The sequence below is a fragment of the Nelusetta ayraudi genome, unplaced genomic scaffold, assembly GCF_046127955.1.
Source record: "Nelusetta ayraudi isolate G7.1 ecotype Tasmania unplaced genomic scaffold, CSIRO-AGI_Nayr_v1 ptg000090l, whole genome shotgun sequence".
Classification (NCBI taxonomy): domain Eukaryota; kingdom Metazoa; phylum Chordata; class Actinopteri; order Tetraodontiformes; family Monacanthidae; genus Nelusetta; species Nelusetta ayraudi.
Genome location: NW_027466140.1, coordinates 4,865,683 through 5,009,861, shown reverse-complemented (window position 1 = coordinate 5,009,861; position 144,179 = coordinate 4,865,683). Strand labels below are relative to the sequence as shown.

General features: G+C 47.3%; 1 protein-coding gene across 4 annotated transcripts; it reads right to left on the bottom strand.

The window, feature by feature from the left end:
* Positions 1-67,271: 67,271 nt before the first annotated feature.
* pcdh19 (protocadherin 19) lies at positions 67,272-127,514 on the bottom strand. 4 transcript variants are annotated; one of them, XM_076046572.1, is made up of 5 exons: positions 124,055-127,514; positions 121,157-121,289; positions 93,585-93,643; positions 90,994-91,166; positions 67,272-67,920 (listed from the first exon to the last, which is right to left on the bottom strand). In XM_076046572.1, exons 1-5 carry the CDS (start codon positions 126,199-126,201, stop codon positions 67,352-67,354), a joined length of 3,081 nt encoding a protein of 1,026 aa, XP_075902687.1. In that variant the 5' UTR covers positions 126,202-127,514; the 3' UTR covers positions 67,272-67,351. The 4 variants fall into 4 exon arrangements, with proteins under 4 accessions (XP_075902687.1, XP_075902688.1, XP_075902685.1 ...); XM_076046573.1 differs by having other exon boundaries at positions 121,157-121,271; positions 124,055-127,513; XM_076046570.1 differs by having other exon boundaries at positions 120,944-121,289; positions 124,055-127,512.
* Positions 127,515-144,179: the final 16,665 nt, after the last annotated feature.

Below are 144,179 nucleotides of genomic sequence, written 5' to 3'. Positions count from 1 at the left end.
CACCGATTCATTTAAATAAGAAGAATCTTCAAGATTCTTAAAAAAAAAAAAAAAAATCACTTTTGATTGATAGCGCGTAATTTGAGAGCAAAAACATTCCTGATGAGCGTCCGTGAGGAAGTACAAGAAACTGCGTAATTACTGAAATACTGCAAATGTTTAGCACACAGGCTGCGCAGAGTGACTGGCAGCTCTATTTTTAGGATTTTTGCACCACACTGTTTGAAAACAGTGTGATTGGTGTGACTTAAGAGATGAAAAGAAAAAAGAAATTGGACCGGTGGAAAATCGCATTTCTTCTTCCGCCGACTCGCTTTCCTCCCCTCAGTCGCCCAACATTAGTTCTGCACGCCAACCGAAACCTGTTGGCAGTCGCCTGCTACCTGCTGAAATGTAAATAAGAGCACAAGCGCCTTAATCTGCCCAGCTAGTCTGCTGTCCTCAGCACGCAATTTCCCATGCTGTCATTTAACACACGCTTTTATCCTTAGACCTGCATCCTGAACACGCGAGGCGACTCAGAAGGTCTCACATGTGGAAAACTCAGAAGTGAAGGGCGCAGTGGCGGTCAGGAGCAGCCAAGGTCACAGGAGACCCGCCTAGATGGCAGCCGACAGTACAGATTAACCGCTTCATGGTTCCCACTTTCAGATTTTTTTTCTTCTCTCCCCATCTTTTTTGCCCCGCCACCCGTTGGATTTCTTATTTCCTGTGTTTTCTCCTGCTTGCATGCCACATTACATTTTGAAGGTGAGTCCCATAAATACTGAAATTATGCTATGAGACAGATTACCTGGGAGGGCAGTTTTGCTTTCGCAGATATCCCACCCAGTTCCTGCCTCCGCTCTGCATCAATAATGGAAGGAGCTGGACAAGGCCAGCAGACAATCTTTCTGCAGGAATATTTGATTCAGACAAAGGACAAATGAAGGAGCTCAGAAATGTTCTCACTCATTTTATCATTTGGAAATGCTTATTTATTTCCTACGTCGTCTCGTGAATGCGATTCTGCCCATTTTATCCAAGAAAATTGGCCTTGAAATTAATATTGTAAAGACTCTTTTAAGGGCCACGTCAGTCCTGCACACATTGCCCATTGTTAGATTGCAAAAAGTATGTACTAAAGCAGACTGCATAAAAATTTTGTGTGCCGAAATGCTCATGTGAAGCTTTACAATTTTCAAATCTTTGAGGTTGGAAACCTGAGTGATGCACACATTTTGGCCGTTTAACTCTCGAGCACATTTCTTTTTACAGTTTGAGCAGTTCTCTGTCGGACTTCGACCAGTGAAAAAAAAGAAAAAAAGTCTAGATTTATAATTCTTAAAAACATCCACCAGCTCCAACAATTTTGTTTCAATGTCACACCACACTCTTGTGGAACAATGGAGCTGCGAGGGAGCAGCTGCGGGGAAAGCCGAGACAGTGGGAACACAACCTGAGCGGACAGCTAACACAGGCTGCGAAAGACTGACATCATCCAAGATTTATAAAAAACCCTGCGCTTTCCCCACTACTGCTGTGTGTATCCAAGACAGTGCCCAGTCAACAAGCGCCCACATCTGACAAGCAATAGCGTCTCGTGTGGGCGCACCATGTGTCAGTAGAGGAAGAACATCAAGCCGCAGCCCAGCACCCCTCTTCCCACTCCTCAGCAGTCCCGCTGAGTGACAGCGTCCGTTTTGTTCGAGCTGAAGATTCCGGGACAGATCTGAGTTAAAAGAAAAAGACAAATCTTCTTAATAATACCTTTATATTAGGAAGAACAGTGACTATAAATTCAATCCCTTTTACACTCAGCGCCAGACTTTACAAATGGATAGTAATACAGATACCCGTGGGTAAAAGACAACAACACTAGTCAGTATAGTCAATATCACCTTCTACTAAGCTAACTAGTCTGGGAAGCAGCTGACAGAAGAAGATACTTCACTGGTCACATATACATGGAAATCCATAATAACATTTTCTGCCTTCTACACTTGATGAGTCCTCTGAGGAGCAGCGAGCAGCAGCTGTGAGGGACCCGAGTCCAGATCCACATCCAGATCTAGGTCATTAACTAAATAATAAGCCCAGATACAGGATTTTTTTTTTTCTTTTTCTTTTTTTTTTTTTAACAAAACTGGGGCTTAAATATAAACCAATACTGATTGGTGGGCTGCTAAACTAAAAATAAATAAATAAATCCTTTCCCAAATGCTCTGAAACTAAGCAGTCCAAATATTGAACTGCCAGCGGACAAGATTTCCACTCATTTAAGTGAGAAGCAAATTGATCTGGTTGAAATTAATATCTTAAAAATCTCCCAAATAATTTACCTTAAAATTCTGAAAAAGTTTAACCGATTCCTCCATCATCCAAAAATCCAGACATTTACAGCGCTACGACGTGGCCGTTTGCCTGAGTTCACCTTTTACCTCCTTCCTTTTTCTTCTGGCTGTCAAATCAACACATAATTCACATAACTGGCGACAGCATGGCGCGCCGCTAACATACAGTTTCTCCACAGGCAGGCCCGTACTGAGCGCTGATTTCACCGAGCGGCATCTCGGCCATGCAGCAGGGGCACAACCTGTCAGGAAAGTCTGCTGCCAAAGCACATCAACAAACATTCGGAGGTAGAACTGGATCAAAGTGACTTTCAAATCCCCCAAGTGCTGCAAAGCCTTAAATCCAAATGAACTCAGTGGTATTTCCACTTGTGTTTTTTTTGTTTTGTTTTGTTTTGTTTTGTTTTGTTTTAATGTGCAGGGTTAAGTAGGTCAAAATGATAGTGAACAGGAACAAGAGTGGAAGTCAGTTGATGTCTTTATCACAAAGTGACTTAAAATAGATAATCAATACAGCTGGTGTGACTTCAACTGCTTGTGTTGGGATGACCAAATTGGCTTTATTGACCTAATTTAATGAGTCACTGCACGTTAACAGTTTTTCTGTAGTTTTATTTAGGATTTTTTGTTATCGCAATTTTATTTTTTTATTTTTTTTTGTCAATTGGGCTTCAGTTTCAAACTTCAAAAAACACCTTTGCATTCTGTCTTGGTTTGGACTGATCAAGATCAAAGTACAGGAATAGAAGAATACTTAAACTTGTCAATCGAATCATTTCAAAGGTCTATGCTGGACTTTTTAAATGTATTATTATTATGATAACCAGGCCACGGGGGTGGGATGGGTGGGGGGTGACTTTTATTTTGCCAACAAATTCATTGCACAAATCATGGGAATTAAAAATACTGTTTGCAGTTTGGTGAACCATCAGATGAGTAAATATAGAGAGGATATCACGATAAAGGTCCAGTTTCTGCACGTACAATGACATTCAAAAAACTCCACCAAGGTTCTTTCCACAAAGAGGACGTTGCACACTCGCAATGTCCTCCTTTCAGCGGTCCTGTTGCACTCTAAGATTGAGGTGCGGAGCGAGACAACTAAAAATATATTGACGGATGCGTAATCTTTCATTTTACTCCGTAACATCAGAAATATGTGGCACACATCACGCTCTTAATTAGCTGTCAGACTGCGGCCACAAAGCGCTCCGGAGAGGAAGCTTCCCTCGACGCAGGACAACAGAGAAGGTTGGAGGAAGTGGTTTCTAGGATATCTTTCCTCCGTCGTCCCTTTTCAGGCCACAGTCCTCTTGGGTGAAAACTGTCTCCCTCCTAACTAGAAATGGAAGAGGCGAAAAGGTCAGACCCCAAAAAAAATAGAATCATTCCATGAGGGAAACGTCTGGCCGCGCCTCTGCAGTGGTTCGGTTTTTCCTAAGACCTTGCTGAAGCACCCAATCAGAAGGTACTTTGGATCTTGGGAGTAATTATAGCAAACTGGAACTGCAATGTTTTGCTCAATCAAAACGAGTTAAACATGCTGTAATTCATTTCCCCGTACCATCACATAGATCAACATTTGATCTCGGTAGTTTTATTAAACCAGCGCCGTCTTGCCTCGCAGGAAGAAGCCTCGGGCTTCTGGGCCTGTCTGGGAGAAAAATTGCATCTTCATCATGCTGGGTTTCCTCCGCTTGCTCCAGTTTCCCCGACCATTAAAATCCTGTATTCTAGGTTAATTTAAATCAGCGGCCTTGACCAGGCACCGATAACGATCTGGAGGTGGTCCCCAGGCGCAGCACAGCAGCTGCCCACCACAGAAGAAGAAGACAAAGTCAAATGTCAAACGCAATTTCACAGTTTCCAGTGTCTCTAAATGCATAATATATTTATCACTGGGCTGTTAATGATATTGAAATAATAAAAAACTAAATAAAAATTAAAAACTTTTTAGTTATTCTGAGATATTTCTTTCCTGACAATTCAACCAGTCGTCCTCTGCCTACACGTGTTTTGCCTTATTATGATACAACATCACCTTATACTACATGTTTTTCTAAAGTAGATGACAAAGAACACACATGGTGAGTTTCTAATGAGGTGAAATGATGGCAATTACCTCATTCAGTCGCTTTTTTTTAATATCAGAAAGTACTCAGAAGTAATTATGGCAAATTATTCTTTTTTTGACATACACCTGTAATGCAGCGAGTACATTTTCACAGTAGAGAGAAACAATGGAAACCAAACATAGACCACACAAACATATTGATGTAGTTAATATAACAGTATTCGTATATCAATAGTCATATATAATTTTTCTTCTTCAACACTTCACAGTTTCTCTTGAGTGACGCTGGGACTTGCACCAGAGCTCAGCTGAACCACACTCAGGAGGATTTCAAGTAGCTCCGACTACAACTTCATCCCCGCCACTTCTGCGCTCGCAGCCAAGTTCTTCCCTCTGCCAGGCAAATTAATCAATAACACCATTTACGTTATTAAATCCTGTCTGTGTTTCTTCTGCTCTTGGGTTCCCCACCAGTTTTGACAGTACATTATGGCCGGAGATATATGGACCCGGCGGTCACACAAACCACCTCCATCCCAGAATATATGCATATTTCGACGAGAAGATATTCCTCAGTACCTCAAAAAATAATCAGATTGTGCTTGAAAATATTCCTTCCACCACCAACTATTGAACTCAGATAATTCAATCAGTTCGCTACTGCTGGTTACATCACCCAGATTCTACTTTTTAAAAGGGCCCCGAAATACTAAAAAATAATGAAGTCTTCTGCAATTCGACAGCCACAACTCTCTCACAGGCCAGCATCTGCTCTCTGCGCTGCTCGGTGAATGGCTCCAAACCTGACTCGGAGACATTTTGCATCAAACTGTTGGACTGGCCAAGGCCTGTGGGATGCACCTCACATCTCCGCTGCCATCTCACCAGAAAATGTAACGAGACACTGTGGCCGCTACACGGCGAAATCACAGGGACGACGACAAATGTTTGAAAAAGTTCTGAAAACATTAAATGAAGATGAGGAGTTCATGTTCGTAGCACGTTCATACGTTCATTGCGTTTATTCTAGGCCCAACTGACCGTCCCATCAGAAATCACTAATAAAAGATATATTTTGCAAATGGGGAGGTTCACACTTCCAGCAGTCTGGAGTAAATCAAACGACAGATCCCTCCCTTGTTCCCCTGTTGTCTGAAAACTATAACTGAAAGACCCTGCAGATTTCAAATCCCATACAAACCACCCTGCTGCACAACTCTTCCTGTTTCACTGCACTTCAGCCTGCTGTCACACATCATTTCCTCTCTGCTCGAGCACTGCACCCCACGTCACGTCACTAGGCCAGAATCAAAATGCAATCCTCCTCCTCCTCCTCCTCCTCATCTCATTGACTTGCAATTCAAATGGGATGACACTATTGGCGCCGACAGCTTACAGCTTACTTTGTGTTGTCACATATTGGCCTAATAATGGCATCCAGTGACAGAGAGCAAATGTAAGGTAATTGTAGACAATGCAATTACTCCTCACGAGCTGGTTGGTAGGCAGTCAATTCAATCACATTCATATGAATGTACTCATCCAAAGTTAATATACGTATATATATATGTATGTATATATATATATATATATATATATATATATATATATATATATATATAGTAAAGTAAATACCAGTCTAAATTGAAATGTTTTGATGAACCCACAGGACTATTGAACTGTATTTTTTTTCCCATTAGAATGGACATAGGGTTAGGATTATAATTGGGATAGGTTTAAGAGAAGGGGATCAGGGTCACTTTTTTATTACACAGGGAAGAGTTTTGTTTGGGTTTTTTTTGTTTGTTTTTTTAATTTTAACAGTAACAGACCGATACCATACTCTCGATTCAGAATGTGACCTCCTTCCCTCGGGCAGAGGGTAAGAGATGAGTCTCTCAATGCAAATATAACCGTTTTAAGAATTAATTGGTTTCAACTTCCATCAAATTTCTCTACAATGCTGTTCGAGGATGAAACTTGTGCAATGGTGCTTTTTATTATTATTATTAGTGTGTGTGTGTGTGTTTTAGCATGTATTATGTATGTATAGTGTATGTGTGTGTTTGTTTTGTGATAAATGCAGTACTGTTACACAACTGTCGGTGATGGCATGGCCAATGATGTATTTTTTTTTGTTTGCATTGTGGTTGTAAAGGCATTTTGGCTCAGCTGCCAACTCCAAGACAAATATATGTATCATATTGCATTGTATCATATCAAGATTCTTTCACTGAAGCAACAAGAGCTATTGCCTTCTCGTCAAACCATTTAGCTTTGTTTCCCTTCCGATGTTTCCTAAGCATGAACCTCCAATGACCATCAGTACGAGAAAATAACCTTCATTGTGAATCCAAGCTCAGGCATCGTTTTAAAACTGCGATGCGCCGTCTTTATTGGCCGGTCAGGTAATGCCCCTGAACTCCTCACCTCCAGTCAGCGGCCCTGGTTTTGAACCTAAACATAGAGACCGCGGGGGACACATGTAACTCCACTGGGTGCCTGGCCTCGGTCTACATTACGAGGTGAGGTCTCTAACGAGGCAGCGAGACCTCAGTATTGAACTGTAACTCCTCCGCAGAAACAGGAGCCAGAATGAGAAGTGATTCAGAAAGCTGGTAGGATTCCCGAGAACGCCTTTTTTTTTTTTTTCTTCTTCTTCTTGGAAATGCTCCAGGAACAGATCGCTTGAGGTTTCTGGCTAAAATGTCTGCCTGCACCACTCACAACGTGCAATGTGATGTGACACTGTATCCAAGAGCTCAACTAGGTTGAAAAGATTGTAAATGCTGCTGTAAGTGGCCATTTACGTTTTACTAATACTTTTATGTAAGTGTACCGAATCAGTATTTACTTCTGTCCCCCAAAATAAACCACAATTCCTTTAATTCTACTATACTACATACTAACTGTACAGTGTCAATTTTCAAACTGGTCAAACCTGCACTTGTTATTTTCATCAGAAAATTTTTAATGGTGTATTTCTGTCACAGTATTTAACTGCAGCTGTATGACAGACTTGTACACCAATTCCCATAGCTGATCATCACCTGCGTGTTTGTGTGGGTGTGTATGTGTGTTTGTGTGCATACACACACACACGTGTGCCATGTTTCCTCCTATCAAGGTAAATTGGTCTGTTACTGTCACAGAAACTGTCTCCAATTCTACATACAGTACATCCTGCACTGCACTGCAAAAGACATAAGAGCAGCCCATCTGCATTAATTCAACTTAAACGAGCACAACCTTAGTAGTCATGTTTAGATCATAAAAGGTGAAGAAAACAGGACTGGTTCTTTTTTTTCCGCTTACACATTTTCTATACTCGTTGAAAACAAAATCTGCTAGCGCATAAACAATTGCGAACATTTAAGCCTCAGACTCAGTTTGGATAATATTATTCAAAAAATCTTATAAAGAAAGCAGCTGCGCTAACAGATGCACATGTGTTATCCAGTGTCATATGAAAAAGTACAATGCAGTGTGGGAGGAACAGATGGAGTCAGAATTTAGGTTTTGGCTAATTAGTCTTTAAGGACAAGAAAATCTTAAACGCCCTCCCCAACCACCCAAATAACTTTATTGGCTTGCAAAAGCTTTGCATCAAATGTCTAAACCAATTTAAAAGACACCACACAAGTTCCACCTTTTGCAACAGAAATGCTGCTCGCCTTCAAAGTTAAGTGGAAAATGTGGCGCGAATCAAAAATAATAAACATCTGGCAGAGCGACCGACTGGCACGTTAGCAGAAAGGATTCCAGCGCCATGAGATGGCTGAGCGGGGGCTATTCCCAAGGTGGCTTGTTTACTTGAGGTTGAGCTGCAACAGCTGAGCTTTGATGAGAAAAAATAGAAAATAAAAAAAACAAACCCAAAACAACCAATTATCCGTCTTTAGCCGTGTACACACCCAGGGCAAGCCCAAGAGGATACGACACAAACAAGTTATGTCATCCATTGTACAAGATCAAAATCTTTTCTTCCCATTCTCGGGTCATCGGTAATCTGAGCCATGTCTTAATTTTTGCCACTCTGTTTTTAATTTCTTGCATTATCAGTCAAATCAAAAGCAACAAGAGCCAAGACTGGCCAAAAGATTTAGCTTAAGATAATGTATACACACTATGCATGGTACATACATACACTGTTTGTGTTAAGATGAAAACTAGGACAGAGTGCAAAGAGGAGTTGAGCTGATTGGACAAGGAGCTGATCAAACTCCACTGGGCAGTTTTCTAATTAGTTCTCCTTGCCTGAGGAATTGCATTGCTAGTGGCCTCGTAGCGTACAGAATTCCTATAAGGCCCGGCCCACAGTGATTGACCACTCAGGCAAAGAAAGTGATGATGGCTATCATAAGCATAGCACTTGCATTTAAATACACTTGGGGTGACAATACATGATAAATACCCAGAGCAGCAAAGAAAAATCAATAATTTGCATTTGCAGCGAAAAATTACTTGAGCTGCAAGAGTTTTGTTATTCCCATGAGCATCCCACCAAGACGCGACTCTACCCGTGCTCTGGAAAACAGAATCTTGTAAACAGAATATGTATATATGTATATATATATATATATATATATATATATATATATATATATATATACATATATGAAAATATTTAATTGTTTTTTCAGATTTCAGGGTGGATGCTAGATTAATGCAATGCAAGTCTATGGGGTCAAAAGTCAACTTTGTCCTAGAGACATGGGACCACTTGCAGGTTCATCGGGATCTCTCAAGACACAGCCACATCAATTTTTGGGGGGAAATTTTCTTCCCCCAAGGTGGAGCGTGACAGAGAAAGTTTGAGAACCACTGGATTACTGGCATTAAACAAAACCGAGTTTTAAGCATAATTTCGTGTGACGCGCTTGTGAGTGATCATTTCAATTCAGTACAGAAAAGTAAACAGGAATGCGACTACAAATAACTTCCCTTGCACTGCTGCTTAATTGGCCATCAAGGGAAATCAAGCATCGAAATGGTGTCACAGTCAACGTGCACCGTCCCAGTGAGCGAGTGGCAAGCTAAACTTATCAGTGGCCAGCATTAATAGACCCTTTTAAAAAGAATTGCTTCTTCTTTTTTTGCCACAGGAGAAATCCTTACAGCTAATAGACGACAATGAGGCAGAGGGGGGCAGGAGCGGCAAGCCTTAGCGACGCCGATCGGAACACTATCACAGGGTAAACATCAAGGAAAACAATATCATGGAAAACAGGATGAGAGTGCGCCGCTCCTTTCCTGTCGTTTTTTTTTTTTTTTTTTAACACCTCTACAGTCAGCGCTAGAATTACAATATCAGAGGCGAATAAACTGAGACAATCATTTGATCATCAGAACAACAGGACGTGCCAGCCTCCGTGTCGGCAACAATTAATGTGATTCTGGCGAGCGTGTGGTAAATGTCAAAGTAAGTGCCTTTAATCATCTAAATGGTGAGGAATCACTACAGGAAATACTATAGCCTCATTAATTCACATTATATTCACACCTCTCAGAGTTGTTTTTTATACTTTTTTTTTTTTTTTTTTTCTGACAGGTCACACGGATGGACCAGAATACACAGAGGGATTCAAGGTTGGGATGTGCAGGCGTTAAGTTAAGGTTCTTTTGTATTGCCAGGGGTGTTGATTGTTCTCGCAGACAGCGACGGCCGGCAAGTTAGAGTCACAGAGCGTCTGTTGCGTCTGTTGTTTGTGTACGATTACGTAATATTTCTTGGGCCAAAAGTCACCAGTTTCACTCAAGTGGCGTTTGCTGCGGGCATGCAGCTGACCGCACACCAAGCATCGTGCACTAAACATTGAGACCTACGGAGAGCGGTTGCAACAAGAAAGAACGGGAATCTGGAGGATTGGCTCACACACACAGACCCACACACACACACTCCTGTCACATAGGCCACAAGTAATGTATTAGCAATCCTTGAAATGAATCTGTTTTCTCACTCTACCTTACGTTCATTTTTATACTTTAGCATCTATTTTAAGGTGTTTTTTTTATTTGAGCATTAAAGTAATTTTTCTTGAAATGTATATATTTGCTTGTTTTGTTTTATTTTGTGATTCTGTGTTAACTAAGCATAAGATAAAACAGAGAACAAAATGCCGCCAACATTTGGAAATTAGGTTGGAGAGGATTATTTAATGTTGATTTTTGCGTTGACAAACACAGTGCATGTCAAAACATGCCACACAGTGAGAAAGTCTTACTCTCAATTGCCACGTGGAACATTTTGTACCAGACTACAGACACAGCAAAATAAGCTGTTTCGTTTGATGGGTGATCAGGATTTATTTTTAATTACAACGTTCACAATTCACAATTAAAACAACACCATGAATCTAAATACTCCAAATGGGAACGATAACAGTAAGACAAAGCCCAAGCCCCTTATACAACGATTTGCATTCCTGTACAGCTCGGGGGCCTCAGTATTAACTGGATCTGACTGCAATTATTGCAGATCGTGAGCAATATGACTAAAAAAAAAAAGTTTACACTCCCTTAAATGCAGGTCAGCAAAATGGTGATGTGTGCATTTTAATGAATGTTCTGAATGCTGGTGGATAACTTTTGCACACGCACGCATAAGCACACGCCCACAGATCCAATTGAAATACCACGTTACAAATGACTCATAACAAGTTTGAATATGAGTGACCTCCTGTTTGTTCTTGAGGGTAATTAAGATGTAGTAATTGCTACAGTAGCAATGCGAAGGTCTCGAATGTCCGGATTTTTCTGCCGCGCAACAACAACGCTGGAAGAGGAGCCGTTGTTAGGGAAACGCTAATCAGCTCCAGCCTCACTGGCTAACTTTACTCTCATTAAAGTTGGCAACTGACATTTAACTACCACACCGGGGACTTGGCAATGCAAATAAATGGCAACTTCAGTGTTAGAATTATAATGGCCTTTTTATTCCATCTTTTAATGACCCAATCTCGTTTTCAAAGTCACCTCCTGGAGAATAGGGTAGGTCTCCCTTTACCTACAAGGCTTCCTTTTTGGCTAATAGGGAGTAAATGATGTCAAGATAATACAAGTAGATGGATTCCCGGTAGTGTGGAGAGGAAGAGGCTAAAAGCTCAAATGCTTAGTTTAAGTCCTCACTTTCCTGCGTTCTAAACTGGCTTTATTAAGGGCCTGTGGATGTTTCATGCTAGGTTTCATACAGGGGTCTCTAATCCTCGGGTCCGCCTCATAAAGAGGTAATGAGAAGTTAATCCACGTTGCTCAACCCCACCTCGCCTTCAGCTAATGCTGCTTTTTATTTTAACACCCGCTTTCATTAACTTTTAAACACGAGCCATTAACAGGTTGGCAGGCTACCCATAGGCTGGCCTGTGCAGCAATCACCAACCAGCCACCAAGTGTGACTGATCTTTAAAGCGCAATTGGGGGAGGGGAGAAATTTCCCACTGACCCTCTAATTAGGAGACAGTCTGGATTTTGAGGAGTTCAGCTGTCGCTGCTGATTGGATCTTAGGGTCCTTTTGCTCATTGGTTAACGGTGGGGTACTAAACCCTGGCAGTGAGGTCTTTGACAGTAACTGTCTACCCATTTTCATCTCCCTCATTCTAATTACGCTGTCTTCACAAAGTACACTTACAAAAATAGTGTGCATTTACGTGGTCACTTTTTTCCAATCTGACACATGAGCTTATGCGCAGCTACTGTTTGAAACAGTGAAAGTTGTTAGCCCTTAGCTCGACTAATCCAGCTTGTTGTGTTTCCTTTTGGGTCTCTTTTGAAACTGCAACAACGTTCTCCTCTTTTGCAATGCAATCAGGAAGAGTTGAGCAGGGAGCGCTTACCTTTATCCACAATGTCCCAAGCTCGTTGCGTTGAGTGGCGGACGTACGCAGGAAGCTCCGACAGTGGGAAACAGAGTTAAACCATCTCCTCCAGATTTGAACTTGAAACTGGTCTGATTGGGCTCGAACAGATGCAATTTTAATTGCGTTAATCACATTTAATCCAATTGCTTGCAGTCTACATAACTGTTCTTGCTATAAGCCGGTTTATTTTGAATTCATTTTCAGCAGCTGGTAATTGATTTGTTGTCATACCCACTTTGTTTTCTTGAGGGAATAATAATAATTTACAAAGGTGGATGATACCCAACACATATCATACGCATTAAAGAGGGATCTTGTTAGCCAAAGAGACACTGGCCAGGCACCACCAAGGACTTGCGCTGTTGTCTCCCCGCCTATATATGACAACACTGGGTCGTAAAGCACGGCCGACTGAAGCAACAGTAAATAGTGATTTGATTACAAATGGTTAATGCAAGGGCAAACAAGCGCATAGATTGTGCATTCCAAGGGTTTTCTTGACAGCTCTCAACTGATTACCAATTCATCATTTTTGTGCTGTGATGACAGATAGTTCTAAAGCTCGGGTGCGCTGGAGAATGAGAATGAGGTTAATGAATTTGGATCAGGCTAATTCCTCTGTCCTTGCCAGACCACAGGCCTATAAAATACCATGATATGTATATATATATATGTGTGTGTGTGTGTGTGTGTGTGAGGGTGTGTGAGGGTGTGCGCGTGTAGACAGACACGCATGAGCAAAAGGCTTTGCAAGAAAATGGAAAAATGGAAATGTTCATAGCCCTCGTGGGACATCAAGCCAAATTAAAAGCACATGCTGCCGTCTTCCTTTGCAGTAATGGAGATAATGTCTTCTAGATGTCGAACCAGTTAAACGGCAATTCCACAATGGTCCCGTTCAGATGGTTTACCTTTCACATGCAATAGCATTTACAAAACATTTACAAAAAAATACTTAATTTTTTAATATACAATACTAGTCAAAAGTTTGGACGCACCTTCTCATGCAATTTTTTTTTTTTTTTTTTTATCTTTACAATTTCCTCACTGCAGATAGATACTGAAGACATCAAATATATGAGCAAGATATATATGTAATTATGCAGAAAAGAAAAAGACATCCATTAACTGTTAAATATTAAATAAGCTTTTTATGAAATGTGGCTATTTTGAAGAATTTAAATATAAAACGTGTTTGAGTTATTTTACACTTTTATTGTTTTCTACATAATTCCATGTGTGTTCACACATAGTTTTGATGCCTTCAGTGAGAAACTGCTATGTCAATAGCCATGAGAATGAAAGAAAAGACATTACATTCATTGGATGTGTCCAAACTTTTGACTGGTAGTGTATAGTTTTAACCTAACACTAAAATACTGTATTATCTTCCATATCTAGATGCATTTCACATTAAAATGCAAAAAACATTCTCTAATGATTAAAACGGCTTCAGGGACTAATTCCACTCTAATTGAGTGGGAGAGCTCGTGCATACAAAATATACCAATGAATAAGAGAGAGCGCACATCCTCCTCACTCAGCAAAGGCAGCTGGTTTCACTTAATTAAAAAGCAATGTTAGCCTTGTTACCTTTGCTGTGTTCAAGGTAGCGACTCTAATGTTCAGGAGATCTTGAAGGCGTCAAGCTTTTCTGATTTCACAACCATACAGAAAGACAACAGTGCGTGTTAACTGAAGTGGTTAATCACCTAACTGCATCTGTCAATCATGGGCGTGATGAGACTATTCTGCAAGAGGACATATTAAAACAAGACCAGTTCCATATTTAGTATGTCGTGGGAAGATGTGGTTTTGAATGCAAAAGCTAATTCCCATCTTTGAATTAGAGCGTGTCCAGTGGTAAGAACTGTTTTTTTTTTCTTTTCTTTTTTGTTTCTTTCAATATTTTCTTTACACAAACTCTAGATGGGGGACGCAACCAGTGGGCGGATGTATCAAAATATGCTGAATATTGTTTTCACACTAATGAAATTAGCAGTCTGGAGAAACAAAGTAGGCAGCAGAACCTTTAAAAAGCATCAGGAGATGAGAAAGACATTAGTGGTTTGAGGTTTGCAAAAAGAAAACAATATAGAGAGGAACAACGCCACTCAAAAACACAGACTAGTAATTGATGGTGTTTGCACAATGTCCAGCGTCGGCCTGTAGGGTCATGTACAGGAAACTCTTGACCTTTTCTTTTTTTTTCTTTACTAGCGGTTGCGCACGTCTAACACAAACAAAAACATAAAAGCATTTTTAACATACTGGAACTTGCTTCTATGATAACTTTGCCCAAGACTGGACACCGACACATAATGTTTAGGCAGAGGGGGAGGAATTACCAAAGGGCGAATAGAAAAGAGCCTGTCTCACACTCCATGATTAATTAATTATCATTTTCTGCTTGATGGCTCTCTGAGGGCCACGGTGCTTTGCTGATGATGCACTGTCAGCATTTGAGCCTTATTACTGTGCCAACCCTTGTAACCCATATAGTACACACACACTCTGCTGGTTGCCTCAAATTAGAGTCATGATTTCATTGTGAAAAAGGTAATTGGCACATTCATTAAACAGTCATAGAACATATGCAATTACAGAAACTGGAGACACGTGAGGGTGAGCTAGTTACGTGATGAATAGTTGTACCTTGGAGTGCTACCAAAGGTTTAGCAACATAGCATATTTGATGATTTCCCAGTCACTCTTTATATGATCTTTTTACATTTATTGTCGATGTTTTCTGCTTCACTTTGCCAAATGAAATACTAGAAGATGCTCCACTGTTCTGCGTAAAAGCCACACATCCATCAATCCATCAATCCATCAATCCATTAATCCATCCGAGCCACATTGTGGCAAATGTTGAAACCCAGTTGTCATTCTGGTGCGGATACCTTGTCGCATAAAAACAAGCCAAAAATGCTGATATTATTTTTAACATTTATATGTAAACAGTTGAAGTGTTCTCACATATCAGAGCATATTTTCGACTGCACTTGAAATAATAAAACCACGTAATAAACAACAATAAACAATGCTGAGCAAAGCTAAAGTTCGATGTTGGGATTATACACTACAGAAAGTTCTGGGAGCTGTTGAGGCTTTTACAATTCCTCTCCGGATGGGGGGGGGGGGGGGGGGGGGGACACTATAACGAGTGCCATATAATCACTCGCTGACGCAGGCACAAAGTGTTGAAAACAGTTTGGCATTTATTTAAGTGGACTCCTTGCTGATAAACCATTACTGAAAAGATCTGACATGATTAATCTATTCAGTCATACGTGTCAGACAGAGAACAGACGTGTGAACATTTCCCAGCACAGTTTTAGCCTTAACAAAGCTATGGGAGCAATTATGTAAAAGGTCTTGTTCAGAAAAAAAAACAAAAACATAACACTTTAGTCCTGCAAATAACAGAAGCTGAGTAATTATAGACTTGATGGATGTGTGGAAACCTCAATTTATTAACAATTATCCATTAATACGAAAGACACATTTTGTAAATGTCTTATTTAGATAGTGGTTAACAAAAATACACAAAGAGTTTGCAAACAAGAAAGAGTCCACAAGGTAGTGACTCATTCTCATTGTGTTCCTGGCAGCAGCAGAGTGTTAGATAGCAGGCTGTCATACACAAGTTGAGCCTATCTGAAATGTGGTTGGTAGTTCATATTTTCAATTCACTTTATTTCAATCACAATTTTTCTTTCTATGTATCAAGACACAGCGTTCCATATTAATGATTGAACAAAAAAGGATTTTGGCACGAGCCAGAGGTTTATATCCTATCTAATACAATTAATCCAAGTGTAAAGAATATCTATTGAAAAATAATACAGAAAAAAATTTAAATATCAAAGATAAACCAAAATCAATATCTACAACATCTAAGTTAGTTTCTATTTGAGAGCAATGGTGTTGTTTGTTTTTGTTTTCTCTGGTTTGAGTTTTAAGGAGTCACTCACCAAAAAACAGGGTGCCTTGAGTGACACATCAACGATTCTATTCATTTCTCTCTATTACTCAAGTAAGTGAGTCGTTTGTTTTTTTGAGTGGGGCTGGGCTACTGTGAGCCACAAATTGATTTGTTCGTTCACAGCTCAGCCTCATAGCAGGGAGAGAATAAAATAAGCCGAGTTGGAACAACAGGCAGGGGTAACGAGTTAGTAGACATGCAGACTCACGAGTTAGGAAAATGAAGACCGAGATTTGTTCAGGACATCGCACATCACTACTGGACAGCACTCTAACCAGGACAGGTGATAGCTGGACCAACTGCGCATTAGTACAGAGCAAGATGAGTCACTGACGTGTAAAATTGCACATATCAGCCAAATCGCTGCACAAACTGGTCCGTTCAGTGTTTTATTCCAGCACGATGAGCTTTGCTTGTGCGCAAACCAAAATATTGAATATTTTTTCTGGGAATAATTCAAGCTCCAAAGCTGTTGTTAACAGCTGCTACTGTTTCGGGCGGTTGCTGTCTGCACATGGCAACGCACAAATGGAAATAAAGGTTGCGATTGTCAGCGAGTGAATGAATGAGCCGCTCTGTTGTTTCCTACAAGCTCTGCAGCAGTGAACTCTGCATCCTCCAGCTTTTTTTTTTTTCAATCAGAGCACATTTTGTAAGATAACAGATTCCTTCATGAGCACTTCCTCCTGATGGATTAGCCTTAAATTAGTTGGATTAACCTGTATTGTACTCATAATTAATTCCCAACACACATTCCATTTGCGGCAACAAGCTGTCTGCAAGAGCTGACAACAACATGACAGCAATTACAAAACAATTGGGCTTGCCTGACAGCGCAGTGGATGTTCGACGGCTGCCAACTAAAAGATCAGAGCGGCTGTCCGGCAGAAACTGCCCTAAAGTGGTAGCGAATGATAGAAAACACAGGCGGTGTAAACTGAACTTACATCCCAAAGGGCTTGGCAAATGTCAACCAGTGAGCTGTTTACATCCTCTGAATCGAGAGGTTGTATCGTCTTTCCGGCCCAATCAGCGGCGGAGCACAACAAACCACAGTATGACATTAATCAGAAGTACGAACAGTGGGAGAGAAGCCGTGGGAACAAAAGTGTTCACTGCTCTCCGGCGTGCACCAACAATTCGAGCCTGTTGCAACTCAAATCCATACGTATATATAACAACATTCACAGTGCAGAAAGAGGCAAGAGCAGCAAGAACAATCTGAAATTACACTAGAATACTACCAATTTTTTTTGTAAATGCAAAACAAGCACACCATTCAAAAAGGCACGTATTAAAAAACGATGTGGAGCGTGTCAACAAATGTAAAAATGACACTAAGTATGAACAATGTGTACAGTGGGCTCCATATTTGTACAAACCGAAGGATCAGAACGTATTAGAGTTCAATCCATAATGGAAATATGCTAATTTTGTTGTTTTTTTTTGCAGCTTGGTTCAAAATGGCCAGGGGGGTTTTCTCAGACAGGATTAAGAAAAGCCCCATTGACCGGTGCAAACTTTGTCATGATTTAGGAACTGTTACAACACCGATGAACCCGGGAGGGCGGCGGGTGTGGAAAATGAGAACCATTGTCAAGTTCAAAGATAATTAGAATTGCAAAGGGCGCCTTCGCCGAGCGGCGCGCGGACCTGTGAACAACTGGAGCCGACACACTTCAGCTGACTTTGATGCTTTTCGCTGATGCGCCGCGCACACTCACCGGATGAAAGCTCTGCAACCTTTGGTAACTAAGGCAGCGGCACACTCCATTCAGCCAGAGGCCAAGCAGCGAGTCGCCGGACGTGCAGCTGTTTAGTCGCACCCACTGTTTTCTACGGAGGAGCTGTGAGGACAGCGACGCGCTCCGTACGTTGCCATTCTGTCAGTGACTCAAATGATTTCTTTCTTTTTTTTTTCTCCTCCCAAGCGGTTGGAACGCTTGTAAGCGTTGTCACGAATGATTTATAGCAGGGGAGGCGCCACTCAGAGTGTGTGCGAGCCCTCGCGCCCACAGTCTCGTGAAATGGATTGAGCGCGCATGAGTGAAACATTCCCACTCGTGTTTCTTTGCGGGCGCTTTTGAAGAGACGCTCGACTTTGACAACGCAGATGCATTCTATTAATATTTCAAGCTATTTTGCCCGAGGGTTGGAGTGAAAATAATTATATTGTACAAACATATAACAAAAGTTATATGACGTAATGGGTTTTTAGTCAGAAAGAAAAAGCTACATCTGCACAGACGAAAATGTCAAAAAAAAAAGGAAAAAAAAGGAGGAGTCGGGGCACAGCCTCCATATATTCTTATTACTCACTCTTTTTTTCTGCAGAAACTGAGGTATGAAGAAGGCCGTCCGCAGGGGAAACGCTGTTTTACATCAATGCATCAGTAACTCCAAATTGAAAGTGAATTGGTCATATCCCCCGCGGTTGTCACCTTAGAGGGCGAGGAACTCTGATTCACATGAGTCATTCTAGCTGAAGGACAAAGTCACGGTCAAGAGCCAAAGTATCACATGATTCTCAGATCTTACCCTCGGTGGTTTAAACATTTCAAGATCGGAGCCGAGTTGTTTTATTCTGTCACGCTACTCGAACAGCATCTCGGACCAAATCTCCCTCGTCTTTTCCTGCAGCAGCATGTTCCTTCCTCACAGTCAGTGACTGGAACGCAACGCACGGGGACGACCGACCGAAGTTTGCTTGGCACTTCCACAATACTTTTGGAGCAACAGAGATTTGAGATGAGAACTGAAGATTTAGAAGGGAAACATCATGTCGCTCCCCGTGAGTCTACAAAACCGCGGGCCGCGCTTGCGCTCGCGGCACGTGAACATCAGCACGTCGTCTTGAATATTAAATATTCACCAGCGTGGAAAGGCTGCAGGAAAAGTAGGTGCAGATTGACAAAGCAAAAAAAAAAAAAAATCTGAGTTTGTGCCGAGGTGAAATATTAAACCTTAATTAATGCAGCTGATACATTATGAACACACACTAATACAGCTAGAAATAAATAATAAAACAAAGAGGCTGAGTCAGCACCTCTATGACTCAGTAACCACATGGCATGCTGTGTATTGCAATGTATTAGATAAGACTCCAACACACTGGATTCTAATCTTCTACCCCCATATTTTTTGTTAAAATGAAAAAGCAAAGGCTAATGGAAGGTTAAATTTGCTTTGGCCCAGAAAAAATACTGTACTTGATTGGATGTTACATTACATAACATTATTTTCACACAGTATTTTAACCCGCTTTGTTTCTGTTTACACATTTGTTGATCATCACATGCGTGGACAATATGTGCTGTGTTTTTGAAGAGATTTCACTGCAACAATATATATGAATACAGTGATAATGCACATGTTCTTGCTGTATTTTAACTATATAGCTTCATATATTCTATTATTTTATCTATCATAACAAAACTTACAGAATAATGCAGATGCCGTAAGACGCAATCAATTTGAAACAAGCACATTTTTTAAAAAAGTTCCTGTGCGTGTGTGTGTGTGTGTGTGTGTGTGTGTGTGTGTGTTTGTCGTCGTTGAGGGGCCGTCATTTGTAAATGTAATTCAGATGGGGAGATTTCCTCCAGGTGTGTAACGGCTGCCCGCAAGGTCAGCGCAGCCGTGATTAGAATACCACTCAGTCGTGAAGAGGAGCAACCGCCCGCGCTCCACCTCGAACGTGAGCGTTGCGCGCGCCCCCGCAGGTCGCCCACGGCAGTTCCCAACGGCGCCTATTTTAACTGTTGTGAAAAAAAAATTTTGACAGCGGGTCATGGGGGACCGTAGTCAGTCCAAACGCATTAGCTTGACTCCGCCGTCTGGCTTCGTGAGAGAGGCCGCACTCCCACTCTGCGAGAGACGTGGTCGGTTTGATATACGCAGCGCGTTATTCCGTGTGATTACAGATGCACCCTGGCACGCGGCCAGGTTGCAGAATGATTAACCTTGAAGACCTAGGCTGCGTGCACCCAGGGAGCGTGGAGAACATGAATGAAGCCGACCCGTCGGACGGAGTAGCCGGCAAAGGAGCAGCGTGAGAGCAAGTTGGGAGGCGAAGGGGAGTCCGGATTTGGCTCGGGTTCGTGTCGCGCGCCCTGTCCTGCTCTCACCATGGCCGCCGTCTGCCAGCTTGGTCTGCCTGTCACATTGGAGCAGCTGCAATGGGACTAGTCCACTGAGGCCCTGTCGGTCATGGAACCACTGAAAGGAAGGCCCACTCCCCTCCCCCGCCACTGTCATCAATCAAACAGATGAGCAACATACGCCACACGGGCCCCATTCCGGTCAGCGACGGCCTCGTGCGTGCATTTTACGACACGGTTTGTCATGCGGGGAATAGGAAGAGGACTTTAATGCCAGCAAGGACAAATAAGCACTGGACGTGCTGTTTGGAATTCACCCATTTTCAGGTAAAATCTGTTGTCGCCTAGTTTAGAAATAAACTGTGGTTGAAAGTGAAGACGTTTGATATGTAATGTAATAATATGAAATGTAGCTGTACATTGTTAAGATGAGGGATTTTCACAATTCGCACTGCCTTAGAGGCCCAGTTCCAATAGCAAGACCAATGTTCCATGCGGTAGCAATGATTCCCAGTTCAATTCAAATAAGTTCTTCATCAGCTTCTGCAATAGTTTTCAAGTAGTAATAGTTTCCTAAGGGCTGTTTCCGAACACGGCTTCAATCTCATGGACTCATGTCCCAGTTTTATTTTATACAGTGCTGCAGGTAAGCCATTTTTTTTCAATAAATACATATAAGAAAGAAGTTGAGACTTTGCTCTGGTTGATATGAAATGTGCCTTGCCTGGTGGTAGAACAGTTCAGACACAATGATGCAATGATTAAGCATTGTAAAGGAAAAGGAAATGACCTCACGCTGAATCAACGGTGAACATGTTGAGATAATTGTAGTTTAAACACAACAACAAAAAAAAAGAGCATGAGGTGTTTTAAAGCTCTGGGACAAATGAGGTCCTCATTTGCTAGTTACTGGAAACTGAGTTGGCTGTTCACCACATTTGAAGGAGTTGTACACACTATGCAGTTTATTAGACTTTCATGGTACCAGCAGCATCTACAGTTCAGCCCAGTAACATGCACATTAGACTGACTGGCTACATTAAAGTGTGCCAGGATGTGACTGTGGAAGGTTGTTTGTCTCTCTGCGTTGCCCCTGTGATCAGCCGCCGACTCTTCCAGGGTGTAAACCCACCACTTATAGCTAGCTAGCTAGCCCAGTGGAGGTTCACCGCCCCACTGTGGGAGGCCACTGTGCAGCGAGGCACTCCGTTATGGTGTCCACGCAGCAAACGACATGTAGAGGTGAAAAGACAGTGCCCTTTCAAAGTTTATTTAAAGAGTCCACTGAGGATTGAAAAAATAAAACCTTGCTTAGATTATAAGGTCAATTATAATGAAGTTTGGCTGAGTTGTCGGAACAAAATGGATAACGGCAGTGTGCTGTGTGTGTGTGTGTGTGTGTGTGGGTGTGCAGGTGGAGTTTGAATGGAAGGAAATTGATTGTGCTCCAATGGTGTGTGTGTGTGTGTGTGTGTGTGTGTTATTCGAGAAAGAGAGAGACAGAGAGAGAGAGAGAGAGAGAGAGAGAGAAGATGTCAGTCAGGTAGTGCATAATCACCGCATTAGTCTCCACGACATGTAAATGTCATTTTAGGATTGTCCAGAAAGACGCCTTTCATCAGCAGGAAATCATCTCGGAGATAAGTCGGCTTTAATTAAAGTTATTTTGGTCAGCTTTGGGAATCGCATCACAAACACTCGCAAGAGGACATTGGCATTCACAACATAGATGCTGGGGAACCGCACGTCTCAAACAACCGCAGGTGACAACGTCAGCGTCGACGTGCTGCCGATGTACGACACTCAGAACGCTCAATTTCTCGTTAAATATATAAAGGTTAAGTAAATAAGTTAGAGCATATTGGTTCAAGATGATAAACAACATCAAAGTATGTCTACATGCATCAGGGTTTTCAAAGTGGGTGTCGCAGGGTCACGTCTGGGGGGGGGCGCGAAACACCGGGCGGGAGGGAGACGGGGCGCCCGGGGGATCTGATGTTGTTGATGTGGTCAATTTCATCAAAACAAGACCCCTGAAAGCGCGGGTATTCTCTGCACTTTGTGAGGAGATGGGAGCACAACATAAAGCTGTGTTGTTTCACAGGGAAGCCAGGATGGTGGATGTTACAAAAGTGGTTTGCCAAAAAAAGTTATTTGCACAGCAGAAAAGTGAAAGGAGTATCCTTGTTTAAAAAGTAATGTTCAGGATTTGATGTCACAAAGAGTGATTTGCTAAAGTGGTTTATTTGTACAAAATAAATCATTTCATAAATGAAGAGAAAAGTGAAATGAATGTGAAATGATAAAAAAAAAAAAGAATGTTGGTTGATATCACAAAAAGTGGTGTGCCAAAGGCATGACAAAATTTCTTCCTCCAAGGTGGGGCGTGACAGAGAAAGTTTGAGAACCACTTGACATACATACATACGTACACACATTACATATATGGTAATATACTGTATATATGTATATGAATATACACACATATACATACATACATATATGCTTATAAATAAATAGATTGATAGATAGATGTGTGAAGGCTGTATGCTTAACAAATATGAATGTATGAATTTATGTCAAATAACTGAAAGCATGCCATCAGCAAGACGACAAAAAACAAGCCAATGAGAATTCTTCACTGCCTGCTGATCAGCTGATACGTGCACAAGTCTTCCTACCACTGCAGGAGGTGACAGTTGATGAGCTGACTGATGCTGGCCACAGGGGTCAAACTGGGTTCTTAACAAAAGCCAAGTTGGTGAAAGTGATAACATTTAGTGCGACTATTTTGTTTTTGAATTTTACTTGGGAAAATTCTATCCAACCCTGATAAAACTGCTCGTGTTGACCACTGCGGCGTTGTTCTGAGGGAGCCCACGGTGTTACTGCACAGTCCGCGGACAGAAATCTCCGATCTGCTTCCAGTTCGGGTTGCTCCTCGCTGTGTTGCCATCGCGAGCCTACAGTCAAATCACAGCAGCACATCTGCCCACACAAATCCGCAGCAAGGTCCAGCAGCCCCCTGCAGGGCACTGCCAAATTGTCCACTGTGATACACAACTTTGTGGTTTTTACAGCCTGGGACATAAATTAAAAGAAAGCTGCAGCTGAAAACACGGGCGTTTTCGTCGGCTTCCTTTTTTTGGAGAACATTCAGACCATCATCCTTGGCTTAACGACCCACTGATGTGCACCTAACCTCCACTTAAATTCCCCTTATGAAAAAAAGGTAGGGGGGGGTGTTTAAATGGGTCAAACCCCTGCTGGAGATGAGATTTGAGCACGGTAAAGCACGGCGAGGGAAAGAGGAGTTATTCATGCAACCAACAACCCGGAGGTCTCAAGTAATACAAAAACAAATCAGCACAGAGAGGAAGCACAGTGGAGACTGCAGACGTGTCCAGGAACAATAGAGATTGAGCAACGGCTGGATGATGCACAGAGCCGTTGCGCAAGAACAGCTTCAGAACAGATGTCCGAGGTCATTTTCCCACCACTCTGTGTGCGCGTGCGTGTCTGTGTGTGTGCCTGTGTGTGTGTGGTAATTTTGTTACTGATGCCTAAGAAAATGTGAGCGCGGCGCAGGAAATGTTGCTCATAAAACATTACTAATAGCCAACAGTGCATTATTCAGACTTGCATCACTCAGTGTTTCATGTTTTCTGCCTCGTTTTTGTCCAAATTCACCATTTCCAGACAGTTCCATCAAGGCCGAGGAGCTCCAGAAGACAGCTGTGCGCTGGAGAGCTTTACTCCCAGCCCTGTTTTGACTTATTTTCTACCATGCCAGCGCGATCGATCTTCCTGCTCACCCAAATGAGGAGGATTTTACCCTGTAATAAAATGAAATTAGATTCTTGTCACACAGACGTGCACTTATTCTGACTCTCTGTAAATACCCAGGGCTATCTTTCTGGAATAAAAAAAGAAATACTACTCTGGCTTCTTGCCATCAAGAGAAGAAAAAAAAAATCTTTATTAGAGATTATAAAGCAGACAGATGAGATTATAATAATCAGGTCCAGCAATCAGATAGTAAGAGTATGAGAGAGAAGGTCGCTGCTTGTGTTGAGTCTCATTAAAATATATAGATTGTACCCTTCATAATTGTAAATCTCTATGTTTACCTAAATGTTATATCAGTCAGATGACAGTCGCATGTTTTCTTTCCACTTTTTGAGTTCAAGTTAAGAGACGAGAAGAAGGAAGAATGGCAGAACCCTGTACAACTTGGAAAGAAAATATCTAAGGTTATGTTCCCGGTGCTCGGCCTTGGCCTCGTCTCCCTGCTCGGAGTTTTCGACCACCTGCTCTGTGCTCTTAATATCCCTAACCCAAGGATCCAGGATCATCGGTGTGTACAGGCCTCGCCACAGAACCCTATCAGATAAGCTCAACTATCTCTTGACCAATATGGGGTCTCAGTAACTCCAATCCCTATAATGAGAAAACTGAGATTGAATTTTGAAACTCAGCATGGCCTGGAGGATTAGCGCGCAGCCCGAGACATCACTTCGCTCAAAGACGTTCTCGGCTGGATTGCAGCTGCAGGGAGGTTTGGAGGTGAGTGTGTGTGTGTGTGTGTGTGTGTGTGTGTGTGTGTGTGTGTGTGTGTGTGTGTGTGTGTGTGTGTGATGACCTACATTCCTTCTAAACGGTTGCATTGCAGCCACTTAGGACATCACTGATGTCTCATAATGTTGTCCCCTCCAGATATTGAGGTGGTGAGCAAGGAGAATTCAGACCAGTCTGGCGTACCGAGGCTACGGACCGAGACAAAGTCTGCGTCCGTATTTCAAAATCGTCTGGGTCAACTGCAAGAAAAGGCGACTATTGCCCCTGACTATTTTTGTGTTCATCTATGACAAGCCTTGTTGTTGACGCTATTACTGTTATTTTTTTGGGATTGCCACAGCTCCACGGCTACACACGGACATGTCCATAAATACATAGTCCAAAATTTATTCTTCCCATTGAGTTCTCAACCTGGCCTTGAGCCCCAGCAGCCTTGCAGTGAATCACATGATCGCATCAAATTCATGAATGTTTTCAGGGTGAGCCATGCCAGGACTCACAAAAAATGGGATTGCAATTTTACATTTTTACCATCATGGATAGGGCTACCTTATAGCCGTTTTAAATCTCAGTAACAAAAATTACTCCGCTTCAACCAAAACGAGCCACAGTCTTTTGGCCACAAGCCCAGGGTGAAACATGGGTTGTTAAAAAAAAAAGGTGATAAAAGCACTTTGCAAACTCATTGACCTTCTGCGAGAAGCATGTTTACAAGAATGCTGATAGAGAGAGAGGAGGATACCTCGTTTGCAGCACTCTTCACTAACTCTTCTTAACTCTTTACTCATTCATGACCATCACTCCAGCCAATGCAAGATAGTGAGCACAACACGTGTCTACACCTCTGAAATAAGATGGGCAACTTTACTGCAATGTAAATAAAAAAAACAGCAAAATGAAACAGATATTGAAAACTTTAGTGAAATATTTAATCTCAAAATCATTAGCATAACAAAGTCTTCCAAGAAGAAGAAGAAGAAGAAGAAGAAGAAGAATTGCACAATTATGCAATCTGTTATTCTAGCATAAATGAATTCCTGGAAATAATTGATTGACCTCCTTGACGCTTGACATCAGTACCTGCGTTTGGTTGTTTCTAAGTAGTTTGTGTCGACTGGCAACCACATCATCGGTGCCTGTGTGTTTCTTATTGCTTAAACACACTAAATGAAAAGTTTTCTTGGCTAAAATCCCTCAACGCACTGTAGAACATGGGTATTTGCTAAAAAGAATACATGGACACATTTAAATAACGAAGTTGAAATAATGTGATGAGATGTTTTTTTTTCATAGATTTAGAAGCTTTCATTTTGTTAACAAATGCCAGGGGAGGGAAGAGTGTCCTCATGTCCAGACCCTCTACCGGCGCTGTCAGTCATCTGTGTTCTTCCTCTTCACAGCTTTTCCGAATAAAAAGCTCAAGCACTGAGAACGACCCCAGAAAACCCTGCATAATTGCATATCATCATGAAAATCTAGTTCACACATTATTTCCCTAAACAATGAGTGGCCGAGGTCTCCAGTCTGCACCATACATTCCCGGTGAAATCATCCAAAGCCGTCATTACACTTTTATAAGTGTTACCCTTTACTGTCAGTGAGAACTAAAGGAGACGCAACAGTGAGTTGCGTTGATGCGCTGACCGATATTTTATTTTGACCGGCTCAATACCTCGTTAGTGCTTCAACTGCATAGACTTCATTTTTATTAGACAAGACAAGGAGATGGCAACTATATTATGGAAACATCGCTGAGTGGCATTTCCAACTGATCTTTTCTAATGTGATCAGCAGCAGCGGCAGAAAAAAAGCCAATCTTTGGCAGTTTCTCAGCTGCATCCCGTGCCCTTGAAAATCAACAATGGCCTGTTCTGTTTATCTCCCAAAGTGAAGCCGACGCCTAATAAACACCTGCGGCCCTCTCCCTCTGCCGCTCCCTCGCCACTGAAGATGTTGCCAAGCCACATGTTCCTGCTGTGTGTGAGACGGTGGACACAGAAAGCAGGTAAAGAGACTTCTAATCAAACCTCGCGGAAGCTCTTTTCCCCTTCGCCTGTATTTGCATTGGAAAGCAGTGTGTCCCTGCAACCTTGCGCCCCTCTAATTGCACAGCAGCCTAATTCCCCTTTGTGACTGTTAACCCACACTGTGCGACTGCATAGTGGGGCTACAGCCTCTACTTCCTGTTGCCCTCCTAAAGTTTAAGTGTGTAATATTTGGAGGTGTTGAGAAGAAGCATCGAGTGTTTACATTTTAAGTTACAGCGCTCACCCTCTGACCCTCCCTCTCTCAAGCTTGCCAGTGAACTACCGTGGCCTGCACACACAAACCTGGATAACTTGTTCACTTTCGTCTTCATTGGTTGAGGATGCGAGCATTCACTCTAAATACAAAATGCGCTCCATCACTTTTGTTGTACTGCGAGTATACAGTTTTATTGTATTTATGGCCTTTACCAATATAAAAATCATAAATCTGGCCAAATATTACACATTGAAACTTTAAGGAAGAGTAGCGTGTCCAGCATTTGGCGACTCACGATGTCACACTCACCCTATTACTGCTCATCTGCTCTGATTCACTTTAGCGAAATGCACATTAGCCGTTGCACAATGTGCTATTGACCGTCGTCGAGTGAGCCGCTAGTGTATAACATATTGTTGCGTTTACCATTGTGTGCATCGATGTTGGCCGTCACTCCGTCGGGGCCGTTGCAAGAGGCACGCCCCCTCCCTCCACTGAACGGCTCCCGCGGTGGATGTGAATGCATGCTTTTTCAAACGGGCTCAGCGCTAAGATGGTGAAAGGAGCTTATCAGCCTGGTGCCGCTTGCTTGTAATAATCAATTACAGGTGACTGCAAGTGACCTTGAAATGTATTGGATCTGTGCGCATACAATGGGAGGATTTGAATTGCACATTGCTCGGGTAATGCGTTGAAGGATTCTCCACACGCTGGGCTGGAAACAGACTAAATATGGCAGCGGGGATGCATTTTTCTTCTTAGGCGGCCTGATATCTCCACGAAATACACCGCCTCCCTCTGAACTCATCACCCGCACTGTAACCGCACTCCATTTGATGTAATTGTCAGTGAGAGGTTTTTGTTGTTGCCGTCTTCTTTTGGCTTCTCTTGCACTGAATTGATTTTTTCAGGGGATTTACCATCCAACCTGCGTGTTTTTAATGAAGACGTTTCAATGTATAAATGCATATATGCATTTTTGCCATATGAACTGCGTAAGAGCCAAACGAGATCAATAAAGGGTAAATAACTGCCACGTTAGTGCTGCTAATAAGATCCCAAAGTGAAACTTTGCTTCAATTTTCCCTTGATTTATTTACACTCACAAGTCTAATAATAATTTTCTCATTTATCCTATGCATACCACACATTTAAGCTGACGATTACACAGTATTCTGTGGTCGGGTCATATTCATACTGACACACTAACAAAAACCACGCCATGGAGCCGTTGAGTCATCGGTGTGTTGACATAATTGATGAGTCAGAGACCATCATTCAGGATTCCTCATCAATCTGTTGCCTGCTAGCGATGGAAATGCTGCTATGATTCACAATCAACCTGTGCATTTTTTTCTGTTATACGCCACATTTCCATTAAGCAATTTGTTGATTTTAATGGTAGCTGTGATGAATGATGCTGTTTCCATAAATTTCCAAGTGCCATGTTTTCCTTAATACACATTAAAAAGGCATTAGGGAAAAAGATGAACATGCACCAAAGAAAGACGGAGCCTTCTACGAATTTCTGATATGAACACACGCGAATGCTCAGCGTTTTGTAAAGCCAAATAATCTAGTTTCTGTAAAGTTGTGTTGCTTGGCATTCTGTACGGGACACAGCAATGATTAGTTGCTAGCAAGGTAAGAATGTTGGGGAAAGGAACTCATTAAAATAGCTCCACCGCAGAGGAAGAATAATTGTAAGTCTTGTTGCAGCGGAAGACTTTGATCCAATTAAGTGTTATATCAGCTGTGCGAGGCAGTTGTGTGCTGTATCAGAAAATCCAGTCTCCCTCTTAAATTGAGGGAAATGAAAAAATGGGCCCCGCCGTCCATATTTGTTCCTGACTGAAAGATCAAAAGGAACTTTATACACACCGCTCCAGTGTCTGAATAAAGCAAAGTCGTTTTTTTCATCTTGGAGATAACTGGTTTAGGAAAGGTAATCCGTGTTTCTTTAGGCTGGGAAATAAAAACTGATCTCGAAACACCCATAAATCAGCACAAAATATTTTCCTCAGCTTAAATGTTTTGTTTTTTTTTCCCTTCTTAAAATCAACTGTGGAAGGGGCTGGAAATTGGATATCCAAAGACATCACAATGCATCACAACTGAAGATTAAAAATATCAATTCTCCTGCCTAATGGAGGCAAGCGAGTGTTTTCCTAGACAAGATAAAACGTGCGGCATGCAAGATTATAAGAGGGGCATGACAGACAAAATTAAGAGCGCGGTGCGACACTGGGTTAAGACCGAGAAACTAATTTGCTTTGAATCACACCCTTACAAGCAGCACGATGGATTGTGTCCTTTCCAGATAATCTGTAGGCTCTTCTAAATTAAGAAGTAAACTTTACATTTCTCCAAAACACATCCTTCTTGCGTTCCAGATGCTAGTAAATGCCTTGGCACTGCATTATGGCTTAAAATATTCATTGGTCTATTTAGTGGCATTCATTTCTTTCCCCCCCTCTGCCTTTGGCATCTCCAATCACAGGGACTATATCGGCTAATTTCCACATATTCACTCTTTATACGGTTGGTCGACCTCGGAGGCTGAAACGGAAACCACCAAGCTCGTAAATGAAGAAAGACGAACTTTTAAGCAGCGACCATTGTGTGCCCCATTATGTATGTCTGCCATGAAGAGCACGTTTTGCACACATTTGTGCTGCTCTGTTCAACTGGACTCCATGTGCTGTACCTTCAAGCAATGCTAATAATGTAAACGCGCACGTTCTTCAAAGTCCCAGTGTGGCGGCGCCGCCCGCCTTCTCGCTGCCCGTCGACCAGTTTGTGTTGCCACTTGGCCAGCGGTGACGGGCCTCACAGCGCTCGCCGTCTCTCGCCGTCTCTCCATTAGGCGCCTAACAGAGCGTTGGGCCGCGGCTGCTCTCTCTCCCTGAATGCGTCCGTCTCCCCGTCGTCCTTCAGGTCTCATCGCCCTCGCAATGGAGGATCTACCCGCCACCATCCCAGGACACCCCGCATCCTCTATTACCCATCCTCACGGCCCACTGCATCCATGTCCCACTCCTCGGACCTATCCAGTGCACGTGATTAACGCCGTGCTTGCATGCGTGTGGATTGCATGTGTGTTCACGTGTGCACGCACGAGCACTTTTATTAAGGATAACGAAGGACAATAAGTCATATCTAAATTTACCGAAAGGCGGAGCTGAGCGAAAGATCAATAGGCCATTTCAAAGGACTTAGTTTGTAGCGTGGATGGAGTCTATCAGTAGATTCCTCGCGCATTAATTTGATGAGGCGTCGGCTGCAATGACAAATCACACCCCTTACCCATCAAATAAACATTAAACATCTGCTATAAGCTCCCAGATCGATCATTAACCTTGCAAAACAGGATGTAATGAACTATTTTCTTCTTCTTTTGTCTTTTAAACAGCAGCTGGAAAGTCAAATTCGAAATTTTTGCTGACGCTAAACCTGTCAAAAAAAAAAAACGTTCTGCAACACCAATGCCGTTTACCCGCAGGTTTTTAAAAGACAGACACATTGTCTATCAAGTTAACTAGGTCATAAAGTGCTTTAAGTAATTTTGCACTTACATTTAACTCGGACAAACTTTTATTTTGACTCTATTTAGTGCTTTCTAAAGAAGGAAAAATAATACAAAACAATAAAATACAACTTTTCTTGTAAAATCTTAACAGCACACTGGATTGAGATTGACTAAGAAGTATCGGTACAACTGAAACACAGATTGCTCAGATAACAAGTTAAAGGGTAAACAAATTAGTAAAATTCTTCATGGCAGGGGGACTCCAGGTCAGTAATTTGTAATGCAAAGTGGGAACCAATAACAGTGACTGTCTGTGATGAATGTAAAAACAACAACAACGTGCCTCAGGACACATGTACCTGTCTGTTTCCACCCCAGAAAATGTATGCAAAACAAAACAAAGCATGAGAAACTATTCCCACACCAAGGCATTAATTTTACCTGGAGAGCCAGGCAGAAAACCTCTCATGACCCCAAGTGCAATGTGTAATAAATTTTTGCATTTACATAAATCCTAATAAAATGTTGCTATCGAGCCCAACAAAGGTTGTGGTTTGTTTGTTTAACGGTGTTTCAGTGGAGGAGAATTACTGAGCTCCACGGCACCAGAGACCAATGTTAACAAGTGTCAGCTAAGACTAGAGCCGATCTGACCAAAAGTGAAATACAGCTAAGCTCTGATCACTCTCAACTTCAACTTAAGAGAGGAGGCGGCTAGTGGCGGGCTCGGCAGAATTTTAATTGGAAGATTCTGGTCGTCATGCAGTGACCGGTGACTGGTGCCAAAACACCCGATCAGATAAACCCTGATGAAAAATAGCCGCAGCCTCGGCCATTGAAAGAAGTTAAATAGCTGTAAAGAATTTCTGCACTTCAAATGTCACGATGACCTTTACCCTTTTGTGTAGTTTGTTTATATATTCTCAAGACTTTGAAGTAGGGTCAGAATGACCCCAAATTATCAGAGCTTTGTGATCTTTACAACAGCAAAAAAAGGCTGGCGTGTAAGAGGCTCAAAATGTTGACAATAAACAACACTTCTGAGTTCAAAGGTAGATTCAGCTGGAAGCGCAGTAATGGCACGGTAATGGCAAGAAAGCCAGATCGCTCAGTTAACGAATGGTGGAATATAGACACAGACTAAGTGAGACTCGCATCTTTTTTCACGTTAAATGACTGTCAAAAAGTAAGAACAAAGGGAGTGAGAGACTGGGAGGCAGGTGGGCGTGGAGTAGAGTCGAGGCCACGAGGAGCTGCTTCTGGGTCAGGAAGGGGAGGAGCAGGAGGAGGAGGCCTCAGCGGGTGGGGGAGCTTCGAGTGAATTACCAGCTCGGTTTCTTAAAGCCGTCAGCAGCATGCAAATGAAAAGGCCAGATAAGACAACAAGAGCAGGAGTCAAGAGCAAGTCCTCGGCTCCAGCGTAGTTTCTGCAAACCTACTCACTTCTCTGCATTTAATAGTGATGACGACGGGACTTTAGTCCTTGAGTCCGAACTCCTGTGAGGTACGACTCTGCACTGAGTGAGTTTAATAACCTGAGTTGATAGTATGATGCAGAGTGAGATCAGGGACTAGCTCAGAGGTCTAGTGGTAGAGTGTCTGCCCAGAGACTGGGAGTTTGTGGGTTCATACCAAAGACTATAAAAATGGCACCCATTGCCTCCCAGCTTGGCACTCAGTATTTGGGGTCAGACTAGGGGGGGGGGGTTTAGATCACCCAATGATTTCCAAGCGGGAGGAGCCGATTCTAAACTTTGCAATCCTCTTTTTTTCCCAACCTCTTGTCTACAAGCACGGCACCTTTAAGTGCCCGCTTGCCTTCGCGAGCGGCGACAACGTATTTGTGGACGATCGCAGACATAAAACATTGCACCAGGCTCAAGAAAAATCAATAGCAGTGATGGAGACCGTTTACCGTTTCATTATTCCAGATTCATGACCTACCACCGCACCATGCTGTTGTTGCCCCCGGGCTAAGGCTCATTGTCACTCACATTCGCTCATTAAGTAGCAATCACACAGTCCTGCAGGGTATAATTTCGCCAGCACTTGGTGGCACTGCAGATGTCACATAATGATCTCCTGCCTACTTTCTACATAATTCAGTGTAGGCTGCAGCTGACAGAATCTGACCTTGACGGCGTCTTTCAGGCGGGGGAGAGACGGCAGTAAGTGGCGTCGGCGGACACTGCTTGGTTTGGCTGAGCGAGTTGACGGGTCAACATTCTGCAAATCAATAAATTTGTTTCGGTCTGAGAAGGAAGGACTTTTGAAAATTTGTCCAAGCAGATGAACTGTGTCCTATTTTTTGGTCTGCTGAACGAGGGGGAGGAGTGAGTGCTTATGCTTTCAAGACAGAGACGTTCAGCCTGATGAAAGAGTTTTATGTATTCGGCTTTTGTTTTCACTTCAGAGAAAACAATTTACTTGCAGCCCTGAGGACGGAGTGAACCAAAACTTCAAAAAATTTGTTTATGCCAATGAGGGAAAATGAAGCACTCGGTAAGTAGCACACAATTAAAAAATATTTCAAGGTTCCCATGGACGGCTGTGATTAAATATGAAGAGCTGTCCCAGCAAGGCGGTGAGTTAAATGCAAAGTGTCATGTGTCAGCAGTCATTATCCTAACTTTAATTGACACGTTGTCGGAGTTCAGGCATTTGTAAGGCAAATAAATCATTCACAGCCCAGAGAGACAGAGACCTTAAGCCGGGCAAGCGCCGCGTGATTTCAGTCCCATTTTCGGCCCCGATGGCTGAGCAGCACAACTCCATTGTGAGCTTTGGATTCACAGTGTAGAGGACCGTCTTACACGACACGAGTTTGAGTCAAAACTCTATGCACGTGCAGCTGCAGACAATTTCAGGCATTATGTAGCGTTTGTACAATTATTATAATTGTTATACTTGCAATATAACTGCAATCATTATATAAATAGGTTATTGTAATACATGATTAGAATGAAATTAACATAAAAATACATTTTATTCAAAGATATTTTAATCAAAGATGCTGTTTTTGACTGGTTCTTGTGGTTTTGACAGAAACTTAATCTGAACAGTCCTGTGTCCTTGTTGACCCTCAAACTTTAAAAAGAAAACAAATCGACCCCAAACTACATTGTTTATCTCTGGGAAATCTTCTTTATCAAAGAATGAATTTACGATACTTCGGTAGATGCTCTGTATTTTATTCATTTGTATTTTTTAACATCCGGATATTTGCTGTCCCCATACAATTTATCTTTACTGCAGCATATTTATTTTTAACAATTGTTATCCATCCATTTTTACAATATGTAGTCCCAGGTTTGTTTTCATTAATCTCCAATTTCCATACAAAAGACTTGCATTTACCAGAAATGTTTTGCTTGCTTTTGTTCTGTTTATTTCTAAAGGCAAAGCAATACTATGTGACAAGTAAAACACAATTGTAATCTCCAACTAGCTTCAGAATGACTGTAAAAAAAAAACCTTTCCAAGCCGCTGCTTGAGAGGCAGTCAAATGTGAAAAGCTAAAGCTGCTCAAAGTGGCTAACAGCACTTAGGGCCAAAAAAAATCCCATTTCCATCTGGATTTGATTTAAAATGTAAACACGCTGTGTTGCGCCACTGAAATCACAGCGATGCCGCAGCTCTGGACACGTCCACAGGCATTAGCTAATCCCTGCTGCTTTCAGCCAGTCGCTTGACTTGGTTTTTGTTTTTCATACGCCGTGGTCTGTCCGTGGCCCCGTCAATCCACCTCAAATATTTTCCCACTCAGATGAATGCCACTTTAACCCGACTCTATTATCTTTTTGTTATAGGGTGTTAATGAGAGCAAATGAAGTGCTGGCCAAATACATACATAAATAAATGAATGAAGATTCATGTACACCCCCTTTTCTTTGCTGCTCTGGGATCTGGCTCAATCTCAAGGCTGTTTTTGGCAATGAAGTCCTCGGTTCTGTTCTCTGAAAGGCTCTTTTATCAGCCACCGTGGCTCTTTTCCCCCCCGCCCCTCCCTCTCCTTTGCCTTCCAGCTCAGTGTCTGAGGGTCTCAGACGGACCCCTCAAAACCCTCCCTTTTCCCATGGTCCATTTGTCCTTCTCTCCCCCCCTCTGCTTTTCTTTTCCTGGAGGGAGCGCCTTCATGCCTGTGTGTACAGATGACCTGCGTTATCACCAGCACCCCAGTAAATGAATTTACTCCCCTCCAACTCTCCCGGGATGTTCAGCAACACCGTCTTGTCTCAACAGTCACACGGGGCTATCTGAGTTCCTCTCTCCCACTGCCGATGCCACGGGGCCAGCTAGGAGTGGCGAGACGCGTGCGGACGGAGACCGCAGAAGTCAGAACTGTTAGAAAGGCCTTATAGGCCTCTCGAGGAAACCGAGGAACACTGTCGATAGACAAATGTCAGTGTTTACCAGCGTATGGTGAATCACAATAGAAACGCTGTACAGCCCTTAAGGCAATCATCTACTTCAACTATTACTTGTACAGCGCTAAATCACATCCAAAGGCGTCTCAGAGCGTTTTGTACAATCAGAAAAAAAAACTAATCCAGATCCAGACGCCAGAGGGCCATCATCTGCCTATGACCAGTCGGGGTGAGAAGGAAATGCAAAAAATGTAGAGAGCGAGAGAGAGAGAATCAACAGACAACAAACATAGGACACCTACATGTAGATATACATAGATAGATACTTATAGAGACATACAGATGGATAACGGACAGACGTTTCCACATCCAGGGAATGAAATGTATGATTTGGAAAAGTGATGTGCTTCAGAGCAGCAAGCTATCAATTTGTTTCCGTTCACACATTTTGGCGAAAGGTGTCAACTTTTTGAACGGCAACCAACGGGTCGCACAGCGTCTCTGTGGAACTGCATCACTTGTCACAGGTAAACTTTTGATGCTTGACGAAACTAATTCCATGAGACACCGAAGTGAGATGGACCAGCAAGTGGAGCTCTGCTGACTACAGCAATATAGCGCCCACGTAAAGCAGTTTTACTTTTTAAATGTTTGGATGCAAAGAGAGGACGGCTGATAAAAGGCATCCTTAAATGGCAACTATTTTTGTAAAGTAGATTAGTGCCGCGTTTGATCTGGAGTTGAAAACAACTTGAAAAGAAGCATCATTAAGAGCTATATTTTAATTCACTACACTGTATGTTGCTCTTTCCACTGAAAAAAAAAATGTGGCTAATTACGCAAGGGTGTGAGTATTAATAAACAGAGATGTGATTCATCTTCATAAGGGAGGTGAGAGACGTATAAAAAGGACTCGTAGCTCATCACGACTGTGACAACTCCTATCCCGCTGAAATCGATTCTACTGGTGTATTACCAGGCACAGGGGGGGAAACGCTTTTATAAAGAGCCATAATTTAGGCAGGAACAATAACACCCAATTTTAAAAGGAGCTGCACAGAAAACTCTGCTTATTAGACTTCAGGGGAAAACAATTTTGCGATGTGCAGGACTCGAGGCGTAATGTCTGCTGTCTAAAAGTAGAGAGTGACATCACACCGTGTTGGCTCGCCTCGTTCTTCTGCTCCTTGTTTGCTGGCCAGCTCAGCCATGCGTCACTGCTCATGTATGCAAATTTTCTCTTCCTCGGTCGCTTTTCAAACAGCAAACAGTGCAAACACTGGAACTTAAAAGAAGAATTTTCAAACTGGGACGAGAAAATGTTGCGGAGGTGTTCAAATCAGAGTGGAAGCGCGAAATCTTTTACAGAAACCGGTTTGCCGGATAAGCTTCAACGTAGCGAACAGTCGGGTCATGTGACCAGAACTCTGTTATCTGGCATCCCAAATGTTTCCATTACGAGCTGAGAAACATGGGATTAGCATTAGCAGATCTGTCTCCATGGATGAGGTCCACCACCACTTCCCAGGACTTTGTGTGCACTTTGTGTGTCTCTCCCATGTGTTTGCCGCACATTGTGTTACTTGTAAAGCCACAGCTGTGCGCGGTAGATTAATGTGACTTTTTAAGAGCAGTGTTCCTCCTGGCCAAGTGCTAGCTGACCTGCAGGAATAATTACAACTTGGTAAATTGACAGTAATTCCTGGAATCCTCTCTCCATTCTTCTGCTGCTGGTTTTGTTTACCTCTGTTTCTGCTGGTAGCCATGCAGCGCCTTCCTGTGACGTAACTACAGTTTGTGCAGCCTTGTTTATTCGCATCAAATCACTCAATGGAAACCCTGCACTCGCTTGGACTTTGGAAGCTGGAGTACCCATAGAGACGCCACAAAGGGTCAAGGTCAGAATCAGCCCCATCGACTGTGCTTGCCACTACACCACTGCACCGTGTTACATGGAAGCACGGTGGCGAAGAACCTCCAGTCGTGCAAATCCAGCTATTTGAAAATGCAGCCGGTGGGAGAAGAGCAGGTGGCTGTTCCATAACGCATTGACCCATTCAGTGGAAAACACATTGGAGATTCCACTGGATGCATTCCTGAAGTCTATGTGCAGCATTTGCCCACACACCATGACATGTGGCTTCCAGTTGTCTTTCATCAATAACCATGTCTTTTTTTTTTTTTTATTGTGGTGACGCCAGAGTCTGAACTGAAATTGAAATATGATTCATTGCCAAGTCCTGCATATCAAGCCAGAGCCCTCGACCAAATGAACTGACAGAGATATGGATCTGGTCCCCGAGCAGTAAAGAGGTGCTCTCCACTGCGCCACAGGGGGAGGCTCAAATGCAGAGAACACCGTGCATCATCCGCATGTAATCAGGAAATTATACTTGTCTTCTTATGATTTAAATCTCATGAAACAAAAGAGGTAAGCGGTACGGTTCCGTATCCTCACAGAGTATTCTCTATTTAAATCCTCAAATTAGCACTTAACTTAGTGGTTGGCTCTTTATGAGAAGTAATCGAGTCTCAAACTCTATGTTGTCTTTTAACTTCAGCCCAGAACTCCAAGTCAAGTCTTGCATGGCTCTGCTTCCTTAATCTTGTTCCTGCCTTTTATTGTTAATATTTACAGCCCTGCAGTCCAATGACATCTCTGTGCTCTGACTCTAAAAAAAAAAAGAAATATATATATATGTTGCAGCAATTTATCGTCCTAATATTATTTTTGTAATTAAAATGAAATGAGGGACAGAGCAGGCTGATGTGTTGTTGAAATATGGCATCTATTCAGGCGGAGAATATATCAGGCGCGAACGTCCTCCGTATATCCCACGCTCTTAAATCACTGCATGCCAATAGCACTGCGTTGGTGCGCATTTCCTCAGTCAAAAGGTTAACATGATGTTGGCGCTATCTGTCACTTAAGACCCCGGCTGGTGGAGGAGGGGATCAGTGTTTACCCACCTGGCCAATTAGCGAGCAGAACAGAAAAAAAACACATACAGAACAAAATGGAGTCTGCTTTCAGGAGCAGGTACTAGTAGCTCTTACAGCACTCGGCAGTTGCTAGGCAACACCATCTGTTATTGAGCAAACTTGTTGTGAGTATGGCTATTACATTTATAAATCACTGGTAATCTCTGCACTTCAGATAAGGCGGTGCAGTCGGTGGTATGAAAAAAAAAAAAAAGGCAATGTGCAATTTGATGTATTCTTGCCGGGGTCTCTGAAATTGATCACCTCCTCCTGATTAAGATCAAGCAATGCATGTACATTTGCAATCAGAAGAAGCACTGGAACGCCATGCTCTCTGCATAAGAGAGAAGGCGAAGGAAAAACGTCACCGTTTAAGGGAGCGGAGATTTATCAGCAGCCCCTAAACTGTCCCCGGCTTGCGATTCAACAGATTAATCTTAGGTGAAATTCCTTGTAGAAGCATGCGGTGTGTCGTAGTTTGCAAGAAAAAAAAAAAAAAAAAAAAAACAGTTTCAGTCAGAATTTGATTTATTCACAACTTGGCAGGGAATGTGGAGTCAGCAGAAATGATGAGCGCTTTGACATGTTGGCATGCATCACGTGGACTGCAGCAGCAGCTTCTCAAATCTCAAATGTCCACTCCATATCTATTAGCGACAACAACAAAAATTGAAAAAATGAATGCAATTTTATAACTGTGTCGATCAGCATTAAACAATAATAATAATTTAAAAAAAACAGAAAATAATATAAAGCATTTTCTGCCTCAGTGTCTCAGCTGTGGCCTGTGTTGGTGGGCTGAGCTCCGGTAATCGTATTATGATCACTTCAGCCGTGATCCAGTACCAACTTCTGAATTGAATAGCTGAGTCTGTAATAAATATATGAATATGAAGACTCTGAATTTAATGATGTTCCTGCAACGCTGCTGCTGACAATGAGATTTTGCTTAGAGAAATAAACACATTTATTTCCGTGCATATATTACTGGCACTTAAAAGTCCAGATAGAGGTACAGATTTTAAGAGCATTATAGAGGGAGAGGGAGAGGAGGGCATCGCACCAAATCGTGTCTATTCGTGGCGCTTCCCCCAGATCTACAGCATGAAAGCTACACTTCCAACCCTAAGACTTTTTTTTGGAAAAAAAAAATCTGTATATGTAATTATTTCATTAAATATTATATCAGTCGCGCAGCCCACAGCCGCACTAGTTCAAAGGAAGTTTGGCATCGTGGCCTCGAGCCCCTCTCACGTACGCGCACCAACATCCCTCTTCTCTCTCTCCTTTTTCACACCCTGTCTTACTCTCTCTTTCGCTCTCGCTCCGGCACCGTCCAGCTGTGCCAGATTTGCCCCGGGCTGACTGATCACAGGAAGGAGCAACATTTTTGAATTCATGGGAGGATTGAGTCACACAGTCCCGGCGTCAGGCTGTATGTGGAGGCCCCGGCTTAGCTGTTTTTCACCGGTTCCCAACCGCTATGATTCAAATGGAATTTTAATGGCTTAGCCCTGCTAAAACGCCGCGATTGTCTCCTTCTGTTTGTCTCCGGATTTGTCTCCCGCCTGATAACGCTCTTTTGTGCATTTCGGTATTTTGCTTTGTTGTTCCGTGCCAGGTATGTTGGCGTTCCGTTTCAAAGGTATCTGCGCTCGGCTGTCCTTGGTTGTCTCGCAAATGTAATTACGGCATCACTGCATCTGCCAAGTCTGTGTTCCGGGTCGCACGCACAAGGTTCTGAGTTGTACCGAAAAAGCAATAAAGTAGCCGATTGTGTCACTTTCATCGAAGGCAAAAGAATAAAGTATTTGTATTTTTTTCATCCCGCAGGTTTGGTACACTCGCAGGTTTTTTTTCCCCCCCTGAAACATCCACAATAAAATCACTCACAAATTGCTTCATTGACATGATTTGCATTTCAATAAAGCACTTAGAGCCTTGTTGCAATATCAGGTAGCTGACATTTGTACATTAAAGTGAAGGCGTTCCGAGCTCAGAAACTATGGCAAATTGCTAATTCTATATTATGCAGGTATTGACATTCTCAGCCGGTTGCCGAGCACGGATGAGCCATAATACCTTGAGGGGCTCACCTATTTATATTCACAGTCACTCCTGTACGGAAGGTGGCAGTGCAGTGAACCTCTCTGGGTCTCTGATATAAAGTGAGAGTCTAAACGTGGGCTTATGTACAGCCAGAGTTTAATCCTTGGAAAAGCTCCCTCGGCTGAGAGAGATGACCTCCAGTTATAGTTTCAGTCACCAGCGCGAAAGTCAAGGATGTGTTAAACAAGCGGCGATCAATAGGCGGAGGCAGAAGTCTCAACGCGTCTGGATGTGGAGCTCAGGAAAGTCCTGAAAAAAATTCCAGACAATCCGGGACCGACTAAAGTGCTCGTGTGACTTCTAGCTTCCTTTTGTGTGCTTGTTTTCCATTTTGTCACAATGCAAAGGCTGTGGGTACTGTTGCAAATGAGTTTCACGCGTTTTATGCAAATGGCTTGGATTTGCATGAAAGAAAGATCCCCTTCTTTTAACTTCGCTCCCACCAGCAGGGACACATGACACCCAGAGATGCAAAATGGGGTCGCATTCAACGCAGCGTCACACCTCTTAGCTGTGAGGGCAGGTCATGTGTCTCTCAATGAAGCGTGTGGGCTGAGTCCTGGCCCATACTCAGTCTGTCTTCCCTTCCCCCTTCCAGCGTGCCGACGCCAGACGCACAATAGGTCTGACCGGATCCGGTGGCACAGCCAAACACTGCAGGCTTGTGCTGCCTCGGGACTCTCGCATAGTAAACATTGCGGGGTCCATTGTGCGTCGTCAAGTGTCGATCGTCAAGGTGCAATTGGCTGCCGCGCCGTGACGTCGGCTCCCAGGTTTCCAGCTTGTGCAGCTGCAGCCACCTGCTTAATGTCTTCTAACCTCTGGCACCAGCTGCTATACATACACAGAGCCGCAGAGCGCCAAACAACAGCTTATAAAAAATGAATAAAGGCCTTATTAAAAATGAACGGGAGTACAAATGTTTTTTCCGCTTTCCTGAATTTGGTGCAGGTCCAGTGTTGCACTCAATTTTCTCCTGTGGAAACACAGGAGAAAATCTTGAAACTTTTGAAATTTCAAGTTGACACAGTGAGAGGTCTGATACTGCTTGTTTAAGTTCCCCCTTGCATTTATTTCTGGCTAATTTCCCCCCCAAAAAGACACCTGCATTCCACAGTCCTTTGCTATTGCAGTGAGGTAATAATAAGCAAGGCGAGTCTCAAGGTGGTACATCACAGCACTCACGACTGTGCACGATCAAATCAAGCTGTATACACAGATGCCTTGGTGCTTGGATGAGGCACTGCGTCGCCAGCACAGAAAGGCCTCAGAACATCATTCATGCACTTAATAGTTCTGCAGGAATCCTGCCACCCGATAAATCCTTCATTGAGATTGGGTCTCGAAGATTGAGCATCACATCACATGACTGCTGCCTTATCAGTTTAGCAAAGTGACAGGAATGTAACCATTCTAATTAGGATCTTCCTATCTTAGAATATTGTTTGAATTAGCATGGAATATGAATAAATGATTTTTTCCAAATCATTTTTCTGTGGATTTAGTTACGAAAGGGTGACAGAAAATCAAAGCAAAGTCTTGAGATTCTGTGCTGCGCAGATAGATGACCAAAAAAAAAAAAAAAAAATTCAGATTAGATTATTATTATTAGATTATGATTAGCAGTGAGAGAATCACTGGATCTCAGGGGTGCAGATGGTTTATAATTAAAACTAAACACTGACAGATTTCTTGATCATTGTGTGACTTTAAGTCGGACTCAAGACATTTGTTTGCAAAGGTTAGCATATTTAAATTTTAGTCAATTTTTAATCTGTTTACCAGTATTGTTTCATCTATTTGATTCAAAAATCCACATGCTAGGCCGGCTGTCAGGGTGGGAGTTGGGCTAAATGCCTTGAAAGTGGCTGAAAAGTAGTCCCGGTCAAAAAAAAAAGATGTGGACTTGCTGAGAAACATACAGCGTGTTTGCAGAAAATCTGTCACTGTCAGCCGTTAAGGAATGCACTCGACACCGGGCTTAAAAGTTATTAAAGGCGGCGATGCAGGCACCCGGCCGGGGAACACCGTCGTAAGCAGCCACGTTTTTCAGCGCTGCATCATTTCTGCGCGCAGCCTCTGAGCAATCGCACCGCTTTGTGCTCCAGTCAGCCGCCGGGTGATTTCCAGTTCACTGACTGATGGGTGCCGTGTCAACAGGGCTGCCGCAGTAGGTGGGACACAGTGTGCAGCACTTGACTAGTGGATAGTGCATAAAATCACATCTTGACTCTGAGCGGGTTAATCCACGCTGTCATACGACGCAATTACTTTAAAGTGGCCAATGTTTTAGATCCATAACGCTAAATCAAGCACTGGAAGCTCTATACGGCCCGCTTCACACAGCGATTTTGCCTTTCCATTTAATTACTTGAATTGAGCGTCCTGAGCGGCAACAAAGGAAAGTGCATTCCAGGCTTTGTTGGCGAATTAAAATAAATGTAATTCTGTCTTCATGATGCATGTTTCGGGGAATAAAATGAAATGACTAAATTGGAAGAGGAGCAAAACGTTGAATTTTTTTGTTGGCATTCAACACAATTTAAATGAAGGCACCTATTTAGATGAGTACTGGTAATTGCCATGTGGTGTTTACTACTATTGTCAGCAAATAATTCCAAGAGCAGAGAAGGCATTGGGATTTAACAGGTCATGCTTTAGTGGGGACTACATTGCATGGTTTTTCAGAAAAAAGTAAATTGAAAAACATGATTATTTTGTTTCATAGAGTCGTAGATTTTGTCCCACCGGATGGGGGCCTGCAACAAATTGAGACCTTGTAAAATGTTTTGGCTGAAATAATGTTGAAATAATGCAGAATATGTTTTCACTAGTCATTTTTCAAGGCTTTTCAAGGGTTTACCGCCCTCAATTAATAGCAATCCTGTGTATGTGTGTGCATGTGTGTGTGTGCAACCGTGTAGAGGCCTAGTGAGAAACATATTCGATAATAGCCAAGAAGACGTAGTCCTGCCCGATACCATTAAAAACTATTGATTTTTTACAGCTGCTTTGTAGAGCTGCAAATGAAAATAAATGAAAACTGCCAGACCAACGGATCCATCGAGCATGCAGTGTGCAGTACAGTGGGCAACAAGACAATTTAACATAATTGCAAGATGTGCAGGAGAATGACTTCGTCCAATACAGCCTAACATTCCATTACTGCTAGTCATGACTGTGTATAAACACGCATTACGTAGTTCAGATGGCATTAGGAGTAAATGATGCACTGGGAACATTCGTGCATAGCACTTCAATTTGTGCTGAATGAAATATTGGATGTACTTGACAGGTCTAAATATTGACTGGTGACGTTGCAGATGACTGTGACTCAGACACGGCGTGGCCAGGCCGCAGTCTCCACAATAGTCTTCCACGTGGCCTCTCATGAACTCGCACTTCTCTGCTGCACTGGCAAAATAAGCCACCTGTAAAAACATTTCAAAAGATTCATTTTGATTTGATTGCACGGTGCAACAAACACCCTCGACAAACAATTATCAGCAGCAAACACAAGCTTCGGCTGAGCCTTGGTCCTGCTGCAAAAATCAAATGATAGCCACTTCCGAGAATGTCCAGGTCCGCAAAATAATATCATGTCACTTGCATTAGCGGTCCTCCAAGAAAATGCACAGCACCAGCAGCCACTCGCACGCACATTTGGCTAACTTAATTTGGTATGTGCACACAAACGGACGGGGAGCGCGCACTGGGAGACGGGGCCGTGGCTTGAGACACCAAAATAGCCCTGGGATGTTGTCGGCATGGATAAATAAAAAAAAAAAATCATATAAATAAATAAAGCGGTTGGGTAGACAGCGCACTGTTGCTGTCACGCTCTTCACTCGGGCTCCGCAAGACAATCTCCCAATGATGAATTTGAGCGTGGGGAAGTCTGCACATTTGTACGCAAACGTTAAATATGGCAGAAGTTATCAGAGTTACGAGAGGGGGCAGACGCAGGTAGGGCGAGCGCGTGATTAGTGCATTAGTGCATGCGGCCACAGCCCCCCGGAACTCCAAGGGCCGGCGCGGCGTCTAGATGAATAGCTTTAATATCCCTGTATCACCGTAGAGGTGCAACAGTTGTTTCCCATTGATGGCTTAGAGGTATGACCGATGTAGACGCAGACCTCTGGAGCGCACTCTGCCAACCTCCTGTCCTTTTTACCCCGAAGCATGTGACCCGCCGAGACCCCCGGGGACAATGAGCCAGCAGCACCAGTGGGGGGGGGGAAGCCCATGTACGCCGCAGGAACAAAGGCCGGCTAATGCACCATTCTCTCTTTTTAGACCCTGGTGGGAGTAATCTGACCTTCTGCCTCTTGTTTAGACACGGTGAAAATGGCAGCGGTGACATGTTGACCGTCTCCTGCCCCCCCCGACATCATCCCCATACCCCTCAACACCACGGCTCGATGCATTTGGTCCAGAGACGTTATGCGTCTCTCGCTGGATCCATATATATATAAAAATATATACATAAATATTTACATTTTCTCCCTTTTCCATATCCAGACAGCGTTTTACTCGACTGTTGTCAAAAACCTTATTTAGATAATTAAAACATAAAACCCGCTGTTATCAACCTTATTCTTTCAGGTGCTGTTATGAGGGGCAATCGTGTTTGCTTTAAGTGCAAAGAATTGGCTGTGTGTAAAGGAAAAAAGGAGCGCATTGATTGCACGCACCGCTGCTTATTCTTTTATACTTTTTCATTTATCCATAGATATAATAAACCTGAATAAGAACAAGGCAGGACTTTGATTTTAAAAATAAATCTTTGCTTTCAAAGCCCGGTTTACATCGCCGCTGGGTAACTGCCATGTTTCGCTCACCATCAAATGACGGCGACAAAAAAAACAGCACATAATCAATTAAAAATAGACACATTTGAAGGAAGCAAAAATAACATTTAACAGTGTCAAAGACAATTTCCTTCTTTCAACCCTCAAAACTGGCCCAGTTACTATTGCTTGATGTCAATCCTTTGAAATTATTAATTAATAATTAGAACTCAAATGTTTTAATCCTAATATTTACTTCTCGACTGGTGTGAAGTGGGGTTAAAACGCTGTTATTAACAGCAATCTTCTTTGTCGTGTTTCTTACGATTCTTTTTTTTTTTTTACTTTACACCAATTTTCCTCCATTCCGACAGCCAACTGCTGTCCACAGACACAAGTAATTGGCCAAAAGTGTCAGTGTGGTACATCTCAACTGTCTCTCCTGCTCGCTCTCTTTGGTTGTTTTTTTACACTTAGCCCCTGTCTTTAAAGCTCCTGCGGACGCAACAGCGGCTCGTCGGCGTGCCCAGTGTTGTAGGCAGTAATAGCACAAGGTGAGAGGGTCAAGGCTCTCTGCGAGAAGCCCTATGTGGCTCAGAGGTGACTGGAGCCCCTGCAGTTTGAAGTGTTGTCTGCTTGACAGGGAGGTTGACCTTGACGAGACGAGAGCTTCTCTCCACCTTGTGGGGAAGAGGCGGCGAGGAGCGAAGGGTCGCCGCCGTCTGCTCGCGTCGCACTACTCAGACCCAACGGGAAACCGCTGCAGAACACATCCGAGCGGCGGCGGCGGCGGCGGAGGAGGCGGCAGGCCGGTTCTGATCGAGACTGCGGAAGCAGCTCCTCAAAGCAGCAATCGCCACTGGTTGGCCTGCATGTTTTCTGTAAACGAGTTTGCCTCACTCCGCTCCCTTGATTTGACAGTGCTCGCCCAAGAGAGCTCTGTCTCTCTCCCTCTCTCTCTCTCTCTCCCTCTCTCTCTTGAGAAGGGCACTGGCACCTGTGAGGAACTTCGCAAGAACACAAGGTCACTGAAAGCAGGATGAGTCACACGCATCACACCCCTCACTCTAAAAGCCATCGGAAGCTCTCTCGTCACATCTTTTGACGGCGGCAGAGCCAGAAATGTTTCCTTGGGGTGACCACAGGGTGAGATCATGATTCACAAAGTGGTGGCAATACAGTAAGTAGGTACCTGGAATGACTACACGACTCTTTTTATTATTATTCTAATCGACCTAGTTGTTTGCATTTTCAAATGTTTACAGTGTGACCTTATAACAGTCGGCCTGTCGCCATTCCTATGAAATAGAGGGCAGCAAATCCTCACCAATGATAAATATTAATAAGCCAACAACAGCTTGTTTCTACTGTAATAGGATTAAGAGTAGTGTTACATTAAATGTCTTCTTTTGAGTATCATGTTTCCACAAGAACAGTGGAAGTGGAAGTACAAGGCCTTTTATCAAATTATCCCCCCTGCAGTGCGGTGGCTATCATGTAGCGCCACCCCTGTCTAATGGTAATAACTCACCAGTGTCTCCCATTTTCTGTAAAACTTTGCATGTAACCCCCCCCCCCCCCCCCCCCAACACACACACACACACACACACACACACACACACACTCCACTCCACTATTCACTCCACAAGCATCTCGTTCTTGAAACAAAACAGCAGAGAGCGTCGGCCTCGTGCAACACGCTGGGATTTTCTTTATGTGCCTTGCGCGGATGATTCTTGTGCACTAACTGCAAGGCGAGAGCTCCCTCAACGTTCCCTCATCAAGGCAATATTGGGACCGCTGACAGCTGAAATAAATACCATCGCTGCGGTCTTGCCACAGTGCAATATTCTGCCGAGGAACCCTGAAATCCTGGCGCGCACGTGGGATAGCAATTGACACAAACCATCTGCCCAAACAACCTTGTAGATCAAACACTCCCCCCCTCATGGCACCTGCACACCTCCGTGACATTGGTCCGCCCAGCAGGACAAAAGCAGGCTGTCGAACCACGACGACTGCTTTGAAACGGCATTAAAATGTGACAGTGAGCTTAAGGCGCCCACCTGGCCTCATAACAGCCCACATCTAAATCTAAAGCAGCTACAAGGGTGCCAAACAAAACTAAATATAAAAAAAAGCCCAGAAGGAAATGGTGGAACAAGGGCCTCCCGTTGACAAAAATGATGCCTTTGAAAGAGAAAGAACATTTCATGCAGTGTTCTGAACTTTCTCTCTCTCTCTCTCTCTCTCTCTCTCTCTCTCTCTCTCTCTCTCTCTCTCTCTCTCTCTCTCTCTCTCTCTCTCTCTCTCTCTCTCTCTCTCTCTCTCTCTCTCTCTCTCTCTCTCTCTCTCTCTCTCTCTCTCTCTCTCTCTCTCTCTCTCTCTCTCTCCTTCCTTACAAATAAATAACTGAACATGTTAATAGTCGTTCATTTAATGAACTAATCAGGCTGAAACGTGTTCAAATAAGACCAGATCAGCGAAAGCCTCATATCAGCTTGGGTTTGTTTTCAGTCAGTGCACAGGTGTTAGCCTTTATTTCTTCAAGGTTCAGTTCTTGCATCAACACAGCGAAGTGTCAAAACGTTTTTGCTCAGTCAATCTTGAGAGCATCATCTTATCATAATAGGCTTTCATCTAAGCTGAAGATCCGTGCATTCATCCATGATGCTGTGATGCTTCCCACAGTTCAGTAAGCAAAATGGTAACAAAGGAAAAGATAAACATAGGTGGTCCATAAAAATAATATGCCTACATGCCATCACATATTTCCAGTTGTGTTTCTTATGTTACTCCTATTGACTCATTTAACTCTCGCCAGAACCTTTCACTCATATGCAAATCATATGCAAAGTAATTACCGTCATTCAAAGCAAATGCTTTTGCATTAACTTGTAACTGATTTCATAATAAAAAATTCAGGTGAAAGAAAAAAATCTGAAGTTGCAACTAGAGTTCTTTTAGTGAGAAAGAAACCTGGGGTTTCATCGATTTCAAGGAATGCTTTACAAAACCACCACATTTGAACCCTCAGACCTACTGCGTGCATTAGTACACCGACTGTGGCTTTGCCACAGACAGACAGACAGACAGACAGTCTGGCAGAGGTGATGTCTGCCGCAGCCTCTGACCACTACAGCATGAACAAGTGCCACTCAGATTCACTCATTCAGAAAGGCCGAAAGACATCTTAGCAAGAACACTGATCACCGTGAACAACTGGCTCACTGCAGCATCTCGGAGCAAAGCTGTCATACAACAGTGAATCCATAATTCAACTATCGCATCACAAAGAGCACAAATGAGGAAAAAGCAGGCGCTAAATAATGAATGCGCGAGCACAGGAAACCTTCAAACTATACCGTCAAGCACAGATATGATGGAGCAGGGGCTTACCTGACTGTGAGTTTCCTCCTTGACCTTGTGGGTGTCAGCTGATCGAATCCCTCCATCAATCGATCACATGCTGGACACCACAGCAGCCAACATTGACAGCTCAGAGTCAGTCAGTTCAGCGCCACTGACAGCAATTTGGTCAATGCCAAATATGCTGATCCTCATTAAACAAGCAAATCTTCTCGACTCTCCTGAGATGTGATTAGGATGGCCGCAGTGCAACAGGTCAGATGTACAGCCGCCTCTATGAAGTTCCCACAGACAGCCGGGCCTTTTCCAAGGAGGATGTGAGGACTTGGTGGACAGTTGTTTCCTTAGCAGTTAGAGTTAGCATTTAAGACTTGGTGGTGGTGGTGGTTGTGGTGGTTGTGTGTGTGTGTGTGTGTGTGTGTGTGTGTGTGTTTGTGTGAATGTGGTTTAAGAAGGAGAAAAATTAAACTTGGCTGTGGACTCAGAGATCGACGGGCAGGGATTTAAGCGGAGCACAGAGCCAATCACTCGCCAATGGATTTCTGTTTAATTAAGGTTAATGAGTGTCATCTCAGTTGTCTTTATAAATGTTGACAATCTGGCACATTTTCTGAATTAATTTTGTCTGTCACACGTTTCTTTGTTTTTCATTTAGAAGCATTGTCCGTTCAACATTTTAATAATTACCGTAACTAATAATAATTACACTGCTCTCTCAGGGTAAAAGTATCTAAATAGCTGTTACTATTAGCTTAGTGAAGGAAGAAACAGATTTGCCGTAGCTTCCTTTAATGGGTTACTTAGTAGTTGTAGCTAGGATCACCATTAAAGGGAAGTTCTTTTCAATTAAGAGAAGGAGGGGGGGGGGGCATTCTGGGCAATTTCTCAAGTGGTCAAACTGATAAACAGCACTGATCCCCAGGAGCTAGTGTGTTATGGCTGGGCCATCACTTCTCACTGTTAGAACTGTGTTTACCCCCAACAGACTGTTTCCAGATTCACTTCGATCTACAAGCACAATCGGCACAGATGTCACTTTCTCTGTCAGTAACATCATTAACTAACCTGTGATGAAGTGTTTTGCCAAAGGCTTCTGGTCACTGGGTCTTTAAGTTTCACCACTTCCATTATCTGTATGGATTGCCTGAAGTCACACCTCTTTTCTTGAACCGGGTTTCTTATTTGACACTTTAAAAAATATACAAGAACAACATTCAGGTATGGCGCAGTCAGTAACATCACATCACTTGTTTCCATCCTCATGGGAAGTAGAACGCTGTAGATGCCTGGAAGGGTTTATGCCACTGAGCAAGATAAGCAATGGAGGAGGAGGAGGAGAAACATTTTTTTTAAACTGTTGTTGTTTGTAATCACTTCACAACAGTAGATTTGCTCTCTGAGTTGTCTTACATGCGCACACATTTGTTTTGTCAGTGATACATCTTAAATATAATTTCAAAATGTATGGATACATTCCCTCTCCCCTTTGGGTACCTAAACCTATTTTTACAGCCTCACTACGTCAGGAACCTGCAACCTGTGGAGAAAAAAAAAAATCTTCCAAGAGTTGGTTGATAAAGTTATCATAAGCATCTCCTCGGTATGAGCTGACCAAGGATAGTGTTCCTCCGAAAACAAGCCTCCAGCTGACATTCAGCTATTTGACTCCTTGCAGTGACCTTGTAAATTGCTTCAATCACTGAGAATTAATTCCAGTCATGCCACTCCTTCCCCTTCTCCAAGTCGTATCGGGCCGGTGCATCGTACCACTGGCCCCGATTCACCCTGAATACCAGCCGAGCCCAACGATTTTCAGGTCCCCAGGCCCCTCTTGGTATCTGTCTATCTGTTTGCCTCCACACTCAAAATTGGCCACTCTTTTGTCTGTGCACACTCTTTAGCTGCCACACTGTGGCTGTTTTATTTCCATCGTCACAAATGCAAAAAGAAAGAAAGAAAGAAAGGCAATATTTTCTGAGCAGTGGCCAACAATGTTGTGGACATGGCTTTTTTGCTGTACATTCTGACATACACTTGCATTTTTGCATATGCATGCTATTTTTTAAGTGTCAATTTATGATTATGTTAGGCAATCAGGATAGATACTCTACATTTTACAAACATTCATTAAATCTTTATGGAAATGGGCAGTTTTACAGAGGAATAGTAAAGCTTAAACTAGTTTTAGGTTTTATGGAGTAGCAGACAGCCTGACCTTAAACTCACCTGTCCAATACATTTCATTTGTTCTGCATGACATTTATTCCCTCCTTGGCCAGAGGAACAAAAAGGCAAATGTGTCGAAAACTAAAAAAAAAAAAAAAATGGAAAAAAAAAAATACTTTAAACATACTTAAAAAAAATAGTTACTCATGCAAAAAGCTCCCCTTTACCAATGAACATTGTTTTTTCAGCAGCTGTGCATTAATGCATGTTGGTTAAAGTATTCCGGCATGAACCATGGAGCCCTTTAAAAAGGAGCCAGTTATTGCTTTCAGCGTTTATGCAGAGCTGTGTGGACAAGCAGCTGCTTGCCGGCTCCATTGTGTTCACACAGCCTTGTAACGTGGCCCATGTTATCAAAGCATCATACGGCTTGAAGTCATTCAATACAAGGTTTGCCATGACACCAGGCAGGTAGCCCTTTTCTTCCCCACTGCGCTTTCATAATGCACAATTAATGAGCCATCACACATGGGTTCGACAGAGCCATTGAATAAAAAACACTCTTTTTTTTTTGTTTAATTTAGTTTTAGTTTTTTGTTAGAATGGCCACCTGGAGGAGGAAAAAGCTTTCAAATTTCAACACAAATTACTACACTATTTTTTCGCCCTTTATTTGACACAGATTGTCGCCTTTACTGAATGCCAGTACCCCACAGCTGGTGAGGTATTGATTGGTTGTTATTATTAACTACTGCTGGTGGTCTTCTTTCTAACAGCTACATGAGTGAACCAGCCAAACCAAGGCCATTTTGTCTCTTTGGACTGAACGTTCTGTTCTCTCTGTGTGGCTCTCTAATGGCCCTTTGAATGCATGTTACGTAAATTGGGGACCGTAAAAGCTGACTGGAGATTTAAACACCAGTGTGTTGTCATCTGTATTGACCCGGTGAAATATGGGCGACCTCCAGGCGACTGCTGCCCCTTTGCCTGCGTGTGCTTGAACTGGATCCGCCCCCCTCAGACACCATGCCCCCGCTCATTCAAAGTCTCTGAATGCGGTGATCAGAGTTGGAGCGGTAACAAGTAAAGCAAATAATTCTGTCCTTTAATGTGTAGCATCATGATGTGGATGGAAGGGACAGTCAATTTCTACCTCTATCACTTGAACTTTGCCCGTTTGAAGTGCTTCACTGCTGGGTAAGAGGTGGTGGTGGTTTCATTTAGGAAGGAAGACATACATAATGTATGACCCATATGGACGTTGTCATGTGAAAAAGATGTACGAGCGCTCATGCAAAGGAATGGTGACTGGGAAGCAGCGGAGGGGGCCGAGGCTACGGTGGGAGGTTGTCTTGGACCAAAGGCATCTGTCTGAAAGTGGCTGTAATTGGCTGCAGCGTGGCATTATCTCATTAATATGGAGCCCAGGGGAAGGAGACGGGCAACTTCCTCCTCTGTGTTTGGTTGTTTGACTGAATCTCCATTGATGCTAAACGTCATGCTCCCGGGGCAGCCCCTGCCTGTTGCCTGCTTCGTTAAAACCAAGAAAATGAATATTAATGTCATACAGAGTGAGAGCTGCGGTAGGGAGAGGGGGGGGGTCTTCGGTCTAAAGGCGGCCACTGCCGATATCTGGATTTGCTTAATAGGGTCTGTTCGGGAGGGTCTAATGCTGCAGCAAAGGCACGCTCTATTAACATGCAAAGTGCTGGTGACCCCTTACTTCCCCGTGTAGATTAAGGCGCACAAAAACAACGAGTTGAAAATACGACACACAATTCTGTAAAAGGAAGTAAGGAAGTAAATGAAAGAGTTCGGTGGCTTTAAAGGGGCCCTATTAGGGCCAGTTCCACGTTTAACAAATGAATTTTGGTGGTCTGCTTCCAACAACATACTCTGTCTGAGTCTGTTTGGGTCAAAAAAATTCTAGTGAGCACTACATGCCTCACGAAACAAGCGTTTCTCTACCTCAGCCTGAAGAGGTGTGTTAGTTGGCATGCCAGTAACGTAGAAAGACATGTTGAAAAATGAGAGTTGAAAAAGTCTGGTTTATAATAACATGACCCCTTTACACGCTTCAACTCCAAGTGTTTTTCTGAGCAAGAGTCTGTACACAATCAAAAACCTTTGCACCAAAGAACAACAAAACAGTCCACTTCCTGCAGTTTATTCATCCGAGTGCCACCGTGTGTAACATAACATTTTACATCGCGCCTACCATAAAGCAAAAAAAGATAAATGGGATTCATTTGAACTGTGTGCAAGTCCAGTAAATTATTTTGACAGCCAGCTGAAAGAAAATAAAGTCAACAGTAAGTATAAACACCACATTAAGGTTGAGGGGAAAGAGACTGCCCCAGACTACTAATGTGTCAGTCCTTTTCACCAGACTGCTGTCTGTTAGGGATGAGCAGATGAATTATTAATTATAGAAAACATAGAATTCTCACCAGGGAGCTATTCGGTATCCTCAGACTAGACCAGACGACCACAGAGGGATGTTCAAGGTCAAATAAAATAGATTTCTTTTTGGCTAATGTAAAAATACTGTTAAAAAGCCCCACCTCTAATTGGTTCAAGGCGCTGTGATTTTAAAGGGCTCCCTGACTCAGCCCCGCAGCCATATTTGCTCTTTTCCTCCTGATTTTCATCAGTCTTAATAAAACTTCAATTAACCATCAGGGATCCGAGCTCCCGCTCACCTTCCTAATCTAGTTTGATAGGAGCAGTTAAAGAACCAGTTTGGCCAATTTGCTCATCCGCCACCTGAACAGTAAGTTGCCAGTATCAGACGCTCGAATCCTCATTATAGCAGTTATTCTTTCAAAACTCGGAGCTCAGAGCCGAGTCCTGTAGCGACTCATTTTCCTCAGCCACTTTCTGTTTCTGGCCCTCTCCAGCAACTTGTAACTTCATAAACAGTTTCACAGTGCTGACCCAGAGCCTTGCTGCTGAACGGGCCCAGACCCAGAATGGTTAAATTATTTAGTTGTTTTGAAAGGAGAAACTCTCAACAGCCCTCCCTAATTGATACACACACAGTGCAGTGAAAGGGCGCCCAGGTCCCCCAACATTGCTAAAGGTGTATTTCCATTATTCTCCCAGCAAATTAGAGGTTTTAATGAGCGACCACCCTGTCTCCGTAACATTGTCTGCGCTGCTGCAGCTCACAGCTGGACTCAACAACCTGAAAAGACTTCTTTGTTTCCCCACCAAATGAAATTAAATGATGTGACAGAATTTTTTTTTTTATTGATTTTTTTTTTTTACTTTATTTCCAATTTAGCTCTCAATTACATGTTTCTTTGTAGTTGATTTCTATGAAAAAGGCAAAAGCAGTAGAGGTGCTGTTTAATTTATAAAATAAGACAATTAAATGCAGGTTGCAAATTTGAGCTGGGCCATTTTAATCCCTCAAGAAGCTTTAAAATGTTTTAATCATTTTTTAGTTTCTTAATTTAGGAAGGAGGAGTGTTGACACTTAAGTACAAGACACAGCACTTCTCTGAATTTGGTTGATTTTCTTATTATTTTTAAGATAATCTGTGAGTGTTCATATGGAGGCTCATGCACCACATGCCAGCTTTAGCAGTTCCCCATTGGAGTGTACTATACATCCTGTCAAGGGCCAACTGCTTTAACATTTCCATCATTCCTCTTCAGGAACCATCTGCTACTGTTTGTTCAAGATGCCACTTTAAATATAGTACAAAGTTAACGGCCTAAATCTCAGATTAGACTTAAAAAATAAATAAATAAAATAAAATAAAAATGTGTCGCTGTGTCCCAGAAGGATGCACGTCACACAACCTGAATCTGTCGCCTTTACGGGACTGAGCTACATCTTTTTGAAAAAAAAAAGAATTGGTTTCACTGGTTTGGTATAAAGCTGTACACAATAAATAAACAACAACATAAAAAAGCAATTATGTCTCCAGCTAAAAGCAGTTAATACAATACTGCAGAGAGAAGAGAGAGAATTTCAGTCTCTAGCGTTCACACAGGATGATTCGAAGAAGAGGAAACATCCAGCAAGCTGCAGTCGTGTGGAGATAAAAAGCTTTGTTGGTGTCAGGGGTCAGAGGTCAGAGTGGACAGACTGGTTGGAGACAATAGAGAAGCAACAGCAATAGATAGTCACTGGCCACTATATTAGGTACCCCGGACTAGCACGCCGTACCTAATACCGAGGCTGGTTGGTGTATCTGATTATGCTTCTTTTGTGTCTGGCCAAAAACAGAAAATACTGCCCGTAACCAAACGCATTCGTGTCGGCAAGATGTTTGACTAACACAATTTGGTGTTTTTACCCACCCACTCCCACCACTGACAATTCACTTGAATATTTTCTATCGAAAACACTGCACATCAATTTAGGTGATTTTAGGGACAGGACTGTTTGGGGGGGTCATGCAGCTGTCAGTTACCCTCTCCATATGCCTAATCATGTAAAACGCACAAACAGGAAGGCGCTTTGCAAGCTGCCATGGTTTCAGCCACATTCGTGGTAAGCCAGCAGAGAAGGACGCAGCCAGCTGGACGTCCCGGGTCCAGTTACACATTAAAGCAATTAATCCGGCCCGTTCTGTCTTCCTGATTTTGCTCCGTTGTCATGATGTGCCTTCATAAAAAGAAACCTAACATCAAGTTTCACTGGACACACACACACTTGCGGGCGCCCCAACTTCCCCAACATTAGTCTAGGTTTGTCCAATTGACTTCAGTCACATTCAAACAAAGCCACGTTGTGCGATACATCCACAAAAGAGGCAGTTTTATGTACCTGGTGTCATGCCAGCTGCTAACATGTATTAGTTATGTACAAAGCAATGTTTCAAATATATGGCACTGCGCGCCCCCCTCCAGCTCTCTCTTTATTGCCTATAAACCTTGCCACGATGGCAAGAGATGGAAATCTAAACAGGTTAAGTGATAAACAGGCTGCAAAAGCATGTTTATGTTCACATGGGATAAAAAAAAAAGCTTTTAGTGATCAAGACTGGCAGGGAGCAGTAAAATACTTTAGCGGCTGACAGCAGCAATCTCTTCACTCTTCTTGAGCTGGCCCCCTTGTTCTTTGTAATTCCAAGTATTTTCAGTGAGCTGTTTAGACTATACTTCATTTCATTATACAATTCCGCTTCACTCGTCACAGCTAATCGTCGCAGTTAACTCAGACACGACTCCTGCAACATTTTAACAATTTACTCTTTCAGATTTGGCTGACATGAGAAGACCCGTCGTTGCTCTATGCAAGGAGAAACAAATATGGCAGAAATGACCATTAACATTTAGCATTGACCCCATGTCACATTTGCTTAAAACATCAGTTTTCCCTGCCTGCCACTGAAAGTCGGACACGAGTCGCAGACAAGAGATTTGTTTTTTTTTTCACTAAACTGACCTATTTGCACCATATAATTTAAATCCTTCCCTTCCCTCCCACTGCCTAATGCTCAAGTCACAAACAGCAACCCTCGTGTCCATTTTCCTGCCCTTTAACAGCCTTTTTATTCACCCCACCCTCCCCGTGTTCCTCCACTTGGCACAGAGCCTCGATCCTTCCCCAGCGTGGACATTTTCCCATGTACCAACTCCGACTATCAAAACAACAGTCATTAGGCAAATTTGCTTTGGTGCAGGATTACGTTAATTATCATGGAATTATCACTTCATTAAAGCAGGCAGAGATAAATTATCTCTGATGAAACGAATGCGAAATGAGGAAATAATGATGAGGCCAAAAGGAGGTAAAAAAAAAAAAGAAGAAGAAAGGAAAAAGAAGCGACGACTTGTCAAAGGAAATCAAGTCATTGTGTTCTGGAGTTTCAGTCCCTGAGAGGCATTTCAGCGCAACATGATGGAGTCAGTGGGTTGAGGTGGAGACGGCGAGCGGGGTGAGGACCACCCACCCCCTTATCCAATGGGGTCCAGTTCTCCTCCCCGAGCCCCAGCCGAGCCCGCACGCTTCCCCGGCAAATTGCGAGTGCCATTAATCACAGTGAATACCAACTTTAATGAACGGCCGCGTCGGCCTGGCAGCGGCTTCTGCGGGCATAAGTGCTGCAGCCCAACCTATCTGGGAGCTTCTGCACTTGATCTCAACCCAATCAGTGACACGTCTCTGTCTTCCACACTCATCGACAGTCAAAACGCACCTTCCCTGTCGGATCAGTCACCATTAGCAGGGGTTTGCCGGCTCTCTTTCCAGTATTTCCTGTTTAATGATGCTTCACCTCTTCACGTGTGTTAGCTCTTTCCTCATGTTGCCTTGGTGCACTACCGTGAAAGGAGGTTTTGCCTCCCTTGTCGTTTTTTCGTATGCATGTCTGTAGCAAAAGACTGTAACACAAAGACACTGGTCTTCATTTGATATGCAACTGTTTAAAATAATTATATTTGCACAGCAACATTACATGGTTGTGGGCCTCTGTAAGCTTCCCAGTCTGGGGACTAATATTTCTTTTTGTTTTTCTCAATTTCCTGGGATGTGCAAATCCTTGTGTGGGAAACAAAGGGCCCCAGTCGCAAAAACAGAGCTACTTGTAAGACCAAGTGTTGCGTGTTTATCTCAACACAATGTGCTCTCTGTCACGGCGTCCGATGCAGCGGCAACATGAACGCCGCAAACACGCCCATCAAGTTTTGGCAGATATGAGCAATTTGCACCTTCGTGGCGTCAGACAGTTAATATAAAATAAAAAACTACATTTTTTTTCCCCCCACGAAACACAGCAAGCACAGCGACTGCAGAGAGAATGAAGAAATATGAAGTTCTCCGTCACCCGAGTTCACAGGTTCTGAGGGTTGAGTCACAGAAGCTCCTTGAAAGTGCCGGAACAACACCTCACTGAATCAGAGCCGAGTCACATTTCTCCATCACCGAGCACTGTCGGCGTTCTTAGAATGCACAACTGCAGACTGAGAGACGTGGCGTGATTTGCAAAGAAAGGAGGAAAGAAATCAGACACAGTTATTGCCGATATGAAAAGCATTTAGCTTAAAAATGGACATCGCAAACAGCAGCGATCTTTGATGACTGGGCGCTTTTTTTTTTTGCCAGAGCAGCTATTTCTAGAAATTCAGTCTGTTTTTTTTTTTCTTCCCTACGAAAAAAATAAGCACTAAAGCTCGCAACACTCTGACAAATAGGCATGCAATACTTATGAAGCAGGACCAGACTGTAGATTCAGTTCAATACGGAGGAAGCTACATTATTCTGTGAGGATGCATCACCGTATACATCTTTAATTTGTTGTTTGGCTAAAAACAAGTGAAGGAAGAAAGCACTCCGCTCAAAGCTGGTGAGTGACTGACTGACTGGCTGCCACTTTAGAAACTTAAAAGCTTTTGTCTGAACGGAATAAAATGATATGAGGAGGCATAAAATGAATAAATCATCTGCCGCAGTCTCCCTGTCATGCAAACTAAGGGTTTGGTGTTGTCGCAATAGGAAGGAATAGGAAGGAAGAACACACACCACATACAGCAAGGCCCGCCCTCTTTGGTTTCAACCCCAAATCCCACCGCGTCCATTGCAATAGGCCGCATTTGTAGAAGTGACCAGGAGGCTTCTGAATCGCTCAGGCTCGGGGTCCCTTAAGAGGCCCCTCATAATGGTGCACACTGGTCCATAAAAATGCTAGTTTGCCTTTGAAAGCGAGGTGCAGGTTCATTAAAAATCACCCTGTTGAATAGAGAATAAGCTCCCAAGTGAGTCAGGCAGCAAGACCAAAAGACTCGGCGGGACACAGGGAGGAGGCGAAGCGCTAACACTTCTAGCTCCTCTCTGCGGATGCGTGCGAGGATTTATCTCCTCCCCACATCTCCTGCAATGTTGGTGGTATCACCCAGAGACTCGGCACACAGCCTACTTATTCTTCATGAGGTCACTTTAAACAAAGACACTCGCTCTCCAGGGTTCCGTGAATTATTGCGGCATTAGCTTGCTGCAAGGAGGTGCGGTGCATTTGGCTGGCTGAGTGAGGGAGGGAGGGTGCAACTTTGAAAAAGACTTCAATAATTAATTTGACTTTGGTCACAAGCGCTGAATGTGGTATTTGAAAAAATAAAATAAAAAAGAGAATTGTTAGGTCCAAATGCACATGTGTGAGTTTCTACACACAGGCTGAGGATTGGAGCAGCACAATGCTCGGCTTGCTTGGGGGATACTGTATAAGTGCTGCGCTCGCTCGGCGTGTTGAGTAACAAATTACATAAACCACCCACAAGAAATCTGCGAGGATGTATTTGCGACGATGCAGCTGCACCGCCATGGCCGCTGCACTCTTTCTATTCAACACCCCTCTATTCTGCGCGATACTCCATGTATTTCGTTCGCCGGGTCAAATCGAACTTTTGCTGCCGACCGTTTCTACAACTTGTGCTCGAAAAGAAGAAGAAGAAGAAAAAAAAACCTCCATGTCCAATTTCTTCCGCCAGCTGCACTAGAAGCGTCACACACCTGTAGTCAGAGCTACAAAGCAATCCATTCCATCCTCTTGCTCGGAGATTTAAATAACATAGGGAACAGTAACTAGCGTGCACTCTCCACAGCACTCCAGATCCGGCTCTCTGAGCAATCTTCTCCTCTTCTCTGGAGAATACGGAAACCCATTCAACTCTTTCTTTTTCGCACCGCTACTTAAAACAGGATGAGGCCTGTGCTCAGTATTTGGATGTAAATATTACACATATGTGTGTATTTATATATGTTTGAACGCTCTCTTGCAACAACATTTCCACAGAATTAAAAGATTAATTCAGTTTTGTGTTGGTTTTTTTTTGTGTGAGTGTATTGCTGCGTTGTGCAGGTTCATGGTTAGGGCCTAATTACAGACAGGCAGAAGCGAAATTCATTGTCGGTTAAAACGAGAGAGAGAAAATAAAAAGATGGTTATTAGCCCGTACTTTTCAAAATCGGATGCCATTTATTTTGTTCTTGGCTGCAGCTCATAAAAATTACATTCCTCTTCTGTCATACTGTGACATCGGAATAAAATTAATTAGGTGACAAGCAGGACAAAGCAAGTGTTTTTTTTTATGTTGCAGCTGCCAGCCTTTTGTATTTGTCTGTTTAAATCACTTTGTTTGCTCTGCTGGGAGGAAAATACGGTATGTCTTCCTTTCAAGGACCACATTGCCTCAGCCAAAGCGCTTTTTCCTCTCCTAATATGACCCTCTTAATAGATGACTAATGGTAAACCGCTTGATGCAGAGCTTTAGTGCAGGAAAACAACAAGTCACTTGTCAGCACACAAACAGTATTGATGTTCACAGGTCCTTTTTCGTCAACGCGTGTTTCGCCACGGTTCTCGCTTTATGGTTGCACTGAACTACCAACACGGTGCATTGGATAAAAAAAAGAGGTACGACGGGAAACTCTCGGCTCAAGTGACTTTTCCTCATACATCTTCGGGTTTAAGAAAACCACCAGGAAACAAAACCTTCAAAACTGTTTTTGGAGTGCATTTTTCAATAAACTGCTCTTTTTTTTCCTACTGCGAGCGTGAGTCGTCAGGAGATTTGACATTTACAGTGACACTCAGAGATGCACTGAGATATTCTATGGCTGTAGCGTTTTTACAGCCCACTTTGGTTCCACTTTGGGTGGCAATCTATCTTTCTGAGTTCCCGCGGCAGCGGGATCACTGGAGCCAGCGATTCAATCTTTTCAAAGCCGTCTACATTTCTGTAAAAGGCCTTAAGTCCACTGAGACAAAACATACTGCTCAGACCGGGGTGGAGAGAGAGAGAGAGAGAGAGAGTAGGAGAGAGAGAGAAAAAGATGGATTAAAATGGTCCTGAAAATTATTCCTCCGGCATGGGTACCACTTAAAGTACGGTCCGGAGCTCCCTGTCAATACGTTTCCCTTCGGAAGGGCGGAGAGGTCAGCCAGCGTACCTGTGCCAGGGCAAAATAAATCATTGACAAGGAGAGAGCTTGGGTCAAATAATCACCCCTCCGATAATGCGTGTCCATGGATCGGGGCTTGGGAGATTCATTGCCGGGCGCCCACTGACAATAATGGAAGGCTTTTCAGAGGCCACAGTCTTTAATTTCCAGCCCCTGCTATCAGTGCTTCCATCCTCTGGAGAGGGGGAGGTCAGCCGCCCCTGCTCCAGAGCCCCAGAGCCAGCATCGCGGGCATTAAGGGCTGAGCGAGGCAACTGAGGTCAGCCAGTGATTGCCGCCGGAGATGGCATGCCGAGGGGCGCCGGGGCTCCTCGGACCCGCCTGCGACAAAGAGGCTTCACAGAGTCGCTCCCAGGTCAATTTTATCAGGGCATCACTAATGGTTATGATATGATCTGTCTAGCATCATTTTTAATTAAAGCTTGCTGAGGGAATGTGGCTCCCCATCTCACTGAGGGCTCAGTAATGGCCGGTGAATGTGGCCCATTGTTAGTCCCCTCATCTAAGGGGCCATCAAAGTTCCTTTGTGACTTCACAAAAGGAAGTGGCTGCTGGCCAGGCCTATTAGACATGTAGCTGCATTGGGGCGATGGGGAAGGTAATCAGTCTTCCGGCAAGGGCCCGGCCTGGTTCCCGCTCTCTGCTTCTTCTTCTCCTCGGGACAATAAGAGGCTTGAGCAAAGCTGTTTGGATAACCTTGCCGTTAGCCGTTGCAGTTATATTTAATTGCAAAGACTTTCTCGTGATTTTTTTTTCCTACTTTCTGCAGTGCCACGCTTGAGTCTCTGAGCTATTTTCCCAAGTCGTGTGCCCAGTTCTCCCAGCCAGGCCCAGACCGCGGAGCAGGCAGCCGTGGTGTGAAGGCACATCAACGGGCAGAGCGAACGCTGCGTTGGGTTGCATTGCTCTCCTCTCCAGCGGTGGTGATAATCATCCTGTTTGAAGGTGTGGAACGGCGGAGCAAACAATTATCTGCCCAGTAATCCGTCTAGTGGGGGTGAAAAAGTGGTGGGTGTGCTCTCCAGAGGCGGAGGAGTGCCACGGAAGCACCAGCCAGGCTGGCGTGACCTCCAGTTAACCGCAGGACAGGCCGTGACAACCTCACCCACCAGGGCCTATTCTGTGAAAATCTATTCTCTTTTGTGCAGGGCCATGAAGAGGAAAAAAAAGATAGTTTTGGTTCCCAGACTCTCAAAATTCAAGATTGAACCAGTTTTTCCCATGTTTGTGCGCACAAATCTTTGCTTATCTTTTTTTTTTTTTTTACTATCACACATGAAAACACAAGCCCATCATCACCTGCAGACGGGCGCTAAAACAAACACGTCCCGCTGCTGTAATGGGAAAGCAAACGCTGTGAGTTCTGAGCTGCCAAACCAAACTGAAGTGAACTTGGCCAGACACGTGAGAATCCAGAAACCTTCTGACTTCATTCCTTTTCTCAACCTAATTCAAATTCAACAACTCAAAATTTTTCTTCTTAAAAGTCAAGTATGTCACTTTTATTTATTTGCATAAAATTGGGCAAACCGTGCATGTGCATTTGGTCAAAAACAAAAACTAAAATAAGTCATCGTTGAGTTTTCATTTCATAATGATCATTAGTTTTTAATATTGACATACACAGCTTGTCCACCAGTAGTTTCAACAACAACCTGAAAACATGTCGCCACACAGAACTGCACCGGAGAGACCAAACATCAAGCACAGAGCAAACCGCCGTCATCACACATGTGGCAAGTCTAGTCGCAGCAAACTCGGCTTTCCTACCACTCGATGCTACTGATTGTGACGGGCTGCACTTTTAAGACTCGCTGACTGGATAAACAAAATGTCTGAAAATGCCCCCAAAAAAGAAAAGCGGCAAACTTGAGTGAACAAGGAAGAAGTTGATAGATGCCCAAAGGAAAAATATATATATAAATATAGTGTCTGTGCATTAATCAGCGACTTGAAACACTTTTTTCTTTACAAAAGTAAAAACTTTCCCAAACAAGCGGGCATTCATGCTTACTGTGACAAGCATTTTCTTGGCCTTCACCAAATCCCATGGCGCCTCCCTCCACCAGAGGTTATTGAAAAGGACTAGTTGGTCATAATGAGGTAGGAGCAGCTGCAAGCCCTTTGGATAGAATGAGGTCAATAGAGCGACAGAGATTGGTGCTCCTGATAGGGGGGGGGAGGGGCCTCACTCAAAGGAGCTGGCAACAAACTCCTTTGCATTGAAGGAATGCAAGGCTGCAACGGCTGCAGGCTGCAGGACGGAGAGTTCAGCCTGTCAGATAGAAATCACTCTAATTGGTCATTCTTTTGTCTCACCATTTAGCCCCCAAATTGTTAAAAATGCGTATGCGTTACCACGATGTGGGCCACGCTGACCTTTGATATAAAATCCTGCTGCGCGTGGCAAACATTCCGCATGACCACCGTCAATTAGGACTAATCATTTAAGCCTGGACATGCAGTATTTTTATGGGGGGTGGAGTGTCTACAATTTTGGTTCTCACATTGTTCAAGTTTGACCCCAGAGTTTTTTTTTTTCCCCCAAGCAGCCGCGCTTCCTGCTTGCGGGACCTAACCGCAGCTGTGTCGCTGCAATGTCGGGTAATGATAATGAAGTCGGCACTTCTTAGTATCTTAAAATGCATGCTTTGCCCTTTAAAATGCAGGGAATGACAGCGCGAGCGCGCTTGCGGGCTCTGGCGACGGAGACCTTCGGGGTCTGACGGGAGGCCAAGAGTGACTCATCCGAGTGGGGCAGGGGTTTAAAAAGTAGCGTTGCCCAAGAGAAGAGAATTTAGCCAAAGGAAAAATATCCCTCTGTACAGACTAATGGATGCGTTAGCGAGGGCGCTTTCAGACCGGCTTTCATGTTGGCTCCACCACAGGGTATAGAGGGAATGGCAAATTAATAATAGAAATAAAAACCAGCCCTCTCTTTTCTTATCGAGGGGTGCAGCTGTATGTTTTTTTCGCCCCCTCTCCTCCTCCTGTCTGCGGTGCTCTGCATCCATCCTCGCCGTCTCCTCATCAATCTATACAAACGCGCTCATAGGAGAAGGATACGCCGCGTTCGGGGGAAGGTGAAAAATGGAGCATTTATTGAGAGAGTGAGTGAAGAAAAAAAGCGATCACAGAAACTGCTTCAGACTCACACTAATAGTAGCGGGCGCTGTCTTGTCTTCCGTCTTATTTTATCGCTCTCAGGCCCTTCCACTCAAAGTCAACTAATAAATCAATATTTCAAGAGGAATCCGCTTCCGTAATAACATCCTAGCACCAGGCTGCAAAAACACATCAGGCACGGGCTGAGGATGACTCTCCGTGACAGACGACATGGCCCTGATCAGTGTCACTATTATGGTGTTTTCAGGAACATTTGGAGATGTGACACGTCTGGCGGTGGCAGGAGTTTTCCACTCCAGAGGAAGCAGAGAGCACCGGGGGCAGACAGGGACACTAAAACGGATCATGTGGCCGGCTGGAACTCTCCCAGAGGTCTGCTTTGGAAATAATGGGGAAGAGGAGGGACGGATGCATGGAATATTAATGCAGCGCCAGAGCAACACGCAGCGTGCTGATTCCAAATATTATGGCGACCGGCAGAGATGTATGTGTGTGTGTGTGTGTGTGTGTGTGTGTGTGTGTGTGAAAAACATTTTCATTGCACACCATTAAACCTAAATGAAAATGAAAAACCACTTAATTAATTGTACTTTTAATGACAAAGGGAAAAATCCCTTTTTATTAAGGGAAACAGAAATTGCCTTGTTTTCTTTGTGTATTTTTTTAAATGAAAAAAAACTAAATAAAAAAAGTTAATGCTTTATTCGTTTTTTTATTTATTTTTTTTAGTTGCAACATCACCACCTCCACTTCTTAGGGGACTGTTAATCAGATTAGCGCGCTCTCTGCGTGGGTGGCCACTGACAATAGTTTGTCAAGTCCTTCAATTGTCAGTGGTTGAACAATTCAAACAGGCAGCTGCAAGGCCTGCACCATTAGCTTTTGGTCCATGGCTGATTAACTCAAATGACACCATCACCAGAGTCAAGGAATGTTACAAAATTGCTAAAAAAACAAACAAACAAACAAACTAAGGAGCCCTCACGCTCTTCCTGATCTAATTGTCAGTATAATCGTATAAAAATCATATGAAAATAACTTGTCAGACAAAATGTTTGACTTACTGTGAAGTGAGCAAATCTTTTTTTTTTTTCCACCAACAATAGCAACCTGAGCTAATAGCTAGCGTTCATTTGGTAGGCGAAAGCTAAAAGCTACTAGCTATTTAGACTTCCCAGTCTTATACAGATGGAAAACAAAAGTTGTATTCCCTTGGAAAAAAAATAAATGTATCCAACGCCAGGTGTGTTTATACTTACTTTGCTCACTATACTGCGGGAAAAAGAGGCTCCCAGTTGGCAGAGTAACAATTCCAATCCAGCAGCTCTCGGCTGAAAGAATGCATTGTGCTGAGTAAAAGGCAGGGACCCAGGCGGAGAACATTTAATAGTTTAATTATAAGCTGCTGTATACATTCAGTGATTATTCCGATTTTCATGTTGCCAGAAGCCATGGGTGAGACCAGCAAAACATTCAGCTACAAGATCTAGTTTGTTGTATGCAATTTTTGCCCGTTTTTCATCCATGTTTTTCCACATTGTACAAAGTTTACTGCAAAGCAACAAAAAAACCTCATTGCTGATGTGCAACACGGCCCTTTTTTGAGAAACTCAGCTTTCAATCCGACGTGATTCCAGCCCGTCTGTCCGCGTGGTGTCCGTCCGTCCGTCCGTCTGTCTGCCTCTTCTACCACTTTGGTATGGACCCTGTCTTTTTCCAGCCCCACTGAGCACAAACGGCACAGAGGTGGCAGCAGTGCTGAGCGACGCCATCCCGTCCAGTCTCACCGTGATCGAGGCCAAACCAGCTGGTTAAGACGGATAAAGTGGGTGGAGCCGTGTTACCAGCTGGGAGGACGAGGAAGGCTTTGTCTCTCTCCCGTCGATGTTAAGATGATGACACATCCTCTTTGTTTTTTGTTTTTTTTTTTGGTTTTCCGTTGCAATCTCACTCTAAGCTCATTGAAACTGACACACTAATGTTGGTGCTGATATCGCTTTTTTTTTTTTAAAGTTCTTTTTTTTTTTTTTGTCTTTTTACATTTTCTAGTAGCCCACACAGAAACTTGATGGCACAAGAACTGACCAATAAGAAACTCTTTACAACAAGGTAGACTGCAACAGTTGCCAGGGGTCACACAGTAAACAAAAAAAAAGAATAATAAATCAAAAATCCAAAAATCAAGAAACGAAACAATTTAAATCCAAATTCAATACGAAAAAAAAAAAAAAAAAATCTGGTTCAATATAAAAGCAAGAGACAAAAGGAACCAAAGCAAGTTAATTTCAAGTATAACTTACTCATAAAAACTAAGCACAGCATTAAATATTCTCATTATACATTTTTAAATTATTTATAAAATATATTTTGGCATATATATTTTTTGTATTTTTGTGTTTGTGTAACAAACGCTACTGTAGCTTTAGTTGAACACCAATTTGCCTTTTTTTTTTTCTTCCTTGAAACAAAACATTAAAGGGATTGTCACATAACAACGGGTTATTAAAAATGATAATAGTCAACCCTATAGAGAGTTTCACATAGCAAGACATGAGTGACGATCCCTTCTATCCTAGCCCCACAGTCGAAAGTCAAAAAAAGTACAAGACCAGAGCGCAAAGTTCTAACTTGTGCTCCACTGGCTACAATCAAGGGTTGGGCACAGGAGAATTTCAAAAGCAGGAAGTCTCTTTTTCTTTTCTCTTCGTACAACATCACTTCAACACGAGGGCCCGCCGTCCCATGTCCAGTTTTCAGGGCGGGCGGGCGGGCGGGCAGATAGCGGAAGTTCATTAAGCCCCCATCCTTGACGAGATATAAATACTGTGAAGAGCTCAGAGTGCGATGACACCAGGACGTCCTCGGGGATGCACACAGACAGTTTCCCTTATTAGTCAGGAAAAGGGCAGATGTGACCGAGAGGTCTCCCTTCCCTTCCGGATGCACTCAAATCGCTCAACGAAGTGTGTGTGCGTGCCTGTGTGTGTGTGTGTGTGTGTGTGTGTGGGTGTGTGTGTGTGTGTGTGTGTGTGTGTGTGAGAGTGTGCGCCGTGTCTTCTGTTGTTTATCTCATTAATGAGGCTCACTATACAAAGGAACAAAGAGTGATTTTCTTTTGGCAGCTAGACCAAACTGCAAAAAAACAAACAAAACAAACCCTAAAAACAAAGAAGGCAAACATCAGTTTTGTGATAGAAAAAGCAGTTCAAAAGGCAAAACTGTACTCTGGACGTGGGTACGTCAAGCGTCCAGAAAAACAACAACAACAACAACAACAACAACAACAAAAAAAAGGCGTCCCGCGTTTAGTGCCGAGGCTGCAGAGCTCCAGTGAGCGTGTCCGTCCAGTCAACAGTTACCTGCCTGTCCGCTGATTGCAGGGGGAACAAAAAACGGGAGAAGAACGGAAAAAGGGGCCAAAGGAAGAAGAGGGGGGAAAAATGAAAGAAAAGCAGACACAGTACTGCGACTACAACACAATCCACTAGCTCTGGAGCACACACACACGCACATCAAGCGTTGCAGGCCGAGCTGGTTCTTGATTACGGACGCGCTTGCGAAACGGGCGGTGGGGGCGTGGGGGGGTTGCGGGGGCTTGGGGTTTTGGTGGTGGTGGGGGGGGGGGGGGGGGGGGGGGCGCGTCCCACCGCACCGTGTCCTCCGGCAGCCCCGCTCCTTGTCCCATGCGCAAATACGGCGACTGCAGGAGGGTGGGTGGGTGGCTGGGGGGCGGGGGGGGGGGCGTGTTTCGGGGGCTGTGGGTGGGGTGGGTGGGCTTCACGTCGACTGAGCCGCGCGGGGGCGTCGCTCGCTGAAAGCCAGGCTAAAGCACGATGTCCTTGAGGCGCTTGCTGCCGGGGGACTCCTTGTCCCGGCCGTCGCTCAGCAGCGTGTTGATCTCGCGCACGGCCGGCTCGCTGTCCTTGCCCTCCGGCTGCCGCAGCAGGCTGTGGTTGGCGATGCGCTCGGCGTCGCGGCACTTGAGCGTGTTGTAGGCGGAGGACGGCAGCTTGGACGCCGGGCTCTTCAGGTGCACCGGGGAGGTGATGGGGCTGGAGGCCTCGCGCCCGTTGCCGGCCTCGCGCACGGCGCCCCCGTTGGCCTTGGGGCTGCACACCTGCGACTCCTGAGTCCGCTTGCCCTTAAAGTCCCCCCCCCGCTCGGCGCCGTCGTCGGGGCCGTCCTTGCCGAAGGTGGCAAAAGTTCTCTTGGCCGTGGTCGTGCCGTCCTCGTAGTGGGGCACGTCCACCGTGGTGGCCTCGATGGACAGGGCGATGACGTTGCGGCCGTGCTCGGGCGACTTGGCGCGGGCCGGCACGCGGGGCATCCAGCAGCGGTCGGAGTGGCCCAGGATGCGGCACTCGTCCTGGCAGTGGAAGCCTTCGCTGGGATCTGGAGGGGGGCAAAGAGAAAATAGCACTGTTAGGTAAATAGATATACAGAGAGATAGATAGATCGATAGAGAGATAGATAGATCGATAGATATACAGATAGATAGATAGATAGAGAGATAGATGGATAGATAGAGAGATATACAGATAGATTTCTTCTTTTTATACCTTCAAAAAAAAACTTTAAAAAACAGCATTTCACATTTCATTCTGTCTTGATTCAGGAAAACTTTCATGCAACTAAAGACTTTGTTTCAACGCGAAGAGCAGCAGCTTAATGTTCCACAGCGTTTTTTTTTTTTTTTTTTTTTTTTTTTGCAAGTCCCGATCACGTCTACCGGCTGTATGTTTTGGGGGTGGGGCGGGGGTGGGGGGTTGGAGTCGGTAATACCGGCCATTAAAATGTGCGCCATCAAATGAAAAGTCCATTTTGTAAAATTGGGTTCTCTGTCGCGACGGTAAATGAAAGGCGCCGCCGCAATCAAATGTCTCCCAGAGAGACGCCAGACGGGCCGCGCTGTTGTTGGCTGCTTCATCTCTCCTTCTCTCCTGCTTTGTCATCTGGCGCCGAGTTATAAATATGTAATGATGTGTAATGCAGGGGTAAGGAAAAAAATAAAAAATAAAAGATTTGCCCGAGTCTGTGGGACTGCAGTCTTTTGAACTTGTGGTGTGTGGAAGAGGAAGGACGGAGTGTTTAACACGGTGGCGGGATAAAGGCTCGCAGAAACACAGTACAATTGATGCTGGAATGTTCAATCGGCAAAAACATTATTTTGACTGAAAAAAATAAAAATAAAAATAAATGACTGAATTTGTCGCTGTCACAAAAAAACAACTAATAGTTTCATGAATAAGTGAAAATACTAAAAATTGAATCTTCAGCCACGTTGCTCTTGTTTATTTTTTCAATCTTGAAGAAGAATGTGCCACGCATGCACACACACACACACACACACACTGACACACTTGTGAGCTCCTTCTGCGCATAGCAACAGTCTCGGCTGCAGAGGCCCAAGGTGAAAAGGGAGGATTTTGCCAACGATTGCCATCGACCCAAATGCATACGCTTACATCTGGCAATCGCAAGTTGACAGATCACCTAATTAAAATCACTAATGATCTGTTTTTCCCCGCTTTCTTTCTCTCCCCCCACCCCACCCTTGCGCTCATCTGCGGCACCTCTGCTAAGGCCCTGGGGGATCGATATTTAAAGATCGGAGACGGGCTTTTCAGGGGCAGATATTCCAGAGGTGTCTTTCATAAAGTATAATCTGATGGGACTGACGGATAAAGTGGGAACTAAATGGATGAACAAATCATTAAAACGGCAACACACGGGCGGCGAGAACCTCTCATATGAGAAGTGGAAAATGTGAGGGAGGCGTGTTTGAAGCCTGGGATCGTAGATGCACAGAAAAAAAAAAAACAAAACAAAATAAAAAAGGCGGAAAAAAAAGAAAAACAAAACCAAAAAAAGAAAGCAGCTATTAATGCCTCGTGTCCAAATAAACAGCGGCGGAAAAAGAAGGCGGCACAGGATTAGCATCCTTTGATCACACTCGTGCGTCGCAAACGCACGCACGGTGACACCTCCAAACACGACGCGCCGAACAACGGGCGCAGATTGTCTTAACGAGGCGCGCCAGCCACCGCGGCAAACGTCTCAAATGTTGCCGACGGCGCCTCGCCGGCGAGATCTCATCACTTTCTAAAACCCCATTACAGTTCCACATTATTGAGGCACGCCATCCACGGAGGAAGAGAGAAAAAAAAAAAGGGTAAAGGAAATGACAGTCTGAACTGACCAAACTGATTTTCTTTTGGGCGGCGGTTTCTTTTTACCCGTGCGCGTACATTTGAATGCGTGTTGATTAGTTGATAGGGCTGAAGAGGCGGCAATCTCGGCGACAGAAGGCATTAGCCTGCCGGTTTGTTCTGAGAGAACCAATCCAATCAGAGCATAATAATGCGCTCGCAACGGGAAGTCTCCACCAGGTTACAGGGAACATAATGGAGCGTATTAAAAACTGTGAGACTGCATGTTCATGGCCAGAGGAGGAAATAAATGCTTGCTATCTATCTATCTGATAGCATTTAAGCTAGCAAGTCCCTTTTTCCCATGTGTCTTTCATCTTGTGAAAACACATTTTCACAGAAGGCCACAGCATCATATGTTCTACGTCTCTGTGCTTTTCCTCTCTCTCTCTCCAATCATATAGAAGAAGATCTGTTTATTAGAGATATTTTACAGAACGTCGGTTATTTCAGGAAGAGTCGATTCGAGGGTGAAAGATTAAGTGGTGCTGTCAATGGAGGAAAATCCATTTCAAACTACGAGCTAGGCTAGAAGTATGGGCTAAATGTCAGCTCCGCAAATACCAAAGGAAAAAACGCTCTGCAAATCAAGTTTGACACATCTGACAGCTTTTTTCTTTTTTTTTTTTCTTTGTTTTTTCTTCTTCTGTTTTCGTGGATTAAAGATTTGCGAGCGCGGTGCTAATGAATGCAATTTCCTTCTAAATATCCAGGCTTTCTCCTCTCCAACCCAAGGCTCTTTCCCCAACACAAAAAAGGCCTTGAGGGCACAAAAGGAAAACACACAAGTCGTATGTTCTTTACTTAGCGCTTCATGCATATGCAGGGAATAACACCGACTCTCCTTTCCTTCAGGGGTCTCGGAGAAAAGGCAACTGGGTTGCAAATGACATTGTCGTGAAAGCCAAGTGCCATTAATGCCGACACATCCTGCCTCTGCTTGGAGCCTCACAAAACGCAGATGTTGCTCGAAAAGACCCATTGAAAAAAAGAGAAAGGGAAAGAGAGAGAGAGGGAGAGAGAGAGGAAAAAAATTGGAAGAGACACATTTAAATAGAAATAGCGGCAGGCTATCGGCCTCTTACAAAACGCAATCTTGCAACCAGAAGAGAAAAGAACCGAAAAAAACCGAATCAACAGCAATAGCACGAGATGAATTAATGACTTGCGCACCCGGCACTGAGGCCGTGGAAGTCAACAAGTAGGACAAAATAAAAGAAAAAAAGAGGGGTGCGTGAAAGCGCCTCCTGCTGTCAATGAGCTTTTAAAGTCAGCAGGAAAACGAGGCTGCCAATCAATTCCAAGAACAGATTTACAGCACGGAGCCGGATGTCACCGGTAACATTTCCTATCTGTGATTTATTATTAAATCCTGTGGGAGTAGCGATGGGAGGCTGAAGACTGCCTGCACTTTAAAGTGTCGCGCATTTTAAATGCACACAGTCTCGCGGAAACTGTGAGGAAGAGGGGGGGGGGGGGGGGGGGGGGGGCTCCGCGGCTCCGCGGCTGCGCGGCGCTGCTATCGGAAACACTGCACTTCAATGACCAAGTCCAAAGGCTGGAAAAGGCTGAAGGGAGTTCCTTTGATTATCGCTACGTGCTTTGAGTGCATGCTAATGCGTGCGGCTCAGGTCACAATAATATTTATATAAAAATATACATACATATACAGTATGTATATGGATGGCAGCTTCAGACGTTCCTTCCCCTTTGGCCGAAGAGGAACTAGCATCGCTCTGCATGGGAAACGCGAGTGGGAGACGTTTGCTGCCATTTACATCTCATCTGCAGCCCGCTGACGGTGCCTCAGCCTCCCGGATCAGATAAAGATGTCTGAAGTTCAGGTTGCAGCAGACAGAACTCCAGTTTCGGCAAGAGGAAAGGGGGAAACGGGGGGGGGTCCGGGGGGTCGGGTGGAGGAATTCCGCAACCTGACAGGCCCATTGCTCACTTTCCCCCTGCGTGCTGCACATAATGATTCCCACCGTGCTGGAGGTACTATTTGTTTGTTGCTAATGTTGCAAAAAAACAGAGAGGGTGGGGAAAGGCAGCCAAAAACCAAATAGTGGGGGGGGGGGGGGGGGGGAGTCAGCACTAAAGGCCCGAGAGCGAGCAGAGGGACGCGTTAACTCGCCGACGTCTCGCTGAAAGATTCCCTGAGCTTCGGCCAACTGTCCGCCTCCCGCTCGGCTAACACATGGCTCTCGGCTTTGGAAAAACAAAGGCACCTGCGCCGCCGAAGGTACTTTAAGTGTGAGCTGCAGGTGGCCGCAGGAAAAGAAAGCCAGAGCGGAGGGAAGGGGGAGGAGGTGGTGGTGGTGGTGGTGGGGATGGGGAGGGGGGCTCAGGTTGAATAAATGTGAGCCCACGCTGCGGTGACAAATCTTCTCCACTTAAAGGCCCAGTGTGTGCGACGCCGTCGCGCGCATTAGCAAAGAAAGCTAACGGCAAACAGCGCTAATCCAGCGCTTTCTGTGAGGGGAGAATCTCAGGAACGCCAAGAAATGGCACCATGCCGCCTCTTCACAAACGGACATTCGATCTTCAGGTAAATAAATATAAATGCTCCTTATTGCCAACAGATGTTTATTTTCAGTGTGATTAAGCTACTAAAACAATATAGAAAAGTGTTAATGTAAGTGTTAACAAATCTCTCTCTTTTTTTTTCTCCAATAGATCCCTTTAAATGCAACACAGTGGGCCTCTAATTCTATATTTCTATAGTTGGACTTAAGCCACGAGCCGGCGGGTGATTTTCAACACGACTCAGCTGTGTTGGTTTTTACACTGAGACGAACTCTAAAAGGATTTGGAACAGCAGAGGCGGAGCGAGGATGCTTTCAACTTCAGGCTCACTCACTTTCTCCGTGTGCGTGACTGCATTCTTGCATGTGCGTGCGTGTGTGTGTGTGTGTGTGTGTGTGTGTGTGCGCCGACGACAACAGCGCTGCAACAATAAAATAAAAATAAATAAGATAAAAACAAAAAAAAACGCAGTAAAATCTAAAAAGCGTCCGCAGCCGTTCTAAAGGTGGATACGCTGAACCCGCGGCCCGACTGTCGAGAACCTCCGACGTCCTTTAATCGTCTCCGGATCATCGCGGCGCCGCAACCCAGCTGCTAACAGCCAGCGCCAGGCGCTCCCCTCCCCCGACACCTCGACGACTATGACTGGGCTACGATGCGGCCCTGCAATGGGACGCGCGGGGCGGCCGCTTATCTGCACCGCTGGAGCGCGGCCACAGACGGCAGCGCAGAGCTAAAGAGACTCTTTGCTAGCGGTCGTTTCCGACAGTCGTCGCGCCGATCTGCCTTTTTATTTGGAACGTGAACCAGATCCAGATGTTTTATGTTGCATCCAACGCCCGCCGCAGCAGGAGCCAATTTTGTGGAATCCTAAGGATTATTATGAGGATTTTGATTGAAGATGCAGCAACACTGAGGGGATAAACTAGGGCAGTGTTTCTCAAAGCGGGGGGCGCAGAGTCACGTCTGGGGGGGGGGGGGGAAACACCAGGCGGGAGGGAGACGGCGCGCCCGGGGGAACTGATGTTTTCACAGCGGAACTTTTTCCACGGCGGAACAATTTTAACAAAAAGTGTTCAGTGGGTTGTAGCTGAGATAAAAACGCTGCTCAGGTACACAGGAGGACGAAAAGAAGAATCCAGCATGAACAATCTTCTTCCTCCAAGGTGGGGCGTGACGGAGAAAGTTTGAGAACCACTGAACGAGGGGCAGAAATATTTCCCTAGGGTTGCAACTGGGTCACGACTCTCATTGGCAAAACGTCGGTGCCTGAAATGACAACATGAATGTTTTTATTGTTATCATTTTACTGCAGTTTTCTGTACTCACTAAATGTTTTCAGGGTGATCTTGCAACAGTCGGCCTGTCAGCATTCCTTTGAACTGAAGGCACAGCGAATCTCCCCCCAATGTTGATATTAATATAAATAAAGCTAAAGCAGCTGGTTACCACTGTGCTAGGATCAGGGTTAGTGTTACATCAAATGTCTTTAAGTCTCTCTGACTGTTGTCTGATTGCTCTTCATGTTCATTTTCCATCCTGGCAGTCACACACTGGTTGAATGTAAACTGTGGCCACAGAGTCTTTGACATAGGCAGCGACGTGCATGGCGCTGGGAGAGTACAACAAACATCATGGGGGGAGGGGGGGGGTAGCTGAAGCCAGCCGCGGAACCAGGGGGCGGGGGGTGTCCAAGCGGGCCCGCCGCCCGGGCCAATCCAGCGAGGCCGACCATAAATCAGGCCGGAGGCGGCGGCTCCTGCGGGAGCCTGGCAAGATGGAGTGTGATGGTCTTGTTTTTACAAACAGTGGAGGGGGCACCCTTAGCACGCCGCGCCATCACTCTCCTCGCACGTCGCCCCGTCTCCCCCCCCCCCATCCTCTAACCTCCTCGCGGCAATCCACTTGGTCTGCGTCCGGGCCTCGTGGCGCCTCGTCTTCCTCATCTCATCTTCATCTTCATCTTCATCTCACCAGCGTCCGTCCGAGTAATTAAAGGAATCCCCTTCACACCCCCCAAATAAACTCCCCCCCCCTCTCGTTTCTGCCTTCCCGAGCACATTTGCCCGCCCCCCGCCCTCCAGCAAAATATTAATTGTTGGAAGAAATGAGAGCCCCGCCCGACCACCACCCACATCCAACCCCATAGACACCCCCCCCCCCCCCCCCCGACACACACACACAGCACACACACACACACCTCTGAAGAGCTGATTCAAAATGGCAGTCATTCTCATCTCTGCAGTTTGTCAAGAACTCTGCAAAAGCTGGCAAAAATTTGCTTTGACCCATCTTGGCCACGCCCCCTTAAAACTCACCCAAATCCCGCCCCCCTGCACCCCCCCACAGCCTCCTTCCCCCATGGCCGCTGCCCTGTCGTATCCCCGAGGCCCAGTTTTCCGTATAAAGAATGAACTTCCCAAGCGGTGTTGACAAACAATGCACTCGCCTCCTAAAATTGGTAACAGAGAGCATCTGTTTAACAGCTGTGTAACGGCTGGGGGGGGGCGATCATTTTATAAATCACCGTGTCATCGCCGGGGCGGCGCTCTCGCTCTCGCTCAGGCCGCCGCTCCGTGTGACGCGTGGCGAGGAAACGCTGCCACTCGGAGAAGAATTCACGAGCTTCCTGCCTGCGCCGCCACCTAGAGGTCGCAGTGCGGCTCGGCAGCCCCCCCACCCCCCCGCCCCTCCAGCACCCCTGTGGTGGCGGCGGCGGGCAGGATTTACAGCGGTCACGTCTACTGTGATCCCGAGGCTTCCACAACATAATTCGGGGCCCGGTTTCCCCGACGCCGACAAACAAACACGCCGTGCGGGCTGCGCTTAACCCCGGCGGCACACGTAAAGATCCGCAGGCCAGCTGTGCGTGAAGCTCTGCTGAAGGCCACGGCAGAGAAATGGCATTTGCTTGTCTGCAAAACATTCCCAGAAACCCTCCTGCCCGCATTTCTCAGCCGCCTGTGTTTTCTTCTGCCCCCCCCCCCCCGCCGCCAGTTGCGGAGGTGACATTTTTATTAAAATAAAGCCAATAAAAACGTGTAAAATATTGAATCAAATCCATTACAATGTAGTGAAAATAAGTCCTGCGGAGGGGAGCCTGTAATTAGTGCGTTCGTCTTCGCCGCTCCTCCAAGACGAGCGGCGAAAACTATTTTCCCCTCCGCGCCATTGTTGCAATAAATCAGATACCACCGTGGCCGTATATAACATTTCCAAGAAAAACTAATCAGGGGTGTAATTTGGTGATGAATTTCATCTGAGGAAAAGGCATTCAGGTATTTTAAAGGGGGGATAATTATTTTAGTACATAACAGATATGAGGCTGCAGGAAGGGAAAATCCAATTAAAGGCCGGGCGTCGCGGCACCTTGAGCTCGTCTTTACTCGCGTAATTTGATAGATTTTTTTCGTTAAAACACTACACACGTTGTGGCAAAGAATCAGGCTTGGGAAAAAAAAATTGTAATTGTAATGTAATTTCTCCTTAATGAATTTAATGAATTTAAAAAAAGAAAGTATCGATGCTACTTTTTTTTTTTTTTTTGTTCCCTTTGAGGCGAAAGACTTTCTGCTGCTCTTGTTCTTTCCACTTAGCAACATTTAGCCCCTTTCAGCTGCCGGGACAGTGATCGATACCGGTCCGCAGTGTGATGGATAAACTGGAATCGTTCGTCGCCGAGCTCCGCGCAGACCAGGGCTGATGAACGCGGCGGAGGTGATTAATAATATGAAAACATTAAAAGTACATTTGTAGAGGATGGATTCGATTTGGGCTTCGGCGGTCCGGGAGCCCCCCCGGGCGCCACGTTGCGACTGCTCCGCGGTGCGATGCGCTGCGCTCCGCCATAATCGCAATGCAAACATCACCCTCGTTGACGGTGCGCCGTTCAAATTGCCGCCGCTAACGACGGGGCCTCAAATTAACCCGCGCTCAGAGGCTTGCGGGACCCACAGCAACGCTAAAAATTAATAAATAAATAAAGGAATTAATGTAAAAAAAAAAAAAAAGGAAAAAGAAGAAGAAGAAGAAGCACAGCAGGCGGCGGCGGCGGCAGCAGCAGTCTCAGTGATGCATCGGCAGAGAATATCTTTAAATACATGCAGAATTCTCTGTGTTTAAGCTTGACCGAGCTAGCAAGCTAATTTGCTCCTACACCCCTGAGTCTGGGGGAGGCAGGGGGGGTGGGGGTGGGGGTGGGGGGGAATCAGGGGGGGTGGGGGTGGGGGGGCAGAAACACACTCCTAAATTACATCTGAGTGGGTTTTGGAGAGTGTGTGTGTGTGTGTGTGTGTGTGTGTGTGTGTGTGTGTGAGAGAGAGTGAGTGTGTGGAGCAGAGATATAAAAAAGACGAGTTGAGGGATTAGATGGGGATTGGATTGCTTTACTGTGATCAATGTCAAAATATGAGGGTGGCGGTGGCGGTGGGGGGGGCGCTTAAGTGAGTCGCTGCGGTCAAATGATCTGATTCACCAACGAAGGACGAGGAATTCTCTGGATTAAATTCCAGCAGCCAGCGGAGATTTAGAATTTCTGATTTGCGGCGGCGGAGAGAAGCCCAAAACACACGCACACGCACACACACACACGCACACACACACACACACACACACACACACACACACACACACACACACACACACACACGCCTTATTAATCATGAAATATTAATGAGGCATCGCCAATATTAAGATCTTCCTTTTGTTTGTCAGTTTCTTTGTGCTTCTTTCTCATCAGGCAGCGTATTAAAAAAAAATGAAGCAAATCAAGTGTTGGGGATATTAGGAAGTGATTTAATGGTTTTAAATCATCGGCGGCGGCCGCGTGGGAAATTCTAAAATAAGAAAGCAAACAGATTCGCCCATTTTCTATTATTAGACGGGAGCCATTGTTTCTTTTTTGCTGGCTATTTGCTGCCTCTCCAGCCGCATTTCTGTCATGCTGAAAACATAATTGTGCTTCACATCTGCGAGTCCACATCCAACTGAGGACGACACACTGGGCAGCCGACCAATATCTAAAGATTCTGAGTGTGTGTGTGTGTGTGTGTGTCTCTCTCTCTCCCTCTGTGTCTTTTTGGAGCTTCAGCTGTGCCTCAAATCAAAAAAAAGAAAGAAAAAAAAAAGGTGGCCTTACATAATTAATATAATGTGGCTTCTCATTCAGTCATGTTCAATTTGCGTCAGCCAGGACTATGTGTTTTATATTCCATTTTATCTTGTCACAGAAGCAACAGCACAGTCCCCCGTTTCTCTCTCTCTCCGCTCCACCTCCCTCACTCATTTTCTCCTGCTGCTCCCGTCTTTAAAAATAAAATTTCACTTGTCACTTCTCCCGACATTTTTTAACAACCCCCCCCCCCACCACCACCACCACCACCCTGAAAGTAGGACAGTGTAAGGTGGCGAGTGTGCTGCTGCTGCTGCTGTCGTCGCACAGGTTTGCCTCAGAGAAGCTGAGGAACGTGCGCAGCAAAAGGAGGAAAAGCGCGTCTTAAAGCTGCTGCTGCTGCTGCTGCTTAAAGGGCCGGCTCACCCCATCATTGAAATTTGACTATTTCCCACGCGCCACTTCAAGGCTGGGGTGGCATTTTTTTTTTTTTAATCCAAAACAACAGTAGTTTAGTTGCACAGTGGCAAATATACAGCGGGAATGTAAGTAGGTATAAATAAATAAATAAATGAAACACAGCAGAGAAGCACAGACGTGTCCATACATCCAGGGTGCAGAGCGCTGCAGAGCGCTGCAGGTGTCGGCTGCGCACCGCAGGCACGCCGCCAGTGAACGAGTGAGTAAAACCTTTGTCTGTGCTCATCCTTCACCTCATTGTCCTCCCCAAACATAGTTTGTGCCTCCGCCACTGGACTGAGTTCACCAGAGCCGGTGTGGACGCGGCTCCTCGCTACATTTCTGGCTGCTCAGCGAGGTGTTCGGGTTGCAGTTTTGAAACAAATTGGACCGTTGACACCACACACGCAGCGGCGAGATGTGATTATTGTCGTTATTGTTGCACTATTTTGCCACAGTGGGCTTCAGCCTGGCTCGACTCCTTCTCTCCCTCTCTGTGAAACTCCAGAATGTTTTTTTGTATTCCAAAAAGAAGAAAAAAAAAAAAAGAAAAAAAGCGTCACCTGATTCCTCCATGACATGTCACCGCACCAGCAATGTGACTCGTGGGAATTTGCAGTAAATTACAGGTGTAAGGACGACACAAAGGGTTGTGAAGTATTTTTTTTTCCCGAATCCGAGCACAGAGAGAAAAAAAAGGAAAAAAAAAAAAAAGAAGGAAGGAAGCCTTGGTTGACTTTTTTCAAAAAAGGCTCCATTCTGTTTGACATTTGGCAGGCGCACCACTTCCCTCCCACCTCCTCCATTACTCACCGCAGCCAGGTCTGCGCCACAATACCTCTTAATATCAGTCAGCCAGAGCCAATGTCCATAGCATTAGCCGCCCACTGGCTGGCGGCACCCTACATAAAGGAACGTCAGCCACAGAAGGAAACCCTATCGGAGACGCGCAGATGGCGGAGACGGAAGGTGCGAGACCTGCCTCGAATTAAAATTAAAAAAAAAAAGGGTGAGAGCGAGAGAAGAAGGAGAAGAAGAAGAGGAAGAAGAGGAGGAACTAATAAGCAAATCTTTCCTGATTCCAGCTACATGGCCGCAGCATCCGTAATGGCGTGAGTCTGACACACAGCCGGTAATTGGATTTCTCAGGCCGCGTGCCCACTCATGATAGCACGCTAAGCTGTGACATGAAAAGTCCTTATGTGTGGCGAGGGAGCAAGGTGCAGCAGAGTGGAAGTGACAGGTGTCAAAGATCCAATTCACCCCCCCACCCCCCCCCCCCCCACCCACCCCCCCACCCCCACGTAACCCCCACCCACCCCTCCCTCGTCCCCGCATCCCGAGCTGCTTCTCTCTCCGGAGACAGAAGCTCGCCTGTGGTGGAGCCGAGCTGCCGCGCTTGACATTCAGTTGCAGATGGAAGCTGGTTATAAAGCTACGAGGGAGGCGGAGGGGGGGTCATGGAGGAGGCGGAGGAGCAGGAGGGGGAGGGGGTGGGGAGGGGGTGGTGACGCTGGCAGCATCCTGGATGTAAGAGGTCACGGCCTGATTGCCTGCTTTATTTATTTCCTGATGCTAATGCGAGCTGAATGCAGAAGGAGCGCGGGATGTCTGCCATGTGCCAGAGAAACGCACAGCCGAGCAGCTCCGCTTCCTCTCAGAGGGAGGAGCAGCACGGCGGTGGCGGCGGGCGGGTGGGCGGGCGGGGGGACGGCGGCGTCCCTTCCCTTCCCTTTCCCCGTCCTCTGCTCCTCGCGCCCCGGCTTCATCTTTAACGAGGGCTGCGCCGGATGAAAAAAAAAAAAAAAAAAAGCGAGCACATCATTAAAGAAGGAGCCACTTGGAGACTTTGCCGTCAACCATTAAAAGTTAACAGCCGACCTCTCCCATTACCTTTCATCCGTCCGTCTGAGGAGTCGGAGGGGTTTGGGGGGAGTGGTGGTGGTGGGGAGGGGGCGTCGTCGTCGCTCGAGACGAGTCGCATTTGCCTGACAAGACGCATCAATTTGGCCGCGAGTCGGCCTCCAGCGCGGCGGCGGCGAACGAGAGGAGGGGAGTCGCTCCCTCGTTCCGTTGCTGATATTTACTATTTTAATGCGATGTCGTTCCGGAGAAGTTGTGACAAAGCACAGGGGAAATAACTCAGTCTGTGCAGCACCGCAATAAAAACTCTTGTGACTCCTGTTTTATGTCTATCTCTATCTATCTATATCAGGGATGGGCAAACTACGGCCTGGGGGCCCACTTTTTAATCCGGCCCGCCAAACTTGAAGAAATTGTATTAATAGTGAGTAATAAAATAGCTGTATTTCATCAAAACTTTCCGTGTTTTGAGAGTCATTTCCATCAAGAGCTAAATACTGTAGGGTGTCAAAGACACTCATTTTGTTCTAACACTTTTGTTCATTATCAATTGACATTAAAGAACATGTTTTCTACACACCCAATGAGGTGCTTTTTCTCCGACGAGGCGGGTCATTAAAATGCTCCATCCAGAGAGATAGATAGATAGTTAGATTTGCTTTAATTTGATTATCCACCAGCGAACTGCATGGTTCACTGTTCACTGTTCAGTGCTTGACCTTTATTGCGCACAAACAGTCAAAACATGCACGCAGTCGAGTGCAGTGTTGTGCATGAAACGGCCTTTTCAGACTGTGAACTGGACGTGGAGACGATTTACGAACTTAATTACAGTAACGATGAAGACAACTTTTTTTTTTAGGCGGGGGGGGGGCTCTGCTGTGATGAAGTCGGTGCGGTGGAGGGAGGAGGAGGAGGAAGAGAGGTTTTTATGAAGACGTGTGGAAAGAAGAACTCCAGGCAGGCGGCGGAGAGTGCTGGCCAGGGAAAGGTCGCAGGAAACTCTCAACACACACACACACACACACGCACACACACACACACACACACGCAGACACAGACAGGTTCCCTCCCCTCTCCATTACGAGACCCCCACTTTCTCATCAATAGTTTATAATCTGGGTCAGTGGCAGCCTCCTGCTACTGAGACCTCCTCAAACTGTTGAATTACAGCGCGGTGAGCTCATCCCGGCAAGGTCAAGCTGGGGACGGCGGGGTGGGCGGAGACAGTGACACTAATTGGCCAATGAGATATTGTAATAGCGGAGGTGATTTGGAAAATTCCTCTTTAACCTCTGTTTAACTTATGCCGGGTTGAGAATCCAAAGTGCACCATCTGCCGCGGCCCAGCGCTGCGCTAGGCGGGACCAGAGGACCGAGGAGGAATCGCGCATCTCGCTTTTGCGGCCGGCGAATAAATTATCCCCGCTGAATATACATGAGGAGGAGCAGAATATGGAAATATTAGAGCAGCGTGCCGCAGGAAGTAACCTTTTGTTGCCACAACTGAGGAGGCAGCAGGAGGAGGAGGCGGAGGAGGAGTTGGTGGGAGAGGTGGAGGAGGGGGAGGCGACATAACTTTACATTTCCCTGCTACATATATTCCGTCTGACTTATACTCTGTTGTCAGGGGGAACAAGGGGATGAAAGGAGTGAAGTGGAGGTGACAAAGACGCGGCACAGAGACGAGGAAATGAAAGAAAAATAGCGTCGTAAATCTGGAGTGGATTAAAGAGGCTGGAGGTAGCGTGCGTGCGCACGTGCACGCTCGCTCGCACGCACAGAACTGCGCCGGCAGGAGGAAGTAGCAGGGGTTAAAAAAGAAATGCACATTGCGGCAGCAGAGAGGAGCCTCCCCCCCCCCACACACACCCCCCTCCTGCTTCCCCCCGACCTCTTCCTCCTGCCTTCACCCCAGCTGCAGTGATAAACGTCTCTTTGTGTCGCGGGCAGAAAAAGCCGCCACGAGCGAGCGGGGAACTCGTCGCACGACAGCTGATCTTCCCCCGTAAAACACAGCCGAGCCGAGAAGACTCACTAATAATGTGTTGTTTTGCTTTTCTGTTCTCTTCCTCCTCCTACTACTCCTCCTCCTCCTCCTCCTCCGATACGTTTCGCGTGGCCGGACCTCAAGACCCACCCCGACCCCCTTTAAATGCTTCCTGCAAAAAAAAATAAAAAAAATCCCAGCATCCTCCAGTCCCGGCGGCGCTCTGGTAAAGACTCGCTGCTACAGGTAATAGAGCTGATGATGGTGCTCTGGGCTGCGGGCCAGCTGCCGACTCTGTCCTGCCTGCAGGGAGCCAAGGCCCGCCTGGTGTCTGACGTCCTGGGATCCTCGTAATGAGTCTGGTGGTGGGCGCTCCGTCCTGCACATCACACACAACCTGGGGAACAACGTCCTCCTCTGGTTGATCAGCTGCGTCGGTTAAAGCGGCAGCCGCTGCATCACAGCGAGCAGGCAGCGAGAGGCTGGTTTGCTACTTGCTGGAGATGCTGCAATCATTTAAAAGAATGCTGAACGTGACATTATCTTCTCCAACCTGCCTCTGTCTCACCCCCCCCCCCCCCCCACACACACACACACACACACATACACACACACACACATACACCTCCAGTCCCTCTGCAGCCTCTTCTCCTCCCACTCCCACTCCGACTGACTTCATGTCCTCTCCCGCTACATCCATAAATCTCCTTAGCTCTCCCTCCAGGATGCTCCAACCTCAGCATCCTCCTACCCAGACATTCACTCTCCCTCGTCCACTCTGGCCTCTCTGGTGGCTTCACCTCCAAAACATTCAACATGAATCTGAAGTCCTCATTGCCCATCATGGTGCCAAAAGCAAAATCTACGAGGATTTCCGTACATCTACCTGCAGGGAAGTACATTACTTCCAATCAAGTACGTCAATAATAATCATCAATTCAATGTGTTTTCTTGCGGTCTCTTAAAAGCGGTGTGTGCCGCCCAGCAGAGCTGGCTGAATTTAGCTGTTAGACGCTGGTTTTCCAGAGAGTGAATGAGGACTTGTACCAAACAGAAAGAAGAGTGCTAAGTGCACAAGGAAAGGTCAAAAAATGTTGCATTAGCATTTCATCATGTCATAGCCACGGGTCTGACGTGAGCCCGACTACAAGCACCAGACCTGCAGACATGAAACAGTGAATGGAACAGCAGCGCCATCTCAATAATTACTCTACTTTTATTGTTCAAGTGTTTATAATCAAGTGAGAGCAAAACATGGGAGGAGAATTTGTAAATAAAAAAAAAATCTCTGTTAATTAGAAAAAAAAATGTTGTCCTGAGATGTTGTGTCTAATTGCCTTAACTCAGCGTGTCTCTCATTAACGCGACAATAAAGAAAAAACCCTGTTGTTGCTCTCGAGCTGTCGCTGTTGCCGACAGCCGGATGGAGGAGGAGGAGGCGGCTGAAGCGTCGCATCTCGAGCTGCAGCTGGTCCACATAATAATAATAATAATAATAATAATAATAATAATAATAATAATGATAATAATAATGATGATAATGATGATAATGATAAAAAGGAAGAAAACGACACCTGGCTGGGATCATCACGGGTTGCCAGGCTTTCGTAGATCCCCCACGCACGGTGCCCACTACACTTCAACAATCAGCATCCACTGTGAGTTTCACTGGTGTGACTGAGCGTCGCAGCATCGGCAGCTTCAAGTCGACCCGTCACTCTCTCTCTCTTTTCCCCCCAGTCAGGGACTAGTTGTGTGGCAGTTCAGCCGCCGCCGCCGCCGCTCGGATGCGTTGCAGTGCGGCGGCGGCGGCGACGGCTATCGACGGAACGCCACCACCTGTTTGCGACTTCCAAATGAGGTTAGCGACGACACTTTGGGGCGAAGGCGAGAGGAAACAGGCCCCATCACTCTGACGGCTCTCGCCCCGACACGTCCCCTCTGAGGACCCCGGCCGCTCGATAGCATTAACAGAGCGGAGCTGCCGCAGGGCTGCAGCGTCACTCCGGAAACATGCATCACTTTCAGAGTGTCTGAAGGGGACATAATGACAATAATAATAATAATAATAATAATAATAATAATAATAATAGTCGTAAGGATTTTGTTTGCCCAAGTTGGAAAGTCAACTTCAGATTTGAAAAAAAATTATAGTAAAGAAGTTCTTAAAAAAAAAAAACAACCTTCCCTGCCAGCTGTGATAGGCTGTTTGTGGCGAGGTGCAGCGAGAATACCGCGGCCGCCAGCGGAGACTTCGTTAACATCTCATTATTCCGAGTTTATATCTCACTTATGGCTCGTCTCACCAGATATGATTAGAATCTGCAGCACCGACCGGCGTTTAACTGGAAGTGCACGATGCTCATCTCATTAAGGATACATCTGTACAATAGCACGCTGAACCCTGGCCTCTCATGTAATTTAATTGTATCGTGCATGTTCTGCTTTTCTTTTTCTCTCTCTCGCTCTCTCTCTCCCCGATTCCGACTATAATGTGAATTGTCTTTGTTTGTTCCACTTGTGTTTTAATGGCTTTTTTTTTTTTTTTTTTTAAAGGTTTTTAGATGCGTGCGGCTGCCAATTAACACCTGGCCAGGAGAGGAGGCCACATACAGCCGCACGGCTAACTAGTGTTTTTTAAACGATTGTACGTGAACATATGTTAAAAAAGAAAAACAGAGAGAAGAAATTAAAGGTCCATTGTGTTGTGTTTCAAACGGGGGAAGTGGCATTAAATTTGTTCGCTAATGATTAGGATGTACGTCGACATGCAGAGCAGCCATGTTGCGCTACAACGTATCTACGGCAACCCAGAAGGTGGATCTGCTCTGGGTTACATGACTTCTTTTTTTTAAACAAGCTGGGACAAAAATTGATGTGAGACTAAGTGGGAGGCCGTATGCAATGTGATTTCTGATAATTAGACATCAGTACATGTGACACAATGGGCCTTTAAGTGGGGGGGGAAGGAGGGGCTGACAGGAAGCAGATCTTGTAAGAACAGAGAGGAAGCGCGAGCAAGCCACTCATTTCTGACAAAACCAATTTTGTTCTTTGTGATAAAAATGAAAAATGTCAAATGATACACCACATGAGGACCCGGCCCACACAGCGACCCGGGAGGATTTAAAAAGCGCGGTAGTGCTGCGGAGGGAAAATGGCTGCGGCTCCGTTTCCTCCGACAAGAATCCTGACCTCAGGAAAAAAAAAAAAAAAGCAGGGAGACAAAGCTGCTGGAGTTTCACTCCGCCTCCCGCGCCTCATTCCCTCCACCGCCTCTTTATCTTCCTCCTCTCTTGCCCCTATGTCTGATTAACCTTTCCACACACACCTCAACCGGAATTTAGAATTCAGCCGCCTCTCCTCCTCCCTCCCTCTCCCTCTCTCTCTCTCTCCCACCACCTCCTTCTTTAATACGCACTCGACCCCCATCAACTTCGGCGCATTACCTGTTCTTAATCTCCCTCCCTCCCGCCTGAGATCATCCTGATCCTCCCTGTTTTCCCATCTGCCCCGGCTCGGCTCGCTGTTCAGCAAACAACGGCGATTCGCCAGGTTTCTGCCGAGATTATTAACACACCTAGCATGGCACAGCGTCATGAATAAGCAATGGAGATCCAGAGCCCTATTTTCTCTCTCTGTCTCTGCGCTTTCTGTGTGTGTGTGTGTGTGTGTGTGCGCTCCTCTCTCTCTCTCTCTCTCTCTCTCTCTCTTCCTCACTCTCTCTCTTACACTTTGTGCACTGAATGCCAGGATTGTCTAGAAAATGAGCTGTCAGTGGATGGGGGCCCTGCAACGAGATACATCAGGCTCATTGTGCGCGCCGGAAAAAAAAATAATGAACTATTCCCATTTCTCCCTCTGATATGTTCAATACGCTATCCATGACAAGTGCAGGCAGAAAAGCGGTGGCCTCTCCAGCCGATTAAATACGCCGGGTGCGTATGTTGGGAAAGGGGCAGAGGCAAAGGTTGCGGCTGCGTGCGTCTCGGCGGTTGTGGACAGCGGGAGTTTTATGGCTTTTTTTTTTTTTGTTTTGTTTCCTTTAGTTTTTTTTTTTTTTGTTTTTCCCTTGTTTGTGTGATAATGTGCAAAGTTGAGGAGAAGCAGCTGGAGGCAGCGCTTTCAGGAGACGGGGGAGGCGGAGGGAGGAATCAAAAACACGTCAGGTTTGTTTAAGCTTCCGCGCGCATCTCCCAGCCCGGAACCCAGCGCGGGACCACGGGGACGGCTGAGGTTTTCATTCTCGTCTCATCAGGTGGACGAGGCGCCGAGCAAAACTCTGCCGAAGGGGCCGGAAAGCAAAGAGTTTGTGTGCAAAGCATCTCAGTTGAAGGAGACGGGAGCTCTTCTGTCTTGCGTGGAGATGTTTCAACCTTTTTTTTTTCCATCCAAAAAAAAAACCTTCTGCACTTCTTCACATATCTGCCGTGTTGTTTTTCCTCTGGGACATTTTCACTCCTTCAGCCGGAGTCTCGGCGCTTCACGACGTGGCCGCGGCCACGCCTGCCTGCGAGCGGCGTCGGTGGGCTCGGCGTCTCGCCCGACGCTCGCGCCTCTTTTGTCACTGTCAGCCATTTTACCTCCGCCGCCGGTAGCCGCATTAGATTAAGCAAAAAAATCCTAATCAAAATGGATGGCGCTGGCCTTCCAGTCTGCCGCTGATTCAATCGTGGGACGCCACGAACGCAACGCATGTCGTTGCCAGAGACCCAATCATATGGCCAGGTTCGGGGAAGCCTAATCCAATCAGAGCCGTGTTTGGAGAATCAGTCAGAACCTCCAGCAGGAAAATTTGAAAGAAAAAAATGAAATGAAAAAAACATTGGTCTCACCTGTCAAGAGATTCTTTCCTCTTTTAGGATTTCTTTTTATTTACTGCTTACAGCTCGTCTCTCCATCTCTGTCTTCCTTTAACACACACACACATGCGCGCACACACACACGCACGCACACACACGCCCTCTCGCGCTGTCAGCACAGCCCCTGTTCCTGCTGCCATCCTGTTCCTGACACCTGTCAGCATTTTCTGTTAGTGGATCAGAAAACTGCAAACTCGAAATGTTTCCGTGTTGAATTTAGGGCAAGTTTGCAGCGGCTGCTGGTAATGTTGCGAGGTTGCTCCTTTTTTTCCTTTTTTTTTTATAAATTCAACTGGGGAGGGAGTCGGCGAGGTGGGAGGAAGAGGAGGAGGAGGAGTGCCAGAGTGGCACAAAAAAGGGTGGCGAGATGCGGGTCGGATGCGTCTGCGGGCGGGAGACGGAGGAGACAGACAGCGAGACATACGGAAGATGTGCGGTGGGGGAGCTGGAATCAATTAGGAGCAGCGAAAACCCTGCGGAGCCGCTGATGGAGGGCGGGAACGGCGGCGGTGTGGCGGTGGTGGGGGGAGGGGCTTCCATTCCTGGGCCTGGGCTTCAGGCACACACCCACAGGGAGGCGACGGCAGAGATGAGAGATATTCTCCAGAGGTGGAGGCCAGAGGAACGTGTCAGGAAATCAGAGGGAGCCGTTAGCTGCTCCGTTTAATTGAGCGGCTCGGCTCCAAACCGCCCCGTTACTCTCCTCTCCCCCCCCCCCCCCTACCCTCCCCTCCCCCCCACTTTTGTCTAACAAGCAAAGATGAGCCACTTTCCCACCCAAACCCCCGCCCCCCCTTTTTTCCCCATAGACAACTCTGCATATTGACTCGGCAGAGAGTCCAAACGGAGAGACCACAAACCTCTGAAGCCGCAAATGGGACGGCGGGATGAAATGAAGAGCCCCCCTCTCCCCTCCCCCCCTCCTCCCACACACACACACACACACACACACACACACACACACACACTGCCCACCCCCGCCCAGCCCTCTCCCCCGCGGAGATAACTAGCAACGATTTAACAATACATGAATCTTAATCCTGAGAAAACCACGATGGCTCATCCACATCCGCCGGGAATTAAGAGTGAGAGCTGCGACAAGCAGGATGTCGATTATTATATATAAAATATATAATAATATCTTCAGGTCCCTTTTCTCAGATGCCACTTCGGAACAGTAATGGTCCCGCTGAGCCACCACGACCTGGTCGCGTAACACACTTCAGCCAAATCCCCTCCAACTTCACAGATATGCCTCCAAAGATAAAGCAGGACGGAAGGATCCCTTCTTCTTGAACTTCTCCTCGCTTTAAGAAAAAATAATATATATATTTTCTTTTTTTCCACAAACTTACAACAATATCGCTCTTTCCCACCGCGGGCCCATTACATGTAAAAGATAATGCTTCCTTTATAGATTTTAGGAGATTTAAGGTAATACGTCCCGCAGATACTCCGCCCTAATCTAAAGCTCAGCGCGCCCATAATTCAGGTCAGCTTCCTTTTTTTTTTTTTCCCTCTTCTCTTCTTTTTTTTCTCCTGCAGACCTGAATTATCCACGAGCGCTCACGTCTCCCCGGATTCTTGGCAGCCGTTCAGCGGGAGAGGCGCTCGGCTCACATTTAAGTCGGCAATCTTTTCACCGGCACTTCGCTCAAAGTTACCTTGGTCGCGGCAGGAATAATTAGCGGCCCTGCCAAAAAAGATTCAAGGCATAACTCTGTTGGTGGAGAGCCAACAAAACTAAACAAAACAAAACACAACAAAAAAACTGGGCTCGTCGGGGGTGGGGGGGGGGATAAAAAAAAAAAAAAAAGGCAAGATGCCCGCCGTGGTGATTCAGAGGCGGAGGTTAGTTGGTGGCTGAGGATCGTCGCTCAAGTCTTTGAGCGGGCAAACAGCACCTGAAACTCGGCGCTGGGAACGGTAAACATTTGCACTGTGAAACAAAAAAAGCAAAAAAAAGGAAAGACAAAAAGCAGAGTTTAACCCTTCTCACTTCCTCCTCCGGCTTCCCTTTGTTCTCCACGCCGATCAACACCAGGAAACTGAGCGATGGGAAGCGGAGAGAAAATACAATCCAGGCCGATGCCGCTGTTGTCCTTTGGCAGTCGGAGTCTCTCAACTCTCGACTCCGCTCGCTAGCCGGCAGCGAGCAGCAGCAGCAACCGGCCTGACGACTGCTGTTCTGTTACATCTTCTTTTACTTCCTTCACGTTTTAATGAAGACAGAGGAGCTTCTGTTTCTACCACACGCACGATGCCATGAGGCCGCGGTGGACGCGTCCGGTCTGAACGTGCGTTCGCGTTGTTCCGACGACCCCGCGACGGGGGGGTGGGGGGGTGGGGGGAAGATTCCAGAGCCGAAGGAGCCAATAACAGGGCTCCTCCTCATTGTGATTCCGCACAGCCACTTTTTGTTATCGTCTATTTGCTCCGGTCAGGAGAATGGACAGCGGTGTGGCTCTGCCTCCTCTCCTGTTTACCGCGGGCAGCCGCATTACACATTCAGCGGGCATACGTGCTGAAACAGATACAATCATCGGCGCTGTTAATGAAAAAAGGAGCCCCCCTTCGAACCCCCCCCCCCCAACACACACACACACACACCAGTCCCCTCAGTCTCTCTCTCTTACACACACACAGACACGCTAGAAAAACACACCCACTTGTAACGTTCTTCACGTACATCAGTTCTAATTGTCTACAATAATGAGATCCCACTGCTGGAAAAGCCTGCTGGCGTTTTAAGAACCTGGGGTTTTTGTAAATATGTATTTTAAAGCTGGATAAACAGCGTGAGAAATGACAAAAAAAAACACAAAAACTCACATCTGCTTGGCGGGTAAATTATACAGGTAATGACCCTCTCCGGAATCTCTGTCTTTGTCCAATGAGAATGCTCGGATTTAGTGTAAAGAGGAGCCGTCCCTCCCCCCTCACCCTTCCCCCCTCCCCCCACCCCTACACTCTGTTTGAACCTGCAGGTCAGCACCGACTATCAGGAAGCCGAGAAAAATAATGCAGGGGAAGATCAAATACTCCTGAAGCCGAATAAACAGTCAAAAAAAAATTTGAAGTTAATGAAGTTGATTTTCCAAGCAAAAGATTTATGAAAGCAATTCAGATGAGGAGCCTTTTTGTTCCTCCTGCAGGTCAACAATCAAAAGCCTCAGATGAATGTGACGGTGAGAAATGTTTCTTCAAAGCAGATAAACAAAAAAAACAAAAAAAACCTGCATGTGAAACCACGCCCGCTCACCACTTCACAGCCCAGCCATTTGAGGAAAAAAAAAAAAAAAGCTTGATGAATAATTTAAAAAAAGAATCCATCCCTTCATCATCACCCACCCTTGTTTGCATTTTTATAAAGTCGGATCCATTTTCTTCCACCGCCGCTGCCGCCGCGGCTCATTAAAACCCTCTCCCCCTCGCATGCACACGAGCTGAGCAGGGAGGAAGGCGGCAACTTTACTGGGGCAGAGTTTGAGAGAGAAAAAAAAAAAAAGAATGTGAAATTTTAGCTGAGGCAAGATGTAGGGAGGGAGAGAGAGAGAGAGAAAACAGCTTCCCTCGTTCTCAAATTGCAGCGCCGTGCGAATGTAAAGTTCAGCGATAAGTGCGAGCGGCCGGCGCCCTCCTCCAGAAAAAACGAAATGTCCGGTGTTTCCAACCTCACTCGGAATGAAAAGCCGTGAGTCATCTCCAAACATCTTGAAACACACACACACACACACACACACACACACACACACACGCTGCTGAGCACTCGCACCTGTTCCTGCAGCGTTTCCCCTCCCGGTTCGGTTAAAAAAAAAAATAGAAAAAATAGAAAAGCACCCCCTCCTGGCTGTGACTGGCGGCAGTTAAGAGTGAACATCCCTCAAGCTGACGGCGACTCCGGGCCGCCGACGGCCTCTTTCAGAGAACACGGCCAGTCAGAAATGAAGCATCGCCGCTAATCCCCGGCTAAATGGTGCGGCTGAATAATGGATGAGGGCACGTGGCGACACGCACCTCTCCACCTCTCCTACCTTTTTAGGTGGACTTCAGAAGACACGCATGCACACACGCACACACGTGTACACGCACGCACGAGGGGGCACACGCAGCGCTGATGAGTCAATAATGTTGCCTAAGCCTTGGTATCAAAGGGGAGCCTGAGCTGTCAGAGATCCCTCACATTAGCCACTCTGACTTCAAAGACACGCACACACACACACACACACACACACACACACACACACACACACACACACACACACACACAAAAGGAGTCCTGATGTAATTCATACATCTGAAGGCTGCAACGGGCATAATGCACCTTGAGAGACGCTAAGAATTATCTTGAAAACACACACACACACACACACACACACACACACACACACACACACACGCACGCGCTAGCTAGCGAGCCAGCAGGAGGCCAGATCTTTTCCTCACCTTGATCCGGCAGCTGGCACACGTTGGGTGGCACGGTCATGTTGAGCATGTCGTTGACGGCCGTGTCCACGTAGTGTCCTCGCTGGACGTCGTGCTCGCTGTCGGTCTGGTCGCTCTCCTCGTGGCCGCTGTCCTTCAGGCTGTTCCCCTCCAGGTCCTTGAATGTGGACGTGCTGTGCGGAGGCGGTGGAGGTGGAGGAGGGTAAGGTGGGGAGGGAGGGAGGAAAAAAAAAGAAAAAAAGTCGATTAGCTGTCGGGCGGCGGAGCCTCGTCGTTTCTCTCCTTGTCCCCGATATTTCTGAATCGCTGCCCTTTACATCTCGTCCCTTTGAAAGTTAAAGAAAGGCTGATACACTCGACATTGGGGGATCTTAAAAATATCTCCCGGTCGGATTGAACCGCGTGCGGCAGAGCGTTCCGGAGCAGCGCCCCCCGCAGGGTCACCTGGACTTCGCCGGGAGCCGAACGCTCGGGAAGATTGACGGCTATCGTCGGAAAACACCTGTGTTTGCCAAACCAACACCCCCGCCAACTGTCAGCACGTCTGCCACGGCAAAAAAAAAAAAGGCCTCGTTTTTTTTTTAAACCGCACTTGAAAAGCAGCGCCGCAGCGCCGCCGTCTGAAGGCGAAAAGACATTTAAATCTGTCAGGGAGATATTTATCAACTTCACAGGTAGCGCAGCGACTCTCCCGCCGGGGATTATTTGGATGGATGTGGCGGCTTCAAGGACGCCGCGTTCAGCCGTAAGCGGGGCTGAAGGGGGGTTGGAGGGTAGAAACTGGCCCGTTCAGTCAGTCAGTCAGTCAGTCAGCCAGTCAGCCAGTCAGTCAGTCAGTCAGTCAGTCGGTCTTGTGGCTTCAGCCGGTCAAACAAACGTGGCGGAAATCAGGAATTCCTGGAAGGAAGATTGATGCGGGGAACGCCGGGAGCATGCAAACCCAGCATCTGTCTTGTTTGGGTCTTGTTGTTCGGTTCGGTGACGAGTGAAGGCGGGGAGGTGTGTGTCTGTGTGTGTGTGTGTGTGTGTGTGTGTGTGTGTGTGTGTGTGTGCGTGTGTTTGCAGTGTGCAGTGCAATCAACAGCTGCACAGTGACAGCGTGATCCTCCCTTTCCTTCCCTCCCTCCTTCCCCTGTTTGATTCCCATCCCACTGGAACAAATTTCGCTTTACAAACAACACTTAATAGGGATGAATATATGAACACGTGTTCCCAGCAGCAGCAGCAGCAGCGGCGGCGGTGGCAGCAGCAGCAGCGGCAGCGGCAGCGGCAAGGAGGAAAAAAAAACAAATGTACAGTTTTGTGGGGGGGTAAACAAAAAAGCAAACGGTTGGAGGGAAATGAAGGGCAGGACAAGGGGAGGGGAGGGGTGGGGGGTGAGGGGGTGAGAGGGGGGAGTGCATTCTCCAGACGGAGCGTCCCCTCTCCCGCCGGCCCGCCAGAGAGGACTGTGGGTAATGGTGGCTCTCTGATGTTATCACTGTAATTGCACCTGTCCCGCGCTCCCGGGCTCCACCGGCTCCTGGGGGCATTTCTTTGTAGAAAGCGCCACACAAGTCCGCACACTTGAATGCTCTTTGTTTACATTAACGGCGGGAATCTTTCTGTGGGGGGGAAGTGTGTGGGGGGTGGGGGCGTGGGGTCGGGTGGCATGATGTTTTTTTTTTTTTTTTTCTTCAAAAGGCTGGGACGGCCTCAGAGAAAAAAAGGGAGGCCGTGACGCCTCGTGGCCGCAGGTAAAGAGGGAGAATTAAAGGGTTATTTTGGTGTGTGTGTGTGTGTGTGTGTGTGTGTGTGTGTGTGTGTGTGTGTGTGTGTGTTTTCTAAGGGAGCTCAGTGGGTCGGGGATAAAGCCTCAGCGGCTGCAGGGAATTACATTATATGACCACCGCCACCTCCACCTCCACCTCCACCCCCGACCTGACCTCACCCCCCTCCCTCCTCCCTCCCTCCTTCCCCACTTCAGCCCCCCCCCCGCCTCATTCCAGCAGACCTTATCTAACATCCCGTCTCAGGTGTACCGAGGACAATGAAACCATTAATACTCCTTCATCGCTCAGGACAGGAAAAAAAAAAAAAGGAGGCCTTATTACTTCCTCCGTGTTGAGAAACCAGCACAGACAGTTCTCAGAATATCATTCAGCCGCTTTGTGTTGAAGCCGTGAAGCTTGCGCGTCGGCCAATCAGCCGGATTAGACGGCGGTAATTACAGGGTTACCTGTAAATATGAAAATCATAACTCGCCACGTCTCTCTCGGCTGCGCCGCAATCTAATCATCCCCCCCTAAGTTCTGCAGGCTCGTCTCTCAACAAGTGTCTGCTGAACGCATTACAGGGCTAATTCTATCCAACCCCCCCACCCTCCCCCCTTCCCAAAATAAATCTTATCCTCCCTGTTGCAATTAAGGGGAACAAAAAAAAAACACACACACAAAACAACAAAACACACACACACACACTAACACACTAACACACTAACGCGGAGCACTGGCAAGCAGCTGCAGCGTTAGCATCGGCGCTCATTAGACAAAACAATTACAGATAACAAAATTTTAACGAGGCGGCGGCAACAATTCCTAATCAAGACATACCTTTTAATGAGGTGGGCTCTGCTGTTCACGTAGCTGGAGTCCATGGAGTAGTTCTCCGTCTGCAGCAGAGGGGGAGAGAGTGGAGGGGGCGGGGTGAGGGGCGGAGGGGGAGGGAAGGAGGGAGAGAAAAGAGCGAAAGGCACCTTTAATATGGAGAACAAACCCCGGAATAATGCAGCAATTCATTGACTTTGAGCGCAAATCGTATTTTACACCGAAAAACAAGAAAAAAAAAAAGTCTCGGTAGGGTGAGTTCAGGACCACATGCATGTGCGTGCACGCGCACACACGCACACAGACACACACACACACACACACACACAGCAGCAGCAGCGGCAGCGGCAGCAGCAGCTGGACCTCCTGCCGTCTCCACCACTGGCCCGCCACATTTAAAAGGGAGTCATTAGAGCGAGCGGGACGATCAAGCAGAATAACAGAGAGAGAGAAAAAGTTCTTCCCCCCCTCCCCCCTTTTCTTTTACCGTGTTTGAGCAGAACATCGGCGCAGCGATTGGGAATAAAGGAGCGCAGGAGAAGCGGATGGAATTAGAATTAGGGGGGGGGGGGTTGAGAGGGGGTGGGTGGGGGGTGGGGGGTGGGGTAGAATCTTAACGCAACGCAATTGCAGATGAAAAGCTCGTTGGAATGCGCGCGCAATAGATCTCTGACCCACATTAGAGGAGGCAGCCAGTTCAAAGGCAGCCTACATTCATTCTGCCCCCCACCCCCAACACCACCACCACCACCACCACCAGAGAGCAGCCTGACAAGTTGCAGCCCGCCGGGGCCGAGGCACAGGTAGCCCCCCCCCCAGCGTCTGCGGAGCGTCAGACGGCGTTCCCGGAGACGTCACGGTGGGTCAGAGGACCTCAAAGGACCTCAAAGGACCTCAAAGGACCCGCAGCCCCTCCACTCCACAGCCGGATAAGACTCCCTATGCAAACTCTGATAACATGCAGGTGTTTCTCTCGCAGCCCTGACTTAAGATTCCACAGCGCAGATAGCGTGTACTGATACAAACGGCTAAAAAAAAAAAAAAGGGTCGTGAGTCAGGCCGCCGCTTCCGTGGAAAGTCTGCAGAGCTCGTATCAAAGGCCGGGCGGGTGTGGAGAGTCCGGGGAAGGAAAAAAAAAAAGTCACCCGTATGATAAGAAAGGTTAATGCAGGCGGCGGAGCACAATTGCTGCTTATCAAAAGAGCTCCGCGTCTGACATGTCGAGGCCGGCACGGCGGCGGCCCCTGGACACGCTGTCACACAGGCGACTGAAAGGATTTGGATTAAAACCCAGAGCTGCGCCGGGCGAGGCCTCCTCTTTTATGAGGCGTTAATGGGGGTTGAATGCTCTGTGGACTATCTGCGGGTGAAAGCGCCAGGGCGGAGGGGCGGTGGAGTGTCAAACATCTGGCCTCTGTCCTCACGTCTTGAGTCAGATGCCGGCAGATCAGAGTTAGCCGCTGTGAGGTCACGTGATTTTTTTTTTTTTTTTTTCATCACGTTTTTCACAGCGACGGATGCCGGTGACGCTCTCGTTAACCGTCGGCTCCACCCCGAGTCCTCCCACTGTTCAAACGGACCAGCGGAGAACATCCAGAAGCCGCGAGTTCACTTTTTTTACCCACTTGAATCTCTGTTAGCGATTTGAAAACCCCTTGGCCGACCCGCCCACCCTTCCTTCCTTGTTGCTCCGCGTCACATTCTGAAACTCTCCCGATGCGGGCGTGCGTCTTCATTTCCTGTTTGGGACGATCTGATCCACGCAAACTGGGAGCGACGGGGCTTGAAAGCAGACGAGGAGCGCTATCTGGAACGTCGGCGCCGAACTGCCAGGGAATTTAGTGAACAGGAGACGTGAGGAGAGCGGCGGGCTGGAGGTGGAGCTTGTTGCTCCGGATTAACTGCTGTTTGCCCTCCACCCGCGCCGGGCTAATTACTGTTGGAGGGATTCTCGGCACCACTTTGGCGCTCGCGTATTACAATGCAACGTGCCTGCGCCAAAGGTTAGCGTCCCTCCGTCTCCTTTTTCACTGTTTAGCCCTAATTGAACTTTAACTCGTTAGCGGAGCGGGGAGATCGTTCACGGGGAAATTCAATTAGCGCGTTATGATTGTTATTAACCATTAATTCTGGAGAGCAGCGTGTTTGTTCTCATGTCCCCCCCCAGTTTGACTCCATTAAATATCAAAGTTGGCGGCAGCCACTCGGATTAATCAGGGTATAATAAAAGATTAACACATTGTTAGAATATTTAGAACAAACAAATTTCATGTTGAAAGGCTGTAGTGGGGCTGTTTTTTCCAGCTCGACACTTGTGTCCTACTGATCAACATGGAACACGCAAAGCTGCCATTCAGCAGCTGACAACAAAAGGAAACATCAAAGTGCAAAAGGCCAAATGAATGAAATGAATCTGATCCGGTGAGTGCAATTATTAGGCAAACCAGATCTCACTTCCTGTTTTCTCCCCCCCCGCCCCCGCCCGCCGGCAGAACAATGGAATTCCTCCAATCAAGAGTAATTTGTTCACGACTGGGGGGCGGAAAGCGTTTCATCTCTTCAACAGACGCGCTTCATCGCCGGGCGTTTTCTGGGTTTTTCACCTGAACGTCCCGGCGAGCTTACATTAAACTCAGCTCGTCTTCGGGAGCGGCGCCTCCAGCCGGGGCCTCATGAAAATGCAAAGGCATGAGTAACAAGAGGGAGTGGAAACTTCATTTAAAAAGACACGATAGGAAATTTCTTGCGAATGTCACTCTGGCAGCCGTCGGTAATTGGTTTGGATGGCAGGTTCTGTGCGAGCACCCCCCCCGCCCCCCGAAAGAGGACGGCGCCGCGTCCCTGCTCTCCAGACGTCCATAATGAAATCCCTTCAAGGTTCCTTCTCTCTCATTCGCGCTCCCTCTCTCTCTGTGTGTGGCCGTCTTATTGGTGGCGCGGAGGGAAGAAAAAAAGGAAAAAAGAAAGAAAGCAAAAGAAAAGAAGACTCTTATTTTCCACCCTCGCCGCGGCGTTTGCTCGTTAATCAAAGGAATCAGCGATGATTACCGCGCTTCCCTCGATTTATCAAATTGTCAGCGGGAATAAACAAACATCCAGCACGCCCCAGAAATAACCTTGAGCTTTGATGAGGCGCGAGGATCGCGCACACAGAGGCGTCGCCAGGCGGATTCCTGTAAAGAAATGTAATGTCTGCCAGCTCCCCCCCACCCACCACCAGCACCAGCACCAGCCAGCATTTCACATGGCAACCTCAAGTCGGAGAGCCGGTCAATAGACCTCGAGGTCGAGTTTCCAAGCGAGGAGGAGGCGGAGGAGGAGGAAGAGGTCGAGGAGGAGGAGGAGGAGGAGGAAGAGGTCGAGGAGGGGGGATAGCAAGGGAAAAAGGAAGAAGAAGGAGAAGGATGAAGACAGTGAGGAGGAGGAGGTCAACCCGACTACGCTGAGGATGCCGCAAAATGGTTCTCAAGTTGGTCGACAGCCCCCTAACCCCCCCCACGATTATTGTTCTGTTTCATCTATACAAGCGGAAGCATTGGGGGGGAGGGGGAGGGGGAGGGGGAGGGGTGGGATGGAGGGCTGGAGGCCCAGGAGCCGCTGGGCGATGGTGTCAAAGTGAGCGGTGAGGTAAGTGGTAGGAGGGGGTGTCAGTGGGACACCGGCAGCCCCCGTCTCTTCCTCCCACCAGCCAGCTCTTTATCTCCGCCAGTGAAGCCGAGGCGCAGGGATGGAGGGATGGACGGAGGGATGGACGGAGGGATGGACGGAGGGATGGACGGAGGGCCGAGAGGAAAAGCAATCTCCTCGCCTAGTTTGCCGCCGTAAGATTTGATTTGACCTCCTCCCAGCGTGACAATTGGTTCCGTGGCGGCATGCAAGTGTATTCATTGTGTAGCGGCACGGTGGTGGAGGAGGAGGAGGAGGAGGACGAGGTGGTGGAGGAGGAGGAGGAGGAGCAGGAGCGCCACGGGAGGGAGAGGGGGGTGATGGGGATGTGACACCAGTTGTTACACCAGTAAACACCCAGCCAGTTCAGCAGATGTCACACAGATAGAGGAGAGAGAGGAGCAGCAAGTGTGTGTGTGTGTGTGTGTGTGTGAAGGGGGGGGGGGTGTAATATAATAATAAAAGTCTCACAGCTGGTCGACGGCGTGCACTATGGAAGCTGACAGAGTTGAATAAAGATATACGGAGCAGCGTGCGCTATGCATCGATTAAAGGTCGCTTGAGCTTGAAAACTGGGGGGGGTAGATTTAAAGAAACAAAGAGTCGCTGTGCGTTTATGAAAACAAGAAGGGACGCAAACGTGTCTCGTCAGCGGCGGAGCAAAAATAAAACACCCGGCCGAGGAGGAGAGAACGCAACAACACTACAGCAGATGAGACTGAATCAATTAAAACTGTCAGCTTGCATTTTGCTGCTCAGCCCCCGTGTGTGTGCGTGTGTGCGTGTGTGTGTGTGCGTGTGTGTTTATTTGTTTATTGTGGATGCAGTAGCGCTAGTGGACTCCCTCGGCCCCCCCGGAAGGCAACGCAACGCATTATGGGCATTGTTATTGATATCCCAGCGCTCAAAGAGAGAGATGAGAGAATAAAAAGGGACCCGGGGAGGATTTTACATGGCAAACCGTCAGCAATTAGGAAGCAAGAAGGGCGGCAGGAGCGGCGGCGCCGGTGGTTGGAGGGCAGCTGTTATCGAGATGGCATGTAGCAGAATAAGAAGGAAGGAGGAAAAAAGACAAAAAAGAGGAAGAAATTAAAGCTCCCATGTCGTATAAAATTCACTTCGGCAGAGTTTTCTATTAATATCGTCTCTAACCTGCGAATGAACTCCTGAGAAATGAGAAAAAAGTTCACCCAGTAATTTCTTTTTTTTTTTTTTTCCCCTTGGTTATTTTTTTCATTTTTAGTCCCTTTCCAAATACGAGGACGGTCCAACTATCAGTTCCTGTGGAACCGTGCCCTTTGTGATGTCACCATGGAACCTCTGGCCGGTTATGCTATCCTGGGATCATGTCGCATAACCAGCCGGTTGAAGCAGGAAGTGGGCGGCAGTGATCGGAGGTCTCAATATATTTCCTACGACGCCTTTAAGCGGCCGTTTACAGATGCACGTCTATGGAAAGAAACATTATTTATTTCTTTTTTCTCACTTGACCTCAGCTCAGCTTGTGTGCAGCCGTTCCGAGGGGAGAGGAGCTCAGCCTGGACCCTCCACCTCGGCCACCTCGGCCACCTCTGGCCCCTGGCAAGGCACCGTCACCCGCTCGCCCGCCCGCCATCTTCCTGGTTATAGAATTTCCCATAGATGGAGCGCCATCTGCTAGATTATAGATTTCTCTCTTGCTTCGTGCGGGGCCGAGGCCCCTCGGGGAGGATCAGCGGTTAAAAAGGGGTGAAAGAGTGCCTGAGGCGCAGGCCGGCCTGAGGATGAGGTTACGTTTTACATTTAGAGGGGGGGGGTTGGAGAGGGGAGGCGCTCGCTGGGATGAATACAGAGTCGTTACAAGTTAATAACAACCCCAACATTCAGAAGTGTAACATTAACGAATACCTGTTTACGCCCCTGACATTGTGTTAATAGGTGTTTTGAGGGTGAGAACTGAAATCTAGAATAGAATAGAACACCTTGACCACTTTTTTTTTGCATTTAATTTCAATGCAGTTTTTGAATCACGACCAGCTACTATATTTTAAAGGCTCAGCCCTACAATCACAGCGCGTGATGGAGGGTTCAGACGAGTCGCTCATCAAAAGAGTCAAAGAGAATCGAGTGGAGTCACTGAGTGAGTCACCCAGAGCGTGCCATGAATACGGAGAGTTGATACAATTTAACATCGACCACAACCAATCACCCGCCCCCCGTATCAAAAAAAAAAAAAAAAACACACCCCAAAATTATACACAATGGGTGGTGACAGGGGGTGACAAACAACCTGCTGCCTTCCCCGCATCATTTCACTTCATCGCCTGTTCTGCGGTTCACGCCCCGAGTCTGAGAATCAATCACGTCGCAAAGGCGGGAGAGATTCTGCAGCGATGCAGATGGAAGCGGTTCTGGCCCGGAGTCTCGGCTTCACCACGGCTCGATTTTAAGGAAACAAACAAACAAGCCAGCAGGATGGCACGTTCTTTCTAAATCAGCAGCGGCTAAAGGTTTTTTTTTTAATTCATCAATGATCCTCGTTGAACCCACGGAGGGAAAAAAAGCTTTTAAAACGTCGCCTGTCAGCGCTCAGGGAAGGTGGCAGAAAACCTCCCTGGGCTGCGAACGCCGACTCCCAGGACACTTTAACTTCCTGAAAAGTTCAGAGACAATCCATCAATCCATCACCGCCGCCGGCCGCCCCCCCCACAAAAGGCCGGGGGTTCCGCTAACAGGAGGGTCACCGGTGTCCTTGTCCCGAGCGTCCGGCATTGTTTGACCCGACTAAATAAGCCACACAATGGCACACAATGAAAAAAGAGACGCAAACACAACACCGCTTCCTGGCCCCCGTGTTTCCCCCTCGTCTTTTCTTTCGCCTTTCCGCGCTAAAAAAAACAACAAAAAAACAAACATTTGCTCATTCGGACCAAAACAATCGCTACGTTCTCACACACACACACACGGCCAGACACGCACGCACACAATATGTGAGGAAACGGGGCAAACAAACAGACGCGGAGGCCGTTTCTTGCTCCGCTCGCAAAGTGCGGCTCCTGCAGCAGACGACGGTGCCGACTCGTCTCCATGTCACTCAGGCCGACAGACTCCAGCGAGCCGCCGAGTCCAGTTAGTAGAAGAACGTGATTAATTATACATACATTGATAGAAACAACATTCATTATTCATGAGCTGCTCAACGTCAAAGCTAACCACCTCTCCCCCCCCAGGCCCCCGCCTCCCTTCACTCACACACACACACACACACACACACACACACACACACACACTAACTTTCGGTGCTATGAAAAGGTAATAAATAATAGCCCCGCCCCCCACTGCCAACCCCCACCCCCGCCCTGCCCCGCCCGGCTCCACCGCCGCCACCTTTCGCAGACGTCTGCATCCCAGCCGACGCTAAAGGGGCTTCAGTCAAATCCGCACTTAGTTCCGAACCCTCGGTGATCAGCCCACTCTGTGTGTGTCTGCGTGCGTTTTTTTTTTTTTTTTTTTGCCTCGTCTTTGTCTGAACAGCCACTTGCGGTAGCTTTTAAAGCCTTTCAGATGGCGCCGCGGTGTCAGCCCGGACCCCGGCGGGTCTGCTGCTGCATCTCCAGACCGGCAGGCCTGCGTGGGATTTCAACGCTAACACCTGTACGCCGATGAGCTCGGCAAACTTTTATTGTTGTTTCTACTTTTTTTTTTTTTTTTTACATTTTAATTTCACTGCAAGGGAATAAATCCAAAGTTTAGTCCAGTTTCCTTAAAACTGAATTTGTCCATTGCAACCCAATCCCTTCTTCTCTGGTTCCAGCAGAAGAGTTACAACTTTTTTCAGGACTTAGGTTGAGGTTTCTGCCTCCTTAAGAGAGGAAAAAGTTGGCTCATCTCGAAAGGCTGATTTCATTCCATTTGAGCCGAACCACCACTGAAAAATAAAAGACGTTCTACTGTAAGCTAGCACCACCGTTAGCTTGATGGCAGCCGATATAGCAACTTCCTATTCTGATTGAAACCAGGTTGTGCTTTCGAACTTACTTCCAGCAGACCAGCAGTGATGACGCCAAACCCCGGAACGGTCTTGATTTAAAGGGCCGTCACACCTTAACAATTCACTCACTGCCTACATTTTGACATGAGTTAGAGCACTCAACTCCTTCACAAACAGAGTGCCGGGGCTAAGCTGCAGGGGCAAATGGGTAGAACGGAACTGAGCCTTAGCTTCTCTTAAAGGTTTGGTGATTAATGGTTTATAGACGGTCTGAAGGCTTTTTTTTTCCCACTACTTTAATCTGAAGGTAAAAGCACAAGACTTTCGAGCCTCCTTTCATCCTGAAATCCTCTAATGTGTGTGTGGCCACACGGACGCGGTAGGTGGTAATTACGCCGGAGCAGACTCAGGAAATAATAAGGGTAACGGCTAATCCAGGTACACTTAGCGGGGTTTTCTGCCGTGAGAACTGCAAACACACAAACAAGAGAATTACTCGAAAGCGGCTTCTCGCCTTCGCTTCTCGGCGGTGGCCTACATTAGCCGGCGCTGAGGGGGAGCGGGAGCGGGCGGGGCGCTCTAAATAAGTGCACAAAGAATTCCCAAAAGGCTTCTCCCAGCCTCCCCTGGGCCGAGGTGCAAAAATAAACACTCGCAAGTCGTTTGCTAAAATGATTTCACGCGCGAGGGCGGAGCCTGAGCAAGCGGCACTCCGATCCGGCTGCATCGGGAAAAACTCCAAACTTTGAGGGGCTGGTGGTCTACTGGGAGCGACCGCAGGGTGCAACTTTAGCAGGCGAGCTGAAGGCGTCGCTCTGTCTCCCTCGTCACTCCCCCCCCCCCCAGCTCGCTCTGCGACAAGGCGTCTCTCCAGACATTTTAGCGAGATGGAGATTCGCAGCAGGTCATTACAAGGCGGCGGAGGCTGGGCGAGCGGATGCAGCCGCTCGGAGACGGATGGAGTGGGTCTGTTTATTGACATGCCTTAATCTGACACTGGGCGAAGCTTCTGAGTGAGTCACCGCCTGCAGACGCGCTGCCACATCGCGGCCGCTCCGGCAAACACGGAGGCGGCAGCGGGCCGACACGCGGGTGGAACTTCATCAGCGCTCATTAATCGGAGCGCCCCGGGCCACTCGCGCAAACAAACCCTGTTTACACACTGCAGCCGACTGGCCCGGGCAGCCGCGTGTGTGTGTGTCTGTGTGCGAGTGTGCGTGTGTGCATGGGGTGATGGAGTTTCCCGTAAAAGGGCAGGCGCTCAGCTACACACACACAACACACACCCACACACACAATAGATCAGAATGCCATTACAGAACACACCCAACATTCAGAAGGGTAACAATAAAAAATACCTGTTTACATCCCTGACACGGTGTCAACACGAGTTTCAGGGTTAAGAGATGAAATTTAAAGGCCCCGTGTGCAGCATGTGGTCGTGCAGGCCAACAGCCGAACATAAACAAACGATTGCTTCCTTGCTTTTACTTCCAATGTGCTTTTTAATCACTGGCTGCTACCCTATGAGTCTTTAAATGTGTGCAGCGATGGGAAGGTTGATTCTTCATACGGACCAGAGTTCCTCATCAAGAGAATCAAAGAGAGTTGAGTGTAGTCACTGAGTCAGTCACGCGGAGCGTGCGGGTCCCCGGCGATTCACGCCACTATAAAACCACTCATTTGTAAAGCGACTCTCGAGATTCGAACGGTTCGCCCCGGACTCCCACCACATCGTCGCTGCGGCAGGAAAACCTGAACAGATGGACGTGTGAAACGGTTGTAGGTCACCGCGTTGCTGCGGCGGATCGACTCCCCTTTCCCCGCCGGAGCCCTCTGGTCGCTTTCCTGATCCTGTTTGCGCTGGAAAAAAAAAAAAAATGCGACGCACATCTGCTGCTAATATTCGGGGACAGTCTTTCGGAGGCAAGCTGTCAGAGCCGGGGATTGACAGCGGCGCATTAGCCGCCCGCTCACATCGGCAACCGTCCTGCAAATCCTGCTTGTTAACGGCGACGCGTGGAAGAAAAACACGCTGCAGCCGCAGCAGCAGCCGCAGCAGCAGCAGCGACAGCGGCAGCAGCAGCAGCAGCAGCAGCAGTCGGTCCGACACTGCTGTTTGTTTTTTGCTCCAGTTTGGTTTCACTCTCAGAGAGAGAAAGAGAGACGACGGGGAAATCCGACACTTTTTTTCTCTCTTCTCTTCTTCCTTTTTTTTTTTTTTTTGAAGGTTTAAATCCAAGTTTACCGTAAAAACTGTGTCAAGGCTGTGAGTCAGCGGCACGCGAAAAATAAATATTTCTTGAAGAAAAGGAGACGGCAGCGACGACGACGACGACGACGACGACGAGAAAGGCAGAGTGGGGCAGAGAGGCCACAAACAGAGGAGGAGGAGGAAAATTACCAAATGTACAGTGGATCACACCAACACACGTGTGTGTCTGTGTGTGTGTGTATGTGTGTGTGTCTAAAGCGCACACACATGGCGGCCCCAGCAGGACAGGAAGTGGGAGCCTGCGCCGGGGGACTCTGGGAGTCCGAGCAGCTTGGAGAGGAGCAGGCAGGGCCGGTGGATGGGATTGGGTCAGGGTGGGGGTCAATGTGGGAGTGGGGGTGGGGGTGGGGGGGCAGATGCATGGGGCTTTGACCCACTGATTGGCGAGCGGGGGCGGGCGGGCGAGCGGGTGGGTGGGCTCGACAGCTGACGCACGACGCAGGCAGGGATTAGCCCAGTCCGACTTTAATTTAATTTAATTTGTATTAGGGCCATCTTTTGGAGGGGGCGGGGGGGGATGGGGGCCAAACATAGTTTTTCACAGCAGGGGGGAGGCGGGGGCGTCACAGAAAACAGGAACAGACGGTGGATCTCAGCCTCCTGGGGGGGCTGGTGGAGGGGGGGGGGCAGCGCATTCCCACACCTACAGCAGCAGCAGCAGCAGCAGCAGCAGCAGCAGTCACACGCACACGCACACGCGCACACACACACACACACACACCGACGGCAAAAATATCTGGCCTAACTCTAATTATGTGTGTGTGTCAGAAAGTCAGATCACCTACTGCCACACACACACACACACACACACACACACACACACACACTTCCCCCTCCACTCGGCAGCTTGATTTCTTGGAACAAAATACCTTCAATCCTTTTGTTCTGCCACCAAAAACAACATGTAGTAATTTTCTGTGCCTAAGCAAAGCTCTGTTCCCTGCGCTCACACACACACACATAATACATACACAACACACACACACACACACACACACACACACACACACACACACACACACACACACACACACACTAAGCCGTTACCTCCAAACAACATATCTTAGGGGCGGATGCTTATCTACGCCAACTCACAATGCAGCTCTCTTTGTCTCTCTGCAGTTGTACACAAAATCACTCCTCCCCCCCCCCCCCCCCCCCCGTCCTTCCCTCCTTCTTTCTCACCCGTTTGATATCCCATAGCACAGAAATCCTTTTAGTTACCACCAGGCATCTAATGTGCTTTCACTTGTAATCTGGGAATTTAATAAATGAAAAGGAGCGCCGGTGTTGGAGCGGGATGGGAGGAGGGAAGGGAGGGAGTGGAGGGGAAATCAGCGCGCGATCGAATAATTCAACTCCCCCGATTGAATTTCGTGGCTGGCGGCGCTCGGTGTTCGGCAAGAGGGGGGAGAACGGCAGCGAGCGAGCGAGCGAGCGAGGAGCCGAGATGCTTCGGCCCGAGTCGAAAAAGCTGCTTCGCTCCTTGTCTGGAGGTGAGCTATTGTAGCTACTGCGGCTAATGTAGCTACTGCGGCTAACGTGGCTACTGCAGCTAACGTGGCTCGAGCTGGGACACGATTGGCTCTGTGGCTGCCAGTTGTCCTGAACAAATCACTGCAATTTATTTTTATTTTTTTCCAGGATGATTCCTAGTCCACCCACTCTGGCCGCTGCTTCCACGCACGGACTCGGTGACTCAGACGGCTCGAAAAACCTCGATTCACATTCTCACGTGAGCGCGAGTCAGCGGAGAGAAGCGATTTTCCCCCCACCAGTTTCAGCCACCGTCAAACGATGTTACCGCGTGAGAAGTCAGAAGAAGAAGAGAAGCGGGGGTGAGAGGAGAGAAGAGGAGAAAAAAAGGGAAAAGGGAGAGAGAGCCTTTCCTTCCGTTCCTTCCCCTTTATTTGATCGCAAGTGGAATAATTGGAACCCTCTTAGGCTCATTACACCAGTTGCCCGCCAGCAGGAAGACGTTCCGACTGCCCCCCCCCCCGGCCCTTCTTCATTCATGTTACCATGCGCTTTGAAAAGAGACAGAAAAAAAAATACAAAAAAAAAAAGACTGGTAACAAGTCTGTGAGATGTGCTGACTGGAAGTCCTGGTAGCGACAGAACACTGTAAGAAATAACATTATTATTATGCGCAGTGTGCGAAATGCAGGGGGGGTCCGGCTCCCCTGGACCCCCCCTGCATTTCGCAGGGGGGGGTCCCGATTAACCCCATGAGACCCCTGAGAGCCTTAAAGCAAAACTTTCAGGGGGTCTCGTATTTTCTTGGCCCCCTGCATGTTAATGAAACTTGGTGTTGAGTAATAATCAGGAGGATGGGGACCCCCCCACAGCCCCCTCGGATATTGACGGCTACTCCGTGTAGCGATCACGCACCTCTCTCCCTTGTGCTCTCTCTCTCTCTCTCTCTCTCTCTCTCTCTCTTCAGCCTATGAGATTCCTCTCCGTTACACGAGGCCGCCGCCATGGCGACCCCCCCTATTAATAACCCGCTCCTCATTGTTATTACGAACTGCGCTCGCAATTATCGCGACTCTAATTACTATTACCGCGTTACCCGAATTAACCTTATTCCGGGGGTTGAGATCACGAACACGAACACGAACACCACCGCCACCGCCGCCGCCGATGATGACGACGCGCCCGTGAAGAATGGCGGCAATGTCCCTTTAGATAAATCCGGCGTAATTAGCTGGCGCGCCCTACAGGGGCCCCCGTGTGATGGCAATAATTAGAGCTACTGTATCAAAGGTCACGCAAAAAGAAAAAAAAAAAAAAAACAATTTGGAGAGGATGCCGGCTGCATGGCTAATAGGACGAGAGGGGGGAGTGGCCAGTTCCGAGTAATGGAAAGCGATGGACCCCCCCCGCCCCCCCCTCCATTCCCTTCTCCCATCACGTCTCTTTTGGTGCTTTACCGGAGCGGTGATTAGACGGGAGGCGAAGGCCGCAGGCCGAATCTGTTGGCCGCTATCAGCCGAGATCGATCGGCCGCCTCGCAGGGGCTCCATCGTTGTTGCACCGCTTGTTTATTAGCACCAGCTGTAGCGCTTAGCCTCGCTAATCATTATTAATTGTGGCTGCGCAAACGTTTGTCTGTCTGTCTGCGTGTGTGTGTGTGTGTGTGTGTGTGTGTGTGTGTGTTTGGGAGTTTTGTCTCTTCACCCAAGTGCACAGGTTAATGAGCGCAGCCGAATGTGTGTTACGCTGAGGTAAACACCCAACACCCACCACCACTCTTCCTACAGGGACTGATATTTTTACCTCCCTTCACTCTCGGGTGCAACTCCCTGGTCTGATCCAACCGTGGGGGACGAGCTTGGTTCCGCCCCCCCGACACCGCACCCACCACCCTCAACAACCCCCCCCTCCACCACCCGGCGTCACAGCCTGGCGAGACGAGTCGCAGCCTCCTCGCACTCGAAAATATAGCAAGTCAAACAACACATGCCTTGCGCTGCGTTCACCGCTATTCCCCCGCCGCGGCGCCCACACCCTGCAAGTCCCAACAACACTTCATTAGCGGGGGAGCGATGCACACAGGGCAGGCAGGCGGCACGAAGAGCCTTTGCTGTCTCTAACTGCCGCTGTTTGTCAATCACCTCTGTGAACCCTCAGCCAAGTTGCTTCACACATAGAAATAAAAATGATAGAATAAAACCTATGGCTTACGTTTAAGAATCTGTTCACTTTCTTGAGGCACGAAATGAGTGAGACTGTGGCTGCTCCTCCTTGACTGAGACAACTGCGCGTGCAGACGTGAAACAGAAGGCGAGGGGAGGGGAGAGGAAGTGCTAGCCAAAATGCTAGCAGCATCTCTACAACGTGCGTTAACATGATGTCATGTCTCATCAGTTTCACCCGCACAAATCTTGAAGCGCCAAAGTAAACACAGCAAGAAAGAAGCCATCAAGTCACACTTCTCCTAATAGTTAAGTGCCACGTGTTTTTTTTTTTGCTAGCTAGCAAGCAGCAGCGGCTAACCATGCGCTGACAGTTCCCTTTTGCTACAACAACATGTGAGGCCCCATTTAAACGTTAATTTACCACATGTATTTCATTTTATTATATTTTGTTCTTTAGCCTTTACAATAAACTCCCCGATCTCAATGCTAACAGACTTGTGTCCTCCATGTTTTACAATTGGCCTTCTAAGCTGTAATTGGTTACATTTATGAGTTATTAGGAGCTATTTTTAGAACAGGCCAGCGGGCTACTCATATGGTCCTGGCGGGCTACCTGGTGCCCGCGGGGACCGTGTTGGTGACCCCTGTCTTAAACTGTCATAGGAAAAAAAAAAATTGGTGAAAGATCTAAAAAGCTTTACGCTGCATCGTCACGTGCGGAAATCCTTTCTGACTCGCGTCAACGCCGGCCACGCTGAGAGTTGATGAACTGCATCTGAAGTCCCAAACAAGTGTTGAGGGAGGCAGCGATAAGCAGGTCCTTATCCTTTTAAAGACACTCCCGTAATCCAGCGGGCGGTGGGGTGCGGAGGGGAGGGGAGGAGGCCTCAGTTTTAAAGGATTTAGCCTGGATTACGGCTAGTCCTCTAAATTAAACCAAAAGTCAGCTTTCTGCGGTTGCTCATGCGAGCTGACGACTGGCTCGCCACCAGCAGCCGCTAACAAGGAAAGTGACGGAAGGTCTATAATTAGAAAACGCTCCCAATCAACCCGCCGGGCGAACAAACGCAGATAATGAAGGCGTACGAGTCGATTTGCGCTCGGCGGCGCTCGGCGGCGCTCCGGCTCCCTCCTGCTCTCTCGTCTCTCTCGGCTGACCCGCCAATGAAAAACATTTGTGTACCTGACTCTGGGCGGTGGGCGGCTAGCAGCTTAGCCGCGGACAAGCTCCTCAGCTGGAAGGGGTGGAGGAGGAGCGATGGGAAGGGGGAGGGGAATGGGGCTGCGAGAGAAAAAAAAAAAAAAAAAAATGCCCCAAAAAAAAAACAAGGCCAAATCTGAGGCTTAGAGGCTGGAATAATGATTACTGGGTAGCAAAACAAATGAAAAAGTCACAGCAGCCCCACCACCGGCGCTAACCACCCTGGTATTTGGTCTGCCGTCCTATCGCGCGCAAACAAAAGGAGGCCAGCCGCATATTAGCATTTAGCACGGACGCGGTTTGTTTTTTTTTTCCTCCTCCCCAGACGCCGGCAAAAAAAAAAAAAAAATGGGAGCAAGCGAGGGGTGAAAAATGCATAAATGAGTCAGAGGCAAAAATTATTTCTGTATCCGTGACACGTTACATCTTCATCGGTTCACATTTAATACGTTACATCCCATCAAAAAGGAGAAATAATAAGAAAAAAGGGGAAATGGCAGAAAGTTAAAGCTGCTGCTGCTTCTGAAGGAAGGAAGGAAACACAACTGATGATGAACCGAGTAAAAAAGAGGAGCGCTTAGCGTTGGTTAAAATCCGACTGGACTTCTGCTCAGAAAGAAACGCGTTCCTCGCTTTGCTCGTCAGGAAGGGTTTTCAAGAAGCGCGCATCCGCCGCCACCTGCGTCCGTATCACGCTACCGACTGGCAACCCGTCCAGGAGGGCCCTCGACCGAGCCGACGACTGTTTCCTTTCAGCCCACGTCCTCCTTTATGCCCGCAACAATGAGCCGGCGGGAGCTACGCACGACGATCTGTGAATGAAAGTCGGCCGGACTCAGATGCCGCGCTAGGAAGGCCACACTCCTTTTCTATCAGATAACGACGCCGTAGTTTTCGGAGGGAACGACCGGCCGAAGGTCGAACAGCGGCTTGAGCCGGGAACCCGTCGGAGCTTCGTGAAGCTAATTCATCGTCACCGCTCAGCCAAGAGTCCAATCTATTCCCTGGCACGCACACACACACACACACACACACACGCATGCACACACAAAACACACACACACATGTTGGCCGTCTCCGAAGAAGAAGAAGAAGAAGAAGAAGAAGAAGAAGAAGAAGAAGAAGAAGAAGAAGAAGAAGGAAAAATCAACAGTGGGAAAAATAACCGGGCCGGACCCTTTTGGTTTTTTTTTTAAGGCCCCAGTCTGACGGAAACAAACAGGGCGCCCTGAATTGCTTTGAGTAGAACGAGATAATCAAAATGCAAAACAGCCTTTGATGGGAAAAAAAAAAAAAAGAAACGAGGCAACTTCCAAGTGGAATTCCATACAGCATCAGCAGCTTCTCCCGCTGAACTTCCCATTTGTATGCCGCATTGGCTGCATTTTCCTTTTTCCTTTTTTTTTTGCCCCCTCTTGCTTTCTTTCTCCCCACTCCCTCCCCTTTCTTTCTTTCTTTCTTTTTTTTTTTTTTTGAAATGTAATCACAATGCATCTGACGTTCCATCAATGAGCTCCTATAAATTATGTCGGCCCGAATCAGAGCGACTGCTCCGGAGCTTTTTACGGACGTCATGAATAAGAAAGAAGGAGCCACACATAGGACGCATTAGGGGGGTCCCGCCGTCTCCTCAGACGGGGGTCGGGTGGATGGGTGGGAGGAGGAGAGGGGGGGGCAACGGCCAGGGCGGTGGAGATAAAGGGGATGGCGGAGGGGGAGCGAGAGGGGTGAAGAAGTGGCTGATGCCGATCCGACGGAGAAGAAAAGAAAGTGGGAGAGGGAAGAGAAAAGGCGGCCACACAGGGCAGGGTAGGGTGGGGGAGGCAATAGGAGAGAGGAGGGGGGCCGTGTGGGGGGGAGGGGGGGGTCAGTCAGAGCCCATTAGGCTGGTTTGGTGAAAATGCTACAGCTCATTACATGCCCTGCCTGTGTCCTGCGGATGAGCAGTGCGCAATTAGGCCTCGTTTACACAGAGACGCAGGAAACAACGATGTAGTACCTATGCCAGGCCTGGTGTGGCGCTGTGAGTTTATCCCCCCCAAAGGCAGAAGAAGGCGAAGAAATAGAAGAATACCTGGAGCACGGCGTGTTTGCATGAGTCGCAGCTCGCTCACATTAGCGCCACGGGGATGGCAAAGATCACTCGTGAAAATGCACCTCACGGCTGCTGAGGTTGCGAGGCGGGGGGAGGAGTTTAGAGCTGATGGACAAAAATGTTTTACCGTTTTCTTCGAAACCCGTCTGCCGGCAGCCCGTCTCGCCAGTCAAAGACAAAAGGCCTTGCATGTATTTGGCATGAGGGAAAAAAAAAAAAAAAAGGTGGGGGGGCAGAAGAAGATGAGGTTGAGACGGCCGCAGCCAACAAAACCCGGGCACAATGCAGCGTTTGTGTCGCCATACAATGACGTTAGGCCTCTTTTGTCCGCACTGGGCCCTCTTTAAATTCGGCTGACAAAAAAAAAGAAGGGGGGGGGGGGGGGGGGGGGTGCATGCGACTCTGGGAATAAAGCTTTGTCGTGCGCAGGGCCGCAAACACAGACAGATACACGGAGAGCGTCAGTGAAAGTGCAGTGCGGTGAAGTTGAACTCGGGGATCACCCCCCCCACCCCCCCCCACAGCACATCGGTTCACTCCCACCTCCCAGGCCCCCCCCCTAAAAAATACAATTATGCATGCGTTAGCTGACATTTTATCTCGAGGTGGAAATGCTAACGAACGTCCTTCTGCTTCTGCGGTGTTTCAGGCAAAAAAAAAAAGAAAAGAAAAACAGGAGACTTGGAAAGGTCATTTTTTCCCTGGTGCCAGAGTGGCAGTGAGAAGTTTCTCGCTGGCACCCCCTCCCCAGAATATTTCGATGCCTCGAAAATAAAATAAAATTAAATCGAAATCACCCAGCACGACGCAACAAGCGTTGCCAGCCTGGCGCTCGGCTCGGACAAAAAACAAAAAAAAAACTACGAATCTGATTATCAATTACCGTCTGTCAGAAGCCGTCAGCGCACCGACGTCATGGTTTCGCCAAAAAAAAAAAAAGAAGATGAATTTGATTTCTCTCAATTTGTTCGCTCAGTGGAAAACAACAGCATGTTGTTTCGGGGTTGGTACGCTTCGTATCCGAAGAGGAAAACAAACGGCTACTGTCCCGGCGGGAAAAATAATTAGAAGAGAAAAATGAGAAGTCCGGGGTCCAGGTTCTCGTGGACGAGGGAGAGAAAAACTAAAAGCTGCGAGAGCAGCATTTCAGAGAGGAGTCCCTTCACTCCGTCAGTAAAGTTTTAAAACCAGACTGGAGGAGACGTTGATGGCTACCAGACCAGACGAGGGTTCAGACATTACGCAACACCATCGAGTCGTGGATACGAGACCGCACCATAAGCAAAGCGCGCCGCTAAATCTTGGAAAGTCGGACACATTCAGTCGCAAACTGCGACTTCCATCAATCTGTTTTTTTTTTGTTTTTTTTTCCTTGCTCCAAATCTTTGCAGAATAACTTCATTTCAACGTGGCCAAACTGCACCGAGAGACTCGACAGGACGGACGGGCGGACGGATGTGCAATCACCGCTCCGCCGCCGATTAGCCGGGGTCTTGCTGCTGCGGCGTCCAGCAGTAAGAGGCTGTTGACAGAGTGGGATGCTTCCTGGCGCCGCACACCTTGACACACAACCGTATCAACGCCTCGGTAGCGTTTTCTTTTTTATTTCTCTCTCCGTACTTCGAAAGCCGCAGAGACGGAGGTGAGCGCGCGTTCCCTCCACAAGCAATTTCACTCGCGGCCATAACAAACACTGCAGTTTGTTTTGCGAATTTGTACCCTGACCTTTTCCATCCTATGTTCACGGAACTACAGGGCTTTTTTTTCCTTCCCTCTACTTGATGCAGGCTGCAAAATATGCATTAATGACTCATCTCGTAGCCGCGGTCGTTGTCAGAGGTTTTTTTTTGTTTGTTTCTTCCCTCCTGTGTTCGGTTTTATTGACTTGCAGTGAAACTTTACTTTGGTTGAGGTTAAGACGGGGGGGGGGGGGGGGGGTTGGGAGAGATACTCGAGGGTGAAGAAGGAGAAAGACGCCATGTGAAACTCATCTAGGCGGCTAATTAGCTCCATGAAGGGCAGACCGACTGCTCTGTAAAAACACTTGAGTCCACTTCCTGCGAACGTCGCTAACGCTGGTTCATGAGTCGAGCCTCAGCAGAACTGGCCTCGTGTTTAAACTTCCTGTTTGGCCCTCGGCGACGCCAACTAATACCGAACCAAACCAGACCAAACTAAGCGATCTCCAGAGACAAATAAACGACTCGTGATTCGGCTCCTCGGCCGCGAACCCCGCCGTGTTTTGTTGCTGCGTCTTCGGCCCGCTGACGTCGGCGCCTTTTTTTTTTTCCTGTGGACGACTGTGGATTTATTCATTTATTTATTTTCTTTCTTTGTTTACCTGCTTTATTACACCCAGAGCGTTGCCTGGCTTCCACTGTTTGCTCCGACGACATTTCAAGGAACCGGTGAAGCAATGATGATAATGTGTTTTTCTTCTTCTTCTCTCTCTCTCTCTCTCTCTCTGCCCACACACACATACACACACACACACACACGAAGAAAAGGCAGCTACTGCCGTCAAAGGGGAAGGTGACATTATTGAATCCTGTCGACTCGAACATGGCTCGCGTATTAAAATGCCTTCCTGTGCTGCTGCTGCCGCCGCACACTTTGCAGAGGAAAATAACCCATTTCAAGCAGAAGCAATACAAGTTGAAAAATTGCTGCCGTTCTATAAACAGACCTGACCCCCCACCCACCCCCCACACCCCCCACCTCCTCCTCCCCGCCACCCTCCCATCGCTCTGCGGTGGTACCGCCTCCTCCGCCGGCCACACACACACACACACACACACACACACACACACACACACACACACACACAGACGTGCACATCACACGCTTCCGCTCATGTGTTTTGACTCCTGAGCTCTTTGGCTGGATGCTGCGATCCCGGACAGAGGGGTGGCAACCCGGCGGCGGCAGCGGCGGCAGCGGCGGCAGCGGCGGCAGCGGCGGCGGTGAGCACGGCTGCTCCTGACTGGCTGCCCGGGCTCGTTATGTCATGTCAGAGACCCTCAGCGGCATCGGGGATGACAGGGGGGGTGTCGCCGGGTGGAGGTCAAGGGTATAAAAAAATAAATAAAAAAACAACCAGCCGAGTGTAAAAAGCGGCGCTGATTGTGCGGCGAGTGAAAACCATCTTGTTGAGTAATGTCACGGAAATCGCCCTCAAGCTTCCCCCCCCACCCCCCCCACATCCTCCTCCTCCTGAGCCCCCCTCGCGTAAACACAGTGGGCGGAGCCAGCGGAGGGATGCGAGGAGGGGCCGCGGCCTCGTGAACGGGCGGCACTGGAGAAGCTGAAGCGTTCGAGGAGCCGCTGCCTCACAAATGACCTCTGTGAATAATTAAAAGGACCTGCCGCCGCTCCATCGCGAACCAAGCACTCCTCCGGTCCCTTTGAAGGTGGGGAGGGAGAGCGGGTGGGGGGGCGGGTGGGGGGGTTCTTTAAGGATGATGACACGCTCGAAACTCAGGGCGAACTGGAGAGAAAGGTTCCAGGCCCATAATTGAACTCAAATATAATGATAATAATAGTAATAATAATAATAATAATAATGATAATAAGAATAATAATAATAATAATTATAATAATAATGATAATATTGAATTTGCCTACTAAAGCACTTCCCCTAAGAACAAACTACAACCTTCGGCACCTGCAGTCAAGGACAGAGAGGTGTGGAGAGCGGCTGCTTTCATGTGACTCTATTCCCATGTTCATTTAAATCTGTAGGCTCTCTCAAGTCCCCTTTTCTTTTTTCATCTCCCGGCGAGCATTGAAAAGCGAACACAAAGCTAAAAGTCGGCAGCGAGGCGACGCTTAAAAAACGGGCGGTGAACTCTTTTCGGGGTTTTGAAAGCCGCCCCAGCTGGTGTCAACAGCGTGAGGCCCGGGATGAAACACAAGACACTGACAGAGTTTCCAGCTCCACTTTTGTCTGGCTGCTGCTTTTCATGTCTCTCTACCTTTTGCAATTACACTTCCAACCAACAGCTGATGCCCTCGCCACCGCTGCCGCCCGCGCTCGAAATCAACAAAACACGCGCACGCGCGCGTGCACGCACGCACACACACACCAAAAAAGACGGGATTCTGACGTGAAGGCGACGCGAAAATTAAACCCGCGTTCCCACTCAAAATCTGCAGCGTTTCAGCGTTTCAGCTTTTCAGCGAAAAAAAAAAAAAAGAACTTTCGAGCTTTTTCTAAGACATAAAAGAAAAAAGCAGCCGAGATAGGAGGAGACTATAATTTATTTAACGCATTATATAACCGCCCACACCGAGGACAACCAGGCAGTAAATATGTGAAAGTTTTCACTCAAAGTGGAGCCGTCGCTCGGAAATTAGACGAGCAGAGGCGACAGTCAGAGCCTCTCACGGCAAGAAGGACAGCGACGAGTCGCTCGGCGACAAAACAAAAGCACAGTTGAATAACGTTGAATCTGCGTGAGAGTCCAGGCCGCGACGTCGCCGACCATCAAGTCACAGCCCCGTAATTCAAAATAAATGTGCCGCCGTCAGTCCGCCACATATACGAGTGGGTGTGTGTGTGCGTGTGTGTGTGTGCGCGCGCGAGCGCGTGTGTGTGTGTGTGTCTGTGCCTCCCTTCGTGAATGTGTGTGGGCGGAGATTGGCACTCTGAACAGATGTGCAGCAGACTCTGACAGCGTGACATCTACTTTGCATGCTCAATATGACACGTTCCGATGCTCCCGTGCATACTGTCCTGATGCGAAGTGATAGCGAGGGACACCCCCCCCACCCTCCCCCGCCACCCCTTCTCTCCCCCCCCCCCAGGCCCTCCCTCGCCCACTCCCCCGCGATGCCTCGCTCACATCCGCGTCTCAGCGCCTCCCTCGCGGAGAACACGGGAAAATGCTGAGATTCATCGTTTCACTTGCACTCTCCCGTCCGAGACTCCGCCGTCATTCCAAAAAAGGGAGTCGACGGGAGAATGCGACCGTCTCCGCCGTGCCTGACACCGCGGCGCATGACACGCGCTCTGGGTCGAAGCGTCCTTGGGCGAGATAACTGAGCCCTGAAGTGCTCTTGCAGTTCTTTTTTTTCCCTTTTCTCTTTTTCCCTTCAGTCCTGCAGGCTTGTGATGTGCGCCACCGCTGGTTTCTTCTCCCCTTCGATACCAGGAGTCAAACCAGGTGTTATTGCTAATGATACATTTTGTAAGAAAAAGCTCATTATGTTCAAGGAAATAAAATTAAAAAAAATGTTTTCAAATTGTTGCTACACAATGATTATGAATTCCGAGATGGTGTTTCCTGCTCTTTGATTCTCAGAAGCAAAAAAAAAAAAAAAAATCAATCAATCTGAAGCGCCGATAGCAGGGATGCACCGACACCGATACCCCTGTATCGGGTTCGGTTTGTTGAAGCTAGAACATCCCGTGTGGGCGTGGCCTACTTTGCACCTCCTGTGGCCAAACTGGACTGAATAAAATGCAAACGCCGTGGGGGGCGCCCGATCCGGCCCAGCGTGGGCCGAGCCGCTGAGTGGCCGGAGCTCAAACATTAAGTGTGATATCACTTACCGGTACCAGTGTGGCCCACAATTATTAAGCTGCGGCGCGTTTGAGGAAACAACGCGGGCAGCGTTCGGGAGGATGAGGGTATCGATTACCAATTACCTCCCTCCCGGAGTGCACTCACACACTCACACACTCACACACACACACACACACACACACACACACACACACACACACACACACAGTCACAGTCACACACAAAGCTGAAAATTTACACCCTGGACTTTATCTCTTCTTTTTAAAAAAGAAAAGAAAAGAAAAACAATCAGTGTTCGGCCCCATTATCTGATTTGTCCATGTTAAAGAGGACCTTCGCCACCTTAGTGGCCAATCGATGCGGTGAAAGACGACTCATTCGAATGTTTGGGGGATGGTTTGGGAGGGGGGGTTGCACAGGTGCGGGCGGCCGCAGCGTGGCAACGAGCTCAAAAGAAGCAAACACAAAAACACATTGTAGCCAAAGGCCATTCCTTTACTGTATAATTGTCTCCTCCACCGAGTGATTCAGCGTAATTAAGCCGTGGAAGACAGCTCTATTCTCCTGTGTGCGCGCGTATTAGCGCCCGCACGGGCAGGTCTGACAAACATCTCGCAGCTGACGCTTCTCAAAACAAAGAGGAGCAGCCAACGTCGGAGGAGGAGGAGGAGGAGGAGGAGGAGGCGCAGCTACGCAGACTCACAGGGGAAGAGGGACGACACAGAAAATACACAGGTACACACACACTCACACACACTGTGGTGGTGCCGGCGGCGCCACAGGTATACGAGGCCCTCTGGGGAAACCTGTCACCGTTATCTTGGCCGCGACTCCCCTTGGCGTCCACGCACCCAGGGTCTGCGAGCGAGGCTACGCCGGCACCACATTTACAGGACAAAAAACTCAAGAAATACAACAATTTTGTTTTGTTTTTCGCCACCAAACACAAAGACAACATCACTTCACTATTTAGCGCCACTAACTGGCCTAATCTGACCCTATTGTCACATCCTGACGGCAGTGAGAGGGTTTTAATCTACACGTCTGGGGAAAAAAAAAAAAAAAAAACATGCAATAAACAAACACGCAGCCGCCACTGTGGGCTGGCGTACAAACAAAATGCTCTTCCGCAGCGGATAAATCAATCATGAATACTTAGGAGGCTGCCCTCCGGATGAAAACGTTTTTTCTTTTCTGTATTGAGGATATTTTTTTGGGGCGAGGCCTACTAATCACGGCAGCGCAGCAACTCATTTGTCCCCGTCAGTCAGCGGGAATATAGGTTGAGGACTTGTGGAGTCAAGCGGTTCTGGAGCCGAGCCGCCGCTCGGGCCAAACAAAAGCACTTATCTGTCATTTCGCCGCAGTTTATTTTGCGCTATAAATGGCGCCGCAATTATCCGGAAAACATTTTTAGCTTTCATTCACTGGAGAGCAGCGCTGCAGCAGGGCGTGCAGAGGTGGGAGATAGTGAAGTACAAACACCTCCTTACTGTGCTTAAGTAGATTTTTCAGGTATCTGGACTTCATTCTTTAATTCCTTAAATTCCTTTTCTGACATTTTTTATTTTCACTCCCTGCATTCGTATACAAATATCTCATTTCTACTTCTTACATTAGAAAAAAACGCTGGTTACTGATGTGTTTCAAAGACACTAATAATGCTATAAGTAATTCACTTATTATTAGAGTTGTTGCTTGAAGTGGAGCTATTGGAACTCTGCTGTTGTGTAGTTAATAATAAAAGTGGATCACATTTTAGAGGGAGACTATTTTAGAGGACCTCGGCTTCAGGGTCACTGTTTTCACACAGTAAAGTAAACATGTGGAAAATAACACTGGTCATTGTTATTAAAAGTGTAAACATCCAATAATGGCTCACAGGACATAAAGACGAATGATTACAGTTTGGTTGTGCTGCAGTTAAAATAAATAAATATATACATATGTATATATATATAGATATATGATATTTCAGAACCTGTACTTGCTTACTTTTACATGAGTAAAAGAGTTTAATCAGTACTTTTACCACAGTATTTTTGTTTTACACAAGTGTTCATACTTTCACTTAAGGACAGAGTGTGAATACCTTAGCCACCTCTGCAGACGTCACCAACGCCGCCGGACCGAGTCGGTCAGTAGCGAGCTCTCCCTCCACCCTCTTCCCACTCCTCTCAATCGCACCCTTTTACACCACCCACTTTGTGGAAATCCAGGGAAGAGCACGGCGAGACCGGGTCAAAGAGATGTTTGTCAACATAATGTGCACGCCGGGCGGAGCGCGGCGCAGGCTGCATGCTAAACGGGCCCCGGCCTCCGTCAAAGCCAATCAAGAGGGCTGTGAGAAGGAGAGAAAACGTGTCGGGGGGGCTCAGACACCTGGCACTAAGACTCATTCAGCCGCTCACTTCCAGCCCGCTTTCATCTCCGCCGTATCCCCCTCCCACGGCTCCCTCAAGTCGACTCTTGGCTTTGCATGCGGATTCATCTAAATCAATCTACAGCCTCTGTTTGTCTCCCACTCCTGCTTTTCTTCCCCTTCTTTTTTCCCCTCCTCCTCTCTCCAGTCGAAACAAATGAAGGCGGCGATAATCCTGCAGCAAATGCGTCGTTATTAGATGGTTCAGCCACAGAGGCTGCGTTTTCCGCGGTGCGGCTGCCGGAATTTTTTTTTTTGTGTGTGTGGCCGGGGAAGGCTTTGTATTTTCTTTCTTTTTTTTCTCTTCTTTGGTCTTGCACTAGGACGACCTGCTCGGCTCTGCCTCCTGGAAAACACACCGTCGCAGGTCAGCAGCGCCTGCGCCTGCCCAATCGCCAAATGCTCCAGTGAGCGGATAACGCAAGGCGACAAGTCACCAGCAGCATTCGCTTCCCCTGGCTCTGCAACCCGCCGCGGTATTTATACACACGCACGCACCCACGCACACACGCACGCGGTAGCCCCAGTAAATCAGCATGCCTGTAAATAGGTCTCATTGACCTCTCAGGATCCTCCGCTGCCTGGATCTCTCTAGATCATGCAGTCAATACATCAATATCCATCTTGTGTTTCTTGTTTTAAGACCCCCACTCCCAACCCCTGGCTCTCCACCTCTTTCACACTAAATGTCAAACTGAGATTGGAGTCATCAATTACAAGAGCGTGCTGAATGTGCTGTGCGTGCGTGCTTGCGTGAGTGTGTGTGTGTGTGTGTGTGTGTGTGTGTGTGTGGGCCGTATTCGCTCCCGTCTGTAGCGGTGAGGCTGAGGCGCATTCTTGTACAAACCGATGCACATTCTCTCTTGTTGCACGCCAACACTCCCACCTCCCCCCTGGGACCAGGAAGCAGAACGACCGCGGCAGCAGGATCCAATAGTCCACTTCATACGCAGCGGAATCTATAAACTAAAGACCAGCTCGACACAAACACACACACACACACTGTCAACTCCAACAGTTCCTGGAACCGACGGCTCGGCACGGCAGGTCGCAGCCACTGGACGAGCGGCCAGCGCGGCAACACGGCGGCAAAGTGGACAACACACAGATTAAGCGCTCAGGCGATGATTATTCTCCCTACAAGCGCCTGTTACGATGAGTGGTGGGGCTGATTAGCTAAGTCAACACATCTGGCAGGTGCTCAAAGTCCCCGTCTGCTTTATTTTCTCCCCACTGCCACACCACTCTTCCTCTTCTTTTTTTTTTTTTGCAATAGCTCAGCACTGACAAAAGAAGGGAAAAACAGGAAGCAAGTGGTGTGGGAGAGGCCAAATAATCCACTTTGTCAGGCCTCCAAATTCTGCTTGGCACAGCGCTCTCGCTAACGGGTCAGCTCTAGTGTCCGCGCTCTCTGAAATGTCTTCAAGGATTCCGCTCAGATCAACTGACATCGCGTCTCACACGCCACTCCACATAGTTCAGCTTTCCATCAATAGCCAGAGCGCCGCCTGTTTAAATATCGTGGGACCTTGAGACGTTTTGTGTCTGAAAGGCGGCGGCTGCGTCTAATTATTGTACGTTGAATGTTTTGAGTTTGCCCCAAAAATGCAATTTCACCCCCTGATCACAGGGAGCAGTGTGGAAGGATTTCACACAGATTAAATCCAAGCACCAGGCCTCCACACCCCCGCCGCCCACTTCATCCACCAGCGCAACTGCTTGTCATCATAAACAACTGAGCAGCCAATCGCATGGCAGCGACGGTGCAGGCACGAGGACGACTCGCCGGCCAACTATCCTGTCAGGGAGGCAGTTGATGTCAGGGGTCAGAGGTCAGAGGTCAGATTGGGCAAATTGGTTCGAGTCCATAGAAAGATAACAAGAACTAATAAAAAAAAATTAAAAAAACGCCACACATACATTCACAAAGAAGAACTGTTCACCGACCACTTCATTCGAGACCTCAGCACTAGCAAGGTGCAGCCAAGTCGCCCATTCGACAGAGCAACATCAACATCTCGTCACTTCTGCCTTGTGTTTGAAATTAACTCCACACAAGCTGCGCTCCGTCTTTCTCCCCTCGGAAAGCCTTGATTTTTTTTTTTTTACGCAGCGACCTCAGGGAACCGCGTCGCAATTCTTGTGTGCTCACATGAACCAGGCTGGGAAGCTACAGTGGGGGAGGGAGACCGGGGGGGGTGTTTCTGAAAATATCACTATTGGCATCCGCTCAAATTCTTTCCTCTCTGTATGGATTATGAATTGTCACCACAGCCCCAAATCAACAAAGCAGATAGAGCAAATGTGTGAAATTTGATTTTCTTTTTTTTTTATTTTGGTGGGGGGGGGGGGTCAACGGAAAGTCAATGACTCTTAATGGGAGAGGAAATCATCGAAGGCCAGCCGCCTCCTCCTCTTCCTCCTCCACAATGCTCCAAATCAATCCCGCAACCAAGCAAACTCCCGCGTCTTTCTCGTTTCCTTTCCTCCCCCCAGCGACCAAATACAACCCAAAACCAGCCCAGCAGGGGGCCTGAGGACAGAGCACAGTGGGAATCGTATCTCACCTCTGGCAGCGGCATGCCGTTGATGATGAGGTCTGGCTGCTGGTGGCCCTGCCCGGTGAACGTGTGCTGATAGCCGTGGTTGGGCGCCGCATTGCGTGAGTTCTGACTCTCCACGTTGAGGAAGGTGCTCTCGGAGCGCCTGCAGCCCATTGGCAGGCTCTGCTGGTGGTAGTCGAAGTAGTTGAGCGGTGAGGTGAGCGAGGAGCAACTCACCACGTTCATCTTGTCTGTCTCTTCCACGTCGCGCGGCACCAGCCGGATGTCGTTCTTGCTCAGCTTCTTCTTCTTGCTCGACTTCTTCTGGTTGCCGTACGAGTACTCCGCCACCCTGCGCAGGTAGAAGAAACTGAACAGACTCAATAAAGCAGTGCTCCGCCTTCCCCCGCCCCTCGCACATCCAAAGCCAGACAGCGAGAAGCTGCCCACCCCCACTCGGCCATGCCAGCCCAGGTTGGCCCACCGCCGGCGGCTGCGGGACGAAGGTTCGCTGCGGTGAAATGGCACATCACACTCAATGGAGCTGCTGCTGCTGCTGCTGCTGCTGCTGCTGACGCGTCGCCCTCCATTTGCATGCTTGACAATCCACACGTCACAATACAGGCAGGCGGCGGGGGGGAAAAATACAAACATGCAAACAAAAAAACAAAAACAAAAAGAAAAGCCACAAGAGGCAGAAGCGACACGAGCAGAGCGGCGGCCGCATTCAAAGCAGGCAGGACGCGCGCCTTCCTCTCTTCCTCTCATTATGCGGGGCGAGCCGACCGGCGAGGGGTGGGGGGAGGGGGTTGGGGGTTGATGCGGCCTGCAGGGGAGCTGCAGATTCACTTGCATTTATCCGCTCTCGGCGGCTGCCCGCAAAAACTTTTAGCGAGTGTTTTGACTTTAATGGGAGCAAATGAGCGGCGCCGCCATGTTTTTCCTTCCTCCTCTTTTTTCCCCCTTTATCAAAGGCTTCTCAGACTGGGTGGAAGTATCGATTCTTCACACAGCTCCGCAGTTTTACCACCAGAGGAACAGATGCTGCGCAGTCTCCAACTATGACTACAAATTCCACCAGACGTTTTCTATAAAAATTTATGGTTTTTTTTGTTGTTTTTTTTTTTTTTGTTTGTTTTGTTTTTTTCCTTCTCCAACCATCTGGATTGCTTTGGAGGAAAACTATTTTTAACCTCGAGAGCACGCAGCATATGTTTTATTTTCCTTCCACCGGCCCACGAGGAAGCTAAAGTTACCCGAGCAACATCTGGAATGCCTCTGTTCTGTGTCTCTTATCTTGTCCTAGATGCCTCAGTTCCGCTCACCCCAAACCAACCCCCACCCACCCCACCCACCCCGACCCGCTCTCCTCTGTTCCCCACTTAAACGCGGCTCTAATTCTCTGAAATCACAATGGCTGGGAGGGAGGGGAGGAGGGAGGGAGGCAGCGACGGCGGGCTTGTCTATTCAATTTGTCTTCCAGAGAGCGTATTTGCGACAGCTCCCCGTCACACACACTCGTCTGTGCGACACACTCCTCCTGCTGCTGCTGCTGCTGCTGTGGCTGCTGCTGCCAGTCGCCGCCCGAGCTGAACTCTGGCCGGGGAGAATCCTCAGAGTCGGACGGAGTGACATGACAGAGGACGGGGGCTAAATTGGAGATAACTGCTTCTCATATTCGAGGTGGCGACTTGGAGGCAGAGCCCATCAGCGCTGATTAAAGCGCCCAGCGGGGGGAGAGCGCCGCGCGCTAGCAGGGCCGAGCACTGAGCGCAGCTCGGAATTCAAAATCAGGCCGTCGTCTGTCGTTGTTTTTTTTATCTTTCCCCGAGCCGAGCGTGTGGAGCTGGAAATGTCACACGGCGGAAAGTTTCAGAGTGCAATTTGGGCATCTGCACGGTGGCACTCTCACACGTCAGATCAGGGCGAGATAAGGTCAACATTAAGGAATCTTTACAGAACTGAGGGCAGTGGTGATTGTACAAGAAAGATAAGAATTTAGATAAAATAATATCAAATATATTACAAATGCAATAAATCAGTTCCAAAGGCCAATAAATGTCTTGTTTAAATTGCAGTCAAGTACAAATAGCAGTAGCTCATCGAGTGAAACAAACAAGAACAACCTACAGATTATATATCAGAAACGCTGTTAGTGGAGTTTTTGAATTTGATTTTTTTTTTTTTTTTCTTGACAATACGTTTGGAAAAAAGTTAACTTCAAATTAACAAAATTGTGTCTTGGAGGGGGAAAAAATATGATTATAGCTTCAGGTTAAATTCTCAAATCCAATCTATATGTAAATTCATGGTAGTCATGTGGCACAGGGAAATCAAAGGCTGAGCTGATGATGATCAGACTGATGAACACAACAGAATGCTCAATATGCAACGGCCAGAAAATTAGAAAGCGTTTTTTTTTTTTTTTCCTTTAAAGGGGAGAAGGGGGAGGCTGAGTGTCTTTTTTTCTTCCCTCCTCGACGATCCGAACCTTAACGCTGTAAATTTGATCTTAATCCAGTCGTGTCAGTGGAAACGTCCCCCCACCCCACCCCACCCCAACACGGAGGCCGGTGGGAGCGAATCAGAGCGATGCTGGAGGACTGACCGTAATCACAGTATATTAGGCCTGATAACAGCCAATCAGCCATGCAGAACGTTTAAATAATAAATGTCCGGAACCGCTATCGGGGGGCGGCGGGACGTTAATTGTCCGGCAACGCGGCCGCAAAATTGAACATGACAGTTCAACTGTCATGCTTTACGAGTCAATTGGTTACAATGGGCGGATTTAATCCATCAATCACTTTTGCCTAACACGGAACACTGGGCCCTCATCGTCGCGATGCGTCTGATTGAAGGCGCGAGGGAGGGGAGGAGGAGGAGGGAGGGCGAGGGAGAAAAAATGTCTGCAGAGCTCACATGCTGCACGTCACGCACACACACACACACACACACACACACAGAAAAAAAAAAACAACGCACTGACAACTCGCACTTTGCAGGAACGTTAGGCACAACAACTCAGCCGTGCGCATTTACGCACCGTCTCTCATGTGCTCACACACACCCCCCCCCCCACACACACAGACACACACACACACACACACACACACACACACACACTGGCAGTACCTGCAGTTGTACGTCCGGATCTCCTTGTTGTCCCGCTTGCACTTGACGGCCACGAAGATCATGGTGACAAACAGGATGGCGGCGATGGAGCCCAGGGCGATGATGAAGATGAGGGAGAGGTTGACGGGTCCCATAGACTCCTGCGGGTTCAGGTCCGGGGACAGGTACACCACGATGTAGGCCGAGGCCGACAGCGAGGGCTTGCCGTGATCTCGCGCCACCACCGTGATCTCGTAGGCCGACTTGACGTTCTCCCCGAACATGCGCGTGGAGCGCACCTCGCCGTTGGCCTGGTCGATCTCGAAGAAGGCCCGGTCGCCCTCCGAGATGGTGTAGGTGAGCCGGCCGTTCTCGCCCTCGTCGTAGTCGTCGGCCTTGACCTGGGTGACCACGTAGCCCGCCGCCGCGCTCCTGGGGATGTAGACCTCGGCCGTGCCGTTGACCAGCGGCGGGCTGGTCATCACCGGCGTGTTGTCGTTCACGTCAAGCACCACGATGCGCACGGTGGCGTTGCTGGACAGCGAGGGGTTGCCGTTGTCGCGGGCCAACACCTTGAAGTCGAACGTCCGCGTGTACTCGTGGTCGAAGGAGCGCATGGAGTAGATGCGGCCCGACGGGTTGATGCTGACGTAGGTGTTGACGTCCATGTGCTTGATCTCGCCGGGCACGATGGAGTAGGACACGGTGCCGTTCATGCCCAGGTCGGGGTCCTCAGCCGACACGGCCAGCAGGCACGACCCGGGCAGGTTGTTCTCCATCACCATCTCCTGGTAGTGCGGCTTGAGGAAGTGTGGAGGGTTGTCGTTCTCGTCTGTGACTTTGACCACCAGGGACTTTGTGGCCCGCAGGGGCGGCATGCCGCTGTCCTCCGCCTGGATGCTCAGGTTGTAGGTGTCCTTCTGCTCGCGGTCCAGCCGGCCGTCCACCAGGATGGTGGAGAAGCTCTCGTACTCCTGCAGGCGGAAGGGCACGTTGCCCTGCAGCCGGCACTGCACCTTGCCGTTCGCCCCGGAGTCCTTGTCCGACACCCTGACCAGCGCGATCACGTAGCCGCGCTGCGCGTTCTCGCTCACCTCCACCATCTCGGTGTTGAGCGACAGCAGGCTGATGACGGGCGGGTTGTCATTCGTGTCCATCACGTTGACGGTGACTTTGCAGTGCGCCGGGATGGAGTTGGGACCCAGGTCCTTGGCCTGCACGTCGATCTCGTAGATCTGCGCGCTCTCGTAGTCCAGCACGCCGCTGACGGTGATGATGCCCGTCCGCTGGTCGATCTTGAACGCGTCCCGCGTCTTCTCGCTCACGTAGCTGTGGAAGGAGTACACCACCTCGCCGTTGGTGCCCTCGTCCGGGTCGGTGGCGTTCAGGTCTATGACCAGCGTGTTGACGGGCGAGTTCTCCATCACGTTCACGGTGTACACCGCCTCGTCGAACACCGGGTTGTTGTCGTTGGAGTCGATCACCTTGACGTTCAGCTGCACCGCGCCTATCTTGGGGGGGTCTCCGCCGTCCTCCGCGCTGATCTCGTACGTGTAGTGCGACTGCGTCTCCCTGTCCAGCGACTTCTGCACCACCAGCTCGGCGATTTTCGAGCCGTCTCCGCGCGTCTTTATCTCCAGCCCGAACAGCTCGTTGGGGGTGATGGAGTAGGACTGCACTCCGAAGACCCCCGAGTCCGGGTCGCTCGCCCCCTCCAGGGGGAACCTGGTGCCGGGCGAGGCGTTCTCGGAGATCTCGATGTCGATGTGGCTGGTGGGGAAGCGGGGCGCGTTGTCGTTCAGATCCTCGATCTCAACTTTGATGACGCAGATCTCCATGGAGTTCGACATCACTTCGAGGGAGATGATGCACTTGGGGTTCTGGCGGCAGACCACGTCCCGGTCTATTTTCATCTGGGTTGTAAGGATTCCTGCGGGGCTCAGTTCCACCCACCGCGGCTCGGAGTTGGAGATCACCCGCAAGTACGGCGGCTGCGGCGCGATCTGAAAGCCCTGCTTCAGCGCGTCCTTGGTCACGTTCCCGATCACCGAGCCCGGCTTAATCTCCTCGTTTATTCCGTACTTCAGGTTAATAACAGCCTCGGTGCCGACCCACAAGAAGAGGAACGCAGCAATAAAGTGTATTAATTCCATCTCCTTGGCTCGCATCGTACCTGTTGAGTTTATCTGCCTTATTATAGTAATAAGAATAACAAAAAAAAATGTCACCTACAAGATAAAAGGATCCACAATAATCATCGCAATTCAACCTGGGTGGGAAACAACAACAAAAAAAAAGTGTTTGGCTGATGAATGGCTCTTAGGTATGTAAATTATATCATGGTGCGGCGGCTCTAATTGTAACAAGTGCCGCCTCAACCTAGTTGGATCCTCTCAGGCGGAGCACATCCGCCGGTCTACTGCAGCGGGACACATCTGTGAAAACATGCCGAATCTTCTCATAGCAGTGATTTAGTCGTGTAAATCCGCGCTGCCCTCGTCGGGCGTCTCAGAAATGACTCATGTGATAGACTGTCCATTTCGGAGGCGAGGACTGGGCAGGGAAATTCTGGCTGCACGGTGTTTATATGAAGAAGAAAAAAATCCCTGGCAGCAAGAGAGAGAGGGGGGGGGGGAGAAAGTCCAGAAAATACAAGAAATCTTCCAGTCGGGTTCAACACTTGGCTACAAAAGTCAGTGTTTTAATTCCAGCCAACGTAGAAAAATATGGAAGTGGTGCGTCGGAGGCGCATCATGAGTTGGTGATCACATTTCCTTCTTAGGTCGATGGATATTCAAACTGCACATTTGACGAATTATATATAAAAAATAAAAATAAAAAAGACGCTGCAGTCACACAAACACCAAAAATGTTCAGAAGCTGAAGTCCGGATGTCTGTGCCAATTAAAAAAAAAAAAAAAAAAAAAAAAAACCCGGGTTGCCAATGCAGGAATGTCTCGTCACATCACTGACATCCCGATTACCTCTTTATTTCCAGCAGATTTAGTCTCTCATCTCGTCCGCAGCTCTCCCGGTTTTCACTTATTCATTCGTTTCCTCGCATCTCACTTGAAGAAGAAATAAAAAATAAGAACAGGGGCGAGGGCGCGCACATCCCGGCAATCAATTAGTCCATAAAACACAGAGAGATGAGACGCAGAAAGGGTAGAGGGAGGAGGGAAAATCCAATAAAAAAAAATATATCTCCAAAAGCCCCTCAAAAAACCACGACGGAGGAGCCAACAGTGCGTGCGCGTCTCGTGCGAGGCTGCAGCAAAGTGGAGGCACTGCAGGAGCCTGGAGCCAGCCCGGGTTGGTTGGTTGGCTGCTTGCTTGCTTGGAGGAAGGACGAGAGAGAGAAAAAAAAATCACCACCACCACTACTCGCCAGTAGTTGTGTCTGCTGCTCCGCTCCCCCCCACCAACAAGCGCTCCTCTCGCTCGGCTGCTGCTGCACACTGGCGGACGCGCAGCTCCGAGCCGAGCGCTCAGTCTCAGGACCCGCAATCCCCTCAGCCAATCAGGGGTTACACAGGAGGGCCGGGAGCTGCCGGTGGGTGGGGCAAAAAAAAAAGGGAAAAAAAAGGAGGAAAACGACTGCCGGACGACCTGTTTCTCTCCACCGCCCCCCCTCCCCTACCCACCTCCATTCCGCCCTCCCACCCTCGCGCCACGAACCCCGCGGACGGACGCCTCAGCGGGCACTTTTTTTTAGTGTGTCTCTCTCTCCCTCTCTCTTTTTGCAGCAGGGGATCTTTGCGCGTCTTTGCGCGCCGGGTGATCTCCACCGGTGCGTTCGGCTCCACAGATAAGAAGAAGGGGAGCTCGCGGAGCGATTCCGCCCCCCTACCCACTCATGGTTAACTTTCACAACAACCCCCCCCCCCCCCCCCCCCCCCCCCCCCATATACACACGCCGCCGCCGCTTCCACCTCCTCCACCTCTGCTGCAGAATGGCCAATAATGATGCGTAACGAGGTTGTTTAGTCTCCAGCGGAGCTCTTCCGCCCCTTCCTGCGGTTTGTTGGAGGGTTTTTGGGAGGGGAGGGGAGGGGGAGAGAGAGAGAAAAAAACACGGATCCATAAATTGCTCTTCGGTGACATGTCAAAGTGCGCCAAGGTCCTCATCAAAGGCATCTCACGTCCTCCTTCAAGCCCCGGCCTGCATATTTTAAAGTCAAATGCAGACCTGCTGATCCATATGGTTGCAACTGTACGCGTTCGGTTACATCACTTCGACGTGACTCTCCTCCCTTTTAGGGTCTGAACTCCAGCGGCACCGATGCACCCCGCTGAGGCAATCCACTCCACTCAGAGGGAGAGAAAAAACACAACAAGCAACACTTATAGATTACATGGTTTCCGTGTGGCGGCAGGCAGGGAAGAGAAACGCTGCGAGGATACATCAATAATGCACATAATAACCTACACGTACAAACCTCCTGTTGGAGCAGAAAAATCCTTCTGAAGATTTCCGGTCTAATTATAGCCACTGGGTCTTTTTCTCCTCCTCTGTCAATTAGAGTTCAATTTCACATTAGATATTAAGAAGAAAATGGGAGGCCGTCAATTAAAAAGGCTTCAGTTTCTTAAAGGTCGCGTCTCAATGTGATACCGTGTAACATTAACAGTTAATTAATTGCATTATTTTTTCGTATTATTATCTTTTTTTTTTTTTTGCAGGAGACGCTGCCTGCTGCACACGTCACCAGTGGGCAATTATGGCGCTTTTAGCAATAAACCATAACACTGTCCTGCCCTGAAACATAATAAATCACCTCTAGTGTTATTAAATCTTTCTGATTGTCAGCAGCATGTGGCACAAAGCCTCAAGAATGGGGTGGGAGGACTGTCTGTGGCCTAAGCAATAATAATAATGATCATAATAATAATGATCATAATAATAATAATAATAATAATAATAATAATAACAAGAACAATAACAAAGAGCAAACACTTGATTACTATTATATTGTTGTTCATTAACGTCTCTCTGCTGCCCTTATCACCGTGTAACCGAGTTGGACATTTTTATTGAGGTGAGCTGCTCGTGTCAGGGTCCGCGTGTGGAAAATATATGAAAATAAAAAAAAAGTTCTGCAGGTAAAAAAAAAAAACAAAGCTGGGGGGTGAATTTAAAACTCGCCCTCCATCCATCCATCCATCCATCCATCCATCCATCCATTCCAGCAGCATCACCGACTCTCATCATCTCTTTGAAATCTCACTCTTCTCTTCTCATTCAGAGGGAATGAACACACATACACACACGTTCGCTCGCGCACACACTGCCGCTCCCCCCTCTCTCTCTCTCTCTCTCTGTATGTACGACTTCAGCCGCCATCACCGCCTGCCTGCTGAGGCCAGGCCCGTTTCGGAGTCGCAAGGGTGACACCTAGCGGCCGATCGTGTCTCTCCTCTCCCAGGCTCCCTTCCTCTCGGTGTCTCAACTCACTGACAAACAAATAGGAAATAATTAATTATAATAAATAACAATAAACAACGGGCATGGAAAGCAAAATGATAAAGCTGAAGCAACGCTGCCGGTAGAATTTGACCAAACTCCAACTCCAAACACCGACCTCATCTCATCGAGTGGCTGAGTTGTGGAGGGACTGCTGTTCAGTTTGACCTTTGGTTTTGCTTTTTCCTTTCACCCCTTTCAGCCAAGAGCACCGACGCACAGCAGCGGTGGCAGATGCACAATCATCGACCACCAGAACATCCACTGATGACACACAGGTGTGTGTGTGTGTGTGTGTGTGTGTGTGTGTGTGTGGAGGTGTGTGTGTGTGGGGGGGGGGTCGTGATCGCACCTTAAATGTGATAGGTGCAATCACCCCGCCCCTTCACCGTCCCCCCCCCACCCCCACCCCCACCCCACACTCACACGCGTGTGCCCTCACGGCTGGGAAAATATCTCCTCTCCCTCTTGCATAATGCAGGCAGCAGCGTCTCAGCAGCACACAAAACAAACAAACAAACAAACGACGTCGCAACAAAGAAAACTTGTTTGCTCTCCCCACTGGCGCAAGACGTGACGCAGGGGTGCGTGAAGAGGGTGCCACAACAAACTTTGGGCTTATAAATTGTTAATGTCAGCGAGTTAAAACAGCTGTAGGCAGGCGGCAGCGGCGGGTGCTGCCGGTGGGGGTACTTCTCCTCGTCTTCTTCGTCTCCTCCCTCAAGGCTCTCCGACGGCTGCATGTACAAGTGTACGGTGCGTTTGGTTTCGGCTGCGAGCGAAGCGACGATGCCACGGGGGCCTCGGCGTCGCCTGCCTTCGTGCGAGCGGATGGCGGCGGCTCTACCCCCGGTAATGCAGCAGCAATTTAAAACGTGATCTAACAGGAGGGCGTCCGCGGTGAATCGTACGGTCAGAGGTCACGTGAGGTCAGACTGATTCCAGGCCGCTGCTGAAGCAGCAGGTATTGCTCCGAGGGGAGAAGACGGAGCTTCGGGCGGGACGGCCGAGTCGAGATTTTCAGCAGCCAATCAGATCTCAAGTCAGCGAAGTCGAGACCAGCCAGCTGGCTTCACGCTGGATTTCACACGTACGCGTCCCCGTGATTGGATGAACCCTGAGAACCGCTGAGACTGAACTCAACCCGGAGATCCGGTTGCCACGACGTCAAATCCAAGACGACTGAAGGCGAAGATGAAGATTTAGTGGGCAAATCATCTGCAATTTAAAATGTAAGTAACGTGGCGCATTGGCACAGCAGCTGCGTCGACGTGTTGTTTAATAACTTAACAGTTCAGTAGTTTGTTTGGTTATCGTCTCGTTGGTCTCTTATGCGAATCTGCAACAATGCACAGTTTATTAGACACGTTTGGACGAGAGTTTGTGCTCACAGAGCGTCGTGGACGGAAGGAATCTCTTAAAACTGCCTCTTATTTCTAAGTTTTGAGAGTAACAGTGGATTCAGTTACTCGGCCTTAACTACGATTTTAATGCCCTGGAAACTACGTTTTGCTCAACTAGGCCACCTATACGAAAGTCATGTAACGTGGATTTCTCTGTGGATTCTCGAGCTGTATTGTCATATTGAGGGCAACACGAGGCGTATTCATTTAGGATGGACTAAATCCGACGTCACTGATGGCCGAGGCGTGAAATGCACAGTCCGCCGCTGCTTAATAGATATTCTGGAAGGTTAAATATTGTCGGCCAGGTTGGTTCTCTTCACCGCTGCGGTGCCTGATAGGGGCTAAGAGTTGAAAAAAATAAAAAATAAATAACGTTGCAGATGTTCAGTCAGTGAGCAAGTGAAAGGAGGGGGGAAAAAAAGGCACCGCCTGAGGCTGCCGGACTTGATGGTGAACTATTGCAGCTATTTAGCCACAATCTATTTCTTTCTCTCAGAAAAAAAAAACAAAAGTGCCGGCATATTTCATTGATGAGCGACGGTCCGCTTCCATTTACTTCCGCCGCTGCTGACGCCCCTTTTGTGCCGCTTATTGATTTCACGTCCGCGTTAAGAAAAAAAAAAAAGAAAAAGAAAAAAACCCTCGAACTTCCCGTCGTGACCGCTGGCGCATCGACTCAGAATCATCGTTTGTTTTCACCGCAGTCATGAGATCGGACGGGGTTGTGGAGTGTGGGGGGGTGGCTGGGGTGGTGGGGGGCGGGTTCGTTTGATAGTCTGCCGACTCATTTCACCTTCAGCTCATCGTCTATATTCTGGCATCATTTCTGTGTTTTGCTCTTGACTTGAGGAAACGTATGGAAACGAGGCTGTAGGTCAGTTAGTTTGCTTCAAACAAGTGAATGTCTAGTCTCATCCGCTCGCATGAATGCAGCGCTGCGCTAGCGCTCAGGCAGACAGAACTTGATGCATTCATGTAGGTGAGACTACAGGTGAGCTGGAATTATAATACATACCAAAAAGCTGTCAGACAACAAGGAAAATCTCCCATCTCGTCAAATCCCATTGTTAACGACTTCATTTGCTAATGTTCACCTAGCTCTGTGCCGCGTTAGCTAGCATAGCACGATGCACTTTAATGTTAAAAAAAAAAATTCTCTCAAAGCTCATACGGAAAGTAGTGCTCCATTACTTAAGTCCATGGGAGTTTCACAACCCTGTGCTGGTTCTGAACGCACCGACGCAGTTCAAAGTACACAGAGAATGACTGATTTTTTTTTTTTTTTTGCTGCGCTTCATATCAGGGTTTTTTTTCCCCCCTTCCTCGTCTGCCAAGGAATGACTTGCGTCTGTAGTCTGTCCCTGCTGCTTGCTTGGAAAGGAATATCTAAGCTCCTCTGACAAGATGCTGGCATTATCGCCCCGGTGTCCTGCCTGCCTGCCTGCCTAGCAGTGGAGCTCAACTGCGTGTCGTCGTCGTGGACTTATGGGCGCTAGCCGATTCCCAGCGAGCGGAAATGGACACGGGTGTTTTTGGCTTCGGCTGAAGACAACATTATTTTTATGGCCCTCATCTATCCGGCACCTCCAAAAAAATTGATTCGTCCTCAGCGGCCCTGTTGCCGGAGGCATAAAAAACCGAGGAGGCGGGGGGGCGGGCGGGGTTGGGGGGTGCGACTGACCGGCTTAATCTGCAGGCCACTCGTCAATGACGTTATGCCCTCCACCCTCATTCCACGCTGTCTCTCGCCGTAATGCATCATTTAAAACCAATTCCCTCCGTCTTCCTCGACAACACGGCCGCAAAGCTCTGACCTGCCATTGAAAGTTTCCCCCCCGACCTAATCGATCTCGCCTGTTAACGAGGCCGTAGAAAGTGTTTGCAAAGGCGCGAAACTTGGAAGGTGACTGGACAAACCTTCCGTCCGTCGGAGCAGACAGAGGGACAATTGCGCTTCCCCGCTACTTGGTTATCAATAGGGGGTTCCTGTTGTTGCTACGAGAGGCACGAAGCTACGTGTCACTGGCCCATAGTCATTTGTGATGGGTCTGAATTTAACTTCGGCCAAAGCCAGCAGGGAGTAACGTGGATGTTGGTGTCTGCTGAGAAAAAAGGGTTGTACTGTTTTATTGTTTGTCTTTTAATGTGAAAATGCCCCCCCCGTTTTGAAAGACTGCCACTGCCTTAGCAGCCACGCTAGCGACTTCCACTTCTTTAACCTCTTTGCAGGTCTTTTGAAGCAGCCTGGGGCTTCTGACAGTGCTTCTATATGCATGAACAATGCCGTGTGGCTAGCCCCAAAGCATGTTTAATTAAACTCGAGACAAAGCCAGTCATTGCTCAGGTAGAACAGTGCCATACACCAAGACATAGCTGTTTTTCTTATTTCCTTTGTTTTCTGTTGTGAAAATCAACGGCCCGGACTTCAGTCTCAATTATTGGGCATGCTAGCACCAGGAAAGCTTTGACCTGCTTCCCTTATTTCTTCTAGCTTTTAGCAGTTGCTCCCTAGACATGTCCACGATGGATATCCAGTGTCATTTTAGACCAGCTGAAAAATGCTTTCTGTTAAGAGGCTTGACAAGATGGTTGTGCAAGGTTTCGGAAGTGAAGTGTTAGCAATTCCAGCTGCTGCAAGCTTAGCAAAGTCCATGTCGCCGGGGGAAATGGCTTTCCCCCTCATTCCTCAGACTGTTTGTTGTTGTTTTGTTTCTTTTTGTGCCGCAACTTCTAATTTAATCCTGCCTTTTTAAATCCCAATTTCCCCAAAGCGCTGGCTTGAGACCCCCGTCGAGGCTGAGCTGAGGAGAGAATCGTACGCAAGTCTCGGCCCGGCTTTGTCTCGTCCAATCAGTGCTAATACCCCATAATACAACTTCTTCTTCTTCCCTTTTCCTGTTTATACACTGCCAACCTTTGAGTGCAAAGTAAAGTTGAACCGTTTGCATATTTTCAAGGATTTTTGAGAAGAGAAGAAAGCGTTGGCTTTCGTCTGGCTGCAGCTGATGCACTCGCTGGCGTCAAAGACTGTATTTTGACTGCAAAAGAGTTGCTTTCATGCCTCGGAAAATCACGGGGACCAGTTTGGGTTAACGGTTGAAGGTTTTTTCTGAATGCGCCGTCGAGCCCTCGCCTGACGCGTGTTGGACGCAGCCTCGGTCGGTCGGTCCAGTTTTAGAATAGACGCGACCCTCGGATACACACAGATGCAAATGAATAACGGGAGGCTGAATGGAGCCGTTTGAAGCTCCGTCGTTGGTGGCGCCCCTGATCATCAAGAGCCACACTGATTAAATATGCAGTTTGTTGACATTTGAACAATTAATAATTAGTAGCCCGATGACAAGTTTGTTTTTTGAAACGGAACGTGTTAAAGAGAGGCTTGCTCTATTGCTGCATAATTGCTTCGGCTATTTATGCTGTTAGATGTCAATTTTCAGACTTTGTACCTACAGCTCTCTGGTCTTTGAAGCTAAACACGCTCACTGCGTTCTTCTTTCAGTAGTTTATACACACAAACAAACACACATATGTATATATACATACATATATATCTATATATATATATATGTGTATGGCTGTATGCATATATACATATATGTATATATGTATATACATATATGTATATATGTATATACATATATATATATATATATATATATATATATATATATATATATATATATATATATGTATAAATACATATATATACACGTATGAAACACAACAGTTTGGGGTCACTGACTCATTCATTCTCTAAAATCACATTCAATTAGACACTGAAGGTAACAACCGTCAAAGCCATCCCATAGGTGTTCAGCATATCCAAACTGATTTCCCGTGCTCTAGCAATGTTCTTAGAGTATTACAGTAGATTATTTCAAGAAGCTGCTTATAATGGGGCTCAATGCAGAATGCAATGATGATTCTTGAATTAAATTAAGAATTTAAAAGTGAAATGTATTCTTGTTCTTAAATGAAATGACAGTGATAAATGTCTGGTATTGGTTGAGTAGACAGACAGTCAAGGCCAGTCAACCTTTTTCCGTCATTTTCATCTTTTGTTCCCCACTTCTGCATAACACATTCAGATGAGGTTCCAGCCCCCCATGACCCTGTGAGAAGAATGAGGTATAGATAATGGCCAGATGGATGTAGTGCAAATGAAATTAGAACCACGGCCATGTGGTGAATATATCTGCAAAAACTGTAGCGCTTTTACCCAGCCTGTGTGTGTCGACTCTACTGATGTGTGAGTCCTGATCGGATCGTTTGAAAATCCAGGGCCATTCCGACTGACTCGTGAGTCACGGCCACTCGTCTCTATGAACTCAGTCACTGACTTGCACCTGCAACCGCTAGCTAGCCAGTTATCCGCGAGGAAAAGGAGACAAAACACCACTACTGTGCAGCTGCTGCTCTGACTGCAGGAGACAAATAAGGAGATTTAAGTGTCTCACAAACTGCCGCCGACCTACCGGGGTTTTCGCCACATCACAACCGTCTCCAGGGTTGGTGCCAAGCAGAGAAAATCTCCAGTGCAGTGCTGCAGTTTTGTGCAGGAAAAAAAGCCTTGTTGATGTCAGCGGATCAGAGATCAAAGGTCAGAGGCGGGACAAGGAAACTGGAACTTAATTAACTATTGGAGCTCCGGAGAATAGACAACGTACACTCACCGGCCACTTTATTAGGGGCCCGATATGAGCAAAGGCGTCCCTAATAAAGTGGCCAGCGAGTGAGCGTAGACGCCGGGGGGGACTTGGTTTGCTTTCTTCCAATTCCCTCTGTGCGTTACAAAAAAAAGAATGTTTGGAAAGGAGAGGCGGCAGGTGGAAACAGGAAAACAGCAGAGGCTGTAAACGGACAAAAGACGGGAGCGGCGCGCAAAGGAGCCGCTTTTATACTCGTCAGCTAATTAGCTTTATGTGGTCGCGCTCGTTCTCTGTCAGCCCTGATGAATCGGCACCTGAGAATGTATGGCGGCGCCGCTGCCATCTGATAGGGCGACTCACACGCGACACGCAGCTTATCTTGTTGCCCCCCCCACACCTCCACACACACACACACACACGCCTCCGCTGGGAGGGGGGTTCCACAGCTGGTTTCTCATCAAGACAAATTAGCAGCAGCACCTTTTAGCGCAGCAGAAACACTTTTAAACCAGCCGACACGCCGGCCCCGGTCTCTGCACTCGTAACCTGGCCGCCCAGGAAGAGGAAAACATATTGTGGGGATTTTTCACTCCTCCTGTAATCCGTCGATTTAATCTATTATCCAAATTCCAGCGAGCGACCGTTTTATCCGGCGTAATGCTCTAAATCCTGACCAGCCCGACCAGGCCGCGGGCCGTCAAATACCAGAATGATTTTATATTCACAGGGGATCACTAGTCACACACGCACAGACACACATCCGGTCATCCGAAAAATAACGGTGTGAGATTCTTTGACCTGTTGTTGGTGGAAAAAAAATTGTCAGTTGTTTTTTTTTTGCTACCTAAATCACATTTCAATGGAGCCCAGACAGAGAAGAGTGGCCACAATACAGAGATGACTGATTTGTTCCCACGCAATAATGATTTGTGAGCGATGGCTATTTCATTAGACTTGTATTTAATACGTTATTAGGGGTAGCTGACATTAGCACGCTTGTCCAAGACTATTTAGTGGCCACAAATGTGTATTTTGTCGGAATTAATTTGTATTTTGTGTGCGCATTATATCTGTATTGTGGCCACAAGACATTTAAAAAAAAATCATTTTTCCCCTTATGTCATGTTTGGGGCTCTGTACGATTCCATTGAAAGCGACCCCGACGCTGTTTTGTTGAACCGCACGGGTCCAAGTGTTGTCAGCCTGATGGATTCAGCAGCATCAGGCAGGAAGGACATTTAAAATAAAATAAAAAATACAAAATACTCAAAAATGCAAATGAGGCCCTCGTTGTCGCTCGCCAATCCTGATGTGCTGCACTTCTTCCCCTCAACACCAGGGGGCTTCGGCCATTGGCCCTGCAAAATAGGGGGGGGGTCTTTTTATTTCAGAGCGCGGTCAGAGTCAAGACGCCTCGTCTGGATTTCACCCCTGAACGCCGTCTGAACCGTGGAAAGCACCCGGGACGCCGGTGGAGTCGGGAGCGCGGCAGCGGCGTGGGCGGCGTGCACGGCGTGCGCCCAGGCGTATTTTTCACGTCTCTCCACTGCGTCGTATGTGAGCGCACGTACGCACGTTGAATTCGGAGAAGAACGAAAAAAGAAAAACAGCCTCTTCTTCTTCTTCCCCCCTCGCTTGGTGAAGATGTGAATCCAGAGAGGCAGTGGGGCAAGTGAGAGAGAGAGGAGGGGGGGGGGGGGGGGAGAGAGAGAGAAATAATCTCATGCTATGTTATCCCTGCAAAAACCTGACAAACCGGCCCCGAGACTGATCTGGCTTAGCGCTCGGTGTGGTTTGGGGGGTGGGGAGGGAGTGGGAGTGGGGATGTGGAGGGGGCTGGGGGTTGTGGGGGGGGGGGGGGGGGGGAGCTTGTTTGCTCCACCGTGATTGGAGCAGTTGGGCTCAGTTGGCCTCATAACAGTCCAGTCACAGCGAAGTGGCGGAGAGCCGCCTGGCAAGGCGCGGGGGGGGGGGCTCCGTCTCTCCCTGGCCGCAGACGTCAATAAGGACGGCGGCCGAGTCCTCTGGGAGGCTGGCCAGTCCAGCCCTCCCCCCCCCCCCATCCACCCACTCACCCTGGCCCCCCACAGTCCTCACCCCCCCTCACCCCCAGTAGAGGGTTATTAATTGTCCCCATATTGCACATAGACCTGACTGCACAACCTGCCTCGCTCTTATTTTTTTCCGTGTGTGTACGTGTGTGTGTGTGTGCGTGTGTACGTGTGTGTGTGTGTGTTTGTTATTGTTGATTGTTATTGTTGATTGTTGTTGTTGTTGTTGTTGTCGTCACCAGTCGCTGATCGTTCTGGATTCCAGGCAGAATGCAATTAGTCCTCTGACATTAGATCAAGCGACGCCTCTTCCCACCTTGGTGCCTGAGCCTGGAATCACGGATCGCAGGAAGGGGGGATAAAAAAACAGCAAGCAAAAAGCAGGGAATTAGTATGGAAATGAGCTGTCTCGGACTCTGTTGGCGTTAAAGGTGGGCTAAGGTGCGGCGGGAGGGAAGGCGGCAGATCCCTCTCGTCTCGTCTCTTCTGTTCATGGTGACGCTCGGCGAGAGAGAAAAACACAGGGATGTAAGGGGGGGGGGGGGGGGTTGATTTTCCCCAGTGAGAGTCAAGCACCTCTGTGCAACGTGGGATTAAGGAAATTACTTATGAAAAGCATATCCTGCTTTTTTGTGTGTGTGCAAGCCCCTGTGTGTGTGTGTGTACACTAACGGTGCATGCGCTGCCGGGTTCTGCTGGTGGTGCTCTGGGTTAAAGCAGATTGTATTTTTCGCAGAATTTTTTCCTTTTTTTTTTTTTTGACCCGTGCTGCCTCAAAGAAATGTGTTCCACCAGGGGTGGCCAAACCTCTTGACCGGTGGGCCACAGCGGGTTCTCAAATGAGACAGAGGGACATAGTCTTAGTTTATGGCTTACTTACTATTATTATCATCTCCTGAAATTTGGCGGGCCGGATTAAAAAGCTTAATGGGAAATGGTGAAATGGTGAAATTGTGTACAATAAGCCACCTGTGATGTCACAAAGGGCACTCCTGCAGCTATTGGCTCCACCCTCAAAGGCCGCCTCCTTTTTGCCGTCTACCAAACACGGTTCAGCGCCAGTCTTAGCAGGAAGCTAAGGATAAAGGCTAAAGGTTGTTCTGCTAATCCGCAGGAAGGTTGTTGCCAACAATGCGAGGCTGCTCTACCTGAGCCTGGGATGAAAAACAACCCGGCCCACAGCGTTTACAATACAGGGCCTTCTAACCGATTGCTGACAGACAGCTGCGTCCCTTTCAGTGCCTCCACACAAAATGCCGGCTGCATAAACTTTGGGGTCTTAAAACAGGCGGCGCTTCATGCATTACTTAAGAATATTAATTCTCTGTCTGCGTGTTCTTGCACTTCCCCCTCGCAGCACGCCGAGGGCCGTCTACTTTAATGTTTAAGATAGCTGCTCTTTCTGGCATCTCCTCCCATTATTATCTCCTCGACTATGCAGTGGGTTTGCTGCTGCTTATTTTGGCAGGAGGCAATCTGAGCCCGAGGCGATGGGGATTCCTTTCCCCCATGTGTCAGCTGATGTTTACCCAGGCCCGAGGACTGAGGATGGATCACAGGATTTCATAATCCACTGCCCGCACGCTGGAGCAAGGGTGGAAAAAAAAAAACAAGGAAAAAAAAAACTGGAGAATTCTCTTTGTGTCAACAGTTGTTTAATTCATGGCTAATTTCCTCATAGTTTGGCCTCGTGCCCCAGCCAGGGAGACACACACACACACACACACACACACACACACACACACACACACACACACACAGAGGGAGGAGGCAGCGATAACAAGGGAGATCGGCACCATTCCCCCTGGAAGCTGCCTCACCATCGGGTTGCTACACTGGATGTTTGCATTTCATCCTGCCTCGGTTTTTGATTCATGAGGCCTCCTGTTGAAGTCAGCAGAAGCTCTGATCAGCCGCACAACATTAAAACCACGCATGGAAAAAAGAATATCTGATCGAAATCTACACACGCGCGCGCAGAGGTTTTTCTCAGTGCACTTTGCGTGCGCAGAGGGTCTCCCACGCCGCCGCGCTTTCACGAAGTCAAGTTGGCGCCGAGGCCGAGCACTCGTATGCGACACCGCCGGCTCGACTGGTCGCGGCTCTGATTCTAGGCTCTGGCTCCTGCGGACGTCCTCTGACCCGCGCCACTCGAACGCCACGCAAACCTGACACAGGTTGAACAGCGTGGAAGCCTTGAAGACGCAGGAGGTAAATCAACCGTGGCAACAGTATCCATAACTGCAGTGCAATGTTGTGTGGATATCTAGTTTAACGAGCGCAGAGCTAATATTTGAACCCTCGCTGCAACCTTGATGAGCGCTACTGGCTGGCCCGGGCTTCGGATTTATTGCATTTAATAATAAAAGCCTTTTTATGGCAGGAAAGTCAAAGGTCCCACATTGTTTGCAAAATTCACTTGACTAATTTCTCTCACAATAATATGACCCCAGTCCGCCCATAAACTCCCACCTCGGTTTTGCTCCACTTTTTGGAGAGCGTTTGGCCAAGATGCCCCTGGTGATGTCATCAAGGGCACTGAAATCTGTCCCAGGTTTGTGACATGAGCATGTGTTCCTTTCACCAGAGGTCCACAGCTACTACTTTCGTGCCTTTCCAAACACGTGGAGCCATCCATCAGTTTTAGCAGGAGGTCGGAGGGAAAACTAATCAAGCAGCTTCACTTCCAGCGGGTCCGAGATGAAAAACAACAATCAGAAAGTGGTGACAGTACGGGACCTTTGAGCTCCTTCATGATTCCCAACATGAGGACCTAAAACGAGGGGGTATAAATAATAGCTTTGAGCAAGATGAACTGTTTTTGGCAGCTAAATGACAGAATTCACCAAGTTTCCAAGATATATGGCATTAATTTATTTTTTTACTGTCAGCGGTTTTGATGTTGTTGTTTATTGCTGTAATGTCAGCACTTTTTTTTTTTTTTTTTTTTCCCTGAATGGGAGCATCTTTTGAATCTCCGCTCAGAAGTTTCACAGTGGCTCCCTGGGTGCCGGCTGTTTTAGGAAGAAGGGGAGGAAGTAGTTCAGGATCAATGCACTCTGAATGGCAGCACCACAAGTTTAACTCCCAAAGACCTGCACAGGCAGAAATGTGACAGTTCGCACCGTGCAGAGCAGCACTTCCTCTTTGATACTTTTGACTTTGTGAGCGGCTGCGATGGGTTTAATCACAGTTGGAAACGGCTCATCTGGAAAAAAACAAATAAAAAAAAAACCAACAAAAGATATAGACACGCATTTACATGCTTTGCTAACAAAATGCCAACAGACAACAACACAAGCTTTGTTCTATTTTTCTACAATGAACGCAGCGGTACGGTCCCCTTTTTAAGAAAGCAGTTAGAAAACAATTGATATATGACATTATGCTGGCACGTATTCCAAGCAGTGTTCTGCTGCATGCAGAATCGCACTAAAGCGTTAAGAGACGGTTGTTACTGTCCTGGCGACCTCGGAGTGTCTCCTCCTTTAAACCACAAGGACAAACGCTGGAGAACCGAGTCGCCATCCGAGTCGGCTGCATTAAGACGTCAAAGCTGCAAAAGAGTTCCTCGTATCAAATCACCATCGGAAACTTCAATTCAGCACAGTTCAATCAATGTCAAACGCAAACCGACAGAACTAACAAGACAGAGCGATGTGCCTGCATGTGCTTTTACATTGACACACATGGTGGCGACCGTCAGGGCCAGCTGGGCCTTCACTGCTGGCCAAAACATACTTAGAAAAAGACATTTTCTCGTAAATATGATAATTAAGTCGTTCCTCAAAGTCTGTTCTTTACACCTGGGATAATATCCACTTGGCTGTGTTGCTTCCATTGCTGTGTATTACGGCAGAGTTCTCATCCAATCGTGTTTCAGCTGGCTCGTGTTTGTCATGGTTCCTACGAAAACTGCCTTCGGCCAGCAGAGCCGACATTGCAGGCTCCTGTTCGCTGGAAGTGAACGGGACTCAGTCAGTTGCGATAACCAATCAGATGTCAAGTCCGCGACACCGAGACCAGCGAGCTGGCTTTACTCTCTTGAAAACGCCTTTCAGTCTTAATTGTGATTTAAATGCTCGGAGAACTATTTTTTGCTCGACCAAGTCAGCTATATGAAGGTGGTGTAATGTGTTAGCGTGATCCTCTGAGAATTCTCGCCCCACAGTGTCATATTGAGGGTACTATGACAACATTGGTGGTGGACTAAATATGACGTCATTGATTGCCGAGGCCTGAAATGCACGGCCCGCGACTGGACACATACACACCACTGGTAACCTGAATAATAACCTGAGAAAAAAAAAATTATAATAAATTTGGTGAGTTGTACCACAAAGTTAAGAAGTGATTATGCAGCTTTGCGATGCTTATGCTATAAATAAACCTGCCCCCAACGCACACGCACACGCACACACACACACACACACCACCCTACCCTGGTGAGAACGAGCTTCACGCTCCTGTTACGAACCTGTTACGTTTACATTTTTCGCTCCACTTCTTCCTATTCAGCCGCCGTTACTTCGATGCGCCCACCAGGTCGTCAATGACGACCGTCCGACGCCGTTCTGGTACCTATTATTTCGGCTGCAGCGCGCGCTGCCTCCTCGTGCCTGCACGCACCACTCAGTGCACCGGTGCCTATCTCAAAGCGCCGCCGGCGCCGCTGCAGCGCTGCCTTATTGGGTTTCGCTCACACGACAGAGGAAGCCTGAAAACAGCTTCCTGCAGCTGTTAGAAGCTCCCCATCAATAAGTGTGCACACCGCTGTCAGCGCCCCAACCTGCCGCCTCTCCACGCTGATCACAGAGGCGGAACACGGCGTTGACGGCACCGTCGCAGAGCCTCCCCACCCCCCCGCCCCCCAAACCCTTTTTCAGATGAGCATTCCGCACATTGCCCGTGCACAGGCTGCTCTCCTCCCTCGGCAGAAATCTGGGCCGCCCTGCGCCCTGTGCCGGCAGAGTGGGATCATCTTAAGGTGGATAAAGGAGACCTTCCACCGTCGTAACCCTGCGGATTAACTGGTGCCTGCTTTATGTTGATGCTGGAGTGCACTGCACTGCGACTAGTGCTTTTTCTTACTTTCCCTTTGTCGGCGGTCGCCCGGGTGAAGTAAACAAAGCCGACTTTATCACCTGTCTAGAGAAAAATGAAGGAGTATGATCAATTCCAATATTTAAAGGAAGCATACACTTGCAAAGTTATCAAGAAGCAGCGTTGAATTGCATTGACTCAGCAATCATTCACGTCATCGCTCAGTGGGATAGCGGCAGAGAGTGTCCGCCCTGAGACTGGTAGGTTGTGGGTTCGATCCCCGGCCCGGGTCGTACCAAAGACTAAAAATGGTACCCATTGCCTCCCTGCTTGGCCCTTGGCTGTAATTAGGGGGGTTAGAGCACCCGATGATGCCTGAGCACTGCTGCCACCGCTCCCTCAGGGGATGATGGGTCTAATGCGGAGAGCAAATTTCGCATCGCTTGGGATGTGAACTTCATGTCGTTGCACATTGGCGGTCTTGCAGGAGGAACCGAGCGAAGGGTCAAACCAGCTCCCCGATGTTGAATGTGATTCTGACTCGACAAAGAGTCGCTGAAGTTTCAAAGAACCTCTGCCAGCATATTTATATCAAAATAGACAAATTAATTTTTTGAAGTAAACCATTTTATTTTCTTTTTTAACACTGTCCTATTGGTTATTTTTTTTTTTTTTGCGGCCGTTACCTGTGCAGCAGAGAACTAACAAGGACGTGACCTGACCTTGTCTTCCTGTGCAGCTTTCAATTAGGCTCTTTTATGCTGAAGAGACGCGGCTGCGGCCGGATCCTGCTGGCTGCTGGTGGACTCGTTCACCCCCCGGCGCAAATGACTCATTGTATCATTTGTCTGAATGCGCCGCATCCCACCTCCCCACTTCCCGCCCCCTCCCGTTCACTCCTGACAAGTTTTACACAGTTAATCTATTCCTCCATCCAATCTGCAGACGGCAGCGAGCCGAAGAAGCGGCGGCGGCGGCGAAGCCGCCGCGTTGCCAATCGACGCTTTCACTCGAGTGTTTACATGTGTCACGCGCTCCCGGAGGAATTGATTTTGCCAGCATGACATGTCGAGTTAAACGACTGATTTCTCCCGCTGTATTTATACAAAGATGTCCATTATTACGAGGGCTGCACATGCGCTCGCAAATGGCTTTCGCAGTCGATGAGCGCCGACGCGTCCGCCGAGCGCCGCTTTCCTCCTTTTTGCCGCCGAACGGGGACAGCACAAGCCGCGCACCAGGAGTGACCCGTGTTTGAACACTTTCAGAGGGGAAAGGCCGATAAGAACCGCTGTTTTCAGCCGCCTGTGGTTTTTTTGGGGGGCGGGGCATCTGCAGAGGTTTTTGGAGAAGGTAATTAATCATGGCAAGCTGCACTTTACTGGTATCTGGAGATGAAAAAAAAAAATCAATTACTTCTTCATCTCGCTCGTTGTGTGCTCAAAAGTCCATTCTGGAAATGTGCCCCCTATGATGTCACAAAGGGCACCGACACCTCTTCTGAGGTCATGAACAGCGCCACCTCAAGGC

Excerpts from the sequence above, each read along its gene's own strand:
- pcdh19 (XM_076046570.1), bottom strand. The coding sequence starts at position 126,201 with ATGCGAGCCAAGGAGATGGAATTAATACACTTTATTGCTGCGTTCCTC. Across the intron at positions 121,290-124,054 it reads ATCCGGACGTACAACTGCAG|TTTCTTCTACCTGCGCAGGG; the intron begins GTACTGCCAGTG and ends GAGTCTGTTCAG. Across the intron at positions 93,644-120,943 it reads ACGGCATGCCGCTGCCAGAG|ACGGAGAACTACTCCATGGA; the intron begins GTGAGATACGAT and ends CCTCTGCTGCAG.